Source organism: Cucumis sativus, chromosome 5, assembly GCF_000004075.3.
Source record: "Cucumis sativus cultivar 9930 chromosome 5, Cucumber_9930_V3, whole genome shotgun sequence".
NCBI lineage: Eukaryota > Viridiplantae > Streptophyta > Magnoliopsida > Cucurbitales > Cucurbitaceae > Cucumis > Cucumis sativus.
The window spans coordinates 750,359-891,897 of NC_026659.2; the positions used below are offsets into that span (position 1 = coordinate 750,359).

At 30.8% G+C, this 141,539-nt stretch overlaps 17 protein-coding genes across 23 annotated transcripts; 10 read left to right on the plus strand and 7 right to left on the minus strand.

Annotated features, from left to right (window-relative positions):
- Positions 1-1,504: 1,504 nt before the first annotated feature.
- Positions 1,505-2,759, plus strand: LOC101211522 (ethylene-responsive transcription factor ERN1). Of its 3 annotated transcripts, none has more exons than XM_031885319.1 (2): positions 1,505-1,754; positions 2,191-2,759. In XM_031885319.1, exons 1-2 carry the CDS (start codon positions 1,511-1,513, stop codon positions 2,586-2,588), a joined length of 642 nt encoding a protein of 213 aa, XP_031741179.1. In that variant the 5' UTR covers positions 1,505-1,510; the 3' UTR covers positions 2,589-2,759. The 3 variants fall into 3 exon arrangements, with proteins under 3 accessions (XP_031741179.1, XP_004145964.1, XP_031741180.1); XM_004145916.2 differs by having other exon boundaries at positions 2,194-2,759; XM_031885320.1 differs by having other exon boundaries at positions 2,200-2,759.
- A 12,445-nt stretch (positions 2,760-15,204) lies between these two features.
- Positions 15,205-19,797, plus strand: LOC101211271. Its single transcript, XM_011656363.2, has 2 exons — positions 15,205-16,873; positions 19,457-19,797. Exons 1-2 carry the CDS (start codon positions 15,681-15,683, stop codon positions 19,461-19,463), a joined length of 1,200 nt encoding a protein of 399 aa, XP_011654665.1. The 5' UTR covers positions 15,205-15,680; the 3' UTR covers positions 19,464-19,797.
- Positions 19,798-30,112: 10,315 nt separating this feature from the next.
- Positions 30,113-33,024, minus strand: LOC101211186 (alpha-L-fucosidase 1). Of its 2 annotated transcripts, XM_031886418.1 has the most exons (4): positions 32,380-33,024; positions 31,358-31,597; positions 30,843-30,913; positions 30,113-30,725 (listed from the first exon to the last, which is right to left on the minus strand). In XM_031886418.1, the coding sequence occupies exons 1-4, from the start codon at positions 32,931-32,933 to the stop codon at positions 30,217-30,219; spliced, it is 1,374 nt and encodes a 457-aa protein (XP_031742278.1). In that variant the 5' UTR covers positions 32,934-33,024; the 3' UTR covers positions 30,113-30,216. The 2 variants fall into 2 exon arrangements, with proteins under 2 accessions (XP_031742278.1, XP_004145883.1); XM_004145835.3 differs by having other exon boundaries at positions 30,113-30,913; positions 32,380-33,018.
- Positions 33,025-38,096: 5,072 nt separating this feature from the next.
- Positions 38,097-38,803, plus strand: LOC105435431. Its single transcript, XM_011656364.2, has one exon. It carries the CDS (start codon positions 38,291-38,293, stop codon positions 38,453-38,455), a length of 165 nt encoding a protein of 54 aa, XP_011654666.1. The 5' UTR covers positions 38,097-38,290; the 3' UTR covers positions 38,456-38,803.
- Positions 38,804-43,978: 5,175 nt separating this feature from the next.
- On the plus strand, positions 43,979-46,012 carry LOC101210939 (heavy metal-associated isoprenylated plant protein 30). Of its 2 annotated transcripts, none has more exons than XM_031886267.1 (3): positions 43,979-44,202; positions 45,263-45,338; positions 45,431-46,012. In XM_031886267.1, exons 2-3 carry the CDS (start codon positions 45,284-45,286, stop codon positions 45,751-45,753), a joined length of 378 nt encoding a protein of 125 aa, XP_031742127.1. In that variant the 5' UTR covers positions 43,979-44,202; positions 45,263-45,283; the 3' UTR covers positions 45,754-46,012. The 2 variants fall into 2 exon arrangements, with proteins under 2 accessions (XP_031742127.1, XP_004145882.1); XM_004145834.3 differs by having other exon boundaries at positions 43,980-44,452.
- Positions 46,013-46,833: 821 nt separating this feature from the next.
- Positions 46,834-50,254, minus strand: LOC101210694 (E3 ubiquitin-protein ligase MARCH2). Of its 2 annotated transcripts, none has more exons than XM_031886268.1 (7): positions 50,092-50,254; positions 49,137-49,550; positions 48,377-48,511; positions 48,239-48,281; positions 47,464-47,520; positions 47,255-47,369; positions 46,834-47,172 (listed from the first exon to the last, which is right to left on the minus strand). In XM_031886268.1, exons 2-7 carry the CDS (start codon positions 49,442-49,444, stop codon positions 47,042-47,044), a joined length of 789 nt encoding a protein of 262 aa, XP_031742128.1. In that variant the 5' UTR covers positions 49,445-49,550; positions 50,092-50,254; the 3' UTR covers positions 46,834-47,041. The 2 variants fall into 2 exon arrangements, with proteins under 2 accessions (XP_031742128.1, XP_004145881.1); XM_004145833.3 differs by having other exon boundaries at positions 49,932-50,253.
- A 406-nt stretch (positions 50,255-50,660) lies between these two features.
- Positions 50,661-53,955, minus strand: LOC101211020 (WAT1-related protein At3g30340). Its single transcript, XM_004145914.3, has 6 exons — positions 53,568-53,955; positions 53,380-53,442; positions 53,175-53,291; positions 52,058-52,454; positions 51,415-51,566; positions 50,661-51,070 (listed from the first exon to the last, which is right to left on the minus strand). Exons 1-6 carry the CDS (start codon positions 53,762-53,764, stop codon positions 50,908-50,910), a joined length of 1,089 nt encoding a protein of 362 aa, XP_004145962.2. The 5' UTR covers positions 53,765-53,955; the 3' UTR covers positions 50,661-50,907.
- Positions 53,956-63,507: 9,552 nt separating this feature from the next.
- Positions 63,508-66,319, plus strand: LOC101210451 (mitochondrial import inner membrane translocase subunit Tim13). Its single transcript, XM_004145832.3, has 2 exons — positions 63,508-63,805; positions 65,821-66,319. The coding sequence occupies exons 1-2, from the start codon at positions 63,692-63,694 to the stop codon at positions 65,968-65,970; spliced, it is 264 nt and encodes an 87-aa protein (XP_004145880.1). The 5' UTR covers positions 63,508-63,691; the 3' UTR covers positions 65,971-66,319.
- An 8,454-nt stretch (positions 66,320-74,773) lies between these two features.
- On the plus strand, positions 74,774-77,479 carry LOC101209949 (protein DMR6-LIKE OXYGENASE 2). The gene is made up of 4 exons (XM_004145830.2): positions 74,774-75,116; positions 75,950-76,197; positions 76,396-76,717; positions 76,953-77,479. Exons 1-4 carry the CDS (start codon positions 74,886-74,888, stop codon positions 77,193-77,195), a joined length of 1,044 nt encoding a protein of 347 aa, XP_004145878.1. The 5' UTR covers positions 74,774-74,885; the 3' UTR covers positions 77,196-77,479.
- A 1,275-nt stretch (positions 77,480-78,754) lies between these two features.
- On the minus strand, positions 78,755-82,746 carry LOC101210200 (50S ribosomal protein L11, chloroplastic). Its single transcript, XM_004145831.3, has 4 exons — positions 82,384-82,746; positions 82,108-82,280; positions 81,964-82,027; positions 78,755-79,104 (listed from the first exon to the last, which is right to left on the minus strand). The coding sequence occupies exons 1-4, from the start codon at positions 82,640-82,642 to the stop codon at positions 78,896-78,898; spliced, it is 705 nt and encodes a 234-aa protein (XP_004145879.2). The 5' UTR covers positions 82,643-82,746; the 3' UTR covers positions 78,755-78,895.
- A 4,280-nt stretch (positions 82,747-87,026) lies between these two features.
- Positions 87,027-93,168, plus strand: LOC101209707 (beta-1,6-galactosyltransferase GALT31A). Its single transcript, XM_011656371.2, has 11 exons — positions 87,027-87,480; positions 88,684-88,783; positions 88,860-88,918; positions 89,073-89,284; positions 89,376-89,439; positions 89,547-89,619; positions 91,694-91,814; positions 91,936-92,023; positions 92,109-92,234; positions 92,465-92,574; positions 92,802-93,168. The coding sequence occupies exons 1-11, from the start codon at positions 87,377-87,379 to the stop codon at positions 92,948-92,950; spliced, it is 1,206 nt and encodes a 401-aa protein (XP_011654673.1). The 5' UTR covers positions 87,027-87,376; the 3' UTR covers positions 92,951-93,168.
- Positions 93,169-97,629: 4,461 nt separating this feature from the next.
- LOC101209462 lies at positions 97,630-100,372 on the plus strand. The gene is made up of 6 exons (XM_004145828.3): positions 97,630-97,964; positions 98,312-98,474; positions 98,647-98,823; positions 98,914-98,997; positions 99,224-99,305; positions 99,459-100,372. Exons 1-6 carry the CDS (start codon positions 97,630-97,632, stop codon positions 99,899-99,901), a joined length of 1,284 nt encoding a protein of 427 aa, XP_004145876.1. The 3' UTR covers positions 99,902-100,372.
- A 4,057-nt stretch (positions 100,373-104,429) lies between these two features.
- Positions 104,430-105,028, minus strand: LOC105435432. The gene has a single exon (XM_011656372.2). It carries the CDS (start codon positions 104,925-104,927, stop codon positions 104,685-104,687), a length of 243 nt encoding a protein of 80 aa, XP_011654674.1. The 5' UTR covers positions 104,928-105,028; the 3' UTR covers positions 104,430-104,684.
- A 7,551-nt stretch (positions 105,029-112,579) lies between these two features.
- Positions 112,580-117,163, plus strand: LOC101208974 (granule-bound starch synthase 1, chloroplastic/amyloplastic). Its single transcript, XM_004145826.3, has 14 exons — positions 112,580-112,734; positions 113,170-113,530; positions 113,621-113,701; positions 113,802-113,900; positions 113,985-114,074; positions 114,515-114,578; positions 114,756-114,856; positions 114,960-115,069; positions 115,163-115,406; positions 115,487-115,663; positions 115,744-115,935; positions 116,097-116,183; positions 116,312-116,440; positions 116,551-117,163. Exons 2-14 carry the CDS (start codon positions 113,177-113,179, stop codon positions 116,665-116,667), a joined length of 1,845 nt encoding a protein of 614 aa, XP_004145874.1. The 5' UTR covers positions 112,580-112,734; positions 113,170-113,176; the 3' UTR covers positions 116,668-117,163.
- A 1,184-nt stretch (positions 117,164-118,347) lies between these two features.
- LOC101208729 (glucan endo-1,3-beta-glucosidase 11) lies at positions 118,348-122,403 on the plus strand. Of its 2 annotated transcripts, XR_969433.2 has the most exons (4): positions 118,348-118,662; positions 118,767-119,866; positions 120,955-121,165; positions 122,116-122,403. XR_969433.2 is itself a non-coding variant. In XM_011656373.2 (3 exons), exons 1-3 carry the CDS (start codon positions 118,602-118,604, stop codon positions 121,021-121,023), a joined length of 1,230 nt encoding a protein of 409 aa, XP_011654675.1. In that variant the 5' UTR covers positions 118,348-118,601; the 3' UTR covers positions 121,024-121,366. The 2 variants fall into 2 exon arrangements, 1 of the variants encoding a protein (XP_011654675.1); XM_011656373.2 differs by lacking the exon at positions 122,116-122,403 and having other exon boundaries at positions 120,955-121,366.
- Positions 122,404-123,028: 625 nt separating this feature from the next.
- On the minus strand, positions 123,029-131,213 carry LOC101208487 (ubiquitin carboxyl-terminal hydrolase 9). The gene is made up of 13 exons (XM_004145824.3): positions 130,748-131,213; positions 130,198-130,455; positions 129,471-129,615; positions 129,305-129,364; positions 129,109-129,204; positions 127,814-128,194; positions 127,556-127,693; positions 126,229-126,399; positions 125,658-125,915; positions 125,370-125,518; positions 124,255-124,803; positions 123,842-124,112; positions 123,029-123,700 (listed from the first exon to the last, which is right to left on the minus strand). The coding sequence occupies exons 1-13, from the start codon at positions 130,900-130,902 to the stop codon at positions 123,584-123,586; spliced, it is 2,748 nt and encodes a 915-aa protein (XP_004145872.1). The 5' UTR covers positions 130,903-131,213; the 3' UTR covers positions 123,029-123,583.
- Positions 131,214-132,817: 1,604 nt separating this feature from the next.
- On the minus strand, positions 132,818-139,534 carry LOC101210776 (alcohol dehydrogenase-like 4). The gene is made up of 10 exons (XM_011656374.2): positions 139,371-139,534; positions 139,127-139,263; positions 138,960-139,009; positions 138,478-138,812; positions 135,793-135,875; positions 134,769-134,844; positions 134,086-134,147; positions 133,772-133,867; positions 133,379-133,540; positions 132,818-133,110 (listed from the first exon to the last, which is right to left on the minus strand). The coding sequence occupies exons 1-10, from the start codon at positions 139,438-139,440 to the stop codon at positions 133,000-133,002; spliced, it is 1,182 nt and encodes a 393-aa protein (XP_011654676.1). The 5' UTR covers positions 139,441-139,534; the 3' UTR covers positions 132,818-132,999.
- Between the last annotated feature and the right edge of the window lie 2,005 nt (positions 139,535-141,539).

Consider the following 141,539-nt stretch of genomic DNA (forward strand, 5'->3'; position numbering starts at 1 on the left):
AAAGTTTGCTAGGAAATAACCTTCTAATGATTTTTTTAAAACACATTTCGAGTTCTATCCATCTTCATGACTTTGAAACAACGTTGACATGAAAAAAAACAAAGGCTAAAATTAATCGATAGCAAAGATTTATTTAAATAGAAAGGACGTGTGTCCAAATAAAAAAATGTTAATGCTTCGGTATTCAGGTCAACCAACCGAACCAATAAACATATAACAATAAAAAAAATAATAAAGCTGAATTAAAATGATATAGTGTAGACTCACCATTACACTGATGTAAAGATTTCATCAAGTCTAAGAAATGTTCGCAATTCAAGTCCATAAAAATTTAATATCAATATATTCGACGTTATTTTATCAAGCATACTCCCAAAAACTACTTTTGAGTCGTTACTCAAGTTTTAGTAACAATATTTTAAAAGTAAATTAATTTTCATGTCATTTATAACTATCAACTTATATGAATAAGTTGTTACAAAATTTAAAGAAAGTTAGTGAAATTATATGTGTCAATATATGTATACATACAGTGGTTTGTATTTGTTATATTGTAAATAATATATACCTTTATTGAATCTTTTTCTTTAAAAATTAAATACTATTTTAGAACTTTAAATTAAAATTAAATAACTTGTTAAAGGTTTAACTCAAATATATACATAATCGTAAATTCAATCAAAATAATTCAATTCATTTTGAAAACTAAAAGATAGGAACATATATATATTAAACGTAAAAGGAATACAAAATTGAGTAGGAATACGAATACGAATATAATTGTTATATTTATAAATAGGAAAATTAAAAGGAAAAGGCAATATATATCTATAAATAAGTTGTCGTCCATGGAATTGAATTAATTACTACATTTCAGTTTATAATTGAATTCCACTTTAGCAAATTGAAGTCTATATATCAAAATTTCATTGACAAGTACTTCATCTTCCAACAAATTTCAATTAGGCCCTCCAATTCTTCCTACACCATTTTGCTAAATAATCATTCATATATATATGTAAACTATGTTCAATAAATTCATGTGTACTTATAGTTTATCCTTTATTTATTTTAATGTTTATTCAGCAAAGTATATGATAAACAGTTCCAATATGTTTAAACTAATAGATTGAATTGAAAGTATAGATGTGTGGATTAAAATTAAAAGTAATTTATAGTACTTTAAAAATGGTACTTTCATCCCTAACCTATAAATTTTGATATGAACTTCATCTTAAAGTTCGATTTTGTAAGAAGAATTAAGTGGAAGTGATATTAAATCCATAATTATTTAACCCAAATAACATTTCACATAAATTGTCTCTCATAACTTGGGCTTATCGTAAACAATTGAAATTAAGGCATTAAACAACACATTGATTGATACAAACAAGGAACATTGCCTGCAACTTTAACGTTTTTCCAAATTAGGTCATCACCATTATTTTGCTTTAACTTGTCTTTATTTCATTACCTTTCAACTATTAAAGCTTCACAATTGAAGGTTGCCATGGCCATGGGGAGCTGCAGAAAGAAGGCTTCATCAAGAGGCCACCATCGTTATGTAGGAGTTCGCCAGAGACCCTCCGGTCGATGGGTCTCTGAGATTAAGGACTCCCTCCAAAAGGTCAGGCTATGGCTTGGGACTTTCGACACTGCCGAGGAGGCCGCTCGGGCTTACGACGATGCTGCTCGGGCACTCCGTGGCTCCAATGCTCGCACCAACTTTGAGTACTTGCCTCCGACCTCTGCTGGTAAGGATTAAACTATTGTTATGGAATGAATATATAAAATGCAAAATTATTTATTACATGGGAATGTTAACCAAAATTTTATATAAATTTTTCAATATAACAAAAATGAGAGATTCTAATCAAATTATATATATATTCACTCATCCCACTCCTATTTTTCTCACTTTTTGTTCATCTACTTTTTACCAATACTTTCAAGAAGGAAAACTAATGTTTAAATTCTAAAAAAAATTAGTTTTTGAAAACTTGTATTTCTTTTTAAAATTTAGCAACCCTTTTACTTGAAAAAGATGAGAATTATTGTAAGAAGATAAAAAAAATAAATCCAAATAGTGACAAAAGGGATTTCAATTATACAAACTCAGTCAACTATTTTTTTTTCTATCAATTACTTAGTCGTTTCATGGTTCTGGTTTATGGGGTTGGTTTAATTTAGTAGATGCAGGCGATGCTAACCAACCAACTGAATCGCCTTTCTCTTTCGAGGAGGGCTGCATCGAAGAAGACGGGTTCTTAGGAGCCCTAAAGGCGAAGCTGTTCGACGGCAAGGGGCAGAGGGTGCTGCAGGCGGTGGCGCAAACAACTTGTTGCTCAACCACGGATAATCTAAACACAAACAACAACAGCAATCATAACGAAACCATCATTATTCAAGGTGGCATCCACCCACCGTCATCGTCAAGCGGCCAAGTTGACGCGGTGACGGCAGAGCTGGATTCCGGGGGAGGAAGTGGGTGGTTCAATAATGCTTCGGCCGCCGTGGGACTACATGCATGGCCAGTGGTTTTAGGTGGCCTAGAAGAGGGGGGCATTGGAGATGTGTGTGTTATGTAGTCTTAAATGGTTTTTGTGTATGGAGAAACCAATAATTTTGTAAGAAACAAATAATAACAATGGATTGTGTGTACAAAAAAATGAAAAGCATATATATATATATTATTATGTAAAAGGATAGAAAAATATTTGGGTTTAATTTATTAGTTGGAGGATGGAGACATTCTAGGATTCATGATTGTCATCCCATATGTAATTAATTTTCCATATACTACTTATTTGAATTTAAAATAAATTGTATGTCATGGTTTTATAACTATCGCTCTTTGATAAAGGGTAAGTTTGATAGATATTTTAGATTTATTGAGGTTAGTAGATATTGTGTTTCACAAAAAAAAAAAAAAAAGATATTTTTAAAATATGTGATTCAAATTATACTAAAAAAACATATAAAAAAATTTTAAATTATAATATTCGTCGTGTTATAAACTTAATTTAATTTTTAATATAATATGTATTATTATGCAATGTATTATAAATTATATAAAAATCTAAAATAATAATTATATAATTTTTTTTAAGTTAAATTACAAATTTGTTTCATATGGTTTTAGAAGAATAAAATTTAATATTTATAGTTTATAACAAGATTTAGTCCTTTTTAGTTTGATAAAATCATACAAAATCTTATACTATTTATAAAGATTTCCAAATCACAAAGGAGATTTTATGAAGCATGTATGTAGTGATTTTTTTGATAAAATGATGTCACATTGTGCTCTTCATTTTGATAAAATAATGAAAAGTAAGTTAAATAGGATAATATGGTATTTGGGCTCAAATTTAAACGAGCCAACAAAAACAAGCCCATTAAATAATTTGGTCCAAGCCCAACTAAATCCAATTCCAAGCTCAAGACCAATCTAAGCCTAAATCCAATTGATAAGCCCACAATAGAGAAGCTCTTATTTTAAATTTTTTAGGAAAAAAGAAAAAAAACTTTTCAAACTCATCTTGAGAATCAAACCAAGAAAAAGAAAACGTTTTTCCAACTTTAAGAACTCAGACTTCGAACCTCTCAAGACAAACACATAGGAAAGAAAAACCAAAACCTTCAAAACAAATTTACTTTGAGAGGAAAAAAAACACTTCTCGTAAAAGAAGTTACAATGTTAGACAAATATCAAACTTGATTAACTTTTCAACCATTAATTGAAATATGCAGGAATGATTCTGATGGATAATTTATTAAGTTTTCTATAGTATGTTTCTTCCCTACCTCTTCAATATATATATATATATATATATATTCTATTCGAAGTTAAAAAGAAAGTGATTCTCTTTTTGTGAATTAACAGTAAAAATGTGTATTATTTGGATGAAGCTAAAGTAGGGAAGTGAATGGTATATAGATTAAAGAAAGAGTTATATATATATATATATAATATTATATGTAGGCTTTATCACACACACAACAAATTGAATTCAAATTTCATTTTTCTTCTTTCTATGATATTTATTAATCAATGGTTCATTGTGGGGACAATTTTGAAGTCCTCGTGAAGCTATAGAGCTTCTGTGCTTCTAGCCGCCACCAAATTTCTCAACTCTCATTTTAATTACATCAATCTCCTCCTTAAATTCTCATTACTTTCCTTCCTTAACCACTCTTTTACTACAACTATCATCCTAAACATGAATGATGAAACCTCCAGTCTCTATATACGTTGAACTATGCCCACTTCGGTTATTTAAATACTGCTTCATGACAGTGTAGTAGTTGCAAGAAGAAATGAATTTTGCCTCCATGATATTCCCTACTTTAGACCCTTTTGAACTTTAAAGTCATACACAAGTTTAGTTGTAAAGATATATATGTATGTATGTATGTATGTATGTACGAAGTAGTGTGTTAGGAAGGGATCAAAACGGTATAAACATGGATGTGTTAATTATTATCAAGAGGGTTGTGGTTTAAAATCAATTTTTTTGTCCCGTTGTAAATAAAATAAGTATTATTTTTGTTTAGAAAGAAGTAGAATATAAAAATTGACATTAATGTAGAAACAGTACAAAGAAACCATAATAGCAGCAGCTTCATAAAATCAAATACAATTTGATTTAACTTGTAGCCCACCTCTATTTGAATTTAATTAACCATATATATTAGGTATTCCAGCAGAGCTCTATTTGAATTTAATTAAGTTATTCCATATTAAAAAAAACCAATTAAATTATTCCAAAAATAAAAAAGAAGAAGAAGAAGAAAAAGATATAATATAGTTAAAGACATTAAAATCAAGAAATAGGGTTAGCTGGTAGAATTGAGATGCCAACCACTTTAGTGGTTTATAATTTTAAGCTTTAAAGACACTTGAAACTCACAAAACAAAACAAAAGAAAAAAAAATCCAATATCCAAATAAACATTATTCAAGATGGATATTTAATGTCATTATTAACTTAAACATTATTATACAATCTTTTAATTAGCTTGTTTAATTCATATGAATGTTTGTCTAGGTATAATGTAAATATTTTTCCTCATTTTGCTCTTTAAAACTTTCTTTTTAAATTTTTAAAAAGTTTTATTTACTTTTATTTTATTTATATATAAAGGTGGTGATGAAAATCTTACTATATAATAATTTTAAAAGGATGATATACATAAATTTATCAACCAACATATATATATATATATATATAGTCAATTAAACATTAAACAAAGCTACACAACATAGCAATTTAGGTTGGAATTAAAATAGATGAATAAGAAAATGTATTCAACATGAGAACCCATCAATCTTAACTAAAAAGAAAAAAGAAAAGAAAATTAGACCTAACCTATTGAGTAGATTATTGAATCCTTTGAATGATCAAATCATACAAACACCCCTAATCAAACCATCAAATGATAAGTTGGAAAACGATACATGCAAACTTATTCAAACTAATTTTCTCAAAACCTAGCATGAAAATTACAAAAAATAGTTTCTTTTTTGAGTTATATGTGTGTATATATATATATAAATGTTTAGGGTAGTGTGTCCTAGGAAGAAGGATATATAAGAGAGAGCCGCCAAGTGTTAGAGAGGGTATAGTGTGTGAAGTGTAGGGCGTGGTCCAAAATAGATTAATGAGGGGGAAGGGAAGCTGCGTGGTCCTCTTCCCTTCTTCTATGTGTATACCCCAAAATCTCAAATACCCATTTTTAAACTCTATACATTATTTTTGTTTAATAATGTTCTTCTTTAACCTTATCTCTCACTCCTTCTTCATTCTTCATCTTCAATTCTTATCTAATTTAGTTACCTTTTTTACTCCAATAATTAAAGTTATAAGTAACGAGATCGAACATTCAACTTTTGAGAAAGTAATAATACATCAAGTTGTTTGTTTTCTTTGTAGTCAGCGACAACAGAAAAGTTTGTATTCCCGTATTTATCCTGTTTGTCTTTTTTTTTTTTTTTGTTTTGTTATTATCATGACGTATTATGCTTGAATAATTATCTTTATTTATAGAAATTTGAACCATAGTTGAATATTTGACCTTTCTACGTTTATATGTAGTTTCATAGGTTAATTATTTTATTTACAGGAGAAGATTTAAGAGATTTTTCTCCAAACTACTCGCGGTAGTTTTATAAATTAAAGAATAGAAGAAAGAATTTAAGAAGGTATTGAAGAAGGTAGGATAGAATATCAAGAGCGAAGAGAAGGCAAGTAAACAGTTTTCATCTGCGTATAAACCCTAATCTTTTTAAATATTAATATAATGTGTCATCTTTTAACTTGAAAGACATTATAATATATTAAATGATTTTTTTAAAAGAATACGTAGCGTTGTGTCAGATACAGGTGCACTGGATAATCCAACTAGATTGGACAATAAACGTAGCACCGTTCTATCATCATCTCCCACACCCTCACCATTGAAGGTACTAAATGGTGATTTAATACATTTTCAATAAAGATAAAAAGTACTCTTTTTTTTTTCTTGAAAGAGGAAAAAGGGGTTGGGAAGAACTAAATTGAAACCCCCATTGACACACAAAGGGAATTAGACAAGCACACATTTCCTAATCTATTTTTCTTGTGTGTCCTGTTAGAGTTATATTTCTTGCATCTCATTAACATATTTGGTCCATCCCTTCAACTAAAATTAGTAGTGGGTGGGTTGTCCCATAAAAATGAAAAGAAGAATAATTAATTCAAAGTCTATAACCTATATATATATAGAGAGAGCCCATGTCCAAATTGTAGTTTTATGGGAAGGAATGTAGGGTAGTAGAGGCAAGAGATAAAGATTAAGGGTATAGGGAGCATAAGAAAGTGGCATGGGGATGGGGTTTAGGCAAAGGGTAAAAGGGTCAAGAGGGCAGAGGGCAAAGGGCAAAGGGCAAAGGGCATGGGGTAGGGGGTCCTTATCTAGGACACTGCATGCTCTCTCCTCTCTACTCCCTCTCTCCTCTCTCTCTTTTTCTTCTGCACATTGCTTCATTCATCATTCTTATGTTAACTCTTCTATGCCCTCTACACCTATATATCTGCCTAATATTCATCTCAATTCATCTATCTTTTTCTAACCCTAAATTACTGTGTCCTCTTTATGCTTTGGTTACCATGCTTATAAGATATATTATTAGAAATTAACTACCCCTCTAATTTCTTTTTGTTCTATGAGTCTAAATAATTATGCTCTTTTTTTTGTTATTAAAGGTTTGGATTATGTTTTTTGAGATATGGTTCCTATATATCTCTTTGAAAGGTTTCGCCTGGTTGGATCTTGTGGATTGTTTCTATGTCAGTGTGTAACTAAAATAATATTTAAGACAACTAATGATAGATAACCACGATAGATTGAGTTAGAAAAAAATTGTCTTAAGATCAAAACTCTCGGGATAAATAACATACTTTTTAACCAAAGATTTCAAACAAGACATGATATCAATCCTATTTGAATATTCTTAATTGATAAAAAAAAAAAAAAAAACTATATTAGGATTATCAAAGCACATAATCGAGTTCAAAAAGAGGTCCTACATTCAAATTTTTTTACAACGTCATCCTTCATTATTTTCTAATCTTCAATTATTTTGATTTCTATATACTTCATTGAGAATTCTATATACCAATTACCTAATATATCACAAAAAGATAAAATTAGAAAGTAAAAGAATTACATCAAAATGACTAAATAAAATACAAATAAGATGCCATTGACGGGTTCATATCACGATGTGTTGTTTCTACGTGGCTTTCAACTAACAATTTTCTTACAATGTGTTTGATTGTTTAGTCATAATTGAATTAAAGCATAAAGTTTTTTTTTCCATAAAAAATATATTAAAGTATAAAGCTAAGTTTAAAAATAAAAAAAAAAAGTGAAGAAGGAAAGAGCAATCATTTTTAATTTCCATGTGAATAAAGATGATGTAAAGACCATTTGTAAAGTTAATTAATCCAACTAAAACTTAAAAAAGAAAAGAAAAGAAGAGCAATTAAGATAATTTAATGTAAATTATTTACACATAAGTTATTGTATACTTTAATTTGATTATGTACTAAGGACAGATAAATTCAGCATTTGGATAAGATCAGTGGTGTCAGAAGAGTTTCAAAATATTTTTTGTCTTCTTATTGTGTCCTTTTTTGTTTCAAAAATTAAATTGTCACACTTTAAATCAAACTAAAAGATAAGTTTGCATGTGAGATATAAATTATTGTAGATAAATCAGTCATTTTTATTTTCTACTTTTTTATCACTAATAATTTAATGCAGTATGAACAATCCTCCTATTCTTTTGTTTTAACTTTTCCTTCTAATCCCTTTTCATTTTAAATGTAGAAAAGTTAATTTAAGTTCACCCACTACTGTACCTTCTAGTTTAATCAAATTTATTCATTAAAATATTTAATTAAGTTGAATATAGGATGGAAGTTTAAATTTATTAAATAATAAAAGGTTACCCACCTTTTCAACGATTATTTCTTGTAATAAAATACCACCGACACACCACTTAAATAATGATATCGATTTTCTTTTTTTAGGAAATATTAACCTTTTATCAAGTATATATCTCTATAATGATATAATGTTGTTCACTATTAGTTCTTATTTTGTCATGTTTTTAACTAGAACCTTAAAAACATCTCATTCCAATGAATAAATAATATATACCATCGTGTGTGTGTGTATATATATATATATATATATATATATATATCTTTAGAGGCCAATGCATAGAAGTTTGATCAATTCCCTCGAACATAGATTCAAAATCAAATTGAAAAAGGCTTTTACAAACACTCTAAGCCAATGTTTGAAACTAGCTGAATAGCATATCCCAACACTACCAAAATAATTAGTATTCACACACACGTCTATACCTTCAAGAAGACTAACTTTTTATATAAAAACACACAATTAACACTATTTATAATAATAATTGTTAGAGATTAATACAGTTTTTTTTTTTTTTGTCAATTGGTAATATCACATAATAAATGGTTTGGAGAGGTCACATGTCTAAACGGTCCGTACAATGTTACTATTTTCGGTTAAAATTAACTTTCATTGGTTAGACCTTTTACCTATTTGAAGTTCACAAATGAAGAAGAGTGTTTAGATATGATATATAACTAATATTTTGTGTGCAACAAATAAGATATACGAAGGTGCGGTGGTTTAAACTTTGATCTCAAAAGTTAAGGTAATTACTACTGAAGTATAAGTTATTTTAGTTACTTCTATTCAAAGATATAAATCAAACAAAATTCGTAAAAAATAGAACATTTGACAAAATATTTACACTTCATGTGTAATGAATTTAAAAAAAAACTCCAAAATTTTAAGTCAATCGATTTTTTTTTTCTCTACATTATGTGAAAGTGAAAGGCGGTAGGAGTTGATGTAAGCTAAAAATTCTCGACCCAATCTTGAATAAAAAGGAAAATATGTCTTAATTCTTGAATAAAGAGAAAAAAAATTACAAAGAGAAAATATATCTTAAAAAAGAAAAAAAGTTAAAAATGAAATCAGTTGATCGTTATGTTTAATCATTTACATGAAATGATGTCAACGTAAACCTAGCTCAATTGATCATTTATGACATATGAATACAATCACACTAACACAAGTGTAGGTATGTTTTTTGAAAAGAATATGATAGATTATGAGATGCACCCGAACATCTCTTCACTAAGAACTACAACTCGATTACTCGTAAAGTCTATCGTATTGAATTCTTTTGAAAATTGATTCACGCAGATATTCGAGGCTCGAATATATCTGCCTTCACAAGTTGGTTGAAGACATAAAAAAACACATGAAGCAGCCTTTTCCAATCAAATTTGTAAATGGGTGAGGGTTTTTTCTTCATGATTAAAAATACCATATTGCCTTATTTATACAGTGAATAAAGGAAGAAATTTCCAAGAAAATGAATACTTTTGACAAAAAATTCAACTCTAAAGAGAGAAGGAAAGAAGAAAGAAAAGAAAAGGAAAAACACACACACACAGCCTAATCTTGACAGTGAATAAACATAATAAATTTCATAGAAAAATTTATGGACAATTTTGATGAATTGTATGATATTTCAAACATCTTTTCCCTATAGTCAAAATCTAATATTTGTACATTTCTTTTCCTCTACCAAAGTCTTCTTGAATCAGATCATAAAACATGAAAAAAATAATATATCATATCTTTCCTTGTATAATTCTTTCATTAACTTTTTCAATTTTGTTCATATACTTTAAGTAACAAAAATTACATTGAATTCTACTTTATTATCACTATCGTATACTCAAATTCTCAATTTAACAATGATCTCGTAGAACTTTAAAGTTGTCGTTATTATTTTATAACTTTTAACTTGAAACATACATAGACATATATACATAACTATACTTTTAAAATATGATTTTATTTAATCTAGTTTAACCATTAATCTTAAATTTGAATTATAATATAACCCTAAGTTTCTTAACGAAAAAGTACATCTTTCAAAACATTAGAATTAATAATAGTTAGAGTTATGTTGTTTTATTTTTAACATTGGATTTGAATCAAACCTTAAATTTAGAACTCACAAATAAACTGACCAAAAAAAATTAAAGATATATTGTTTGTAAATGGTGGATATTGGACGACACTTGGTGAATATGAAATAACCAAACAATATTCTCTTTTGTCTCAATTATTTTCAACTAACACTTCATAAATGAAATGGGAAGTGATATGAACAAGCAAACATCTTTTATTATAATGTTGGGAGAAAATTAAACAATGTATGATAAATTTCTCATAAACAAAGTCCTAGGTGTCGTTTTCTCTACATATATACGTACGTGTAACAAATATAAGGATATATCTATTAAAATTCAATCTAAAAAAAATTATAGTTTATGGAATTGAAAAAGAAAAAAAAGCATAAAATTAAAAGAAGAAATCTATACATACATACATATACACACATTAGTAATGGGTCCATGTTTTATTAATATTTTTCTTATTTCCTTTATTACTACATACACACCTGTCTATCTTTGTATACTTTTAATATATCTAAAATTATTTTTATCTAAGTTTGTAAAATAAAATATATAATTTCGTGATGAATGCAATAGAGACCATTTTTTTCTTATGAAAAATAAAAGTAACTAGATGGACTAATTGGATGATTTGTTAAAAATACATGAACTAAAATTTAATATTTAAAATTCGGATGGACCAAATAAAAAGAGAGTCGAAATATAGGAAAATCGAAATCGACCTTTGAAAATTCTGTATGTGGTTGTAAACTTTTAGTAAAGCTGAAATGAGGGGAAAATACATGTAATACTAAATGTTGTATTATTATTATATTATCATACTATAGAAGAAGAGAAAAAAAAAGATGTAAAGAGAGGAAAAAGAACCATAGAAATCCAAATTAGAAAGCCGTAGGGATAGAGACATTGAAGGGGACAAGACCTCCAAATGTGGGGAATGTGCATTCTTTTTCCCACCTTTTCTTGTAAATTTCATTATCAAAAATTTAATTTGTCCTTAGGTTAAACCTACGCTCATTGAGTTCGTCATATTGATGCTAATGTTTTTCTTCAATATATATATACATATTTGACTATAAAACTAAGATCAATTTGATACATCAAGATTAAAAAATACACTTGAATATCTTAACGAGTCAATACAATAATCAAAGTAGCCTCTATCATATCGCAATTCAAACATACTAATGCTAATGCTGAGTTTCTTCTAATAACTATTTTCAGTTTTTTATCTTATAAAACTTTTAATTTAAAATATAAAAAGTTTATGTTGAAAATATTTATAAATATAATATTTACGATAGATTGTGATAGACGATAACTAGATTTCTACATACCTATCTATCAGTATATTTACAACCCTCCCTTCAAAATTGTTTTTGATTTTTTTTTTTTTTTTTGTAATATTTGAAAATTTATTATACATTTTAGAATTAAAGTAAGAAACAATGCTTTTATTTATGTTTAGAGAAAAAAAAATAAAAATATACATTTTTATTGTCAAAAACATTTAGCCCCATAAATAAAAGTACTATTTATCATTTTAATAAACACTTAGCCTATGAACCCACTTCTCACTTCTTGTTTTGTTGCTATATCTTCTTTTTAACTTTTTTTTTTTTTAAATTTAGGAATTCAATCTTTTCCTCAAAATTATCATAAAATAGAGATAAAATAAGTTTAGTTTTAAAAAACAAAAAATTAAATAATTAGAAGGGAGTGAAAAACTAAAAACAAATTTAAAAAAAATCAAAAACAGAAACGTCCTAAGAAAAAGTTGATTCATACGTGAGTCTCTCATATGCACCAAATTTCTAAATTAGTTCTCAAGTGCTATTTTTTATTGTCACAAACATCTGTGGTCCTATCAACTTTTTGTTATCTTTCATCTTTCCTATTTGTTTTAATGTATAAGCATTATATGATATATTTTTTGTGTGTCATATTTTGGACGGTGAAAAGAAATGATGTAGAATTAATCAATATTTTGGTTCTAAATATAGCAAAATGAATCAATATAAAGTAGGACAAAATTTTAGAATCTATCAACAATACTCAAAGAAGCAAAATGTAAATACGTCGATTTTCATTAAATACATATTAAAATGTGCTTTTTCAACTATATGTTTGAAGCAAAACAAACTTATTAGAGGTTTGAATCTGGAGAAATTAAAAAGTGAAAGGGTGATGATTGTGACTCTTTATCTAAATTTTAAATGCAATTGAAAGAAGTTAAAAGAATGATCTAACATGACAAGTTTAGAGTTTAAATTTGATTCTTTTATACTTCAAATTATTCATTGTCTAATTTACATTCATAAACCAAATTAACTTCAAGATTTGTCATGCATAATTTTTTTCCATATAAATATCAATCTTGATTAAATTCTTGAGATAAATATTGTAGATAGGAAATCAAACCACCGACTACACTTCATATGTCGCCCTTTCTTGAAATATACTCGAATTGACAATATATTTATGTTTCCTAACATACTTACATAAAAGGAAAAGTTGGTTTTGAAAACCAAGTACCTAAACTCAAGCCATTTATTTTGACATTTAACAACCCATTGTGATAACAACTTTGATTTTTATTTTTTGAGATAGCAAATTATTCTTGTATTATGTTCGAAATAACTTTATTGATGAGTAAACATAAAGAGTAATTCAAACGAGATATCTTAGAGAAAAGTCTTCCATTCAAGAAAGATAGAAATGTATATTGTAATTACAAAAAAACTTTCAATTTAACTCTCTTCCTAATTTTCAAAGAACTTGGTGATGATTAATGAGTGATTCTTTTAAGATGTACAAGAAAACAAAGCATTACCAAATATACCATTCTATTGAATCATGGTTTAATTAACGAAAAATTATGTAATCTAAAAGGAAAAAAAAAAGATAAAGGGAGCTATAAGATCATCTTGAATTACACTTGCTCCAACAAAAACAATTGCTATAGATAACATAATAGAGGGCCAGAGAGAAATAAAGTTAGTGACTTTGTATGACTTTGGGCTCTAAAGGACCTAAAAAAAAAATAGTTGAAAGTGTGCACTGACAAGATAATGCATTGGAAGAGACACCCTAAACATATATAGTTTGAAACATTTTGGATCATAAAATTAATAATCATCCCTAACTTATCTAAATTTGAATATTTCTCTACTGCATGCTGAAAGAGTACGAACTGTTTTAAAATGATTAAAAGTCGACATTTTTTATAAAAAAATTAACATGTGGCGCTTTTAGTACTACACTTAATTCATTGCAGTTCAAACATGTTACATGCAAGAAAGTTCTCAACACACTTTAGGCTTTAGCCAACATCATCAAGAACACATTTTAAAGCTTTATTTCTTTTACATATTAATACCCTTTTGGGAAAATTTACCTTAATTACATGATGAAATTGAAAAACTGAACACTAATATTAAAGAAAAAGAAAAAGAGAGAAAGAGAAAGGGAAACTGATTGAATGGTGTAATATTTTTCCACACAAAGAACCGTCAGAAGCTAAAACGTGGCTAAATCCAATGAAGAAAAAGTCAAAAAGTCAAACATTGAAAAAATGAAGTATTAACTAATGGTCGGCACCCAACATCATACTGCCGTCCACACACAATTCTAACCCCCTCACTTTAAAGTTTAATCCATCATGTGAAAAAAATAAAAACAGACCCAGTCCGTATAAAATTTAGGAGTTTCTATGAACATAAAAAATCAAACTCTAGGTTAATTTTTTTTAAAAAAAAATCACTTTTTAACCCTAAAATTTAAACATACATCGCAAAAACGTTACAATTTCAATCACATAATAAGTCCTCACTTCATATCTTAAAAAAAGAAAAACGACATTAGTGTTTTTAAAATTCATGAATTTTAAAAGTATTATTCTATGTGTAATCTAGTAGATGGAGAGTATTATTGTAGCTAGGGCTAATCTGTGGATTGGACAAACTTAATTTTTCTAACAAATTAAGAAGTGTTATAATAGAAAGAAAGAAAGAAAAAAAAAAAGGAAATAAAGGGAAAGTTAAAATTGGAAGCGTTGTATAAGTTGAAGAAGAAATGAAAATGGTAAAGTCCAAAAATAGTGTAAGAATGGATGGAAGAAAAGATCCAATTGGTATGGAAAAGAAATGGAAAGTATTAAATGAATGATATTTAGGGAGAGAGATAGAGGGAAAAAAAAAAGCATGCAGTGTGAGAAAAGGAAGAGAGGTGGGGCTATACTCTCTTTTTTAATAAATTATATATTTTTGTTATAGAACTCTCAAAGCCTAAAAATTATAATTAGAAAAAAAAGAAGAATATGATTATATATTTTCAAAATGAGAGAGTGTGTACCACTAAGGATGTTGACAAGGACACCCTCACATGAGACCCTTAAGCAGATAATACATGGGGTCCCTAAAACTCATACCCCACATTCTCTCCCTCTCTACCCTTATCAGGGACCAATACCCAAAATAATAGTAATGATAATAATACTTTTATACTTGAGATTTGAGTTTTTGTTTAATTTAATTTGAAGGATGAAAAGAGATCAACATTTCAATTAACTTGAAAATCATACTCAAAGCTTGGGATCAAAATGAAAACGAGATCAAAACTTAGGGAGTTGGAAAGTTTTTTTCTAAAAATGAAGAAAGAAAAGAAAGAAGAAAAAAACCCTTTCGTTGGCTAGATACCTATCCTATTCCCAAGTTCTTAATTTTGAAGTACTGTTTTTTCTTTTTTGCTTACTTATTTGGCTTCATTTCATTTTCTTCTTTTTTCTTTTCTTTTTCTTTTCAACGTCGGTGGTGTTTTGTGTTTAAGTGATATGATTTCTTCTTCTTCTTCTTCTTCTTCTTCTTCTTCTTCTTCTTCTTTGTGTGTGGTTTTTTGGACTCTTTTCTTACTCAGATTACATTTCATCCAACCTTTGCTTTCTATTCATTAATTCAACTTCTTTCTTCTTTCTTCTTTTCTTCTTCCTTCTTCTTCTATTATTATTCTCTCTATTTTTCTTCAAACCCTAAACATATCCATCACTACTCTTTTTCATCTCCAAAATTCAAAATTTCCATTTGGGTTTTCTAAAAGGATGAATTTTGGAGTTAATACACTCCAAAATCACCATCTTCAACCTAGAAATAGGTTAGATTTGATCATGATGGAGCCTCCGGAGGCGGAGGAGGAAGCCGGTGGTGGTTCTAACAGCGGCAACGGCGGAAGAGGAGGAGGAGGAGAAGTTGTTGAGAGAGAACACATGTTTGACAAAGTGGTGACTCCAAGTGACGTAGGTAAATTGAATCGTCTCGTAATTCCAAAGCAGCACGCTGAGAGATTTTTCCCTTTAGATTCATCAACAAACGACAAGGGTTTACTCTTAAACTTCGAAGATCGTAACGGAAAATCATGGCGATTTCGTTACTCCTACTGGAACAGCAGCCAAAGCTACGTTATGACCAAAGGTTGGAGTCGTTTCGTCAAGGAGAAACGCCTTGACGCTGGAGATATTGTCTCATTTCAACGTGGAATTGGTGAAATTGGAAGAGATCGTCTTTACATCGACTGGCGTCGTCGTCCTGAACTCCCCATCCACCACTATCCCATCACCACCGCCACCACTGCCATCCGACCAAGCATCGTCATACCAAGCGGCAGTGGTGCTACTGCCGCCTGGGGGCCATTAGTCTGGCAGCCCCTCGGCGTAACGACAGCTGGATACCATCATCAGCCAGCTGCCGTAACGCCGCGGGACCACGCACACTTGTCACGAAACAACAACAACAGTAACAACAATAACAACAATGGGAATGGTATGTGTTGTCCTTATGGATATGGGAGTAGTAGTGTTGAAACAACAAGTTCTGGGTTGGTGTATTTGAGGACAGAATTAGGAGGAAAATCATCAAGAAGAGTAATTGGTACTCCAAGATTAGGGGAGGATCAAGAATTGGAATTGGAAATGGATAGGAATTATAATAATTATCAGATGCAGCAAGAGTATTGTAGTAATGGTGGGGGTGGTGCTTCAATGGTGGTCCTTCAAGGAAATTATAGTATGGAAAATCATCATCATCATCATAAATTAAATAGTAATAACAATAATAATTATAGTGAAGAAGATACACCAGTGAAAAAATCAAGATTAAGGCTATTTGGTGTAAACATGGAGATGGAGAGTCCAATTTCATCACCTTCTTCTGATGAATGTGATTTATTATTATCTACAAACCCCAAAACCACTACTTCTACCACTCAATTCCAATTGCCTTCTCCTTCAATTTACAAGTAAGCAATTTCTTTTTTACTTCTTTTATTTTAGCCATCTTTTCTTTTTCTTTTCCTTTTTTGGTTAATTTATGTCTTAATTCTCCATATCAGCTCTCACTCTCTCTAAATAATATGATGCATATATATTATAAATATATATGTATATATTATGTATTTGATCCAATTCCTATTTGACCCTTTTTTGTTTTTTGATTTGTGTATAAATAAAAAAATTTCGATCAATTCATATAAGTGAAACGGCAATTTTTGTTTTATTTTTTACATGGATTATTATGGGATTATTATTCTGTCTGGAAAATTCTTCTTATAACTACAATATCTCTGTGTCTCTCTCTTTTGTATTATCATCATCATCTTCTTCTTCTTCTTCTTCACATTTCCCACTAGAAGCCTATTGGTGGCTTTGTTTCAAAAAAATAATAATCATAAATTTGTAATTTCAGAATTTGTGACAGTTGTTGGGATTAATGTTGAAATTGTTAGAGAGGTATAGCTACATAGTAGGCTCAAGCTATCTGACATATTTGGACTTTTAATGACACATAAACACTGTCCCCTCTTCATTAGTTTGTTGTTCTTGTCACTGCTTCCTTGGGCATGCCCTGCAGTTTCTTCAGTCCTTTTGTTTCTTCCTAATTTATTTCTCTCTCTCTCTCTCTCTCTCTCCCTCTCCCTCTCTCTCTTTACTTCCAAATCTTTCTTCTTCTTCTTCTTCATCTAGGACTCATCTTTTGATTCTTATATCTTGCCTATTTTGCATGCAATGTCATCATCATCATCATCATCATGTATATTCATCATTTTGGGTGTTTTTTTCTTCTTCAATTTCTTGGTGGTTTAGTTTTTGAGAGATTATGTTCATTATTTCATTATAAACCCAATGAAGTTATATATGTTTCTTTAATTGTGAATTTAAGGCACTATTCAATGCATGTTTCAATTATTATTATTTTTTCCCTTTTTATTTGTGCAATTGTCTAGTTGGGATTTGGATTTGGGATTATTATTATTATATGTGTGTGTATAATAATGAGCTGTTTGTAGTTGGGAGTAATTCCTTTAGATTTATGTTCATTATGGTTGGAATTTATTGCTTTAGCCTAAATTAACCCTTCTTCTAGTTGATTGTGTGGTTGGGAATTATATTTAATTTAGCTTTCTTCTTCTTCTTCAAAAGGGTATTGTTTTGTTTTGGTAGTTTTTAGATTATTGATATACGAACCCTTTTTTGAGGTACTAATTAATCCAGCTAGCTAATTAATTGACTTCTCTAGAGGTGTCCTTTTGAAACAAAGCCATTAATTTAAAACAAATAGTTGATTGTTCACGCTCTCTGTTTGATAACATATTTTTCTTTTGGTTCTGATCTGTTTTTTTATAATTATATTTAGAAACACCAGTAGTTTTCATCCATTGTTCTATCTTATGAAAATGTTTTTAAAAACCAAGAAAAAAAACATCAGTAGGGCTTTAATTAGTCCATCTGTGCTAAGAGCCTTGCATCGTTTTCTTTTCTTTATTATCAGTTAAGCTTTCATTTTTTTTTTCCTGATTTTCTTTGTTTGCTTTAAATTTGAATTGATTATTATCAATGTTTAGAAAATATAATGTATCTGGTGAAAGTTGGTTTTGAAGTTCTTCATCATCTATAGATGAAATCATTCATTTTCCTAGAGAAATACTTAGGGTTAAATTATACTTTTAGCTCCTTAGGTTTAAATACTTCATCATTTTGATTCCTGTACTTGTTTTACCATAGTTAAAATCCTTTAGCTAAAGCTTACTTTTATAAATTTGATGTTTTAGGGCTACCATGACTACTAATTGTATTTAATAAAGATTTTATATACAAGCACATTTCTATTTTAATGCAGGAATGAGTTTTCAGTTAGGTTAGATTTGAAAAAAAATGTTCTTATTGAACAAATATTGGAGTGTTATTGATAGATTTTGTTGAATTTTTTTCACCCATAACTTGTTTCCCATGTTGGTTTTTCTTTTTCTTTTTGGGTTAATTTTACTAATGATAGAGGGGCACATTTGTAAGTATAGAAATTGATGTTGGAAGTCTATTGACTCAAAATATAATTCATTTATATCATTTGGAACTTACTTTTCCAACTGATATTCAAAAGCTTGCATTATTTGACCACAAATCTTTTCCATGGTTGATGAATAATTTGATTTATGCAACCATTTACATTATGGTATATATATGTGATTTGTAATTAGTTTTAGTACTCATAAAAAGTAGTATAATAATTAATTGTCTAAAACCTGGGTTCAACAGATAAGATAAATAATTATTATTTCAAGTGTTTATGGTTTGAGTCCTGATTTTGTTAGCAATATACTAAAGGGATCCGTAGATGCAAATTCTCTGATATCTCAGTCATTGTTAAACAAAAATAAAAAACAAGAAAGACAGAAGAAAACAATGTAATTAATTGGTTTTTTCCTTTCTAAGTTTGAAATGTATCACAATATATACTTAACATGATGTTTTCAAATTCAAAAATATTGAAGAAGTTTGGATGTTTGACGGTTTTTTTTCATCTTTCTTTTTATAACAATATACAGAGTATGAGGGATCAGTGAGTGTGTCCGGATATCTCAGCTAGGATGATACATCCTTATCATATCTTCATCATACCTCGCCTCCAACAAAAGGGATTTTCATTGCGAGGAAAAGTTCAATATATACATCGGAAGCTCGTAAAAGAGATACAAAGAGACTAGAAGAAAGTCACAATCCAGCTAAGGGCTATAGTAGTGACATCATAAATTTTATTGTCATGTCAATATTACTATCCATCGAGAAAAGGTTGGGTGATTGTTGTTAACCAATTTTATTTTTGAATATATATTAACATGGTATTAAATTTAATTGACATGCCGATACTTTTACGTTTTTATGAGTCTAATATTGACTTGAGCTCGAGTGAAAGTCATCATCATGCAAAAGGTCATGAAACACATACAAAAAAAAAAAGAAAAACTATCATGAGTATAAAATAAATAGTAACAAACGTTTAGATTTGTTTTAATTTTTTTGAATATTATTTATGTTAATTAAAATTTTAAAATGATTTTCTATAGATTATGAGAAATATTCATTGATGTCGATATTTTATTATATTTCCATCATATGTCTATAATTGAGATATCGACATTTGTTTAGTAAAATATTACTTGAAAGAAGAATCCTTAGATGCATATGAATGGATTCAATGTAAACTACTCATCATCAACATTTTTTTAAACAAGATAATACTAAAGGAAGGGATCATTGGTATTTTAAACCTGGATTAAATCGAATCATTTAGGGTTAGAAGAAGTTCAAATTCTGTTTTGATCATCTTAAGTTCTTAAACAGAACTTAAGAAAAAGAATCCATTTTATTTCCAAAGCTTCATAATGTCTATTTATTTTATACAAGCATAACATCTATTCTAGTCGTATACACATTTATGTTATATATTTACGAGTTCGACTTTACAATTTAGATATGTGTACTATATGTATAATTCATCTAACCCTAGAGACTCTCCTACATAATTTGTATTACCTAATGTTGCACTTTAATAAATAAATTGGTCTATCTCTTTGTCGGTAAAGGTAACTAATACAGTGTAATCAACTAATGTAAACCATACAAATATATGTGTGTCAATCTTTACTATTTAAGTTTTTTTCGTTTTCTAATTTATCGATTTCATACAAAAACGAATAACCTATTTTGGAGAATGTTGATGCAATAATAGCTTGATTGGCGTTTAAATTCATGCAATTAATTCCTTATGATTTTACTCCACTCTAGCATAGCATTTATGAACAATAATTTAGAAACTTGTGTGGTAAAAAATTAAGTATACATAATTAAGGGAACTTCACTAGTTTTTAAGAGCCAAAAGAAAACCATATATTATAAATACATCACGTCAATTAAAAACATTCGATCTAATCTAAATGATCTATACATCTTTTCATAATCGAATTTGATTCTTCATTTAACTTTGCGGCCAACAAAATTCCCTCCTACCATTGCATTGAAATTTGTTATCTTTCACTTTCTCTCTATAGGAAATTGTACTTTAAATGTTTTTTTTATTTTTTTTGAAAAAAGAGAGAGAGAGTAAGATCGGTTCTTTTCTAGTGATCAAATGGTATATAGTTTCTTTTTCCTTTTAGGTTTTGGGGGGCATTTTCATTACATGTTGATTTCTCCATGATTTGGAACAAATGGTGAGAACATAAAGTGGTACATAAAAAGATATGAAAGTTAATGGTGGGATGATGCATTATGACAACAACATATGAAGATTAATTAACCTTTTATAGGTATTTCATTTTTAATTATTTGATCCCTAATTAAGTTTGTTAATAAGTTTTAACAATTAGTTCTCGAAGTGACCTAAGTTTAGGTGGAATTGGCCGCTATGTTTAAGCATATCAATAAGTAGGAAAAAGGATTTCCTTGATAAATGGCAAACGAATCGAAAAGAGCTCAACTTGAGAATAGAAATAATCAATTTAAGAATGAGTAATAATAAATTGACTATCTTTAATTTTGCACTAATTGACACGTTGAAGATTCAATCTTCATGTCAATGTCTATAACTCTTGTAATTAAAAAACAAGAGTAAGTAGATTACCATCCTTCTTTAATGTTTATTGCCAAACTATATTTTATAATATGTTTATATACGCATTTATATAGCAATGCCACTATTGAATGCTTTTAAACCATTAGAAAAATATAGGACACAAAATAAATTCAAACTACAAAATTTATTATACACTTTTTAAAGTTTAAAGACTCAACTTTTAATATACGTATATTTGAAGAGGAAACAACAAAGAGTGCTTTAATTAATATGCAAAAGATGATCACAATGGCTAGGCTAAAGGAAAGCTCCTAATTTAGAGTTATGGCAGTAACCTTTTAAAATGTTATAGACAAGTGATCAATCCGTTCAAGAACGAAGGATTACACTAATTGAGAATCGAAATATTCGTAAACGAGTTTCCTTCTTTTAAGTTAGAGATTTGATCATCGTTTCTATAATAATTGTAGAAAAGAACAAGAAAAGAGAACAAGAAGAAAATTGTCATTTCTAATATTTATTGCCAAATTATATATATATGAATAAAGTGATAAAGAAAATATTAAAATCATAGCTTTAGACAGTTTTAAAGGTCTATATGTAAGGAGAATGTTCAAGTATTCATATATACGACGCAAAATAGAAAGTTGAAAATTTTAATTGACACGCTTTTTAAAGTTTGTATATCAAATAGACACAAGCTAATTAAAATGTTGAGGACTAAACTTGTAAGATAACTTTGTTTATTGTTCAAAGGTAGGCTTGTAGAAAGTATGATAGCTAGGAGAAGCAAGACGATCAAGCGCATACCGTACGCACACAACACAAAATCAATAGCTCTAGATTACCAAAAAAAACATTGAGTTTGGTTTAAAGCAAGATTATTGAGGCCACAAAGAAGAAAATGGCATATTTCTGTGATTGATTATATATCCTTAGCAAAAAACTTTTGTACCAAAAAGGGTGAGAGAAGAAATTATAACTGTCCCAAACACCATATCTCTGTCAGCTTTGAGGGCAAAATCATTGCTTTTCCCCAACTCTTATTTTGAAAGAGACTGAAGAAACCCAAAAACAAAAACCCACACACTTTCCCAATACTCTTTCAAAATTATTTGGTTCATCTTTTTTGGCTTTAATTATTATTATTAGATCATCGTTTTAAAAAAAATAAAAATAAAAGAAAAACCACAAATTTCACACAAGTACAAAAAAAGATGGAGCAGTGGAAGACAGTGAAATTAAACCCTATTCTCTTTATTTATCAATGAAGAACTTGCATTAGTTTATTACCCAACCTTCCTAGCAGCTTTTTTGGACTTAGAAAAAAAACTTAGCATGTGACCAAATAATTGATATGCAATGAGAAACTAACACCACTATTTTTGATTGTTATATCTTGGTCATTTTTGTGCAACACATTAAATGTGTCTTTTCTTTTTAATCATTGGTATATATCTTTTATAAAATAAAGGGGGGGCTTTGTTAGGGATCTTAATCATAATAATTATTATTTAGGAAAAAAATATATGGTTGTAATTTGATTGGTTATTTGGTTTGGTAAAGGTCATAATAATGAGAGAGATTTGAAGTTTGTGATGTGAAAAGAACCCATGTTGTAGTGCAAGTTGGGTACAATGATGCCCTAGGTCTTTTTAAGAGCTTGTTTTTGGAAAAATAATAGTGGAGCATAATGGGTAAAGGACAAATAGTCCTTTTTATTTTATTTTTTTAGGGTTAGGGTTTTCTTTTTCTCTTCAACACACAATATAGTGAAGGTGTATTCCTTTTTTTGTTACCTCCTAAAACCATTTTCAGTATTTATAAATAATTACTCTCCCTAACTATTATCTTCTATCGACCACATCTTGTAAATAGACGGTGTAAATTATACCAATCTAAAGTTGCTAAAAGTATTTACAAAATGTAGCAAAATTTTATATCCTTATGAACAATAGATATTGATAAACACCGAAAATATTTTATTTAATTTCAAAATCATTATATGGTTGAGCAATAACTTTGTCCTTAAAATACCAAATAAAAATTAATAAAAAACCAATTCTATATATATTAATTGAAACTACCTATGTAGATTTTTTGTACTACTTTTTATTAAAAAACTATATGGATTAATTATGTATGATTAATTTAAGTTTTTAAACTAAAGGGATGTTAAGTTACACTGGCTAATTTATTGCTTTATATATAATTAACGATTTGAGAAGAAATAATTAATTTTCAAGTTTTTTATAGAATTAAAATGTAAGTTTGTTTTTATTAATTAATTTCTGTGGTAATGGAAGGGACTAATTAAGAAAAGTTGTTCTTGATAAGAGCCACTAATTAAGAAAAGTTAAAATGTTATTAATTAACATTAAAAAGCTGACTCTAAAAGTTAATTACTTGTAATATTAAATGTTGATTACCATAGACTTTACACCATGCTAAAACATAAATAACTTTTTTCTAGACGGTAGGTAGCATTGAAAAAATCTGATCAAATTTTTCTTAGATTTTTTAGACAATAAGTTCGTTTAAATTGATTTTTTTTAAGTGTTTGTAAACATTTTTCTTATCCATAAACATTAATTGGAATACTTCAAAAGTTGATCTCTCAACATATTCTTATTAGTTATTTACTTAAAAGATAAATAATTGTTTCTCTCCTTTATTTAAATTCTAAAAAAGCAAACTGTTTTTATATAAACAATTAAGGGGCATGTTATTTAATTTTTTTTATTATATCTAAGTATTTAAAAATAAATTAATCCAGATATAATTGATCGCATATATGATTAACATATTGGTTAAATATTAAATATATGATACTTTCTAATTAACTTTGTACTAAAAAAAATACATAAAACGTTTTAACTCCTTTTATCTAAATTCCTAAATACATTTTAAAAAGAAATTATAATTTAAAAACTGACAAGTATATTAGTAGAGACTTTATAAAATTAAAATTTTATTATATACATATTTTAAAATTGGAGAAATGCAATCATAAATTCATATGCCAAGCAAAAATTTGCATATGATTGAATGTAGCTCAAAGATTTTTTTTTGAAAGGAAAATGTATCTAAATATCTCAACTAGTTATGGCATCTACTCCGATCCATTTTTTAACAAAATACAAAAGGTAGAGGGACCGGGAACTACATCGAATTTTTTTTCTTCCAAAATAAATACCAGAGGTATAGAGGGGACCAAGAAGTGCACAAGAGCATCTATTCCATTTTCAAAGTTCGTAGCTTAAGTTTTTACCTATATGTTTATATATTTTTCTTCTCTTCAACAATAGTAATATAATTGAATTATACATTCACAACTTTTTGGTATGAGTTACATTCACCTATAATACAGTTGTTGTACGTTTTTTACAATAACACAAAAGGAAAAAGGGGATTTGAATATATTTAAACTAGATTGACATATCTCTAGCACCATCATCATGTCCAACGGAATATCATTTGTTTTTTCTTTAGAAAGATGAATTATCAAAAGATCAATGAAATATCTCAATTAAGCTAACAAATGAAAAAGAGGAACAAATGCACAATATAAAGATCTACTTAATACAAAATTGAAAGTTTTTTGTTTTATTAAACACCTATCTTATATTTAATATACTAATTAAAATTTAAAAATTTAGAACATTTGTCGAACCCCTATTAAACATAAAATTGAAAGTTCATAAAAAGTGTAAAGAAAAGGTACATAGATACTTCATCAAACTATGATATTTTTCGAAATCTTAAAAACTAAACTTATAATTTAACGTAAAACTAACATTTTTTTATAAAATAATTTAATATGGCATATGTGGTAAGAAAAATTGATTACATGGTTTGATATACTCTTTACATTTATTGTCAATAATGTGTGGATGGGGAAGTAGTGTATGGCGTGCTCCTTTAGCCACCAAACAATATTCATTCACATTGCCAAAATTGATTAATGTCAATTAGTTTAATTTAATGCATACACCACTCTGCTGAGGGGTACCCCCAAATAATTCACAAACCCTTTTATTTCTTCTTCTTTTTCCTCATCTGATCTTTCTCAAATAAAGATACATGAAATTCAACTCATACAATTAATCAGTACTAGGGTATTAAATATCTGTTGGTTGGTGATATTTTCATCCATGTTTTTATATTTTTTATAGATTTGATATCATCGATGTGGAGAATGAACCGACGTTTTCATTATATCCTAAAAAGAATCTATATTTCTAGACCATCTTTTTTATTTGTACGTGTCATCTATCCTTATGCAATAATCATAGTCTCGTTTAAATTTGATCCAACGACGCGGAGGAATTCGTAAAAAGTGTCCACAAAACGTCAAAAATAAAATTATGAAATATCATTTTAAATAATGGTAAATTTTTTAGAATATATAAATAATATTAATTATTATAAGTTTGCACATATATCCATGTAGAAATTTTTGTGAAGTTTGAAACATCTAACATTGTTTTTGTAAAATTGAGAGCGGCATCCACATTTATCAAACAAGACCTAAGTTATTTTCACACACAATAATGATTGAGTTCACATATGCTTTTAGAGTTTATAGTGGGATGAAGACGTTAAAGATGTGTCAAACTAATTGAGATATTAATGTGCAAAAACTAGACGATCTCTCGAATCAATGATTTCTTGTTAAAAAAACACACACAGTGATTGAGTTCACATATGTGAGAATTGTATGAACAAAGTTAAAGATGGAATGTATTTAAGCTAAAACGAACTTAACTCAACTACATGTATGATAGCATTGTAGCAGGTGTGTTAGCAACGAAAATAAGGTATATATGGGTGTGGAATATCCAATGTATTGTACTGAAAAAAGGGGGAGGTATTTAATGGCCACACAAATCAATAAATCAATAACAAACCACTGACATATCTTAACTTGGGGTTTTAAAATATCTTCTTTTTTCTTGTTTGGAGTTTTGTAAGCAGTAAAGAGAAAATGAAGGGAAAGGCAATTGGTTTGGATGGACCACTCCTTCACATTTACATCTCTTTTTAGCTCTCTTTTTTTTCCCTTCACACCAAACACAAGAAAGAGATGAGAGAAATGGTAAAGAATTTTGGCATACACACACATATATATTGTTTATTAGTTTGATTCTGTTATTGTATAGAGTACGACTTCCTCATGACAGAAATCTAAGAGAGAGGGAAGGGATCAAGAACAAACAAAAACACCCAACAAAACAAAACCCTTTTGGATCCCTAGTTTTGGACAACGAGTTGTCTCTATTTTTACGATGATATGATATTATTCATTTCTGTGTTTAATAAATTCGTATAATTTTACGATAGAAGCTTTTGCAAGGAGAAGTTTAAATTATATACTTTGGACAAAAGCAAAAACAAAATGTCATTTTAGTTTCTTATTTTAAAACTTTAGGGTAATAAATGAAAATTAAACTCAAATGACGAACTAAAACTGTAATATGTTTTGAAACGTAATGAGTAAATAAAAACATTAGAGGTGTCAACATTACTGTATATTCAATACAATTTAAAATTTGTACCCTATTTAACAAAATAATTTGGATTTAATAGATCTAAAATCTCCATGAAATAACAAAACTGCTTCATTGATAATTTTTGGTGTTGCGACAAAGATGAAGTCGACAAGCAAACAAAACATAAACAGTAATTAAAGAACTACATTAGGATTTATGTGGTTCACTCATAGTATGTTTGCTATGTCGACGAGTAGAGAGAGAAAAATTCCATTATTAGAAGGAAATATCTTATAATACAAATACAAAGACGTCGATGGGAGTAAAAAATGGTAATTTTACATATGACATATCCCTCTAAACCCTAGGTTAAGAATAGTAAATAACATACAAAGCTTACACAAATTGCAACTTCAAAACATTCTAACAAATGACAAGCGAGGACCTTTGACATTCTAACATATGAATTCGACATTAACAATGGGAGGTGAATACACATTTCCACTAAAAAATAAGTAACATAACAAAAAGTTTCAACATCTTTGATTAAAAAGCATAAAATGTGCTTTATGTACGAACCATTGACATCGAAATGTTAGCAATAGTTTCATCGACATTTTCATAAAATTGAAACTTCGACATCATCGTAGACGTTGTTGTCTTTAGTCAACATATACAAGACTGTTGGCATCTCCAACTAAAGAGAATCAAAGTATCAAAAGAAAGAAAAAATGGTGGTGTAGGGGTCTAGGGAAGTATATAGGAAAGCTAGGGTAGGGAAGAAGTGGAGAAGGGGGGGCTTGGTTTGGTTTTTATGTTTGAGACAGTGCATTTAACAATGACAGTGCAAAGCGTGGCAGCCGATCCCATAAATCAATAATTATGATTCAATATATATAATGCAAATCTATATATATATACATATAAAGCTTCATATGAAAGTGACCTATCATCTTCCTCCCATATCCATCACCAGAAAAAAGGAAAAACCCTAATTTTTCCAAAGAATGGAAACTTTTTTGATTAAAAATTTGAAATTTTTTCTTGGTTTTGTTTAAAGCTGGGAGCAGCAAAGTTCTGTTCTGACCCATTTGAAAAAAAAGGGGTTATTAATTAATGCTTGATGAAGAACTCAAATATTTCTTTTGGTATTGTTAATTTAATTTTTGTGTGTTATATATCCCAAAACTCCCCTTTCCTTTTTGGTCACTGTCCCTTCAAAGTTGGGGCACCCCCTCCTTCAAAAATGATGAAAATGGACCATTTTACTTCTAGGGTTTGGACCATTTATTATTATTATTATCTGGTCTATGTTTTATTCATACTCCTTTTGATTTTTAAAATTTTTTAAACTCTTTTTATAATGACACTATGCTATTTCCAATCTTAATTCATTACTCTTTTCCATCTCTCTTTTTGTGTTTGTTTGTTCTTTTTTTCTAATGAAGAACACTGGTTTGTTATGAACTCTTCAACTTCCCCTTCATTTTTGGTACTTCTCAATGACTTTCTAAATCTTGCTTTTACAAACTTGCTTCTTTAATATATATTATATATATTGTAGTTTGCTTGAGGCTTTCAAGACAACTTTTAATTGCATTCTTTTTGTCCTATTTTATTGGGGAGAGATCGTAAGAGCATTTCCACGAAGGCTTGTGACTCTGGTTTTATTTTTCTTTTTTCAGTAATATGCAGTTAATATCATAGTTTAGATATAATTTCAAAATAGTTAAATGACTAATAATTAGTTTTTCAAAGAAATGGTTGTTTCCATTGTAATACTCTAGAACAGATACTTATGAGTTTCTAAAATTAATTATTAATGATTGCTATGATTTTATATCTTAAAATCAACCGATGAATACAAGTCTAATGACTTCTAAAAGCTAGAATAGTTGAAAGGTCATGTCACGAAGTTGGCTTTCCTCGTGAATTTTAGCCTTCATACCTCCAAATTCTGTATAGAAAATGTTTATATATATTGAAAATGCAAAACTACACAACATAAAATAAAGAATGTCTTGTTTATCATTATCAAAAGTCAATCTATGAGCGTAGCTTAGTTAGCTAATGTGATATTAGAGTTCTTAAAGCCAAAAAAATATTCCTTAAAAGTAGTGTTTGGTCTCAAAATGATGAATCAAATAGATACTATGTATCTTCAAAAGGCATGCAAATCGAAGGTTCAGTAGGGTTAATATTTGTAACACCCTCATCATATATCTCAATCTCAAAATCATCAATTGAGTAGCAAGGGAATGATCTCAAAAGATCACAAAAGAAGCAAATACAAAATTGAAATCCAGTAGGGCTAGAGAGAAAGCCCCAGACGAAGATCAAGAAGACAAAATAGCTAAATTAACGAAAGTACAATGGTGTTGTACTTTAATCTGTGAAGAAATTAGATTGATATGATCAACAAACAAATGATATCGAGGGGTTAAAAAATGTATCCAATTATCAAACAAGACATTGCATTTTTGCCACTCAAACCTAGTTGAAGCAATAAGTTACAACATATCGAGCAAGGAGAGAAACATTTTTATTAGAAAGAATGTTATAATTGTAAGCAAACAATCAAACATGCCGAAAAAAAAAATAGATTTTACCAAGATATTCTCTTCTACTTAATCAATCGTTCGATGCGTTGAATAATAGATTCGTGACATTCCAAACGTGAATAATAAGATATTAGTTAATGATTAATACCTTACCTGCGTGGCATAGTTCATATTTAGTGAATTAAAATAAGTTAAAAAAGACAGACCATCATCCAAAGGAAGAGAAACTCAAAAACTTTCAACAAAATTTCTCAATAATTTGAAGGAAAAAAAATTAACTTAGAAACCATTTTCAACCTCAAAACTTCCAGCAATTTACTAAAAATTAAATACTATGTCATGCAAGTTTCTGATCATCAAACAATTAAAACATTTACTAAGAGGGAAGGAAATTAATTGAATAACTAATTTTAGGTTCCAAAATTAATTTTGTTTTCTCAAAGTTGTTATAAAATTAAATTGATTTTAAAAAACAGAATAAATGTTTAACATAATTGATTGTTTCAATAGGAATTATATATATATATATATAAATAACTAAGTTCTCTTCTTCCTCTGACATAAATTGTACAAAAATACAAAAGAAAAGGAAAACAATTTCTCCTTTGTTTTTATTTAAGTATGTAATAATTTATGTTTAAATTAATAAATAGGGACCCCCACCCCCTCCCCCATATCCTTTAATTTGTAGGTACTGATGAAAGCCGAATTGGGTTCCAAAAAGGGTCCAAATGAAGACCCAAAGAAGAAATCAAAGGAACACCCTTAAACTCAATAAACCTAACCTTCAAAGCATACCCACAAACCACACCACTTTTAATCCTGTACAATCTCTTATACCCAATACTCCTACTCTCCCTCTCATCCACAATCCTCTTCCCATCCAAATAAATCTCATGCCGTCCGATCCTCTGACCAAGCCCTATAGCCTCTTGAATCCTCACCACATTGAATCTCAACTGTTCATTCCCTTGACTTCTGACCTCAATCCAATGGTCATCAACATCTTCCTTAGGGGCCCAATAAGTCCATAAGTGATCATCGTCGATTACATTTTGAGGCCCAAACTCTTGTCCTCTTTGGCTACTTGCTTTTATAGAGCAATTTTGAGCTAAATTTGTGGTGAAGATTCTGTCAATGGTGTTTTTGAATTGTTTGAGGACTTGAGCATCTTTTTGTGGGATTAAGCCTGTGGAATTTGGAGGGACATTTATGAGAAGAACACAGTTTCTTCCAACAGAGTTGTAGTAGATTTTAAGGAGGTGTTCTAAGGTTTTTGGTGACTGTGTTTTGTGCCAAAACCAACCTTCTCTTATGGATACATCACATTCTGGTGGTACCCAATCTCTTCCTCTTGGATCTCCTTTGTTTAAATACCTGCATTTTTAAGCATTGAAACAAAAAAATGTCGTCAAACAGATATACTAAACCAAGTTTGTTAATAGTTTATGTTTAGAATTGCTTTAGTGGATTATCATTGAGTGGCCAACATGAGCACAAGCTAAGCGATCTATAGTATGTGATATAAAATGCATTTAATTCCCTACACTCATGTAAAAATCTTGCCAAAGATTCAACTAAATTTGCTAGAAGACTAATGTGTGTCACACGTTTTAATATGGATATAAAGATTACAAATATTATATAACCTATAAAAAAACAACTTCAAATGAAAAATAAAAGAGATAGTATGAAGATATAGTATAGCCAAAACTTAGTTAGTGCGTACAGATTTATATCAACAACATCCATCAATAAAACCAAATTAATTAAATACCTATTTTATAGTTTTATAATATACCATCAAAGAAAAACACATACGGGGTAATGCCTTCTGCTCCAATGGCGAGCGAAGTTCGGTTGATCGTCGACCAGCACGAGGTTCCTGCAAAACCTTTCTCGTTCCCAACCCATCGAACGTCTGGTCCAGCGTCGGAAAATATGTTGATGGAGCTTTGTAACTCCTTAACCATTGCAAACCAATCTGAGAAATAATATGACATGTTTGGAGCATTTTGGCCTTTGGCTCCATCAAACCAAATCTCCTTCACATTTCCATATCTAAAATGGGATCCACAAAATCAAATTGTTAAATGAAATAAGGATGAATAAACAATGCTTGAATTTACCACATTTACCATAATTCTCCAATATAATTATATAAAAATTCTAACCTAAAACATGCTCATATATTAATAATTAGAACTAATTTTATGGTTTATGAATATTCTTTGTTAAACGAAATTTAAACCACTGTTAAAACTAAAATTCAATGTCTAAATTGCTACAAAACACATTTGAAAACATGACTATTCAATTTCTATTCGATATATAACTTGTTTTTAAATTTATGTGTACCCAACAAATTCTAGATTTGAAAAAATTACATTTACTTTGTGGTTACATGAATTAAATAAAAATACGATGAACAAGCTGAATAGATTAAAATAAAAACAATTTGAGAATCAAAACTAAAATATAGTATAAGGAAAAAAATGAGAATCAAGATTTTAAAACTATTAATAGTTTGTTGTATTCGCAAGAAACAAAATAACTTCATAATCAAGCAAACAAATTTGGCTACGTGGCACAAAATGATTGGAAGGAAGAGATGGGGTGGCAAAAAAAATATAAATCTGAGGAATAGTTTCCCTTCACAAATACATTTTTTTAAAATATAGAAAGATCTTAGTTTTATGATAATCGACAAAATATTGATTATTAAAAAGTATATTTAAGATTAGGACTGAACTTTTATAGAGTTTAATGAAAATGTTGAAATGCATATGAAAATTTTCATTTTATTTGGAAGAAAATTAATTAAGTTGATGGATTAGTCTTACCTTTTGAGAAGCTCTTGTAACTGAGCCAAGTAGTACTCATTGTAAGGCAAATCATGGCTATATCTCCGATCATGTCGATCCCACGGCGACAAATACAGTCCCACGTCGATCCCGTGGGCGGTAGCGGCGGTAACAAACTCCTCAACGACGTCGCCTTGGCCATTCTTCCAAGGGCTGCGGGAAACAGAGTGTGTAGTGTATTTAGAAGGCCAGAGGCAGAAGCCATCATGGTGCTTAGCAGTGAGAATCATAAGAGAAATTCCAGCAGCGGCGGCGGTGGCAGCCCACTGGGTGGCGTTTAGAGCAGTGGGGTTGAAGATGGCGGGAGACTCGGCGCCGGTGCCCCATTCGGAGTCGGTGAAAGTGTTGGGACCGAAGTGAAGGAACATGATTACTTCTCTTTGTTGCCATTTCAACTGGGAGAATGAAGGGAGTGGGAGGATTGGCAATGGCGGTGGCGTTGAGACCTCGAGTTTTGGAGAAGAGAAATGGAGGAGATGAAGGAATGTGAGGAAGAAGATGGAAGAACAATGGTGACCCATTATTTTCGCCATCGATAAAATTGTGAAGCTTGTTTGTGTGTGTTCTATGAACACATGAGAGGACAGTGACAGAGGGTGGGGTTGTGGGGAAAAGATTCTTTTTGCAGATATGAACAAAATAAATAATCCAAACAGAGATATTACAATCCTTGAGATTAAAAGTTTGAAATGATTCCTGAATTCATTTCATTGATAACAAATGACTATGGTGGGACTATAAAGAGACTTTGGTTACTCATCTAAATTATGATTTATGTCTTTAGATTGACTGAATTCAAAGAATATCTGTTTATCTATTGACTAAATTCAAACAATATGTATCAATTCCAGTTGTATTTTTTTAAATGGTTTTTAAATTATGTGATCTAAATAGTAAATTTTAAAAATTAAAATAAAGAATTATATTAAATGAAATAAAAGCATTTCTCTTTCTTTAAAAAAATTAAAATACGTATTAGCTAATTATAATAAATTATATTAAATTTCAAATTTCAAGATAAAAATTGATATAGAAATTCATTAGTATTAATGATAAGTCAATCAAATTCTATTGGATAAACTTTTATCGAGATAAATCAATTTTTATCATTTATAAAGTTTTATTTGAGTGTAAGGATCGAAAAAGATACCAAATCTTGTTTCAAGTTAGTAAATAGTTAGACATTTTTTAAAAAAGTTTAAAAAACCCCCATATATTTACTTAATATTTTGTTGGTAATCGTGTATGTGATTGAACATGTGATTTTTCATTGCTGTCACCTCCATTTTTGGCAATTGTAGTCCATGTTTTCCTTCCTCTCATGTCATCATAAGCACCAAAACAATGCATCACTGCGTTCTAAGATTTGAGAGTGAAGAAAAAAAGAAGAATGCAAAACAACCATTGTCGACATCTGCAAGAGGGAGACATCAGTGATATTAATTACATTCCAATTCCCCAACCAATGCTGAGGTTGAAAATTGAAATATTCAGTATTGTTGTTATTATTATATTATTACTATTATCTTGAAGAAAGCAAAGGTGAGAGTGAAACAAATTTTTTAATTGATTTTGTTTGAATTTTGAGAGCTTGAGAATTGTGTGGTTACAACGATGGAAGATGTGACACTCAGTCACGGGGTTGGATCGTTATGGTTTCACTCTACCCTTGAGGATCCCACCATCTCAAACCCATTCTCTTCAACTCTATTTTCTCATTTCTATATTAAGCTTTGGTGTAGAGTTAGTAATACAGAAGAGACCAAAACAAATCAAATTCATAGACCAATAAATCACCCAACCAAACTAAGATTGTTCATGGTATCGGTATCGAGTCATGTTGCTAAAAAACATAATCATGCATGTGGTGTAATATGTTATGGCATGTGTGATAAAGTTAATCGGGATATGTTTAATATTTAATGTTTTAAAAGTGTTTATTAGTCTCTATGATAATATCTAATGAATATAAAGTTGATTGTTTTTAGTCGTGTCATATATAAATTTTTTAAAACGTTAATAAGTCAATAATTTATTAGACATATAAAATTAAGGTTAAAATTTTATTTAGTAGACATATACTCTAAGCTTAGAAGGATTGGGGTGAAAATTTGTAACTCAATTAATTAATTTATAAAATAATTTCATATAAATAACTATATGTTTATTTTGATTGTTTCTAGAATAAGATATGCTCATTATCTTCCCAAAAAAAGAATCCTATAAATTAAAATAAGAGAAATAATTCAATCAATTATTGAAGCCAAATTGAAAGATCATAATTTTAGTAACAAGAATAAAGAGGTCTAACCCTAACCAAGAGAGAAAATTTCTAAAATCTTTTAAACTATATGGGCTTAAGATTGGGCCAACTAACCTCCAATATTCAGGCCCATGGGCTTTGGCTTTGGATCATTCTACTAAGATTTTATATATTTACTTTTAAAAAAAAATATATATATATATTTATCATTTTTTTAAAATTAATATTTGTTAAGAAAGGTTTGTGAATTATAATATAGGAAAATAACCAAGATTATTTATATAAAAAAATAAAAGTTTCATCGAAATGTCTTATTGTTTTTCTTTTCTTTTCATTATATTTTAAAATATTTTCAGTTTTTTTTTCTTATCTTTTAATAGTTTTTTCATAGAAAATCTCTATATTAGCATTCTAAATGATTTAATCAAATACATTTTTTTATTTGATTCTTTATTAAAAAAAAAAAAAGATCTTTAATTTTTCCAATTTATTTCGAAAATTGTAAATAGGATTAAAATGAAGTAATTATAAATAGGATTTTTATGCTTCAATTGCTTTTAAATGAAGTAGGACAAAATTTATCAACACTAAACACTCACTAATTTAAAACGTTTTCAAAACATCAAATTAGAACTTTATTTTATCACGATTCCTTAAGTACTAAAATGGACAATTTTATTTAGAAGAGTTCCCACAAATAAGAATACTATAATTATACCTTCACATGCTAAATATGATACATGCATTACTTATTATATGGTTTATAAATTTCCTCTCCTCATCTTCTTTTATCGCTAGTAAATTTATTATATATACGACGTCTCTCTGATAAATTTTTCTAAATTCAATTCTTATTGTCTATTGAAAAGATAAAAAGAACATTGTACAAATTTTTTTGGCATATTTGATTGAACTAGTAAGATTAGGATATAAATTATGGGAGTTCGATTCTTGTTTAACTCAAGAAAGTTCTTTGAACCTCCCATTCCCCACTCCCATCGGTCACAAAGAAAAAAAAAAAGAGATAATTAAAGTTGAATGTAACATAGAGAAAAATAATTTAATTTTTCCTTTTTTAAAGAATAAAAATTTGAATCACAAACCAACTTTTATATACATTTTATGAGAGTTTAGAGAAGAAAATAAGATCTCAAAAATTTGAAAGAAACCAAAATATTAAAAATGAGTTTGATAAAGTTGGATGATTATGGACGGAACTCAAAAAATTAAAATAATGCTTTTTCACCAAACTCTCACTTCTTCCAACATTTACAACATGGTTTAATTCATTGGTCACTGTCAACTGTTACTACTCTTAGGCTTTAGAATCAATCTCGAACAAACAATTTAGGGCTACAATCAATTTGCATGACCACCTTCACACGACTAACTTCAACTATTAATTTTGGATTCTAACAACCACATTCTTCCTCCGAGTACAAATCCTAGTGATTAACTTTGACAGCTAGTTTCATATAACAACCATCTACGACTACAAACTCTTCTGAAGATCCCCCTTTGATAACCATTTTTACGTGAGCAACTCTAAGCTTTCGACGATCAACTTCAAGACCACATTCATGTATAACCAACTTATTAATTATTTTATATGATAGCTATGAGCAACAATAATACCTTACTGACTAATTTATATATATCCATTAACTTTATTTATAAAAAATTATTATATATATTCTAATTATTTTAAAAATGCGCTCACGCGTGTGACATATAATAAAATTTAATTAGAATGTCAGAATTTCAAATCATCTTATTATATCATTTCTTTTTTGTTAGAAAAAATGAACACTAACTTTATGTTAAAGTCTTGCCAACTATGAAGACGTGAATATGATTATATTGTATCAAACTTTTTTTCCAAACGTGTAAGAACATTGATTAAAAAGGAAGAAATTGTTTTGAAATTAATTATTTAAAATGAACATTGTATAAAGCATGTTATATTTATATAAGTTATGAGTTAAAAAAAGGTTCACACATCTCAAAGTTATTCAATTTGATAGTGATGATTTGTGAGGTTATAAGCCATTAACTTTCAAAATGATTATAAATGACTTACACACTAGAGTTAGGCAAAAGGAGAGAAGATGTTTTAATTTTAGTCAAATGTTTCACTCCATTTTTCACCAATTAATCATATGATAAAAAGAATGTGAAGCATGGTCAAATTACATAATATGAGAGACAAACTTCAATAAATTAATTAAATTCAAGAAAAATATAATGCATAAATTTGTTTCTATTTCAATTTCAATTAGTCCTTAAGATTTTAATATCAGTTTAAAAGAGGTTTTCTACAATTTTTAATTATTTTACTTAATTTAAAATATCATAAATATTTTTTAAATCATAAAAAAATTACTCTATGGGCCTTTTAAATCTAATTTTTATAAAAAATTGTAGACTAAAAAACAAATGTTTATATTCTTAAAATGACAAAATAAATCAAAATATACTTAACATAGACTATTGTACGTCTCTATTTAAAACAATTTATCTTCTTCCCAAATCAATGACCTAAACCAGTTGCATTTTAAACAAAACTAAACATGGGATTTGATCTAAATCTACCTTTTTTTTCTTTTTGAATTTGAACTTGGGAATGCAAATTGTAATACTTTTTTAGGAAAATAAATAATTACAATAAGCCAAAAAATTATAAAGTGAAAAAGAAGAAAAATAAAGAAGAATCTAGAACACACGCGCCTCCATCTGAATAAACTGTGGTCGCCCACGTGGCATATGACACCGCACACTGTATTGTTTTCCCTTTCTCTCATTAAACCATTACGTTGCCACGTCGGTATTGGGGATTGGCCTTCCCATTAATTCTTCTTATTCTTATTATTATATATTTATTATTTTCTTGTTTAAATTAATAACTTCAAAATCAGGTCAACTCAACTCTATTTGTATTTTATTATTATATGTTGGTTTGGTTATATTTTATTCACTAAAGTTAGATTTGAGTTTCTATTGAACAATTATTTCTTTTAATTTAGTTTTTATAACCATTTTAAAAATATTATTAATTGAGGCTGCAAGTTTGTATGGATTAATCTAGATGCTTACTGAATGCTTTTTTCTTTTCTATAGCTATTTCCTAATGTATTATGGTTTATTTATTAGGTAATAACATAAATTTTAAGATTTTGTTCAATATGTTAATCATGTCAACCTATTAAATACTAAATTAAAAATCTAAAAATCAATTATACAAAACATTGAATGATTAAGAACTTACCTATTAGATAACTTAAGAACTTACCTATGAGTCTATTTTTTATTGCCAATTTTGATTATTTATGTATTTATTTTAATTTATTATAAAGTTTGGATATCCAATGTGGTGATACATATAAATATTATTAAGTACAATTTTTGAAATGGGTGACTATTTACCGGATGATATCAAAAACCAGCCGCTGTTTTTGTCCTCTATAAATATTCTCATAAATTACCAAAAAATCTCAATCCTCAATCCTCAATCCTCACTGCTCCAAAGCTCCATCAAATCAATCATTCTACAAACAACGCATAAACAATTCAAGACCCACATTCATCGTTTCAATTGCTTTCCTCCCAATATTAAATTTGACGCCGGAGATGATGCTCGTATCCGTACTGGCAGAGATTCTTGAGGAGTACACGGTGGTGCTCTCCGACGTCCTCCGCCAGCTCTTTTACTCCGCCCCATTTCCCCACCGCGTTCGATTTCTCATCCTTCATAATCTCCCTTTCGCCGATCGCCCAACCGCCCTCGCCGCTTAATTAGCCCCCCATTTTTGTAATTTGTATGATAATTTTTTTCTGCTTCTTGTTCTTCTTTTGGTTTAATCTGTTCTTTTGTTTATGAAACGATCTGTTGAATTGTGTTGTTGTTTGAGATTTTGGATCTCTCTTTTCCTCTCTGCTTTGGATCGGAGACTCAGGACTGAGAGCGATCGATGCCCACGAATTCATCGGCGGATTTTATTTTTCAATTTTTTATTTTTTTGATAGCGATAAGAATTGATAAATATGAGTATTAATTTATGGTGGTTTGGTTTCTATACAATTCCAAAATCTTCTAGCAACTTTTTGAATGATTAGCAATAAATTCCATTGAGTTGAATTGTTGATATCATCTTTCAATGTCCAAATGTCTTTTGGCCCAATGGTTGTTGGGCTGTTAATGGTAGGGGTGCAACCAAAAACCCTAATATCCTAAAACAAAATCAAACCCAACCGATTCGAATTTAGTTATCTCAATTTGTATTTGGCGAAAATCAGCAAGAAATCAAAATTACTTAATCAATTATTTTAGTGTGTGTGTGTGTGTGTTTATTTTTTTTTTAATTTAGAAGAAACAGTTTTCAATTTATCATAAAAAAGGAAAAGAAAGAAAGCTATCAAATTTTAATTTTAGTTTAGAAAAAAGAACTAATCCAAAATAAAGTGGAAATAAAAAGAAAAAAAAATTCCAAAAATGAAGAACGAAATATATTTATTGTTTTGTTGTCCATTAAATTTTCTTTGTACCGATTTGTTCTAATAGAATCAGATGCCCTTTGCTAACAAATTTTAAAATTTTCAGTTTCGATTGATCTTAAATACTCTTTAGGACACTGCCAAGTTCATTCTTTTTTAGTATGGAAACTATAAAATGGAATCCAATTTTTAACTGCAGAGTAAACTGAAACAATTTTATTACCAAATTTCTACGGTATATTTATGTGTATTAAATTATTGTAACTCATTTCTTTCTTTTTTCAATCAATATTAACTAATAGGTTCATCAATAACTTTCGATTTGTAACTAATTTTGATCAATTTTTTTATGAAATAATTACTCAATGAATCATAAATTTAGTTATTATTTGTTTAACTAAACTCTACACTTTAAATTTGAATGTCTAATATTGAAGAATTAAGGTAATATAACATACAAAATTAAAAAGTGAAAGATGTCATGTGGGTATGATACTTTCTACAGTAGCTTCAAATGAGACAATTTTTTTTTGTAGTTGGGTTAGATTTAAATTGTTATGTAACTTTAAATGATAGACAACTTTGATGAGTACTTGTTAGATCTTTTTTTTTCTTCTAATTTTATGAAATTTTAAGAAACTTTGATTTTGTTTTAATTTAAAATTAACTACATAGTTTAAGTTTATTTAGCTTTATTGATAATTTCATACGTCAATATATTTATGATAGATTTTTACAATTAAAATTTTTAGATGGTTTTGCAATTTGTCATATAATTTTTTATTATTGTTTTCCTATCATCTTCTCCATCTCTTCTCCCTCCTCTTCCCAACCTTCTTCATCACAACCTCTCCTCCTCTTCTTCTTTTAAATAAATAATAAAAGATTGGGTTGAGAAGAAAGGAAGGAAAAGGCAAAAATAATAAAAATCATGAAGTTTTTTAATAAAAGATTCTGCCACAGTGACATATTTTTATTGATGTAAAATTCAAAGACCAAAATTAAAAGTTAAAATTTTCTAAAAGAAAAAATATGTGAGGGAGAATTTTGATGAATGATGAATATAATTTATGTCAGTTTAATTCAAATAATCACCATGTCAATTTTCTCCCACATATGTATAGATCAATCTTATCATCTATGTATTGATCGTGTATAATTATTATTCTGCAAGGATTAAAATGCCAATAACATACTTTAGATTTAAAATGTATAGATTATACACTCAACTTCTTGATATAATATTATTCTAATAATTAAGTACATATGCTCTCGAGTCATATGGGATATATAAAATTGAGATATGATACTCAATAAGTGAAGGAAGAGAAAGCAAGAATACAAAAAGTTGGACTAAAAATGATATGTTGTTGTACTATGAAATGACATTTATATTCTTTGTATAGGCAATGGTTTCGTTGGGTTGTTTTCTTTGTGCATCAACATACATCAATCTAATTAACTAAAGGTCCATTGTAAGCATTGGATCAAAACTTAATTTGTAATGACAATTTCTTATGATGTGTTTGTAATCTTCAGCTCAGTCCTCTTTTTCTATGATTTTTACCCTTCATGATGTCATTTTTGTTTCTTTGTCAGTTACTTAGGCATCTCAATATTATTAATATTGTTGATAATTTCGATTATATTTTAGTGTTTCAAACAAGCAGTTTTATACTTAAAATTAAAAGTATTTCACTATCTCGAACAGTCTCAAAATTGAGATGTGATATGTTAGGGAAAATACGTGTCATTTCATTCGGTTTGTATAATAATTGAACTAAATCTTTTAGTTTGTATATCAAATGTTATATTAATGATTTCATGTTCTTTATGGATTTTTTAGATTTATGAAGAGTCGGTGCTATTGGTAACGTATGTGATTTCTTTTCTCTGTTAAATTATAAGGTTATTTTCAAATATACAGTAAAATAAACACAATTTTTTTTTTTTATAAATAGCAAAGTATCATAACAATACATCATAATACATGGTGATATTTTAGTATATTTGTAAATAATTATAACAATTTTTCTAAAGTTTATTTTCAAATTTTAAATTCGACTCTCTCTCTTTGTGATACTTACGATTCAATTCTCACCGGTTCAACAATGATATGTAATATCCTAAACTTCTAACTATTATTATTCTACATTTTTTTTGCAACTTAACGTCAATTTTGTTTGTCTTAAACTATATTTCTAACAACGAATATTATCCCTACAAACTTAGCACGGATTCTTTCAATATGTTTAGTCATATAGACACATGAATGTGAAAAGCAAGAAGCATTTATTATTGATTCTATTCCCTCTCATTGTCGTAAACACAAACAGAGATGGAGTGAGGTTGTTAGTGTCTCAAATTTGATTGCAGAAAGACAATAATATTACTGAAAAACAGACACAATGAAAGTGGATAAGAGAAGAATATGAAAATTATTATGACTTTGTGTAATATGGAGAACATGTGCTGTGCCCCCCCTTTCCTAAATGCGCAGTGTGCCCCATGCATTTGGAAATTCCATAAACCCACCAAAAGCTTTTCTTCTTCTTTCTCCTTTTTTACATTTTAAAATTCCTTTCAAATTAAATATGCATATATATATATATATATATCACTTATGTATAAAAAATTGTGTGTGTTGATGCTATTTTCAAAAGTTGATTAAAGAACATTAGCTTATACAACCCCTTTAATCATGTCTAAACAAGACTAAACTAAATACACCAATAATATATAGTTTATGTTTACACACTCGACCGACAGTTGGATAAAGAATCACACATCATATATTTAAACTATACATCAAATTGAGATGGTCTTTTTCGTAATGTTTAAAAAAAATGTATGGTTGAGAAATATTCAAACATATAAAACTCTTCTTGATTGAGAGCATACGTTTAACTATGTTACACTATGTTCTAGTTTTAATATAGATGAAAATTGTATGTGTATAATATAATAGGTACACTCCATACTTATAACACAACAAATTATTTGTATGAATATGATTTTAAGTTTGATTTCAAAATAGATATTTTGGTTAGGCGCCGTAGCATTCGAAAAAGTTGCACCGGGAATTGTGGAAATAATTGAAGTGGAGTAGATAATAATGCTAATTTGTTTGGACTAATTTGTGATTTTGTGGTCTTGCATTTTAAATAATGAGTCTAAAATGTGTAATCATGCTCTTTCCTTTTGTAAGTGCTTTTTACAAAAGACCACGAAATGCTTGGACTCTTCCTTTAATTAAACACTATATTTTTCTAGACAGAAGAGTGTGCATTTTTCGGTCGTAGTAATATAATATTTTATCATCACAAAAATTATTTCTCAATAAAATAAAAGTACTTTCAAGTGAAATATATGATTTTTGCATAATATAGAAGCATGAGTATTTATAAGGAGTAAAATACTAAAATTTGAAATTTTATTATATTTTTTTACAATTTTTAATTAATTATCATAATATCTTTTTTAAAAAATTTCACAATTTTAAGTTTTCTAATTAAGTTGGCTTAAATTATTTGACATCACAAAACAGTGATTGAGATTTTGAACTTAAGACTTCCAAGAAGAGAAATATACCAAATGTGTGCTATTTAATACTTATGTTAGCTCCAAAATATTGGTCTATTTGTTGTTATCTTTTTTATTTAAAAGTTACATATCAAATAATATAGAGTTAGGTACATGTACTGATGACACTGTTAATTGAAAAGATTAAAGTGAATTTGACAACTATAGTTTGATAGACTAAAAAAGAGTAAGACCTACTTATTAACATTAGAGGTTTTTCGATCCACTATTTAGAATTTATACCAAACGGTGTCCTTCACTATTATTTATTAACTTTTTCTACTTTTGGGTTCTTTTTTTTCTTTCCTTCCAATTTGTCTATATTTTTTTTAAAAAAAAATTAATCTAGTCCTAGATGGTTTTACTAATTTTTCGAGTTATACACCTTTTCCATGTGAGGCAAATATTAAAGTTGGACAAAGGAAAATAACCTTCTAAAAGATTAATAAAAAAGATGTAGAGAATAGGATTTTTAATTAGAATATTAATTAGTGTGTGTGTGTGTATAAGAATAATAATAAAAGGGACCCTAGCTGTATTAGTAATATTTTTCCATTATCACTTCTAAAGATGAACACACACACAAGAGATCAGAACCAAATATTGAGAAAATGTTCTCTCCTTAATATTCTTTTTTTTGTTTTTTTAGTATTTATGAGATATAAGATTTGACAAATACCAATGTGGGCCATATTACTTTGAAACCAAAGTCCTTAGTGATTAAATTAAAAAAAGTAAAAAAACACACATACACAGAAACAGATATTAATTGATTCTACAGTGGGCTGTTCTAAATTTAAATTATTGTCATCAAAGTAGAACCAAAGAAAATGAGATATTTGGATTGTTATATCGATCTCTCAATAACAACAATGTCAAGATTAATTATCTCTATTTTACAAAAATGTTGATAAAAATATGGATTGCAGATGGCTGGTAACTAGTAATAGTTGAATCGAAGTTTTTATTTTATTTTTCTTAATTTAGTAATCCCTCATCAGAATCAAAGTTGATCAAATCTCTTTTTACTGCATAAATTAAAAGTTTCCCACTTTTTCCCTTTACTCAATAATCCACATAAAATTTAAACATTGAAAAGAAAACCCCATTGAAATGAATTGACCAAAAACAAAAACTTCATCAAAATTAAAGCATATACATAACTTTTTCCCACTTCATTTATTCCATTTTTATTCCCTTCTTCTCAAGGCTTTTATATACTAATCAAATAAACTATTACAAAACCCTCCATCATCTCCAAACCACACATATATATATTATAAATACAAAAGAAATTAAGAAGAAAAAAAACTTTAATTCAATGATTTATTTGATTAAACTCTTTTAAAGCTGAGGGAAAAGTGGGATTTTGGATTAAGCATTAAGGAAGAGATTGAAATCTGTGAAGAGAGAGGATGCTTCTGACACACAAGAATATCTTCAAAGGCTGGGGATCACTGTTCTAAGTTTTTCTCTTTCTCTCTCCTTTCTTAATATTTTTGTTATATATATCAAGCTTTTGTGTATTCGAAAATGGCTACCGTACTTCATAGAACTACCTTGGGTTCTATCATTTATTCTTATTTCCTACGTTGTTTTGGAAATTCCCATAATCATAATAATAATCTTGATCTTCATCATCATCATCATCATCACAAAAGCTTCAATCATATCTTCTTCAATAACATGCCAAAGCCAAAGCCTTTGTCCTTGCAGGTAATTGTTTTATTGTAGTTTCATGTACGTACTTATCTGTGTTTGGTAGTGAATGTTATCGGTCTAGAGTATGATGAGGGTGTTGTAAATGTGTTGTTCTAATTGAGATGTTCGGGGTACTTTTTGATCCCTTTATGATTTAATTTCTTGGTAACCAAAATGTATCTTCACCTTTTTAGGATAAAGATTGATAAAGTTTTTTTTTTTTTTTTTCCCTTCTTTTTGTTCCTCAAAACTGAAAAGAATAGGAAAAAGTTTATCTTTTTATATGATGGGGTTTTGAGAATTTTTATCTTTTACATGTTTCCTGGCTTTTTTCTGTCAAATTTTCATGTGGGTGTTCTTTTAACTTTTGAAAAATATCAATTTAAAGTTTTGAAGTTTGAATTCGACATGGGTTTTAAACCATGTTTGCAATTACAAGGGTATGAATGCACGACTTTTTGTTTATGGTACCATAGCAAACCAACTCATCAATTAAAAAGTTTAGGTTAATAGAGAACAGAAAATTTAATTATACTAATATAGTTCAACATGTTTAAAGAACAAAAGATGAAAAGAAAAAAAAAGTTTTTAGTGAAGCCCCTTGATAAATGGGTGTGAGAATCTTGAAGACATGAAAAAGTAACTACAATTTGCTAGAACATGACTTTTTTTCTTAATTCCCTTGGCCTTCTTCATTAACCCCTTATGTGAAAGTTTTTTATTTATCAGATCAGCAAAAGGAACAAAGGTATAATAATAATATCATGAGAGAATCTATATCCTATATATTCCTATCAATTACTGATTTTGTATTTGCTTTTACAGACTGTTGAGCTTAAAGTCAGGATGTGTTGCACCGGTTGTGAACGGGTCGTTAAAGATGCGATCTACAAGCTTAGAGGTACGAAAAGAAATTTAAAAAGCCCACCATTTTTTTAGGGTTTTGTAAGGTTTTAAAAAAAACATTACTAGGGTTTATTTTGTTTCGAGTAGGTGTTGACTCGGTTGAGGTGGAGTTAGAGCTTGAGAAGGTGACGGTTATTGGGTATGTTGACCGAAACAAAGTACTAAAGGTGGTTCGAAGGGCCGGGAAGAGGGCGGAGTTTTGGCCATACCCAGAGCCACCATTGTACTTTACATCAGCAACCGATTACTTCAAAGATACAACTCGTGAATTCAAAGAGAGTTACAACTATTATAGACATGGATATAATGTTGGCGAGAAGCATGGAACGATTCCGATGTCTCATCGTGGTGATGACAAAGTGAGCAACATGTTCAATGATGATAATGTCAATGCTTGTCATGTCATGTAAATATATAAACTTGATATCAAAATGTGAGCCCTCGCTCTAGCAGCATGGAGAGACGTGGAAAAAAAAAATGGGGCTTAAGTAAATGAATGTGCTTTGTACATCTTGGAATGTTGAAGGGTTTATTATCTCTTGTTGTTTCTAAGTTATATATATGCACAGTGTGTAAAATGAAAAGTTTAATTAATTGTTCCTTTCTTTTCCTTTTATTTTGTGAGCATGAGTTTAATTATATTATAAGCAAGAAGTTTGTGTTACCAAATTTCTAAATGTTGTGTATGATATTTTGGTTTCTAGTTTTAGCTTGGATAAACTTATTGCTATGATTGAAAGTCGATCTTCTTTTTTTTGACCTAAAGTTGATTTATAGGTGAACATTTAAGTGGGACGACAAATCATTATTTAATAGACAACGACGTTGGATACGATAAATTTAACGAAAATCGAGATTTTGTCTAAAATAAAATGTAAAAGATCGTTTGGTTTGATTCTAATGAGATGTGAATGGAAGACTAAGAGATTGATTGTGTAAACATTCAAGAAAGCAAATGACTTAGGCTAGCTTTTCCATCTCATTATATATACTAAACTTGGGAGAGGACCATGCTTGTATTTGTGGATAAACACAATTTTGATTATTGAATTTGAAGGTGAACCTACTAGCAAGAAAGTGGACTTTTCTAGGCCCAATATGATGTGTCCAACCTATCTGTCATTTGTGCTTAATGGGTTTTCCTTTATTTGAAAATTTGTAATCTTTAACGTATGATCTTTTGATATAATAGTCTTTAAAAAGTTTCAATAGGTTTCAATAATGGATACAAACCTAAGTTTGAGGTTAGAATATTTCAGTACAACGGGAAGGAATATCAGGTCAATTTCCACGTTTAAACTCATCCAACATTTATTCTACCTAACTTATGTGGTGTTTATACGAATTTGTATGATGGTATGAGCATGTTAATATATTTGTTAAAGTTCATTTATAACCAAAAAAAAAAAAAAAAAAAGACAAATTTGAAAGTCTAGAGACTAAAATAAACTTGTTCAATTCAAATGTAATAATTCAACTAATATAAAACGTCGTCAAAACATAAAATTTTATTGCTTACCACTTGCAATTGAAGTAAACATATTTACTGATTTATTGTCAAATTTACACAACAAGTTAAACTAATATGTTTGATCAAGAGGCCAATACACGTAGAGAAAAAAAACAAGAATAAGATATATTTTCACTTTATTTATATAACGTTTCCTTTTTCTTCTTTTTTAAGCAAACATTCGAAGACTATATAGCTGGAAAGTACCCAATAGTGACATTTGATTCCACCCTTTGTGATCCTCTTGATGAATTCCACTCCTGAAAGAACTCCAAAGCAAGTCGAAACACAGTTCCAAGTCCAAGCACCACAATAACTCCTGTTCTTCGAAGTTTCACTAACCATAAATATCTCGACAAGGAAACAGAAGTATAGATCGGTATCGATCGACAAAAACGTACCGATGATGATATTTACAGGCAATGCGGAAACACCGAGGGTGATTGATATGAGAATATCTAGTAGGAGACCTCCTATGAGAATGGCAAAAGCCAACCAAAGTGGACTGAAGCAGTACTGTTGCATAAATAATTATGAAAAATGTTTCATGTTTTTTAACAACAAATGAAACAAGCATATCACTGGAAAAATCAAAATCAAATCTTGCTACCCTTTGGGGATCTTGAGTTCTATAGGTTGGATCAATCCTCCAAATCCAGTAGTTGGTCTGTGCATGTCAAATAAGGGAATAATCATAGTTCAGGTTATTTCGATATGACATCCATGAATCATAAGTTCAATGTTAAATTGTAAGGTTCTAAACTGCATTTCTCATGAATCAATAGTTTGAAAGGTAAAGACTATATACAGAAAACAGAAGCATAATAATTTTCATGTCCATTTATTTAGTTTATGAGTTCGATTTTGTTCGATGTGGTTTAGTGGGCGAGTGAATCTTTGCCACTTTGCACTTTTCCTCTTTCTCAACATTTCTGATTCACCAAGAAGAGGAAGAATTGTGAAGGATGAAGCAGCAGTCATTGCCTATAAGTATTAGAACTTAAAAGGAAACGGTTGTACAACCTACGGAATAAGTAAGGTCGTAGTTGTCCTTGCCTATAATTCTTATTGAGTTTCATTGCAAATCTGGTAAGCAAAACATTATTTAGAAATATTCACTATGCTACTTTGTAAAGCCCTTCAAAATAAAAGAAACACTCAGAAGCAAAGATTACAGATCAAATGTCATGATAACTTTCTTCCTAATGTAGGAAAAGAAAGCAAGGAACTGTAGCAATTAGCAAAAGCAAAACTAAAGCATGATACTGGTCATCAACTAATAACGCTAATACTGTAGAAAGGACGAAAAAATTGATTCCATATTCATTGAGACGTTTCATTTTATAAGTTTATAATCATTGCATCAAGAGCTACAGAGTACCTACACCATGATGTGACTGTGGAGGTGATACATTTGCCGCTACAACCCTGAAAAGTTTAGCAAATTGCGTTTCAAAATGCCCTTGACACACCATATGATTGGTTTAATTTAATAAATGGCATTCTCTAAAAAAGCAACTTACTGGCATATCTCACATCTGTTTGATCCTTTGGTACGAAACCAAGTATCTATACAAGTCCGATGAGCTTTTGCGAGACCGCCTCGACAATGACATCCAAGTTCTATCAAGACTTCCTCCTTCTCTTGCTGACAAATTCTGAATAATAGTACTCAGGCTTAATGGCCTCGACTTCCTTTACATTTTCCAACACATTAACCAGATAATTGAAGCCAATAGTAATTGTGGAAAGACAACAATATTTGAAAAAGTGTCATCTACAATGTAAAAAAAAATAGGGATTTAATCTTTTCTCTTTAGTCTTTAGTGCAACAAATGTGTGGCAAAGACTTGAACCTCCGACCTCAAGGGAAATGCCTTAACCATTGAAGTATACTCATTTTTGCGGCTCTAATCTTACTGTGACAGACAAATTAAATATCTTCCATCTACTTAAGCTTTTAGAATTCAGTCAAACTCTCCTCACCAACAAAGTCATTTCCACCCCCAAATCTACATAAATAGATCGCATATTTGATTCATGGTTTAACCTTATCAATTTAGTGGTGGTTTAACAAACCACATAAAGTATCAATTTTCAAAAAGCAAACTTAGGAGTTTATCTAATGTTTTTTGGATGACAAACAATGAACAAACAACGCAAGTAACAAAAGTATGAGGAAGGAGGAACTAACTAAAAAAGGTTCTGCCAAAATGTAGCAGCACAAATGAACAAAACAATTGAAAATGCATTTTAAATGGAGCAGAAGCAACTCAAATGTACCTGCACTGCTCATCAGAACCAGAAGTAGTAGACAAGAGCTCCTTTTTTGGGGAAACTGCACAAGCCAATATCACTTCTTCTTGAGAGCGAAGAGTCCCAGGACCAGGAACCTCAGAGGTTGGTTTAGACTCCCCTGTAGAAACAACAATGGTTAATAGGGTATTATCATCACCATCTCTGGTAGAGAGCTCTAATGCTGATGATGATGGTTGAGCAACTCTCTGCTTCTCAAGGTCGCCTTCATTGCTCTGATTCCCGCCGGCCTTGGCCTTTACATCATTTGAATGGCAATCCATCGAAAGGTTCATTTGAATTTCAAACACCACAAACTTGAATCAATAGAACAACAAAAGTCTTTGACTAACATTTCTGAGCATCATCTAGTCGTCCCTTTGCTCAATTTTCTCTCACACCCTAAATTGAATAGAAAATATCTGCAACTCAGTGTTCATCCCACATCACCAATAAAGCGAAACAAACCCACCAACCAATTGAAAGCATAATTTCCACCTAACAAATTTATTTTCAGTCCCAAACAAACGACTAAGACACAAAATACACAAAATACCCAAAATACATTGAGAACATTGCATTACATGTAACAATTGAACTACAAAACCACAAACGAGCCTCAATCTACAATACCCAATTCAAGAAATCAAAACCCATCAACAAAATGAAACCAAAATTGCTTCCAACCAAACAAGAGTTGCATTACACATAGAAAACGAGGTTAGGAGAGCAACAGTAGCAAAAATCAGGAACAAAAGCGAATAAAATCAAAAGGGTTCGTACCTGGGAGACTTAGACTTGAAGGATTAAAGATTCAACAGTTGAAGCAGTAGAAACAGAGGTGAAATAAGAAAAAAAGGATAGGGAAATTCTCAACCCCCTTTATCCTTTTTCTTTTAGGTGAGAATTGAAAAGGCAAAGAAAAAATGAGTTTTGAAATTACGTGATTTATGAGAAGAGTATATGAATCCACGTTATTTTGTAGCCTTTCAACAAACACAAGGATATTGCTTTAGCAACTGAGGCGCCAAATCTCACTTCCACATCGAAGACACCCTCAACAAAGATCATTCCTTTTTAAAAATTTGATTTTTCTTTTCTTTAATAAAAAAAGACAAACGATAACTTTCTTCTTCAATTATTCCTATCAAATATTCTTTATATATATATAAATTATTATCCTCATTGGGTTTGAAATTCTTATTCTTTTTCTTCCACTTATTTTCAAATTATTGTTATTTATTAGAATAATTTAATGTCTAAAAAGACCCATTTTGTTACTTTTATTTTGTATGAATATGAGCAAAAAGGGAAAAGAATTCAAATGAAAAATTGACTAATGAAAATAAGAGCTTTGAATTTTTTTTTCCTTTTTTGGGTATCAGATTATACAATATCTTGTGATGGGACAAATGGTCAATTAGTTTCAACTCACAAAATTCAATCCGAAAAGAAAATCAAAACTTTATCTCCATAACATATTATAAAAGCATTATTCAAACACGAACAAAATTAATTGAAAAAAAGACTATTTAATTTCATCAAATATTTATAATGTTATACACTTAACTCCGCTAAATAGTTTGGTTTCAATTAACAATAGAAGCCTAACTGAGATTAAAGTAATCTCTTTTTTTTCTCCTATTGATTTTACCCCTCTTGAATAACAATATTGTTAAAAAAAGAAAAAAGAAAAAAGAAAAAAAGAAAAGGTCTTTAATTTGAGATTTCATCTACTTAATTAATTAAGTCTAATTTTCTATGGTTGATCTTGTAAATCCTTCATCATTTGGTCATGAGGAGTAATTGTTGAAGTAATTTCCTCTTCCACCACCACTTTTGAAGCACAGCTTTCCATCTCTTTGTTCTTTCCCCACAGTAAAATGTATAGTCCAATTATCACAATGATGGACCCCAACAAGCTGTTTTCATTACTAACCACGGTTAATTTAAAGATTGTAATATATTAGGATATGATTGAAAGTAATTTTGAAAGGATGAAAATTGCTTTTGTTGTATTTAGAAAGTAATAAAAACATGTTTTGTCTTTACGTTAGTTTTAAATCAATATAATGAATATTGTTTCCAAACTCTCAAGGGTTGATTTTGGTGATTCAAAGTAAGTTTTGTAATTGATTTTAAACATGACAGCACAATAGTTTCTAGCCCTAATTATAAAAACACTTCCAAATATGTTTGTGTATATATGTATATTTTGAAGAAATGGAGATTTCTAATAAATTAAAAGCTTTTTCCTTTTTCATACCTTCCGAGAAAGAGTGGCTCGTGCAAGATGGGGATATCGAACATGGCTGCCATAATCTGAACCAACGGGCTAAATGCTGCTGTGAACACTGGCCCTCTTTTCTTAACGCACCATGACATTCCCACAAAACATATCCCTGATCCAATCATTCCCTACATATCCACAACGGAGTTATATATTATATAACTCTCCTTCATTTGAATTTTATATCTACACTATTTCTATTCCTGTGATTAAGTTTCTTTTATTTTCTAATTTTCATACCAGACAGGTCTTCGTCAAAACTAAATTCTTATGAACAAGTGAGTAAGAATTTGACACCTTGTGTTTTTTTATGGAAAAAAGAAATGAAAAGTGATCCCTCATCATTTCTCCTTTAGGTGGGAAAGTCTAGTGGGTTAGCAGAAAGATATTTTTTGGTGCCCTAGATTTATAGTGGATAAAAGCATCCCTAAAATAACTTGGAACTAATCTCATAATTAACCTAATTAATCAGCTTGGCCTTCAAAAAAATATAACTTAAGAAAAAACAAATTAAAAGAATTTGTTTTTTTTTTTAATAATTATTTTCATATGATGATCAAAACCTCAACACCTTGCATGCATGCAAATTGAGAGCTTTAATATTTTTGTGGAGACTTACAGTGTACAAGACAGTGAGTATTTGAATCTTTCCAGTTAGAGCCCAAGCAGAGAGCTTTGCGCCGGTGGAGAGGCTCAATACGGCGGATTGGATTGCCCCGAAGCCGGACATGATGGCGGTGCTCGAGTATTGATATGGATATCTCTTTCCGATGTTTGATTGCAACAAAAACCACGACGACCACAGCAGAGTTCCAGCCACTAGAGCAATGCACCCTACCGTCCAACTCTCCGCTGTCTTCTTTAGCTTCGCATCACTCACGTGTGCGGTAACGTATGAAGCATTTGCCAATGTTGGGCCTTTGTATGTCGTCAATAGCACAGCTCCGGAGATGCACACCACGGTCCCGATCACCTTCGCTTTCCCACTGCTGCTTTTCAACTTCACTGACTCTAACCTGTTTGAAAGAAAATTTGTTATGTGAGAGTTTACCAAATTGAGTTTTTAGCATTTGAAAAAAACATTTTCATAAATCAAAATATAATTTTTAAAACTAAATATTTTATTACAAACAATTTCAAAACTCAAGGTAAGTTTTAGGCTAAGAAAAATAGTTTTCTTGGAAGATTTGAAATTAGGGTAGGAACTTAGAAGAAAACGAACACACTTTATAAAGAATCTAAGGATTATTAAATGTAGTTTAATGTGAATTTTCAAAGTAAGATTGAAAAGAAAATTAACTCTTACGAATGGAAGTAATGTTAGCAACTTAATTAATATAGTTCAATCCGACATACAAATTAAAGTTCGATATTTGAGGTGAGAAGCTTCACATTTAAGCTTAGGAGTTAAGTAAAGAGTATGGGAAGCATGAAATAAAGAAAACAAAAGAAATGTATTCTAGGTCCAACTTCAAAAAGCTGCAATTAAAAAAGTGAGAAAAGGGAGTTCGAACTACTGTCGAAAATCTCGAGTTTGTCAAACGAGTTCAAATTTAACGAACAAAAATTTAAACAGTTTAGGTCAAATGCTCGAAAGGTCCGTTTGAAATGACTTTACAACTATTATCTTTTTAGAAAAGTTGAAAACTCATTTCAAACAAACTATTGTGAGCACTCTGGAGATCCGAAAACTAAAGAAGTGACATTTGAGTAAGAAAGGGAAAGATTAAACTTACCCAAATGGAAGAGCAAGTAGAAAAGTAACAACAGGGACTATGTTAACAAATGCACAAGCGAAAGTGGCAGAAGTGTGTTGAATTCCCAAAAGGAAGCAATATTGAGTTAATGAAGCCCTGAATTGAAAACAAGAACAACAAATTAATCGATGAAGAAACTGAAAAGACAAAACAGATAATTAAGAATTGAAGCTTTGAAACTTACCCAACAATGGCGCTGAAGAACAGATAACAGAGGATTCGAAGAGAGAGATTGGCTCTACCATCTCTGTAAATTAACCCCAAAACAACAGAACAGAAACAGAGAGAAAGAGAAAATTCATAATATTCTAAAGATCAAAAGGGGAAGAAAAAAAAAAGATTAAATAAAAAGTGGGTATTTGAGGAAATTACTTTTCACAGAAGTAAGCAATTGGAGCTAAGGAAATGGCAGCAATGGAGAGACGATAAGTGATGAGAACTAAATGGTTCATTCCATGATCAAGAACTGTCTCGAGCAGAATATTCACAATGGCAAAAGCAAAATCTATGGCTACCATCGCCATCAATGGTTTGAAATCTTCTAAACCTTTCATTCTAAACAAACCCATCACACCAAAAAAGAAAAAAAAGAAAAAATTCAAAGTTTTTTCTCCTAACAAAATTTGCTCAAAGAAAAATCTTCAAGCTAAGAAAACAGCTCTCTGTCTTTTTTTCTTTTTTTTGTGTTTTCTTTGCTGTGATCTTGTTTTAGAGAGAGAGAAAAAGGAGAGAGTGAAGGTGAAATTAAATAGAGAGTGATGCAAAGAGAAGAAGAAGGGGAGGGGGGGGCTGATCATCCAGTGGAATAAGTGGGCACAAAGCAAGATTAAAATTCCTTTAAATCACATCAATGGCTTTAAGCTACTACAACTTTCATATTTGTTTATTATTACAAAAATAATAATCATCTATTCATTTTATTCTCTCCCTCTCTCACTTTCCCCTCTTGATGAGTAACAAAATTAACAATAATAAAAGAGGTTAAACTGTTATACACATTTGGTCTGTCCACCTTTGAGTTTCGAGATAGGGAAGAAATAACAGTATACGTGTATATCATGTAGATGAAAGTAAATTTGGTATCCTATAACTCCATTGTTTTATAGAAAAAATAACTATATATTTTAGAACACTTAAACCATTTCATTTCAATTTTAAGTTTAATAGGTATGATCTTCAGTTTTAGAAAGTTGAAAGAGTGTTAGTAATTACAACTCAAAATTAACGTACCTCATTTGCCTTGTAATTCGAAACTTTGTTTTTAGAAAACAAAGAACTATTTAAAATTAAAAATTTTGCGTTTAGTTATGAGTTTGAAAATGCAATCATGATCCATGTTTATAATCTCTTAAAATAATCAAATTTTAAACCTAAAGAAAATGATAATTTATTATGTTTCAAATGGGGCTATTTCAAATGTTGTTTTAAAAAGTAAGTGTATGAAACACATCTTCATTGCTTTCTCTTCATTTTTATGTTCAAAAGATCGAAAAATTGTTTTTAAAAGAAGATATTTCTATTTATACTTTTTTACTAAAAAAGAATCTAAAATAAAAATGGAAGTATTTCAAAAATCATTTTGATTGATTGATAGAAACATTTCAATATCTATCCGAATGCTAAACCAAATAAACATTTAATAAATGCGAAGATGAAAAGAATAAGAAACTTGTTAGACATCGATAAAGTTGAAACAATTTTTGGGTTTTTTTTCTTTTCTTTTTTTTGTTGGAGTTGAAGGATTATACTCATGTGATAAATTTAGGGGAATAATTAAATGGGTACACCTAATTAAACCATTAACCAACCAAATTTTCCCACAAATATACAATCACAAAGCATCATTTAAACACAATAAAGAACACATATCTTATCATTATTTTTTTTGAGTAAGCCTAGGGGGCAGCACCCTAATGTAATCCAATTCCATTGTATAATAATAGAACATGAGTTTCTCATTTATTTTTCTTTTATTTTTGAAAATATAATTCTATATCTAATAATAATAATAATTTGTATTTTGTATATTTTTCTTCAACCATACATGTTAAAATGAAAGGCATATATACAAAGCTATAGATTAGCTTTTTCTAAGGGGTGGTGGAGAAATGAAGTTTGATATATTATTTGATCTCACTTGTTTTTTTGGTCTGCCCAAGTTAATATACCTACTCAATACTATATTTAAACATATTTAAAATCATGCCTAAATATTATGCAAAGAAGAATCTTTTTAGGGAATTAATTTATCCAACAATATATATATATCTATACACATACACACACACACACTATATAAGATCATGGAATTGTTGTAAATTAGTAGTGTATTTTATGTTATATATGCCTTTACCTTATGTATTTTTCTCCCTTTGTTTTGCCATTTTGTGTCATATCATAACTTTTTAATTTTGTGGTCTGAATTTAAAGAGATGATCAGACAACCATCTAAGGGAAAAATATATATATAAAAACCCATATAGAATAAGACATTATATATTCAAGTTCATAGATGGAGATATGTATATATAATAATAATAAATGAACCAAGATATATTATTTATTATTTAGAGTGTATTTATTAATTAATATTGAGCTTAAAAAAGAATCCAACTCAACTTTTGATACCCTTTGCATGAAGTCAACAAAGAAGAAACTTTGAATATAATGAGAATGAAGGTTTGAGGTTTGAGGTTTGAATTATTAATTTATTTTGAGGGAGAAATTTTTAAAAAGAAAATTCAAGTCCCAATAAGAGATGATGGGGAAAAAAGAGAGAGAGAGCATTAAAAACAGTAGATAGAAAGGTGATTTGGAAATGGGAAAAGTTTTTTAAGGAGGTGTATTTGTCACAAATGTATGTATTTGTTGTCAATTTTCTATCTCAAACGTAGATGAGAGCAACTAAAAAATTGCATGTCCTTTACTAGAAAAAAAATTGGATGCATCTCGACTACCATCCGATCAAAATGTGTCTCGTGGCACTTACTCTTCTTTTATGTGTTGAAAAAATACAAGACATGCATCTAACTATTGCTCGTTTTTAATTAATTTATTTTTAGGTGCACACGATAGGCTTTACCTAGTTTCATGCCCTCTTTCCTTTATACACACAAGAAAAGAAAAAAGATAAATACAGTTCATGAAATGGTGTTTTGTTAACCCTAGAATAGGAGGGTGTATCGATAACCCTAGAATGAAAAATTGAATAACCGGACGCCTCATACCCTATCATATCTCCAACTTTTTTCTATATAATTCTAACTTCACATGTAGTTTTAAATCACTTGCAAAAGCTTTATAGTAAACATTACACCTTTGAAAAGATACGCGTAGACATGTATATTTAAAGGAGATGAGAAAGTTAGAGGGTAATTTTTAGAATTTAAAGATAATGTTTAAAGATAGCAGGGGTTATAACAGGAAGAACAATATGTCAAATCCAAAGGGGTAATTGGAAAGAAAGAAAGGAAAAAACATGACATTATGACAAGTATAAAGCTAAAGCCAAAGTCCCCTGCACTACTCTTTAACGTGTAAAGACCTTGTTTTAAGAACACTGTTTTTTTCTTCTTTTTTTTTTGTTCTAAAATATTTGAAGGCACATTCTCAATTCTTAATGTCTCTTCCTCTCCCTTAATAAAAAGAAACAATAATTTTCTCACTCTTTTGCTTTTACCAATACTGCATGTCGTTATTGCAGATGGAGGTTACTGGGAGATGGATGATTCTCTCTTTCCTCTCTTTTTCATCGCATTTGTTGAGCTATAGTCTCACGTCAATTATTAGAAAATGATGAAAAATAAAACGTATGAACCTAACTTTAACTCTAAAGTGGAAAATATTGTACTTTCTTTTGTTTTCTCCAACAATTTGTTGATTTGAAAATCATGGTAAATGGATCAGCACGGTTGTATTTAATTGAAACCATTTTGTTATATATGTTATTGAGTTGGTGCTTTCTATGTCTCTTAATTAAATTAGTTTTCTACATGCATACGTTTCTTCATTTTAGCCAACCTGTCTTTATTGATTAAACCGATTAAAGCAACTACCCCTTCATGGTTATTTTGGTCTCTATCATATGTGTTGGAAAAGTTGAGAGTCTCATATTACAAAAACCAAAAAGACTCATACTCCATATAAGATAGATAAGTCATTACTCCTCTCATTGTCAATTGATTTTGAGATGAAACCTCATACTATCAAATTTAACATGGTATCAAAATCCAATTAACCTAAATTAGTATTTAGTCTAAGATAGGTGAACTCATAGATGCACCATTAATTTTGAGGGGGCATGTGAATGAGAACAAGATATACACCCAAGAATGACATTGTCAGGATTGCAAGTCAACCCTCAAAATTCGAGTTAGACTAGGTTGGATGGTCAGGTTATTTATTTTTCTTTTTTAAGAATTTTATTTATTAATTTAAAATACTTAAATTTATCTAACATATTTTAATAACTAAAATTTGATGAAACTGAAATGTTAAATATCAAAACTCAACATATCTATTCCAAACTTAAAAAAAAAAATCATAATCATGTGTATGAATAAATTATAATATATATTTTAATAATATTAGAAATTGGAGTTGGAATCACTCAACTTAAAATTTAAAAAACGTAACCTAGATCAAAATATAAAAAAAAGTCAATCCAATCGGATTGTTCGTGCTATCGGGCTATTTGAACACCTCTAATTACGAGAAATGACAAAAAAATGATAAAATCATTCAATGTTGAAACCTAACTACGAATCTTGAGTTTAAGACGTTACGTCGGTTATTATTTTTATTGTTGTTATCGGAGTAAGAGTTGATAGTTATTATTGGGATAGTTGTTAAGTATTTAAATATGATATTGGATGAGCATAGAGCATGAAGATATTTGTGTGTGTGTATATATATATTGAAGGTATACTCTTTCTTGTTTCTGACCACATCCCTTATAAATTTATTTTTCATGGTTATCCTCTCCTCTCTACTTTCACTTTCTTTCAAAAACCCTAATAAATGTACTCATTCATTCAATTTCTTTGCTTCTTCTTTTCTTTTTTCTTTTTTATAAAATTGGTCTTTGCTTTTTATTTATTAAAAAGAAAAAAAAAAACTCCCTTTTTGGCTTTGGAAATCACTCCCTCTCTCTTTCTAACATCAGAGAGTCAATTAAATTCAATGAGATACGTTAATTAATATATATATATTACACCAAAATTAATGGTATTTTGGAATCTAATAGTTAATAGTAATAAATGTTACACCAAAATTCTCTCTATTTTTCTTCTTTTTCTTTTTTCTTCTTCTTCTGTTTGGGTATAAAGGAATCAAATTGGAATAAGATATTCCAACCCCAAGTTACCTAATTTGAAAAAAGAATCACATTCTATTACCCTAATATATATATTTATGCTTATTTTATTTATATAACAAAAGCTAATTCTTCAATACTTTGGCACTTCATTGAAAAGGTAATTGCATGTCATTAGCGAGAAAAAAAAAAGGAAAGGTTTTGATAATTTATTCGAGTTGGTCTTTTAAGTTTTTGTTTTTTTTTTTTTCTTTAAAAGAACGAATCGATCGAAACTATTAAATCAAACTCAATCATATGTCTTTTCCTATTTGATGTATTTCTCAAGACTCAAATGAGTAAATGAGCTTTCGTGTGGTTAGTTAATAGATTCGAGTATTTTCTTTTAGACGCTTGTTTAATCTATAATGCATTTTATTTAGGTTCAAATTTATCGTAACAATAAGAAAGTAATAACTTTTTCAATAAGTTTTGAAAAAATAATTTTTATTCCAAATTCGAACATTTGTATGGTAATAAGAAAAAGTAAAATTATAATTAATTGAAGACTAGAAACCTCTCGCCTTATACGGGTGACATTAAATTCTTAAATACATCTATTTGAATTCACTAATTGCTTGATTAATGTATAGAATATCAAACCTTCAACAAAAGTATAATAAACTAATGAGTTACAGAAGTGCAACACACACTTGTCTCTAGTCACACTTCTTGCTATCTAGAAGCTTTATTTTAAAATCTTTTTATCGTAATTGGAATAAATTGTGTAAAGATGAATATAGTTTAAGATGTACTAAAATAGTATTAAATTGATATGCATTTCTAACTCAACCAACTCAAAACATACAAATAGTATACGTAGTCAAGCATCATCCATGGTTCTTCTTATGGATGGTAAGTACAAAACTTCTTTCTCCTATTTATAAAGCAAAGTTTTAAAAGAAAATAAAACAAAATAAAGTCTACACGTAAATTATCTCACACATATATATAATAATGGACTATTAAAAGGTTTGATGTTCTAATGCTCTAATCACTCTTCTATGTTTGAATAACTAAAACATAAATTTCAATGTGAATATCTCACGATAGGAAGTACTTGGTAATTATTTTATTAAATTCACTTGAACAACACATTGAAGACTATATATATACATTGCAAATACCCTCAAGTAAATTCATAAATTTGCAAAAAGTAGAGAAACCCCCTTTGATTCTCTTTGTTTATGTTGTTTAAGAAAAAAAAACTAATTTTTTTCACCATATATGTGGATTCGATATATAGATTAAATCTTTATCCTGCATAACCATAACTATATTCATATATACTTTGTAATGTTATAGCCATAACTATATGGATATATATATATATATATTTAAATATATGTAAGAATCTAAGATGGTTTAACCTTGATTTTTTTAGAAAAAGAAAGAAAAAGGAAAAGGAAAAGAGAAAGAAAAAGAAAAAGGTGATTAATGATTAGCTAGGTAGAGTGATTTAATTTTTATTTAATGCATGGCTTGGTTAAATAAAGTTGGAAAAAGAGAGAAATGAGTACAAAACTATATCTGAGAAAATGAAGCTCACCAACTTTATGATATCAAAAGAAAGTAATACCAATTGAGAACTTTGAGACATTCAACTTTTTTGGTCGTACCAACTACCAACCTTTGCATACAATGTTTGGCAGCTCATCAAGTTGTACTAATTAACTCATTTCAATAATATATATATATATAGAGCTCGAAATATCAATCATCCCCCACCACAACATGTTGATGGCATATATATATATATGTATATTAGTAATAGAGTGCGGTTGATTGCTTCTCCATCTTTCATGCATCATTTTCAATCACAAAAGAAGATAATATTATACAAAAAGAAAATTCGTTTTAAGAAAAAACTATACTGTCAATAAATGCGAGAAGTAAAATATAAATGCACTATAGTGAAGACATCCTCACTTATAATTATATCATTTTTTTTCACCACATATGGATGTTTCGAAAGAACCCCAAATACTTATATAAAAAAAAAATACATAAAAACCTAAATGAAACATGGACTATATGGACTATGTCAAATTGTAATAGATGATCATATCAACATTTATTTAATTTTAACAACAAATGTTAGATGTATTGAATAATTTTATACATTCATGTGCTCATAATGTGAAGAAGAAAACATTGAGAAATGTTTTTTACAATTACTTTTTTCCTCTTAAACTTCAATAGTTAATTTTGTTTAAGTCAAGAGTTTAACTACTGATTTGAGAAAATAATGTTTAAAAGAATCATTTTTATTTAATTAACTCTTTTACTAAAAACTATTAGAAACAAACTTTAAAACATCTTCAAATTTTCTAAAATGACTTATTTTCATAATGAAACACTTGGAAAAATTTAACTAAACACATCCCAACTCTTAAGTAGTTGCATAATTAAAACTAACAATGAAACTTGACGAGTTTTTTCATAACAAATACTAAAATTTCATGACAAATTTGTAGTTATAGATTTAAAAGTAGAATAACTTAACTATATATATCAATCAACGGTCTCTATAAACCCTAAATCATTAAAGTTGAAGATTATAAGTAATTTTTAAAACCTATAAACCTATTAATTTTTAAACCGATTTAAACATAACTAATCAATCGGTAAAAGCATGCAAAGATAGATCGAAAGGCTAATCTAAAATACTACGATTATTAAGAAGATTATCAGAAGTTTGTTTGTAACATAACTAATAATAATATCAAAGATATTTTAAATATTTAAAACTTGTCAACATTATTTGGGGGTCCAGATCAAATGATCGATGAAAAATGATGTCACTAAGAATTAGAGAAACGTGGAGAATATGATACGAAGATAACCGCATCCCAAACTCATGATCACGCATGAGAGAGTGTTTTGTCACTATATACTTTCACACATATAAACCCCCTTCTTTTATTGCTTCTTTAATTTTTCTTCTTTTTCTTAGATGTAAATATATATTAAAAAAGATTATTATTTGATGTAAATATATAAGGTAAAAGAAAAAAGTGTGTGAGATGATAAAGAAAAAAGTGCTATTAGAAGGCCCATTAAGTGCTATCTTTTAAAGCACTTTGAGTGATCTATGAAAATTAGTTTCTATCTATTTTTTTGTTTTCTTTTTTTCCCATTTACCAATTTTATGTTAAAGTAACTATTCTTTTTTCCATTAATTTTTTTGTTTTTAAATATTGCAATCGTGGTTGCAATTATTAAGAAGGATACGAACTATTAATGGAAAGAATCTTTTTTTTCATTTAGGGGCCCTTCTTTTTTCTTTCTTTTTCTTCTTCTTTTCTTTTCCTTTTAAAAAATTATGATTTAAGAAATGGTATATATTTGGAAAAAAAACATTATTTTCTTCTTTATAATAACATTTCTTTTGAAGTTTTTGTTACAATGACTTTTTCAAATTTTTAGTTTTTTTTTTATTATTATTGGTTAAAGATTTTAAAAATATCTTTTGAAAAAAAAAAACTAATTAGAGAAAATAATATCATACAGAAAAATCATCACCTTTCCATTGACTTCATTTACCCTTGGAGTCATTTTCATATCAAATTGTTTTAAGGAAAAAAAAAATTTATACAATTTATTTTCGATGTACGATCACTCAATCATTATTACCAACAAATCAAATATTCAAATATCACTCTTGTTACGGCAAGTTTACAAAAATTGCAAAAGAAAAAAAAATGATAATAAAATCCATGTCACTTCAATTGCAAAAGTAACAAATTTAAAAGCATATAGCCGTTTGACATATTTAATTATTTGTCATATTTGCAATATGAAAAAAAAAAAAGTACTATAAACTGTTTCTTTCTAATTTTTTTGTTATATGATGTAATTTCTTTAAAATTAAAAATATTTGTATACATACGTATATGTATATAATATCATTCTTGATTGTTTTCTCACGATTTTTGACGTAGTTATCCTAATATGACATTTTAATACCATAACTTTATTATTCTTGTCCATGATTATTTTTAGTACCTCTATAGAGCACTATAGAAAGTTTTCAAATAGGTCTAGGAAAACAACTTGCAAAGTTCATCAAAAGAGAGCTAGCAAACTATGCAAATTTCTATCTTTTAGTGGATGGGAAGTACATATAAAGCAATAGTCAAATCTATAGACAATTGAAATATACAACATTAATGTTATCACAGATGTCTTTGTTTAATGATTACACTACACCAAAGTTCATAGAACTCATAAGTCAAAAGGATAATCTCAAAAATCTCATATTGAAGGTCCAATTATTAATCATCTAAATTAGTAACCCAACCACATGTGGCAAAAGAGATTGAGTTACAGAAAAAAAGGCTACATCTTAACTAGTAGAGTCACAATAGACACGGAAGTACTATACAACATTTTATGATTTAAGAATTAAGACAACCATAAACAATAAAGTAAAAAGCTAGGCAAAGTTAAAGACAAAAAGGGACAAATAATTCATTGATACAAATCAAATTAGTCGATGCTTATAAATCAAACCTTGATCATTATTTGATATCATTTTTTTAAAGAAATCACACCCATAGAGGTGGAGCTCAAACCACAACATCTTAATTGCTAACTCATATATGGAATGCCAATTAAGGTAGCTTTGCTTTTGACCCTTCAATTTTATTTTGTAACAAGTGGATAGATTTTAAAATTTATAAATAATTTAAAAGTTGAAGAATTGTATAGACACAAAACTAAAACTAAAACTAAAAAGGGATGTATATGCTATTTTTAGTTTTTTTTACAAAAATTGAACCTAATGAAGGATAAAATTTTAGTGAAACTTTTAGTTGGTCTTCATATTTTAATAAAGTCTTGGTAAATAATTAGTATGGATAAGTGTTAATTATAAGAATTAGAAGGACAAAATTTCAATTAAGAGTTATAAATTAGTGTGAGTAATTAAGTTAATTTTGCTATTAAGGGTTTAGTCAAAGAAAATTTATTGACCAAATGTGGATTGAAGAGTAAAGAAGGACACCAAAGGCGCGCTCGCCCTAATCGCATTGCCATAGACATCGCCGCCTGCCCTCGAACACAAGATCAGCTCTACGGCGCAGCGCAAACGAATACACGAAGCGGCTGTGGTTTATAGGGTTTTACAACCACCGAACAAATGGATTCGTTTTCATCGCCTTCAAGCGGCTCTTCTCCCCAATTTTCTGCCAATGAATTCAGGGATCAGCTCAAGACTCAGCTTGCTCAGGCCTACGCCGAGGAGTTTCTTGAGGTTTTACTTCTCCCTTACTTGTTTCTTTAATTACTGATATGATGTGCGGATGTATCGTGTAAGAATATCTGCACTTGTTAGAGTAATCGGTTTGATGAATGCGAATTGTTGAGTCTATAGATTTTGGAGTATTCTATCACAACGTCAAGTTGAATCATTTAGGCTTCTTTTGATGACCATTTGGAGCTTTAGAATTGTGCTTGTTTTCTCAACCTTGTAGATTTTCGTATTTCTAGGGAATCATTTGAACTCCAAATTCTAAAATCAAAAAAGAAAAAACGAGTTTTTCAAAACTGTTCTTTTTTTTTTTATTAGTTTTCATAACTCGACTTGAATTTTAAAAATCCAACTCATAGGTAGGAATAGTATATAAGTTTCATTTGCAAATTACACAACTTAAATTCTCACTTGTCACTTCCAGTTCAAACTTCTTTTTCATTTCCTCATACTCTTTTTAATAATTAAAGACGTAGAAATGTAAAATTCAGGTGTGGAAGTTCTTTACTGATCGAATGCAGTAGATAAAGAATACTTAATGTTATCTAACTTGTGTTGTTGGATTGATTGATGGATTTTCTTTTTTTCTTGTTGATTTTGAATGGGGAGGGGGAGGGCTAGAGGTAGTACTATTAGGAGGAACAAATTTTCCGGAGAAATCTCCTGAACCTCTAGGCTTCACAAATGGTTCTTTAACATTATGTTATTGTCCATGTGTGGTAGATGACTCGTTCTTTGATTTATTTTTGCTCTAGCCTTCTAGGTATGCATAAATCCTTCATAATGATTAGTAAAGACTATAATTTTACTTGGTCTCAGCATTGTTCTACCATAAGATCTTTGGAGTTGTCCACACTATAGACGCTGGGGAAGAAACGGCATAAAGGTTCATTGTTCAGCCAATGGTCCTTCCAAAACAGTGTTTTATTACCTTTGCCTACCTTTGTCTTGTACCGGTTATCAGAAAACTGAATCCACTCCAAAATATGGAGTCAAGGGCCCTTTACTTGGCCGGACCTTTCAACATGGTCTACCAGTCTTTCTCTTCCCAGTTTTTTTGGAAGCGATCACCTTCCTCCACAAAGCCCTCTATTCAGTTGAGAATCTCCAATCCCAGTTGGCCAAGAGAGCCTATTTCTAGTTGCTATTTCTCCAATGCTCAAACCTCCTATTGAAGTAGGGACTAGGGAGGGACATGAGTTCCCAATTTATGAGGCTGTTAATGGGGTGAGGTGCACTCAATGAAATAAATTTTGAATCAGGAAACTTCTTTTTGGGGGAAAAGTCTCTTCTTTTGGGGAAATTGTGTGGGTTTTAGGCAAAATTTGAATCCAATTTTGATTGCCTTATAATAAGTTGGTAGAGAATCCTCGAAGAAGGAAATCTAAAGGTTGAATAAGCTAGGAATGACTTGGAAAAAACGGTGGGAGAGAATGTCTTGTAAAAAATCTTTGAAGGATTGAACTTGGGGAGAGATGGGGCAGCTTTGATGTTTGATCTACAACTTTATCCACCATATCATAGAGTATTCAATTAGGAAAATCTTTCATCTGGTGTTCTCTTTCTGAACTTTTGTTGTTATAATCTTGTACGTTCCCATAAAAAAATATGATCATTTACAGTGTGGGCGTGTTGCCAACTTGAATTCCTTTTTTAAGCTTTTCTATTAGGGACATCTCATCTCTCTCTCTCTTTTTTATGGTCTCTCCATCAATATATTTCTCAATTTCAGTAAGGGTTAAAATCAAATTACATGTTTTTTTTCCTCTGTTGATTCTTAGACTTTAATTTTTGTGAATAAAATTTAGTAGCTTTGTTTATGGGATAGATCTCATGGGGTAGGACATTGAAGATATTGATGTCAGTTATAATTTCCATGCTGTGTGTTTCTTTCGATTGTCTTGAGGGTTTTAAGGGAGAACACTTTTGGAAATGTGTTGTGGTATTTGCTGGTTCCTTTACTTCGTTTGCTGTCTGCACCTTGTGTGTGCTTAAAATCTTGCATTTTTCTTGCACAGACCTTAAGAGTGAAGTGCTTTGACAAGTGTATCACAAAGCCAGGGTCAAGCTTAAGTGGAAGTGAGAGCAGTTGCATCTCTAGGTGCATGGAGCGTTATATTGAAGCAACCAGCATCGTCAGTAGAGCCCTCTTTAAGACACCACACTAAAGGAACAGGTTTTCCTGAGACATTATGAGGTCGAGGTATCTTCAGCAACCACCAACCTACATTATTTTTCTCGGTTAGATATTTGTTTTCCAGCTCTAAAATCTTTCTTGAGGAGACAAGTTTTTGATCTGTGCCCCATAGATAATATCGGTATCACGTTCTTTATTTGCTTAACATGTGAACTTCGGGTCATTTAAACTCTCATTTCTTCTGATTTAACATGCTTCAATCGGGTTTATTACCATTTGGGGGTTCATGGTTCATCTATTAATGCAAACTGCTCAACCTAGAATAAATAGTGTACTCTTCAAAATTTTGAAGTTGAGTTAATCTGTTGCCTTGATTTTTATACACTTTTCCAGCTTCTCATAGAATAAATAGTGTACTCTTCAAAATTTTGAATAAAGGAATCAACACTTTTACTTGAAAGTTGATTTAAGTCATTCGTTAATTTTACACAACATTATAAAAGTCATAATTGGTTGATTAATTATAGTATTTTTCTTGCGTTCGATAAACGTTATAAAGAATCTTCAACTTTTGTAATAATAAAGAATCTCATCAAGATCATAACAAAACGCTAAATCGTTTTTCCTATGTTTTTCTCTTATTCTTTCCTCTTCTTTTTCCCTATATTGTCACATACTTGAAGAAAAAAAAGTTTTAAATATATAATATATGCTATAAAGAAATTCACAATTCACGTATTGTCTTCCGAATCAATCATTTTTTCCCTTTCACATACGATGCCGACAAGAAAAACATTCACAATACTAAAAATTGGAGGTCTTTCTTTATTTCTTTCTTTCTTAAAGTAAAATCAATGGTTGGAGTTTATATCTATAACATTTCATTTTTTTAAAAAAAAAATCAAAATTACTATGCTAGATAAGATCTTTTATTTGTTAGAGTTTATCTAGAATTGTTTATTTAGGACAGTGTTTGATGCCATCCATTATAGTAGAGATAAGATTTTTATTTGCCAGTCTTATCTATATACTAAACTTTTTTACAAAATTATTTGAGAACACTATGTTAGATAAGTTGTTTATTCACTCAATTAGATAAGGAAAGAACCACTCATGTAACATTAATGAAAAAGAAAGACAAAGATATTAGAATTTCAATTTTGTATTAATAGATGTTTAATTTGTACGCTTAGATATTTAATTCAACAATCAAATACACAATCTATTCTGTTCATACTAAAATAAATAAATAAAGATCATCTTTATATATTCTTATTCTATTTCCAGAGTTTTCATATTGGTACTTTAATAATGTAGCGTGGAAATTGGTTCGTAATTGACCCATCATCAAAATGGTAACTTTTTAATAAATTTCTTCAACGATTTCTGCTGTCGACATAAAAAGGGTAACAAAACAGCAAAATTTGAAAAAAGAAAAAAATATAGAGTAGATTACTGTTGATCATATATATATATATAACATCCACTAGTGCTTTGAAAACAAAACAAACAAAAATTGTCATGAATCAATTAGATTCATATATTGTTCACATTTAGGAGATTGCCAACGTAGAGGTTGGTCAGTGCTTCAATTATACGTATATAATATATATCACTAATTTTTTTTAATCTTCATGTTCAATCCTTTTTAAACATAAATGTTTGTTATATGCTCGTTATATATAATATATAAAAAAAAAGCAGTCATTATATTAGTATCATGAATTGTTATAGGAATTGGTAATAGGGATTGCTTGATACAACCTTGAGTCGGTTGCATGGTATGTTTGGCATAAAAGATTTGTAGAATAAATTAATTAACAAGATTGATCAAAATAAGCTTATTTTTTTCTTCCATCAAAACAGTCGTTTTTAGAAATTTAAGAACTAAAATAAAATGAAGTACAAAGTTTATAAACCAAATAAGAAAAATTTATATACTACAACATACACATATGGTGTGGATACATTTAAAAATATGGTAGGATCTACCGATATTAGATTGGTGTGGGATCCATAAAATTAATGATAAAGGTAACCTTAGAAATGCAAACACATGGAATATGGTAGCATTAGAGTAGCAGAACATTTTTTGGAGTATCATCTTCCATACCTCCGTTCATGTGTGTCTTTATTATATGCAACCCTTTCTACATCACTCTCACCCCTTTCTTTTAAACATTAACTCTTTCTCTCTTTTTTTTCTTTCTATATATTACTAATTTTGATTTGTTTCATTTCCTCTCTACTTTAATCAATTTCCAAGTCTTCACATTTTCCTTTATATATTTCTTTATCTTTTACTTTCAACCCAATTTCAACCATTTCACACTCCACTATCGTACTAGAAACTTTTTCGATGTTAAAAGATTGTAATTGTAAACTTTAATTTCACAATTTCACTCTAGATTTTAAACACTTTAAAAATTGGCATCACATAGAGTGAAATCTCTCCATACTAATCCCGAGCAAAATTATTAAATACTTGTCACAACTTTTAAAACTAAGCACGTACAAAATTTATAACCTTTAACTTTTTCTTCTCTTACCAAAAAAAGAGAAGGAATTTTTTGTCTTTACATTTTAGATTATTATTATTCAAGTCTTGACATGTAATAAACTAATATTATTAAGATGACGTTCTTGACTTAATTTCATGGTTAATTGAAAACATCAAAAAATCATTTTTAACTATTTTGTCCTTTTTCTTTTCTTTTCAATAATGAGGTTCTTTTCCAATGTAATTTGTCTTTTGTTTCATTATATAAATTAATATTTCACAAATAATTACACATACAAAGTAAATTTCAACATCTTCAAATCAAACTTTTCAATTAGAAAGAGTTTGAGTTAAGAAAATAATTATTATAATCTTGCCCTCTTATTTGTTCATAAAATCAATCGGTAGATCTAATAGATCTACGTTCAACTATAATAATACCCATTTACACAATAATGAAAGTTAGAAGTTGGGTTGATTTAATAGTAATAATTGATGGTTTTAAAATATATTATTTTAATCATAGTTAATGAAATTTATTTTATATAGTAATTAAGATGTGTGAAAGATCAACTCCCAATCAGATCCAAGTCAGCAAGTCAATTTAGTAGAATTGTTTTATCATTTTAAACAATAATTCAAATGGGATCACCTCAAAAATCAAATTCAATCAACTCTAAAATTGATTATATTTATGCATATCTTCCAACTACAACTACAAGAATGTTCACTTTCAGCTATATACAGCTCATCAATTCTCATCAAATTAATCATAGCATTAAATTCAAGTTGTATAATCACACCAATTTCAAAAACAAACCCAACAAAATAAAAACCTAAAAATAAATTAAATACTACCTCAAGTTTTATTTCTAAATTATCATTCGACTAATTGGCATCACTTTCAAGATTACGAAAGATCAAAAATTATTTATGAAGACCAAATCAAAAGGTTGATGTATGTGGAGTACATAGCTACTACGTGAATATTTGGAAATATGGTTTTTGAAAATGACTTCGGATCGGTCGATCTCAACCAACCGAAAGACAACAAGGGGAAGAGTTATGATATATACCTACTTCCATTTAGACTCATTCTCTCTAATGACTAATTCCTCACTCGTTTTGGTATTTCTTTCTTTCCTTTTCTCTTATTTACATTTCCTTTTCTTCGTATATTGCCAAACATGCAAAATTTAAAATTAATTACCTCCCTTTTTCTGTACTACCTGTAACGCAGCCATCAAGTCTTTAATTTGTTTTTTCCATGAAAGATTCATCTATCTTCTTCAACATCTAACATGCAAATGCATGTATAAGTTATTCATTCCTAGCTATATTCTCTCTCTCTCCTACATGCATGGCCAACCCAATTAATAATCCAAGTCTACTCTTAACTTTTCTTTAATACACCAACTTGATTCTTTAAATTTATCTCAAAACGTTTAGATCATGTCAATAACTCACTCACACCGTAACTATAACGATACATTATTCAAAATTTGTTACTATTTTATTATGTGAGAGGAAAGATTGAGTATATTACATATTATTCAAAATTTGTTACTATTTTATTATGTGAGAGGAAAGATTGAGTATATTATTATATGTATATATGTTAATATTTTAACTGCTATGATGCATATAGGATTTTTTTTATTATTAATATTTTTACATCATAGTGTGTTTTAAAATATAGTAAATATTATAATTTTAATTGTTGTAACCCTTCACACACGTCAAATGTTAATCTTCTAAAATATGACCCCTTCACACACGGCACAGCTTTTGCTTTACATCAGTATCACAATATGCCAAACTCCCCCCACTTAAATGCATGATGTATATCCCCCCCCAATTCTTTCTATACTATAATGTGGATATTGTTACAAGTAGAGATTTGAACTAGATAACCTCACTGGATTTATATGTATTCATGAAAATTGTCAAGAGAAAAAAGACGAAATTCAAGTGAAGATCAACCACATCCAAACATCCAATGATTCCACTAGACCATGAAAAGAAAAAGAGATTAAACCAAAGACTTTAATTGACCTACTCAACCTTTATCCTTATTTCCATGAATGGGTCATACTTCTTAAAACAATTATTTTATCTTAGAAACGAGATGTGATATCCAATTTTTAACTATTTGAGTGTGTGATTTGTGACTCCGTCTTTTTTACGAGCTTTTGTTTTAAGTTTTTTTTTCTGCAGCTGCTGTCCGTTCCATTGTTCGTATCTGTTACATGCAGATTCAGTGTTTCTATTATTGATGCTTGACATATCATTATGTATACATGTGTGAGTGTGTGTATAAAAGAAAGCAAAATTGTAATATATGTTCATAAATATTGGAGAGAACGTGAAACACACAAACAAAATTTCCACAAAAATTAAATATTTTTGTTCCGAAGAAAAGCTAAGTCAAGAGTCCCACACCAAACTTAAATAATCCACGCGTTTTAAGCACTCTCTCTTAAATACACTTACCTTTCCAACTCTTTTATACATTTATTTCCAATTTTGGATCTTAGCAATTTTTCTTTTTTTTTGCTATTTCTCTTGTTTACATTTTCTCATACAATTTAATACCCCTAAATAAATCTCTTAAGGATAATATATACACAATAAAAAGACCGTTTCAACCATGAAAATATGACACTAAATAGAAAAAGGTCGACAAAAACGACGTGATGTTTCATATCGACATTTTATATTGACTTTTGATAGTTTCATGACTACAAGGCTATATAATGTTTTTATTCTTTCCTTTATAAAAAACAAAACTTCTGATAAATACATGACAACCATTCAACCTAAAATTAATCAAGTTTAATTGTGGAGTGTCTGAATTTAGAACAAGATTTCCAAATCTTGCTTCTAGATCTTTGATCTATGAAGGTAATTTTCTCTTGATTGATCCAAATTAATTAAGAATGTGTTAGTTTCTTATTTCAAAGGTTCTTGCTATGTAATAGCTTGAATTTTTTGGATTTTTGGATTAGGATAATTATCTTATCCCATGCCCTGTTACCAATGAATGAACATAACCTGTTGTGGACTTTGCTATATTTCCTATCCTACTTTACACTAATTACACAAATACAACTCACAATTTAATTTCATCTCTTTTTCTTTCAATTCCTCAATTACAACTTCCAGGCGTTAATCAAATTTAATTAATTAAATGAATTTGTAACTTATGTATAGTTACGGACATCTAATTATAATTAATGGACAATTTACCACCCTTCTTTTTATCATTTTAATTTAAATTCGTTTTATTTTTTGTTGATTGGTCTAAACAAAGTTCACTAAGGTCAGTAATATATGATATCACTAATTACAAGAAGATTTGTATTTGAATTCTAAGAAAGAGCAACTCGTTTCTCATCATATTTAAATTAATACTTTCACCATCCACATGCGGTGTTACTATTTTAAATACTAAACTCTAATGTTGTGTAGGTGAGACTTTCATATCTAAAAAAGGAATTCAAATTCAGATTTTATATTACTTTAATAAATATGTATCTCTGATTAACAGACAAGATTTTGTTTTTTAATACTCTGTTTTTTATTAGAAAATCAAAACGGTGCAAAAAAAAAAAAAAAAAAAAACCCATCAATTATATGATATTAACAAATATAATATTTCACGTTATAGATTCAATTATTTTTATTAAATTAAAATATGTATATTATAAATCATATGATAATAGATGAAAATGGTTTTAAATAATAAATTATTGAAATATTTATAAATAAATTAGCTAATTTTGTTCAATTATTTGAAACATCCATGCAAAAATAATTATTATACAAAATTTACACTACAACAAAACAATGTAAGTTTCAGTGACGCAATATATTTGCTGCAAATTCCACCTTTCTAAATTTATATGTAATTCGTTTTAATCACAACCTTCAACTTACAATTTGATCGATTACCTTTTAAAAATTTGTTAATGTTGTAATTTACGAAGGGGTATTTTCAAATTAAAAAATAAAGATTTTCTCTCATTTCACATCTCACATCTATTAATTCTCTCTCCCTTCTCCTTCCACCTCTCCTCTCACGCTCTTCACCTTCTTCCTTACTTTCAACAATGGTCATATAACGGCGTTAATGATATTTCTCTTTTCAAACCCTCTAATTCTGCGAGCTTGAACACTAATTCTGAAGACGACTATTCCAAAGATTACGACTAGGGTAAAAGAGAAACCAAGTCCCATGAGAATTTAGAGGGTATTTGTTATATCTTTGATATTTCTCTTTTCTGTATTTACTAATTTGAAAATCTTCTTTCCCTTCTTGTCTGGGTGATGTCATCGTTACTTCCCCGGTTTTCGTTTTATTGACTTTTCCCTTGGGGGTTGAGTTTTCATTAGCTTCTCTCAATTTCCTACACACCGATATGAAGAATTTAAGGAATGGAAAATCAAGTTTAGAGAAAGAATTATTGTTGCTATCTTGGGGCCTAAAGTAATTAACCAAACTGTAGGGGAAGATGAATGACATGGTTAAACAAAAAGTTCATTTCTTGTATGTATACAAATGAATATACAATATGGAAGATTAGTTAGCTTCAAACATGCAAATGACCATTTATTGAAAGCAAGGGATCGAGAAGAAGATGAAGATGGTGAGAGAAGATGGAGGGAGAAGACAGATGAAGAATGTGAGATGTGAGAAAATCTCTCTCTCTCTCTATATATATATATATATTTAATTTCAAAACAACAGATCATAATTACAATCGGCTAATTGCAACAATTGACAAACCTTAAATACATAATTGATCAAAGTAAAAACTAATGAGTATGCATGATTGTAACCAATCCCATGGTTAGGATGGTTTAATTTATGCAGTTGTTTCTAATTAATAATACATTGTCAGATTCATTTGAAATAATGGTTTAAAATGAAATTTAATTTCTAAATATGCTACAAATTATATGTTGAAAAATACAGAATACACAATTATATTTGGTGGAATGTTTGTTTTCAAATTTCCATTTCTAGTTACCTAGACCTACCAAACATGTTCTTTCGTCTTTTGTCAAACGTTACCTAATAAGTTATGATTAACCGAGCTACTCAATCCAATCATCATAAAACTTAAAAATTTATATTAGTTGAACTAAACTCATTTTGATAATTAAGTTAATTAAATTCTATATATGGCTCTCCAACCCACTCTTACCAACTAATCTTTGAAACTTAGGGAAAGTAGTAGTGTGTTAGGCAACAATTAATATAAAATAAATTTCAATTGATGAGTGAAGTCTAAAAGTTACAAAGTAATCATCAAGTGCACAAAAGATGAAAAAGTGATCACATAAGCTAAATAAAATGTTAAAGTATCATATTAGCGTATGTTTTAACTAAATTAAACGGTAATTAACATAAGTGAAATATTTGATCTCTCATTTATACTGTTGTTATACTAAAAAGAATAGCATACGTCTATGATGAACTTTTAAATTGTTGTAATTATTTTGTCATGTTAAAAAATTACTAAAAAACATTTAACTTTATATTTTTATTTTCAAATATAGCAAAATAAACTAAAATATTTACGCATATAGTCATTTTATATCAATTATAACACTGTTTTTTTTTCTTTGAACAATATGTGAAGCGGAGATGGAGCCTTAGATCTTCAAATTAATATTACAAGTTGAGCTAAATTTTGCATAATCTCTCGCTTATTGTTGACAATCTTTTAGAGTGTTGGAGCCCCCAATTTATCTTAATTAGAGTGGCCATTACTAGATTATTTGTACCCTCGTTATAATAACACTCATGCTTAATTAGCCACAGTAAGACCATTTAAAACCTCCATTGTCCATGGTGTTTAATATTTTGTAATCATTCTCTCTAAACAAAGATTATTAATTATAATTCATATACTATAATAATCAACGCAACGCTTTACACAACCATTTACAATTTAATTTAATATATCTATATCATCGTAAACAAACAAGTGTATTATTATTATTATTTATTTATTTAATAAGTAGTGACATATGTATAAAGATACTCAATGTGTGTCAACGATTGTCTATCCAAAATGGATCTAAAAGGACATATAAAGAAAGACTTTCTTAGTACCACACACTATCATATGCATATTTATTTTATTCAAAATTTCGACACATCATTGAATTATTTATTATTACCTCAAAAAAAAAAAAAAAACTTTTATTGTTTAATTCTAGAGACCCTACCACAATTGATACAATCAATCAACACACCACACACCTTGTACGTCATGCAAAATTCGTCATCTATCGTCGGCACCTTTCCTATAAGAAGCAATGATTTGCTGTCAAGGAAATTACAGCAACGCATTTTCCTTCTCCTCAATTAATTTTTTTTTATAAAAATAACCCTTTTCTTTTTTTCTTTTTCCTTTTTTCTACTCCGGCCGGCGATGTCCGCTTCCGGCCACACCAAGTTGCTTGTCACAGATCTCGCTGCCACTGTACAACAAGTTCCCTCAAGGTACGTCCGCCCAATCTCTGACCGTCCAAACTCCTCCGATGTCAGACCATCCAACACCTATTCTTTCTCTGTCATTGACCTTCACGCCCTCGACGGCCCCTCTCGCCCCGATGTCATTTACCAAATTCGCCGTGCTTGTGAACGCGACGGTTTCTTTCTGGTAATCATTTCTTTAAATTCGATTACATGTGTATTTTTATTTTTGTTTTTGTTTTTTTGTAGTCTTCAGTTTATTTAAATTTCTAAGTGAAGAATATTAACATTTAACTAACAAAATAGTTACTTAGAATTAGATGCATGCATGCATATGATTTTCAAATGAGATGATCTTTGATTTAATTTTTAAGTTGTTAATTGCTTAATAAAGTTTAAGAGGTTAATTCATAAAGTTGTAGTAAATGTGATGGAAGATATTATAAGTTGATAAACTTACAGAAGCCTAAGTTAAAACTGATATAATAATTTTTTAAGTTTAAGGTTTAAATTAATATATTTTACTATAAATTTTGAACTCCATTTCAATTATACTTATTTTTTATGTTCCAAAAATACATCTTTTAATAGTAGAAATTGACTGTGGAGATTTGAATAACACATGTGCAAATGTCAGTTGACACTTTTGTTTACAAAAGAAATGTATTTATTGGTAAAAGAAGACTAAAACATGGATGCAGATAAAAAGTCAACAGCATAGTTCACTTAAAATAAACTTTCTGTGTAAACATTTATTATAAGTTGAATTCTTTGCAACAAATTTCAAGATTCAAACGTTGATCAATTTTTTCTTTTTGAAGTTCGAACTTTGAAAAGTTCGAAAGATTTGGATAATTTAAACTACAAATTTCTTACTCGGAAATATATGTGTAGGTTAGTTGAGATTATAAATCAAACTTTACTTCTAAATTTATTATATATAATTTAACCAAATAATAAACGTGGGCACAAAAAAGTTTGTGTAGTATTATATTAAAGGAGTGGGGCTTGGTGTGACAGGTGAAAAACCATGGAGTGCCGGAGGAAATGATCAATGGAGTGATGCGTATAACGAGGGAGTTTTTCCGGTTGCCAGAAAGTGAGAGACTAAAGAGCTATTCCGATGACCCGACGAAGAAGACGAGGTTGTCCACGAGTTTCAATGTGAAGACAGAGAAGGTGGCAAATTGGAGAGATTTCTTGAGACTTCATTGTTACCCTCTTCATCTTTATGTCGATGAATGGCCCTCCAACCCTCCTTCCTTCAGGTGTGACACCTTTGTCGTTTAAAAATATTTCTTAATTTTAAAAAGAGAAAAAAATGCATTTTCGTTATCTTTGTTCTTTTGACCCTACGTAACATTGGGAGTGGAGTGATTGAATGAGAGTCGAGTAAAAGAAAATAAAGCTACTGAATTGTTTTTATATGATATCATATTGACCTTATTACTTGTGAATGTTTGTAGAAAAGAAGTGGCTGAGTATTGTACTACTATGAGGCAATTGACCTTAAAGCTGCTAGAGGCCATTTCTGAGAGCTTGGGGCTGCCAAAGGACTCAATAGCAAACTCAATTGGAAGTCATGGCCAACATATGGCCTTGAACTACTATCCTCCATGTCCACAGCCAGATCTCACTTATGGCTTGCCATGCCACACTGACCCCAACCTCATCACTCTTCTCCTCCAAGACCAAGTCCCCGGCCTCCAAGTCCACCGCGACGGTGCTTGGGTCGCCCTCAACCCTATCCCTAACACCTTCATCATCAACATCGGTGACCAGATGCAGGTATATTAGTTTCCTAAGCATAGATTTGAGTATTGTACTGACTTAAATGATTTCTTATATGTATTCAAAATATTTTCTCAAAAATCATGTATGTATATTTTTTTTCTCGATAATTTATCCCTCCACCCAACCTTTTCCCCTCTTCATATCCACAACCACCTGTTGGTGCCGTTCATTATCATGAATATGATACATAAGTTTAGAGGCTAAATCAGAACGTTTTTTTTGGTGGTAGGTGCTGAGTAATGATAGATACAAGAGTGTACTTCATCGGGCTGTTGTGAACAATTCAACAGAGCGAATTTCGATACCGACGTTTTACTGTCCGTCGCCAGAGGCAATGATCGGGCCAGCAAAGGAGCTGATCCACGACGAACATCGACCTGCTTTTAGAAACTTTACTTATTCTGAATACTACCAGACTTTTTGGAGTGGAGAACTTGATACTCGAAGATGTTTAGATTTGTTTAGGATTTAATGATTTATATCGTCCAATTAATTAGAGTACTTGGGTTATTTCAAATTTTCAAAATTGATTTCCTCCATTAAAGAGTACTCGAAGAATGTACCAAAGTCATCAAGTTTAGAGTTAAAAAGTCTTTTGTTTGGAGTGGAAAAGTAGTAAGATAGATCAATTATTCACTAAATGTGATGACTTCAATGGTAAACACCATTGAAGTATTAAAGTTTTGAATTATTTAACATCACTGTACCTTGTACGTTATGAAGTCTATAAGCCAAATATTGTTTAGTAATTTTGTACGTTGTTATGTTCACCACATTTCAATATGTAATTTTTATCATTTTCATATTATTAAAATTAGTTCTTAAAAGCATATGTTATAAAGCAAATTTTTCAAAAATTAATCATAGAGAAATTTTGAACCTTCTAAAATGATTTTAATCATGGCAAAATTACTCTTAAACATAAATTTAATATATAAAAATCTTAAATTATTTAATTAATCAGTATGTTTCTATTCATAAAAAGAGAAATACTTTCTTAAATTTATTATAATGTAATATGATTATGTTATTTTTTAAAAAAAAATAAAAAAATATGACAAACTATTTACACTCCATACAACAAAATTACAAAAAAGACAAAATTTATTACTTGATTTGATTTTTTTTTTTTGTCAAATATTATATTTTTTTATCATTTTTCTTTAATTTAAATATATCATCATTTATATCAGCTAATTTTATTTAGAGGAATTGTCATAGTAAAAAAAAGTAAAAATAGAGAGAAAGAAAAGAGAAAAAAGCTAAACTTTTTAAAAGGAAATAGAAAACTCATTGCCATAGGAGACCAAACAATAAACATTAGGTTGTAGCCTAAACAATCTTGAAGACCACAAATGTTCATATTTGTTGAAAGAATTGTTCAACTAAGATCTTAAAAAGCACAATGAACAACCGTGAAGAACTCAAACTTCCCAACGCTCGTAACATTGAATACGTACTGGAAAGCTCATACGTCTCTTTGGCTAGCATATCATGCTTATCGACTGCAGTTGAACTTAGGAACGATACTACTCTACCTAACTCAGATGTTAACCTACAAGCAAATCTCACACCTCAGTACCACAATAAGCTTTAAATCTGATTTTTAACCTTTTTCAGTCCACTTTAGGAAATTCCATTAACGATTCTTTAAGCTATCACGTTAACTTTTCATCTAGTGGATGACTCCTGGGAAGATTCGGTAAATTTTTTCAAGGAAACCCAAATGAAAAATAGACAATTTCTTCTTTTCTATCGAATCAGTTATCGGACCTTTTTCTTTTAGGAAATTTGGAATGTCAAATTACTTCAAACGGTGATGCATCCTTTCCTTGGAATAGCATCACTCATTTTCAGCCTGACGCTTTTCACTAACTCGTTTACAGACGTATTTGGGCAGGAAAATCATGTGAATGAAATGGAAATAAAATGAAAAAGATCGATGGAGACAACTTGGTTTGTTAGAAAGTAGTGACAGCTGAGAAGTAACATCTTGCACAACGCTCGAAATGGGATGCTCGAAGAAAAAAGTTAAGTGAGGTCAAGCATAAGAACCATATAGAAGTAGGAAGCTTGATTGTGGATTTGTAAATCTTTTTAAAAGTAAGATACCTCGAATAGATTAAAGCATACAAAAAAAGGTGAAAGAATAGAGGAATTGATCCCAAATGACTACACAAGCGCCTTCGTTTTAGGTTCAAGGACAGGAGGGTCAATCTCAATTCCCATATTGGCTGCTGTACCTGCTATGATTCTCATTGCAGATTCAATGGTTGTGCAATTCAAATCTGGTAACTTTTCTGCAGCAATCGTACGCAACTGTTCAATGGTTATCTTTCCCACTTTTTCTCCCTTTGGATCTTTTGATCCTTTTTCAACTCCTGCATGGACAAGTGTGCTGTAAATTGTCTATATATGCCATTAACTGAATAGCATTTTTCAAAATGTAAGTTCTGTAATCATTTTTGCATAAGATCAATTCACTCTCGTAATAAATTACCTGGATTGTATCATAAGAGAAAGTTCAAAGAACTAAAATAAAGTAACCATTTTTACTCATTAGCTATTAATTACAAAATACAAATCTCTAGAATGACTCAGCTCCCTTCTAACTTGAAGTATAGGATCATAGAGTACTAATAGGTATTGTGAATATTAATTAGATAGAGGTGGGGAGTTGGGATTTTGGGGAGGGAGGACCATTTTGGTGAGAATTGAGATTGTGCATTGCTGCGGGACTTGGTAGAGAGACAACCCTCACAAAAGGCTATTCGATTGGTACATTGTAATATCTTTTGTATGCTCTAGATACAAGGAGTTTTTAATACTACACATTGAAAGAGGGTTCTGTTCTTCTCTACCCTGTGCCTTCTCGTTTTCCTGTATACCCTTTTCTTTAATGAATGAAAGTTTGTCTCTAATGACTAATAAAAATATGTACTCTTTGCTTTTCTCAGTCTTGGGTTGTTCACCGAGATTTTCACAAGTATCAAATCGATTATATGGACCTCTAGCTCCATGCTGATAGTGATTCAATCTCACTGTCAAATGGCTCAATGATTGCATTTTTCTTTTTTCTTTTTTTTTTGCGCAACAGTTCCATCTAGAGAATTAAAGTATATAGGAAAGAAAACCAGTATGCCAACGAAGTTAAAAAAGGATATCAAATTGGGGGCAATAGTGAAAGAGGAAGAGTCATAGAATTCCTTAGAACTTATTAGTCATTAAGAAGTAAGGAGAATGATGATGTCCCAAAACCTCAGGTGGAAGCCTTTCTTACTGTTGTAAAAGACTCTTCAACCCCTTCTCAACCAACGTTCTTAAAAAATGGCCATAATAGCATCAAGCTACAAAACAGATCCCTATTTGCTTTAGAGTAAAAAATAATCCATCTAAAACTACATGAAGACCTGAAATTAGAAGGAAACCCGAAAACATGTCCAAAAGCTACCACCAGCCTCCATGAGAGATGGGTAGTACGCTGTAATTTTACTAAGAGGAGGTGGATAATATCCTCCAAATAGCACCCCAGAAGAAAACTCCGGTCCATTTAAGATGGGACATCCTTTCCATTTTTTAAAGTAACAAAAAGCTTAGAGGCATTAGCATGTGCTTAATAGACCAAACGAAAGACTTCCAAAAAATATGCAACGAACTTTTTTTGGTACACTATCTTCACTACACTGTAGCCTAAAGATAGCTACTCCCAAAAGCATATTAACATTCCAACTGGCAACCACCATCCTAGTTTTCCTAGAGATTTAGATTACTGGATTGGCTGTGAAGAACTGGGGACTTCTCTTGCATGATTGACCTTGAATAAGAAGCTAAAGGAGACTACACCCTACTTAAAGCATTCCTCCTGTTACTGTTGCAATTGCAAATGCCAATTCTTCCATAGGCCATGAATCTCAAAGTTATGTTCCAATGTATAAGCCTTATACATACCAATGAACTTCTGTGAGGAATGCAACTAGGAATGTTAAAGGAATATTAGTAATTAAATAGAGAGTTGGCTATATATGGAGTTTAGTTAATAACTACAGGGAGTGGGGAAGAAGGGAGTTAGGCATCTGGTGAATGAATTAGGTTGGAGAGAGATCTCAAGAAAGAGAGTGCAAGCACTTCAAATTACTTATCTCTATGGCAGTTTCTTTTTTTATATTGCAATATACTTGCTCGGTATATTTTCTGTGGACACCTAACAACTTCTTGCTTTAGGCCCTCCAAAAGAAAAACTTTGGATTTGGCCCACCTTCCTTGCAACCATAGGGAAATGTGAGGACTAAAAACAATAGGGATGTTTGGGAAACTGGAATGTAATCAAGAGTACTGGAAAACAGATAGGTGTTGGAATGCATGAGAAGTTAAGGGCAAACTGAAAATGAGATCATGAAGTGTGAAAATGATGGAAAAGAGGGTTGAGTTGAAAACAATCAGAACATAAAGAGTTAAGTACTACAAATTGAGCTCAAAACACTCGATTGAAACATGAACTCTGGATTACATCACATTACAAACTCAACTCATTATGGGTCTCCAAGCAAACCCTAAATATTTGGCCAAATTAGATCATACAGCCCAGCTACCCTGACCTAGGGTGAGGCAGCTGACTCGTCAAGATGTAGGGTTTTTTCAATTTTCCAGTCTTGTCATTTGTTATTCAACTAAGGGATGCAAAACACAACACTTCTAGAATTATAACTAATATCAAGGTAGTTCAAGGGTTATTTCCCTCCTCGGACCTGAAATTCATGCTTAGTAAGAACATTGATCTCTGCCACCACAATTTCATCTAATTCCTATATTTCACCAATCTAAGTTATTGTTTTTAAAACAATTTCACAGAGGAAAAATAAAAATATGATATCAGTGGCAAATTGTAAAGAAAAAAATATCATATTTTAACATAAACCCGATATTGATCATCCTATACCTAGGAGTTCCAACTACAAATCTAATTAGCAACTTATTAAGTAACTTCACAAATCTTCCTCTCCTATCCACCCCTCGTAAACAAATACGAAATAAACAGTTCTCGTGAAGAAAAGGCCAGCTTTACGTTAAATCAAAGAGAACAAAAAAGTTACACTGGGGAGGCCGAATGGGTTTGCAAAAAGCCATCCCAATTGGCACAAACAAGGGAAAGCGGAAAATTGTATAAAGCATATCAGCAGCTAAACGCACAAAATATAAAAATAGAATAGCCAAATGAGAATCAAGCACTTAAAAGAAAATACCAGCAGCCTTGAGAAGAAGAACTGAAGCAGGTGGAGTCTTCAACACGAAAGTAAAACTTTTATCCTGTACCAAATCGAACAATTAAGTCATTGCCAAAGGAAAGAATAGCAGAGGATTGACAGAGAAAGGAAAGACGAACCCACATCGTAAACAGTAATTTCAACTGGAATAACATAGCCAGCCTTATCGGCTGTCTTGGCATTGTAATCCTTACAGAAGGCCATAATATTAACACCCTTGGAACCAAGAGCAGGGCCTACAGGAGGAGCTGGGGTAGCCTTTCCAGCCTCCAAAGCAAGCTTTATCATCCCAATTACTGCAAACCCCCAAAAGCAAATTAGACAAAATCGCAGCCCACTTAAGGATAATGTTGAAAGAAATTAAGGGTTTATCCCCAAAAAAAAAAAGAAAAAAAATACCCTTCTTGGCTTTTCCACCAGGCTTGGCTTTAGGAGGGGCCATTGAAACAACACTGAGACGCCTTGGAGTGGGAGAGATGAGGGAGGAAGATTGGCCATTGGTGAGGAACCGAAGAGAGAAATTGAACTTTGAAGACAACCCAGAAGAAGATGAAGTAAGAAATGGAGAGGAAAGACGGTTGGAACTGGCAGAAATTTTGGAAGAAAATGAAGGAGAAAGAAGATGGTGTTGATGATAGGTGGAGATGGAAGACGCCATAGATAAGCAAACCAAACACGAGAGAGCTCTCACAATTCTTTTCGGATAAACCCCGCAAATTAAATGAAATAAAGTTCTGTTTTTTAAGCTGGGTTTTTGCCGGGTGACTTTTTCCAAATTTATCTTTTTACACATTTCATTGCTAATGGCTTCCAAAGCAATAACCACTGAAAACATTACATGCCAAAAAAACTCTTGCAATTTGTATTTTATTTTTGAAAAGTATCCTATTCTATTTAGAGTAAAAATATATATCATTAATGTTCAAATCTTTTAATAACAATCTTATGAATTATTTTGCCTTTGCTAAATTGTTTTGCCTCCACCTTCGTCCACCTCATATCGCTTCACATATATCTGCCCTTCTCCAGCCATAGACGACCGCTTCACCTCTGCCCATTCATTAGCATTGGCATTGACTCGTTGTTTCCCATCATCGTCTACACCTATCCCATCTTCTATACGTTTTCCTTTGTCTTTGGCCTTCTTAGCTTTAACCTTTCACCAAACAAAACCATATAAGTTTAGCCACACCACACCTCTCTTGTTTGCCCATCATTGCCAATGGTACATTCTTTGTTCTTTCCTTTATCACTAACAACAAATTCATCTTCCCAAACTTGGATTTTGTTGCGAAACAGAGGATGAAATTTGGGCGAAATGGTGAAGGTGAAGAAAGACGGATTTGTACGTACGATCTGTTTGTGTGAAATGGAGTGATTGGAGATAATGAGAGAGATTAGTAATTATTGCTCTTCCATGTCTTCCATAAGGAGTGTTAGGATACGTGGATTGTTGAGTTTCAAATTGGTTGCCGTGTTTGTAGATCCCTGCTTCTGCCCGTCGGAGATGGTGATGGGTTTAGATTCTTCCGGTCACTGTCGGCTACTCTTTATATAATGAAGTCTCTCTCTTTTCAATATTATGTTTAATATGAATTCCATCCATTCCAAATATATATATATATATTAAATAAAAATTTAGAGAGAAAAAAAAGAAAATATAACCGTCAACCCATCATGTACCAATATACGGTATAAAATCATGTACCAATATCCAACTATTTTTTTCAAAGATTGAACCAAACAACACATTAAAAGAGTACAAGATTTGCATATAAAGATAATATCGTTTTATTTCGGTACATATGTTTAAGAAATAAAATTATTTAAATTCAGATACTCAAATCTTAAGCAAAATCTACCAAAAAGTATTTGGGTAGTGTGGGCAACAATCTTTAAAAAAAAATCTTTAAATTTTATACCAAATCTAAATCAGTATGATCTAGCATCTTTTATAATTTTTATTGTGAGCACGTGGATATGAACTTTTTTTTTTATTTTCGAAATTATAAATATTTTATTGATATGTTATATATTTAAAAAAAATAAGAAAAAATCGTTAAAAAATTTATTGCACAAAGTTGATAAGTTGTGATACAAAATATAGGAATTTATTAGACAGGTAAGTTTGAAATATAAACTAAAGTTTACTGATCATGAACTTATTTATTATCGTTTCAAAATTTAATTTCAACCACTAAAACAACCAACTTTGAAACAAGAATGATAAAAAAATATAGGGTTTATTTTGATCTATCATTCTAGGTGTTTTTTAGTAGATTAATTTTAATATAAACCTTAAAATAAATAATTTGACCAACAATGTCTATAATAATAAAGTTGGAAAATATGGGTGAATCTACATCCACTTTTTTATTATTATTATCATAGTTATAGTTAATGTTGTTTCTTATGATGGAGACTTAGGCTATCATATAAAAAACTAAATTCGGAAAATAAATATTTAAAAGGAAATTGATATAAAGTTTGATTTCAAATCCTTTTCAATCCATTCATATTTTCTTACCCTAAAAGAAGGAAAACAAATTACGTAATAAGTCCAAATATTTGTAATTTTTTTTTCTATGAAACAAAACTCAATAAAAAAATTTGTTTGAATGTAATAAAGTATTGGATGTTTCTCAAAATCAATAAATCAAGTTAGAAAGAGAGTGTATTGCATGAACATTTCTTCAAACAAAATGTGTGAGGTAACTAATAAAATGAACCAACAACTTTATCAATTTTTCTATTTTTGATAGTGAATTTGTATTTATTTATATGCATTTATATTTATTAAAATCATAGTTGTATTTTTATTTCTTCTTGAATGTAATGGTTATTGTTTGTATAGTTGGTCATATGTAGGTATGTTGTATAAGTAGGAGATACATATTTAACACTATTATTACATATAGAGTACTCAAATTGAAGGGTTAGTTGAGAATCAAATCAATAAATGCATACAAGAAATAACATCATTTTTTTCCCTCTTTGTAAGAAAACAACTTAGGTGGCAAAAATTGGAAAACTTGATAACTTTTAAAGAGAATTTATCAACCCAACCAAACAATCTATTAGGATCATTAGCATGGAGGAGTAAATAAGAGGGTGTGAGAGTTTAATTGGTTTAGATTAGGTTAGCTACATTTATTAATGACACAAATCACCTTTTCGGAAAGAATTCACTCACAAGTTTGGCATGTTTCATTTTTAGATGGGTGAAGATCATTTTTATATTGTTTGAACTTTCAAATGCGGGACAACTATTCTTCTAGTATTTTGTCAAAATCCAACACTGTTCTCCACTAAAAACTAGTTGAATAATGTCTAAGTTCTGTTTTGACTATTGAACTAACGTAAAAAGTGACTTCTAATATAACCGTTAGAACTAGCACTTTGTGAAGCAAACTAGTCTCGAAAAATAGATCTAACTCCTTCACTCTTTTAACTCTTGAAAAATAGCACTTAATCCACCCAAACTAAGTAAAGTGTGCCCTTTAATGGCATTTAAGTAACCTTAATTACTTGTGAGCAAATTTAGATATCACAACCACAACACACATGAGATGACAACAAATATGCATTTTCAATATTGTTATACGATAAAAGAAAATCAAATACCTCGATGACAAATGATGATATTAATAGAAAACAAAACGATGTATTCGAGTATTACACTATTTTGCTAAAACATATAAACCCTAAAAACTCCTTTGATGCTTTTGTTATCATCTTTCTCATTCCTATAATCTATATAACTAAAATAACTACTTTTTAAAGTGATAAACAAAAGTCAAACAATTAACAAAATGAAGAACAAGAGAAAAGAACTGTTAGAAAAAATAGAAAAGTGTATGATCATAAACTGAAGTACGAAAGGGAGAAAAAATAGAAAAAACATACATGTAAACAATGAGAACATTTTTTTTTCACTTTGTTTTTATAAGGGAATGGTACTAATGTAACTTTAATTTATACATTAACATATATTTTTGTAATGAGATATTTATCATTTTTATTCGTATGTTAATAGTAAGAGTATTTTTTTTTAAGTCTAGAGTTGAATTATTACTTTTAAAACTTAATAAAACACTAATGATGATTTTGAAACAAAATTAATATTAAAAAAATTTATAAATTCTTTTTTGACATTGAAGAATATTTTTTTAAAGTTTTTAAAGTTCATGTGTACTATCTAACACTTAAAATATACTTTATAGTTAGCATGATGTTTCATACAAACGAACATAGAAAATTTATGATATGAAGAGAAAATGACATATGATATAGATATATATGAACGTGAGTCTAATTTAAATATTTTTATTTTTAAGTAGTTAAGATTTTTCTTAATTATATAGTTGAAGTATTTGAGTGGTAATTTAATATTTATCTTACAAACAAGGTATGGGTAAGGCAACCTTGAAAAATAAAAAGAAATCGAAAACAAAGTGTTAGGCATGTGTAGAAGAACATACTGCATCGAGACTCAAAATAAAATACTTTAATCAAAGTTATTAAGAAAAGTATAAAAATGTCTCTCTCCTTTTTTTTTATAATCTTTATTCTTTTCATCCACTTATTTGCATGTGCTCTAAACTTTATGTGTATTCTTAAGCTTTAATCAAAACAATAATAAAAAAAATTCCAACTTTAATTTTCTTTCATACTATGCATCTATTAATACTTTCCAATTTTAATTAATTTTGTGTTTGATAAATATGTATTTTTTATTTTACTTTTTAAAAATAATTAAAAAATGTATATCTTTATGATTTTGAAAGTTAAAGAATCAAATAGATAAAAAAATATATATATTAAGAATCACATCTTAGTACTAAAAATAGTTTTGAGTTATTTTAAATTATAATATAGGTTTGAAAATGAAATTAAAAAAGAAAAAAGAAAAAGAAAAGGAAAAAGAAAAAGAAAAGAAAAGAAAAGAAAAGAAAAGAAAAAGAGGTTTTTATTTGTTGACATCTGCTGTTTGCTTCAGATACCGCTTGACAAGCTTGACGGCTACGGGTAGGTGGGGGCAGAACAGACCCAAGTCCAATTTCTTTTTATGAATATACTATTTTTTCACATTCCCGTGACCCAGGCGATTCAAACATACACACCCATAATCGTATTTCTAATCACATTCTTCTACCATTTCGATTCTGCCCATAACCTCTGAACACACCACACAACACCCCGAACCAAAATCCATTTTTCAATTCCCTATGTTTTGAAGGCAATCACTATCCTCTTTCTCTTTTGGAGATACTAATTTTCTTGCCTTCTTCTTTGATGGGTTCAATTGGATTCTTCTGTTTCATGCTTTTTATCTCAAGATAATAAATAGCCTGGAGGCGTTTTCTTGAGCTTGGGAAGCTTCTGGGCTCTAATGGGTCTCGCCAGACCTCATAAGCCCACTAATGGCTTCTCTCCCAGATGGGTTTTTTTGTTTTGCATTGCTAGTTTCTTCCTGGGTGTTTTTGTTGTCGACAGGTACTTTTTTCTTCTTCTTCTTCTTCTTTGAGATCTTGTACTGAATGGGATGTTTTTGTTCGTGTTGGGGTGTTGGCATTTTGAATGAGGATAGTGGGTTGTGTTCTTGAGCTGTTCTTTTGAGAAATTTTGGCTGATCGGATGCAGAATATGTAGAAGTGGAAGGGAAATTGTCTTTAGGCTGCATGGGTTTCTTTGATTTGTGAAGCCTTTTTTTTTTTTGTTCTTTCTTTTAGCATTTGGAACTTCCTGAAACTGGATCTTTTGGTGTTGGGTGTAGCAAATTTCTGGCTAATCGCAGAAGATTCCTGTTTCTGATTTCTTCTTTGGGCTGTAGATGTAGATTACTTTACATTCATATCGTTCTCTGGCATTTTTTTTGCTAGGCAGCAGAAAATTGTGAGAACTATTTCTTGTTTTGTCGCTGGCAAGAAAGTTTTATCTTTTAAACTTCCGTTTTTTGGTTAGATAGTGGTGCTCTCATGAGATCTATTGCACCAAAGCACAACATTTTGGATGGTTAGATTGTCAGTATCAAGTTCGAATTTTATTTACTGAGTCTGAAAACAGAGTACCAAAATTCTAAAGCTGGGATGGACATTGATGTGCCTTTGTGAATCCAAATTCCATTTAACGACTTTGGAATTGAGTATTCATGGCTCTTACTTATTTTGGTAACGGTTTTATGGAAGAAATTCTAAGTCAGTACTTCCGGAACTTTACAAGGATTATTTTCCTGCAAGCAGTGAAGCACGTAGATTTTTGAATCTGATAATGAGAAGTAATGAGTGAACATAGATAACTTTCATTTTTGCTTTACAAACTTAAAACTTCCAAATATGGGTTCACAGGGCAGATCTGCAATGTCGGTTCTTTTCTTTTCTTACTTTTGGGATGGTCTAAGACTCTTAGGTAATGCCTGTTTTCTTGATGTAATGAGTAAAGAGTAAGTGAGTTCCTTGTGCTCTGATAGTTACCTAGATTTCTTGTCAAAGAATGGAATTGTTCGTAGCAGCTGTTCCTTCTGAGCCTTGAATTTTTATCTATACTGAAATTATATTTATAATATTGAACATATTGTTAATTATTGTTAAAAAGGTTCATATTTCCAATATCTTCTCCATGCTACGAAATTTTATCCACTTAGTTATGTAAGTTGGTAGATCGATTTATTATTGTTATTTTTAAATTTTTGTCTTACAGGTTTTGGGCCGTGCCTGATCCAGTTGAAACAGACGAGGAGGCATCTGTAGATAAAGTCCAATCAAAAACTTCTCACCCCATTGTTAATTGTGAGAAGAAGGCAAGTTAGAGTATATTGATGTTACAAATTTTCCATAACAGCAAGCAATATCTTGATGACTGTGTTCATATCACAGGAAGCTTCCTTTCAGGCTGATATTCTTTCTCAAGTATCACAAACCCATGATGTTATCATGTAAGTTTCAGTCTCTTGGCTGTATATGCACTATCCAAGAAATGTTGCTGTTTCCTTGTAATCATATCTCAAACGTAATGAGGCACAATAAATTGTTGATAAGGTCATATTATTATTCCTAAGTTTGAGGCATACTGCGACATGAGTTTTTCAGGACATTAGACAAAACAATCTCATCATTGGAGGTGCAGCTAGCTGCAGCTAGAGCTTCTAAAGCGGATAACGATGAAGGATCTCCTATGGTTACAGAGCCTGGAGCCAAGATTTTGAAGGAGCGACCAAAGGTTTTCTTTGTTATGGGAATCATTACAGCCTTCAGCAGTAGAAAGCGAAGAGACTCCATTAGAGAAACATGGATGCCTCAAGGTTCAATCATAGCATAGTCACTCTGTTGCAACTGTTTCTGATATTGAATCATCAAACTTGTTCCTTACAACAAGTGTTATATTTAATTTAGGTGAAGAACTAAGGAAGCTGGAGGTGGAGAAGGGAATTATAATACGCTTTGTCATTGGACATAGGTAGAGTTTTCATGAACGCATGCATTGAGTTTAATGATGAAGCTTCTTTATTGCAAAATCTCATGCTTCATAATTTCATAGTTAATTTAGCATGCTATGGTTCTCAGTGCAACTCCTGGTGGGGTGTTGGATCGTGCAGTTGATGCAGAGGAGGTGCAACATAAGGATTTTCTAAAACTGGTAAGTAACTATTAATATTGTGATTCAAATAGGGCGTAGGTGCATTTCACAAATGTGAGGAGAGGGAAGAGAGAGTTACTTACTGTTGGCAACTGGTAAGGCTCTTGTGGGTGTAGGGAGGTTGGCTTAATTAATCTGCATTTTGTTATGTACAGTCATTAACTGATATTAATAATAAAAATAAGCTATGGAATTACAATGTAATTGAGAGAAGGGGAGAGTCTAATTCTCTTGAATGCTTGCAAAGATTTGTACATTTTACCTCTTGTAATTCTAATTTTTGACTATTCTTGACTTCTATCAACTTTGATATAAGAGAAAATCATTTCTAGCAATGCCAAAAGGGAAGCATAAGAACATGGAAGAGCTAATTGGTTCTGTTGAGGAGTTACTGGAAGCTGTATTGCATGAAATGAGGAAGGGATTTATGAAAGGGAGTTCCATAAGATCCCAAGCGAAGAGAACATCGGGGTGCTCCTTGTAAATTCTTAAAAAAAATGAGAGCATTGTAGGAAGATGACCTCGAGGGTCTTCAGTTTACTACAGAAGTAGCTGAGTCATATTTTATCTCAAATCACGTTGACACACATCCACATGTGAAGGAAAATTTGAAGTCCATCAAATGATATTTATGATAGGTTTTTCAGTCAAATGTAATTTTATCCCTCGAAACCCTTAAAGACAAGCTAACATCCCAATGTTGGTTGCAGGAGAATATGTGTGGATGGTTAAACTAGTATGAGCAGAGGGTGTTTCGTGTTTGTAACTGGGTCATGCTCTTACTCGTATTAAGAATAGCTGAGACTTCCTGAAGTATGCAGTTTTAACCTGGGGCATAGTACGATAGTGTTTTGTGGGGAACACTAGGCATGGCAACTATGTTGGCAACACTGAACAAGGGACATTCTTAAGAGTTTGGTTTTGCATCCATGCAAATTACGCAACTAAAGTGAAATACAACCAACTTGAGCAATTTGGCATTGTATTTATACACATGCAGGACTTCACCTATGTGAATTTGGACCATACAAATGTTTTTAGGGTACCCTCAGATGCAGATACAGAAAGACGAGGTCTAGCAATTGTTTGAGATGTTAGTAACAGACATCATTGGACCAAGTCACACATTCCTTTCTCTAGTCTAGTATTTATAGCCAATGAAAGTATCGTAGTTTTTCATTGTGAGCATAGAACAAATTGTTGATTCCTCCTCCTGTTATCAATCTGAAGTTTGATCTTTTGTCAAGCAATCTGCAGCTTCAGGGGAAGGTTTTCTATATTCGTTTTTTCATATTTAATGGTATGGTAGTTCAAGGGTTTTTTTTTGTTTTTGAGCTATGGAGCTTTGTAGAAGATAATCTCCTCAATTCCCGATATTTGTTATAGACGAGATATATAATTATGCACAATCCTTGAGTTATATGGAGATTGGGCCAAGGGTGTATCTCACCAGACTTGTGAGGGCCACTACAAGATTTTTTGTAACACCATTCAATTATCCATAAACTATTCGGCAATAATAAATAAACTCTTCAGGAATCTAGTAATACCTAACTTCTGCAATTTCTTTCTGGAGACTTGTACAATGCTTGATAAAGCCACGAACCATTCATTCTGTTTTTAAGACATCTATTCCTATCAGCATTACCTCCATAGTTGAGGAAAGCTCCCTTTCCCAGCTTGTGGGTGGGGGGTGGGGGATTTGAGGGGAAGTGCACTCTTGGAGCTTGAATTTCTAATTATCTTAATATCGTTGTCAAATTTTCTCCAACTCCTCTCAACCAGAGCTTTCAAAAGATGGTAACCACCACATGTTAACTATAATGTGCCAGCTGGTCTTGTACTTGATCTAACACTAATACATAACTAATTGTTGTTTCAAGGCGTTGCTATATTCAAAACTAAAGTAGTTAATATGTACTTTCTTTTCTTCCATCAACATAAATTAGCATAGTAAACTCCCATGCATCTTAACGTATCAATTTACTTTGGTTTATGCACATTGTGCACTTACTATTCGAAATAACACACTTGTCGTTAAATGTACCTCTAAACTTTGATTGTTTTCTTACAGAACCACATAGAAGGATATCATGAATTATCCTCAAAAACCCAAATATACTTCTCAACAGCAGTTGCTAAGTGGGATGCAGATTTCTTTATCAAAGTAGATGACGATGTTCACATAAATCTTGGTTAGCATTCTTACATTCTTGGATTATTGACTCTATACTTTTGAGAGGGCATGTTTGTGTTTATGTTGGAGGTAGAATGTTGAGATTGTCCTCCATAACTAAACTGATTGGAAATTCACAGGTATGGTAGGCTCTACTTTGGCCCGTCATAGATCAAAACCACGCGTTTATATTGGTTGCATGAAGTCGGGCCCAGTTCTTGCTCAAAAGTAAGCAAATTAAGTACTTTATACTTGAGAATGTTAGTTTGCAGGAATGTTACATCAAATATGAAACACCATAAATTCTTTGCAGAGGGGTAAAGTACCATGAACCTGAATACTGGAAATTTGGTGAGGAAGGCAACAAGTATTTTAGACATGCAACTGGGCAAATTTATGCCATCTCCAAAGATTTGGCCACCTACATTTCAGTTAATAGGCAAGTCCTTTCAGAGACTCGGCCCTGTTTATTAACCTAAATTAGGCTTGTTTTCTCATAATTTGTTTACTTTAGTCTTCATATTTCCTATGTAAACATTTTGACAAAACAAAGAAACCAAGAGGTGAAAGTAGTGCTTACAAGTTTATTATTCACAAACCAAAAAGTTATCAAACGTAACCTTAACAATAATGTGGCTGACTTACAAGAAGATTTTTCTTTTACTATAGGCCTATACTACATAAATTTGCAAATGAAGATGTTTCCCTGGGTTCATGGTTCATTGGACTAGACGTGGAACACATTGATGATAGGAGCCTTTGCTGTGGCACTCCACTTGGTAAGATAACAACTATTCCCTTCCTCTTACTTGGTTTTGTTTCAAAGTTCTACCTCATCTTGTCAAAATATGTTTTGCCAATCCAAAAATCTAACCCCATGGAAGAGTTATCTTGATTCAATTTCTGATAATACTACATTTCATTTCATCAAAACTAACTAAATGCAAAAACATTTTGTCGAATTGTTTTGATGAAATTGATTTGGTTAAAACTGTGGATGTTGTAGATTGTGAGTGGAAGGCTCAAGCTGGGAATCCATGCGCAGCATCATTTGATTGGAGTTGTAGTGGGATTTGCAAATCAGTAGAGAGAATGGAGGAAGTTCATCAGAGGTGTGGGGAAGGTGATGAGGCTATTTGGCATACTAGTTTTTAGAAAAAAAGCCTTTGCATTTGATATATTTATTTTTGTCACTGTATATTTGTAGATTATCTGTTCGTATTATCAAGTCATCAACCCACACTAATGTTCACAAACCAACCCCATCTGCCCAATTTTTTGCTTATTATTCATTATTACAAGGCAGTGGCTGTTGATTAATTTAATTAATGGGTTTCATCTGTTTTGGAAATAGAGGACTTCCTGTTCTTCTTCTTCTTCTTCTTTAATTTTAGTTGAAGTTTGGTATTGAGATCAAAGCTTAATTGTGATAATGATTTGAGTTTGGGTAATGTTTAAAATGTTGAGGGTGGGAAAGCCACAAAAAGGGTAGAAGGTGGAAGATGAAAGGAAAGTGTAGATTAAATCTTTGACCAAAATTTGTGGGATTGGATTGATGTGTATGCCCCTTTGAAAGTGAGAGACATTTATGGCATGTGGTGTCTCTGTTCATTTATTTCTCTCTTATCCCACATTGTTTAAAATTGAAAGTTATGGAAGTTTTCTCTGTTTCAACTAATTAAGAGTGTTAGACTTTAACCCAACCACTTAAAATAGCTTGAAAATTTGAATTCATGAAATAAGTTGGGTTCGAGAGACAGATTACAAAAATCAATCCATTATAGTTATGCAAACTCTCTGCAATCACTTAATTAATGATCAATCTTTTTCTTAAATTAATCACTTGAAAAGATATTATCGACCACGCGAAATGTAGTACCATATAGGCCCCAAACAAAGAGGCATGCAATACAATGGGTAAGTGAAACAATGTGATTGTGGACCATTAGTTTTGGTAAAAAGACAGAGAAAAAACGTTTAGAAAGCTCACAAATAGTGGACGGTAGTACATTTCTCTTTGATGGGCTGTGGCATTTTCTTGTTTTGGTCTTTTTGAGTTCATTATTTTGACAAATGAATGTAAACAATTATTTTGTTTTGTTTTATTTGAAGTGGTTTCATAACCACACTTTCAAAAAGTTCTTCGAGTGGTTTCATTACTTATATGAAATTCAGATTTTGGTTGTTATCTTTATCAATATTGGAAATATGTTACAATGAGAATTATATTTTTCACTTTCTTTAATCTTCTTTACTTGCTTGGTTGTAATGGAAGTAAGCCTGAAATGGTTATTACAAAATTATTGAAATTGTTTGCTTTGATTTGAAATGAAAACGTCACTAAGTATTAAGATTAAGAGTGTTTTTTGTATTGGAAGAATGAGAGTTAATTAGAATTTTATTACGATAACAATAAAATTGTTGAATTAATGAATATAATCTTCAATTCTTCTCTACCTAATTTGGCCAAATTTTACTTACCTATTTGATTCTTCTTTTTAGTTTTATGACAAATTCTTTGTAGCGTTCTCTTACCAAATTAATATGTATTTTAACTATAAGAAGTATTTAATTACAACTCATTAAATTTTAGATTTTGTGTCTAATCTTGTGTTTAAACCTTCATAATTTCACACTTAAAAAAAAGGTTATTATGCACAAAATTTCATTGAATAGCAATTTGATAATTTTCATCTGTCCATGGATGATGGGACCTTTTTGCTAAAGTTGTGAGTTCCTTTTTCTATATATACATCTCTTATTGCTAGTTTTGAACAGGGATGTTAGTCCAACCGGAAATAATCCAACAACTCGAACTATCTAACTCATATTATATGAGTTGAGTTTGGTTGAATTGAAAATTTTGGTTTTTTTTAGGATGGGTTGGAGGTTGAAAAATTCCGTTCAACCCAATTCTAATCTGAATTAATAATATATTATACATTTTATTATTTATTTAATAAAAGTAAAGTTACAAGTATTTTGTTGAACAATCGTGTAGCATATGGACAATTAATTGACCATGTAAGAAGTAAACGATAGTTTGAAGATAGAAAGCTAAACCATCACATAAAAGGGTAAACTATCGTTTGGTTTTCGAAACGATAGTTGGATTGGAAATTAAAAAAAAAAATACAATCCGACAATCCAACTCGTAAAATATGGGTTACAGTCCGTTTAAATCCCTAATTTTCAATTGAAAAAGAAATATTCCTAATAATGTATTGAACATTAAAAACTTCGAAAACAAAAACAATTTTTTTAAAAACGGTTTTTTTTCTTCAAAATTTGACTTGATTTTTTAAACCAACGGTAAAATATAGTCTTATAGATAACACAAAGGAAGAAAGTTAGAGATAAAAGTAGTGTTTATAGACTTAATTTTTTAAAAGCAAACTACATCGTAACCAGAACCTAAATTTGTATTGAAATATTTGAATTTGAATAACATATAGTTTCGTGTAAATTATTCTTTCCCGGTAGCCACAATATATATACAGTGTGAAGGAAAAAGGTAGGAAAGTGACCAAAGTTCACAACTTTGAATTTAAGATGAGAAGATTGTCGTTGAAACCTCAAACAATTTGAGGAAGATTTAAAAAACAAAATCAAAGTTTATTTATTTATCTTTTTTAACTAATTAATCTATGTTTAAGTTTACAAATTGCAAGATTTTTAATTAATTGTATAATTAAAGACAACATCTGCATAGGCATGATTTATTTTAATATAGAATTTGCAAGAGACAATTGACCCACAGCTATACATATCTTCATTAATATATATAAACTAAGGTATGCTTTTCCAAATATACATAAATTATTGTAACAAGATAATACACAACTAATTTTCAATTAAGGTAAAGTATTAACAATTCATTCCAAGATAGAACATTTGAATTATTTATAAGAAAGCATCTAAGTTAGAATTCCATTTTCTAATTGATAAAGCTTTTCAAAGCTATTTTGGCAATATCTTTTTACCTCTCAAATTATTATTTCTTAAAACTCTTATAACATTTTGGATGTAAAGTACACATGTGTTTCTCATGCTAAAAAGGAATGAAAAGGGTTTAAGAGTTATTGGTTGTAGTAATCATGTTGGTGTTCAAAAGATTAATATTGATGAAGACTAAGTCTAATTAGTATTTAATTATTACAAAGTTAATTGTAATCCAATAATATATGAGCTTAATTAACATTAATTCCACCAACAAACTTCAATATTTTATGTGTTTCATAGAGTCAAAGTTATTGGTTTTCAAACCCTTTATTCAATCTGACCTTCAAGGGAGAGAGAGCAGCCTTATTGAATCAATAAAGCTAAGTTCATACCATGTCAAACTTAATATATTTACCATACAATAACAAAAGAATAAAATTTGAAAATTTGTTTTTGTTTCATTTATGTGTTTGGAAATATATATATTTTTGAGAATAAACTTGTTTGAAATGAAGGTAAATTTTGACTTCGAATGAGTTAGAAAGAATTATTAATGTTTGTAGACTAATAATGCATTTTTGTTGGTTGATGAACATGATCATCTTTTGCTGCTTTTAAACGTAATTATAATATGGCTTTTGGGAAGAAAAAGTTAAAACATTTGAAGGATTAAGAAACATATTGATAAACAAAATTATTAGTTAAAAAAAACAAGATTTAGAAATAGATATGTTTAAGTTTCTAAATTAAAATATAACTTTATGTCTATTTAGCTACTTGTTTTTCTTTCATCATCAAATATATGACCTTTTATCTATAGTTTAAACAAACTTGTATCGACATCAATGACATTTCTATTATAATTTTAATATAAACTTTTGATTAATTCGATAAAGAAAGTTTCGAAGTATATGAGACTAAGTAGATGGTTGAAGTGAAATTTGAGGAACAAAATTGATTAGTTAAGTTAAGGTTTTCAAACTTATCCATTAGTAAGAATTTAGTCTATAATGTATGGTCGAGTATCCCATTAGAACCGCTCAACTATATTAATCAATAGATTTACTTTTATCCATATTTTACTTGAGGAAAAAAATATGAAAATCCTAAAAAAGAGGGATTAGTATAAGGAAGAAAACTTGTATGTTTTTATTAATTCATAAGAAAAGAAAGGCAAACTTTGTTAATCAACAACAAAAAACACACACTAAAACAATACGACTCACGAAAATTTTAGTCAAAAATTGAGAGAGTTGAAAAACGAGGAAGAAGACGAAGAAAGTAATTAAGTTTCAAAACGTGAAAAATACAAACGCGGCGACGAAAACACGATCAATCACTATCTTGGGAATTGGAATAGCCATTTTAATGGCGATTTAGAGAGCGACCGACCATACCCATCTGGCTTTTCAGCCGAAGTTCGGCCGAAATCCTTCATCCCATTAACCCTTTTTTTTTTTCTTTTCATTTTCTATATTTAAGCAAGGAGATTGAGAGATATTTAGAGTTGATTTGTTATTGGTTTTTGCCCCCAAACTTTGCTCTATAACCATAAAAATTTATCTGGTCCTTACAAGGGCGCGCGTCTTCTTTTCACCGCTTATCTCTGGATTCTTATCCATTTTATGATCTTCTGTTGCGCCTTTGAAGAATCTAAGAGGGAAAAACGGGGATAAAATTATATCCGAATCCCGGTATTCTTTGATCCCTTTCCGTTTCTTACTCCGTTTCTTAGTTGGTTTGATTCTCTTGGTTCCTTTCGATTCTGTTCTTTTTTTTTTTTTCTTTTTTCTTGTTGGCTCTGGAACCCATTTACCCAAATTTGTTTTTCTTTCGTATTCCATTCGCTATTTGGCTTTGTGGGTCATTTGGTTTTCTTGATTTTGAGGGCTATGGCGGTGGATTCGTACGTTTTGGAAACGGCGGAGGCTTCCACTATCTACGATTTAGTGTTTAAGGTTCTGATGTTTGTTGCTCGTTTGTGGGTGGGGATTATTGTGGGGGTGTTGGTGGGATGGATTTGGAAACCTAAATGGGCAAATTCCGGAAGAGATTTGTTCAATTCTTCAAAGTTGAAGGATAATTTGCCGTCGTCGTCTTGCTTTGTGGGATCAATTTCTAGATTGAATTCCTTGAAAACTCAGCTACCCAGATGCTTGAATTTGACGTCAAATTGTGGAGATGAAAAAGAAGCTCTAGCTGACTCACCTACCCCTTCCATTTCCAGGTTTGTTGCTTTTAATTGCATCAAGAACAAGTGACAAAACTCGAATTTGAAGTTCCTTCTGTAATTTTGTGTTTGATTTAAACGTCTAGGTTTCCCATTGGCAATTGTTGTTTGTAGCATTGAACTTGAAATGTAAGATATTAAATTATGAGGTATTTCGTTTATTTAGACATATGTCTATCACCACAATTTTTAAAATTATTATGAAACTAGTTGAGCGTGTATTAGTTTTGATTGAAATGGTCGAAAGGTATAGGCTTGTTTCGATGCTGGAGTTTATTGCAAAGTTTAAGCTGATAGGTTATGATATGGTATATTTAATCGCTGATACATATCCGTAACCACAGTTCATCAAAACTAGAAGGCGAGAAACTAGCCCGGTTAACTGAGGAGGATTTAAAGAATTTATATAGGCTTGTTGAGGAGAAAGATGGAGGCCCTTCATGGATTCAAATGATGGATCGTTCTACTGCTACCATGAGCTATCAAGCATGGCGGAGAGACCCCCAGGTAGCGATCTAGCTATTCACTACATTACTTTATTCCCTTGTTTTGTTGCCCTTTTCGGTTTGTAACCAATTTTCCATAATGATTAGCCAAAACTTTCAGAATGTTAGATGAAGACAATTGTGTCAAGTTTTTTCTAATGTATGAAGGTGTTATTTCTTGTGTTTTTTGCCAGACGGGGCCTCCGCAATATCGAAGTCGAACAGTTTTTGAGGATGCAACCCCTCAGATGGTAAGGGACTTCTTTTGGGATGATGAATTCAGAAAGAAATGGGATGACATGCTTATTAGTGCTCAAACTTTGGAAGATTGTTCTGCCACAGGAACCATGGCTGTCCGCTGGGTGCGCAAGGTGAGTGAAGTTTGTTTCTTTCACGCACGTTTGGTCTCAAAATTTTAATCTTGTTTGCATCCTTTTCTCATTGATTTTTTGTTCCTGCAGTTCCCATTCTTCTGTAGTGATCGAGAATATGTGATTGGAAGAAGAATCTGGGAATCGGGACAGTCGTATTATTGTGTGACGAAGGTAAGACATACTATGCTGGTGTACCTACCTCTCAATTTCGTCTTTTCTTCTGTTTCTGTTTTCTCATTCATCCATGGAAATCTTGTTGAAGTTGAGTCTTTTTAAATACTGCACGCACGCTTTTGCAGGTTAAATTGTAATTAGTTTTCAATTATGCAGGAATACTTGCGCGTTTAAAACTCGATTTTCAGGAAATAATAGTTTTTCTTGGCTTCTCTTGATTCAGGGCATACCATGTTCCTCAATACCTAGACAGAATAAGCCAAAACGTGTTGACCTTTACTATTCAAGTTGGTGCATCCGTGCAGGTAGCTAAGTTCTTAAGTATCTTGTTTATTTTAACGTGTTAGACATTTCTTTGCCAAAAATTTCAATATATTGAGTAATACTCTAGTTTTAAGTAGCTTTCTGATATAAAATTGCAACTAAATACCTCTTGCATTTGCTCATAAATGGATCAGTTGAATCGAGAAAAGGGAACAGCCAGCTGACTGCGTGTGAGGTGTTATTATTTCACCACGAAGACATGGGTATTCCATGGGAAATTGCAAAGCTCGGAGTCAGACAAGGGATGTGGGGAGCTGTCAAGAAGATCGACCCTGCTTTACGTTCATATCAAAAGCACAGGGCAACCGAAGCCCCACTTTCAAACTGTGCTCTAATGGCTAATATCAACACAAAAGTCAGTATTGACTATTTGAGATGCTCAGAAGATGCGTCTGATGATTCCTCAGACAACAAAGCCTTAGAAGAGCCCTTGGAAAAACCAGCAGGGAAGAACTTGCCTAAGCTGCTTATCGTTGGTGGAGCAATTGCCCTTGCTTGCAGCCTCGATCACGGCCTCTTAACAAAAGCAGTTGTATTCGGTGTTGCCAGGAGATTTTCAAACATCGGAAAGAGATGATCATCACCACAACAAATCTCGTAATCAGCTTCAGCTTAGCATTGGTTTCTTGACACATATATAACCCCTTCGAAGAAAAAGCTTTGAAGGTGGTAAAATTCTTAATTTTTCCCTCTTGAGTTTGTAAAAAGAAAAAGAAGCTTTAGAATTGGGGAAGAAGAGAAAAGAGTTGAAAAGATTTAAAAAAAGAAAAAAATTAGGCCTCATGAACATTGTTGTATGGTTGTATTTTTCTTTTTCTCATCTCATCTTCCTGTTATTTTGAGATGTGATCAGTGTTTGTAGAATAAATAGGGGAAAGTAAGAAGCAATGTTGGGTCGGTATTTTATTAAATTTTTGTGGCCATCTTCTTTTACAAATCGTTACTTCCCCCCAGGACCCACCTGAATATAGTAACTTTGTTCTTGTTAAATATAAAGAATTAATATCTGATGTTCATAATATATACAACAGTCTTCTAATCTTGTGTATTCTTGACTTGAATATTACTCTATGAAGTTCTTTTTGTTTAAAGTTCATTTTTGGTCCATGAAGGCAACAACTTTTCTTATTATAGTTATTGTTTTTACTTTACTATCTATTGTTAAATGGGTTGGAGGGGTTCAATCAGATTATAAAAATAAATGAAATAATCCTCATTCCACATGACAAAAGTTGCCATTAGTTTTTAATATGGTTTGTTCAATCTTGGAGAATATGTTGTCTCTTTCACAACTACTGCCTTCTGTAATATAAATATTATTTGAGCAATCTAATCTAAATATTTTACTGTTTGAGCATACTGCTACTGCATCAACTCACACAAGAACTCGGAGGACATGGCTGTCCAAGTTCACCATCAAACCATTCACATTGTTAGTTTATTATGTGTTCTTTGTTTCAATATCTTCTCTTCTAAATTTTATTAATGAAGTTTTTGCATTATATATATATACATATGAGGTTATACCCTCGTAAACGGTAAGTGACGATCGATTTACAAAGAGCAATATGTGACAACTTAATAAAGTAAGTCATAAACTCATAGTTAAAAATTAAAATCTCTAACTTCATTGATAATATAAATGCTCATCTTGATAAAATACTAAAGAATTACAAACATAGCAAAAATGGATAAATTCAAAAACTGATGAAAAGAAATAGGCAGAATTAAAACTTGATAACATGAAAATTATAACTAACAAGATGAGTGGATGAGGAATTCATAACGGAGGAAAAGGGCTTTCAATGGAAGAGCTCTAGCGGTTGTCTTGTTGAGTGGGCACCTGGGTCTTGGACTGCCCGTCATCGGTTCTTGATTGTGAGCTATGGGTTCCGCCATTGTTCTTGTTAAGCATTGGTTTGTTGAACAAGATTTGAGCAGCAAAGGAATCGAATAAGCCGAACAAAGAATTCATGTTGATGGGATTTGGTTGAAATCGGTGTTCTTCGTCTTCTCGTGTTTCTTCGTATGACGATTTGATACGAATGGGAAATAGGGGGTTTGGTTAAATTTATAGAGGTTTGCTTCCATCTTATCTTTATCTCAAACACTCTTAATTTAAACAATTCCGAGAATATTAAGGAATTCTAATCTTATATCTAATGGGAGAGATTTTCTATATCTCTCGATTTAGCCTACGAGGGATTTTCTAATTTCCACATCTTTTTATTAAACAAAATTCTAAAAAACTTATTCCGAGTAGTAAAAGGAAATTAAAGGTAATTGGAATTAGGAAAATGTGTGGGGGTCTATATATATATATATAAATAAAAATATTTCTATCTAATTCTATCTCTCATCTTGAAAAGAAGAAGAAAATTGAAGAATATGAAATCAAATTGGAAGATGAATACATTATTTGGTTTATTTGATGTATGTGCTGTTCATTTTATTATAAAGTACTCTAAAAAGCCTCCTCCTCCTCCTTCCTCCCATCCTCCCTTCCCTTTTCCTTTTGCTTTACCACTTCCTCTCTCCGTCAAGCCGCCCCCGTCGCCTCCCAAGACCTTGCCGGAGTTGGGTGTCATCGTTTCCCTTCAACATTCTTAGATTATGTTTTGTGTAATTTCAAAATTAGATGATAATCACATTCTTTTATTTACTTTTTATATATGATATGATATGATCATAATTTGGATACAATGTGGTTGCCTATGGATTCAAATTTTACTTCTCCATTATTATTCAAAGTTAGATTCTTCATTTTCAAGTATTGCAAAAATGAACTAAATTGTAGAAAAATATTATTCTATGGTGGTGATAGATGGTGGTGTTCTCTCATACTAATATAAACATTACTAATAGTATTTGATAGTATAATGTTTTATCTTAAAATCAATTGACATTGAAAAAGACTAACTAGTTCATCTATCTAAGAGTTTGAGTTCTCTTTGTTTTTTTGATGTGAGATTCTCAATATATCCTCAACATCGCATCTCTTTCGGATTCATAAATCTAGATCGAATTACAATTTTTTTTATTTGATAGAATACCTATTGGACTTTATGGTTCTAATACCATATTTGATAGTGCGAAATTGTATATCAAAATCAATTAATAATAACAATAGAAGGAGTAGCTCTTCTATTTCATAATAAAGAATTTGAGTTCTTTTTAGTTTTTATTCACGACAAAGTTTGGATTAAAACCAAAGTAAACGAATAGTGTATATATATAATATGAATTCTTCATTAGATATAGTATTTTAATGATTGTGGTAAGATGTATATTTGAAAGAAAAAGGAAAGCTAACAAAAATTAAAATCAGCAAAAGGGCCTCTCGAAAACAAAGTGAAAATAAAATTAAAACCAATCCATTAGCTTTTCTCTATATTATTAGACGTTAGTTTGGTTGTTGATTGTCTCCAAAACTATAATATTACACTAATATATCAATAGTCACTATTTGTGATCGTATTAGTTTAATCTTATTTGTGATATGTTTGTCTTAAATTTATTTTGAAAAATTAACTTTTTAATCTTGGATGAATATGTGTTTTTAGTTTTTAAATTTTGAAAACAAATTTTTTAATCCCACATTTATAACAGTACTCGTTTAACACCAGAGTTTTCAAGATATTTCTTTTATTTTAAGTTTGATTTTTTAAAAAATAATTATATGATATTTATATTTTAAAAAAAGTTTCAAAAATGTCTATAATTATTTAAAATAAAAGTACACATTTTGAAAAATCAGTTTTCGAAACTAAATGAATTTATTCTTATAAAAGCTAAAAACCAAAGTCTATTTTTAAAGGTAATTATCCCCTCTATTGTTGTTTTGTGTTAAAAAAATTACTTTCTAAAATGTTTTTAATCCTTAAAAATAATTATAAAATGAAAAATTTAAATAATAGTTAAAAGAAGAGTGTGTTTGGGGAACAATTATGGAAGGAAAATGGTTATGAAAGGTTTATGTGTTTGGAGAAAGGATTATGTGTTTGGAGAAAGGATTGTGTAGGAAGTTATTATAATAAAATATGTTTGAGAGAAAGATTATGTAGATAGTGTTATAAAATTTATTTTGTTAGATATTTTTTTTTAACTTCGTATTTATTCAATATGAATTTTGTATATTTGATTTACCAAATTATCTTATTTTCGTAAATGTAAATAACTTATTGATTTTTTAAATAAATTTGTATTCTAAATATTTAAATAAATTTGTATTCTGAATCCAATTTCCAACAAATTTTTTTATTTATTGAATTTCTAAATAAATTTGTATTCTAAATATAATTAATTTCAAATTTCGTAAAACAATTTAAAAATATTTTAGTTTTTGATGTTAAATTATTATTTTAAAAAATTAATATTCTAAACTCTAGTATATTTAATTTATTAAAAATGATAATTAAATATGATAAAAATTATAATAAACCAACTAAATATATAAAAGTAAGGAAGACGAAAGAGAAAAAAAAAAGAGCACATTTAAGCATAATGGTAAATTAATTTCGTAAATAAAATAAATTTTTTTTAAAAAAAGAAACTATGGAATGTTGAAAAAGGTGGATTATGAAAAGTTAGGGAGGGATTGAAAAAAAAGAGAGGAAAGAGGAGTTATAATAAACGTAAAAGAAGGTAACCCTAACCCCAATAACCATTCTCCAAAAGCCCCCTAAATTTTGAGGTGGATGATTATTGAATTGTAACACTTTACATTGTTTCTTTTCGATTCCAATAGCAGCTTAATATTTTGAAGGCAACTACGATCGGTGTGTAAAATATAAAACTGTAATGAATTTAGGAAACATTTGATCTTTTGTTAGATGACCTTTTTTTTTCTTTTATCTTTTCCTTAATTTGTGAGCCACGCCATGCCACTCATTCTTTCTTTTTATGTTTCCCAAACTTCTCTTATTATATTCTTTCCGTAGTGTTACTTCCAACAAATTCCCATCAATGTAATAATTTACGATTATTCTTTTATCAATTACAAACCGTTTTCACAATTCACAATTCACAATTCCCAATTCTAACAACAAACTCTTAAGATTATCCATCCAGATCATTCACAATACTTCAAAAATATGAAACAATAATTAACCAGCAAGAGCAATGAATTAACGAATATAGTATCAGAGATTTCATATCAAATTCCAGCGTATAACAGAATCCAATCATCTAATTCCAACCAAAAGAAGAAGGCTGATTTGTATTATAATACAATTCTAGTTTCCCAATATTATCCTCAAATTTCGTCGTATAACCTAACTTCTAAACCCTTAAACTGAAAGAATGAATGAAAAAAAAATATATGAGTTGAATTGAATCTTTGATTATTTCATCCGAAAACCTCAATTGGGGACGAGAGTCTCAAAGCAATTGAGACCATCCAACTCCAGAGCAAACCTCGGCTTCATCAACGAATTCTTGGATTTCGGTTCTTCTTCCTTCTTACTAGGCAGCGGCTTCGGAACGGCGGGGGAGGCGTTGTTGTTGTTGGGAGTGAAGGAAGGAACAGAGGAGGAAGCCCTAACGAAATTGCCGAGGAGGAATTCGGCAGCGAAGGCGTCGAATAAACTGAACATGGAATTCATCTTGGTTATGTTGAAATTGTTGAATTGAGAGAGATTGTTGGTGAGGAAATTGATGCAAAATTGGGGGGAATGGGAGAGGGAATTTATAGGGAGGAAGGATTTATTTGTTTCCGTTTTAGATTCCTAGAAGTTTCTTTTGATTTGAGTTGGTTAAATGGCGTAGTGGAGTGAGAGAGGACTTGTTCTTTAAAGCCGTGTTGAACAAGGGAAGTAGCGTTGTGGTTAAAAGGATCTTAACCGTCCATTCCTATCCTAATCTACTTCCAACCTAAACACCATATGATTATTCTCAAATTAAACCAAATTAATATTTTATTTAAGAAAAAGGAAGATTTAACCAAATTAATATTTTGGAAGTGTTGATATTTACGGTGGTTGAAATTAGAATATTTTAAAGAGAGAATTTATAATTAAGAAGAGATAGGGGGAAAAAAAAGTGGTTGGAAAATGGGGTGACTAAGACTAAGGCATGATGATGCGTGGAACGGCGGGCGATGTTGCGGGAGAAGACGAGAAGCATCGCGTAAGTAAGGGGTCCACGCCAAAGTAAGCTCCGAGTCAATCAAGGGAGACGGAATGCTTAGCCTTAGTATCGTTCAACGCTTTGAATTCCTTGTTCAAACTTTTACTTTTAATAAAAAAAAAAAGCTTATGCTAAATTCCATCCTTGCTTAAATTGAATATATATTCTATTTGTGTATATATATATATATAATGTATGAATTTAATCTCACATTTATACCTTACGAATCTAAGACTAATAGTTGATGTTGTTTATGTTCAAACAATTAACCTAACTTATCACTTTTTTCAATTAACATACGAATAAATCAATTGTATTACATGAGTATTAGTCTAACCAATGTAACTTATGATTGAATTGATCTTAGGATAATTCAATTACGCACGTTTTTTTATCTAGTCATGTATGACAACTAATCTACTAATCTGTTATTTATGATAGTTTAATTAGTATTTCTTATTTTATTTTAGGTGTAAACAATAAACTAAATTCAGTGATGAGAACTTGATGAAACAAATACTTTAAATATGAAAAATCCACAACCCAAGATAGACTTTCGCACGTTTGCAATTTTTTTTTATTTTTCTTCTCTATTTTAAACAGTTCCTTGCATCGACCATCATCGAGTCCCTCAAGTTGCAAGCTGTTTATTTGAGAAACTGCTTACTCCTTGTATTTCATTCAGCCTTGACAATATTAAGACTAGTGCTTGTGGTACATTTGGTTAAATCGTTTGGTTTGAATTTAGGTGATAAAATTTGTTTGAATAATTGCATTTTCGTTTATTCATGTTAATAACTTCTAACATAACTCTATCAATTATAAACCACGTTGAAATTTTTTAAATGTTATCGTTCATTTAGAATGTAAGAAAGATCTATCAAATGCCTATATCGTTCAATTTAATGCAATCCAATTTCATTTCTAGTGAGCCAAAACTTAATTCAAGGAAATAGACTTAAACTACACCAAACTAAGTAAAGCTTTAATAATGATAATAATTCATAGTCGATTACAAACTCTAAAGTAGTTATTTAATAGTCCAATTTTCAAATTTATTATACTTTATAAGACTTTCAAGTCCTTTTATTTAATTCTTTTGAGCTTGTTTTCTCAATGAATCTCTACAATATTAAAACAACTAAAATTAGGTTATGTTTTTCAAGGCAATATAAAGTCAAGTGCTTCTTGTATCACAATTGCATATCTTATGTGTACAATTACAACGTCGTAATCACATACAATTCAAATAGTCTTGATCAAGCTATCTAGTCGAGTAAAGAAAATTCTAAACAATATTCAAAAGGTCTAAACATAATATCTTGTACTTATATTCCTAATCAAGCTCGTAACATGCAAGAGGCCTAGACCCAAAGAGTAGATATTGTTAACCAACGGTAGATTTCCAAACACAAAATTCTTAGCTTCAATCAAGAAGGCATCTGTCTACAAGAGTTTTTATAGCATTTTCATATTTTGATGAGCTTTTTGACACAAGTGGGATCTATGTAAAGTCGTATCCAACGGCTCTCCTCCTCAGCTCAAGAAATGCACAAACTTTTACTCCCTCTTTTGCGGTTTGCCCTTCCTTTTTTTCAGCTTCACTTAACTTTACCATTCTATCCTTTCCCCTCTTTTTATTTCACTTTTTATTTTAACAAATTAATTAATACATTTTTAATTAAAATACTATTTTTATTCCTCCATATCTTTTAAATTTTTTTATTTTATTTTAATAAATCTTCTTTTTTTGTATTTTTGAAGTTGTTTTTTTAACACCAAAATTACTAAATGGTAACAATAAAATCTTCTTTTATTATTTTGGTATGTTGTTTCCTTGCATAAGCTTTTCTTTGCAGTTTTTTCTCATGTCGTGGGATCTTTCCCTTGTGTTGGTTATGGTCTTAATGGTCGTTTTTGGATCTTTCCTTTAAAAAAGGTGAATATAAATGTGGGGGATGTTTTGGTGAGGAGGAGTTTCCTATGTTTGTGAGATGTTTTTCCTTGTGTTTGTTAATGCCTTGATAGCCATTTTCAGTTCTTCTTTTTAAAAAGGTGAATATAAATTTGGGGTAGTTTTGGCGAGTCCAAGCTTGCACAAAATTAGCCTAATTCTATTGTTGTTAGTGTTGATCTTGTGAACATCTGTAACATGAAGAACAATAAGCATACCTTGTTGTAATCCAATTAGTCGTCTAATTATCATAATGTAACTCGAAAACCTAGAGAACACTCTAAGTCAACAATCTTTATAAATACATAATCATAACTTCAAACGAGGTAGCTCAAGTTCGAATCTCAAACTCTCAGCAAGCAAACGATATATTTTTTCATTCTCTATGTAAACAAGTTAATTAATGACTTACCACTATATATATAAAAAAAGAAATGGAAAATGATAAGAATCACTTCTATAAAAACACATTCGATAAATATTCCATAAAAGATCACACAAAAAATTTTAAAATAAGAAACACGACCCAAATGGAACAAAATGAAAACGATAAAAAAGAATAAATAGAAGAAAAAAAAAGAACTTTATAAACCATATCGAAACTTAGCACAAACCGACCAAAATTGACTATCTAACCTTTATATATTAGTTTTAATATAACACAATAAGAATTGAATAGGAAAACGCCACGTAAACCCAATGGGTTCCACCAGATACGAAGTGAATGGACGGCGTGAAATAAGGTCGCTGCTAAACCAAGCCAAACCCCGGATCTTAAATCAACTTTCATTTTTATTAAATCACTTCACAACCGCTCAATAATATATCATTTTAAAACCCCCCTCCCTCTTTTTTTTCCTCCCTCAGGTCAATTTTCAGCGCCGCGCTCTAAATTCTCCTCCCCGATCTTCTTCCTGAGATCCGACGACCCTCGTCGGATTTCGACATCATCCTCACCATGAAAGGCTCCTGCACTTTGCTCGCCTCCGTCCTTGCTGCCTCCACCATGGCTTTCTCCTCTTCTTCCTCCTCCTCCTCCTCATTCACTGGAGATCGCGACCTCCCTCTTTATTCTCTTTCTCATCAGGCATTATCTCTATCTCCTTCGCTTTCCGTTGTTTCCTTCTTCGATTTCGACGAATCTCCATGAGCTAATCGAGTTTTTTTTCTTCTTTTTTTCTTTTTTGATTTGGTTTGGTGGATTGTGTTTCTTTTTAGGGCTTCGTTTCGGAATCTGGTGCGAACAGAGGTTGTGGCGCGGATTCTTCATCGGAGAAGGAGAAATTTGCGCCGAGGTTTGATGGATTGAGATTCATTGAGACTTTGGTAACTGCTCATAGATAATAATAATCAAATCCTTGAGATGCATGTTCTCGTTCTTTCTCTTAATCTATTGCTACCGGATCGTGTTCTGCTTCATATGATTATTAGGAAGAGAAATTTTGTTTTTACGTTTTGTGAAGTGATTTTACTGACTTTTGAAAATTATGAAGGAAAGGAAAAAAAAAAAGAAAAAAAAAAAAGAAAAATCAAGAGATTTTGTGCGAGTTCCTCTTGTTTGTAACGGAGTTTCATTGGTGTAAGAATTGGAAAATTCATGAATGAATTGAACGGTCTGTGTGTGTGTTTGAGAATATGAAGAATATTCCTTAGAACCTTAATTTTAAATCTTATTTTTTTGGGTATAAATTATTGAAATTAGTGGCTTCTCTTTGCTGTTTTCATTGGTGTTCTTCAACTAAAGCAGAAAAGCATGGGGGAATTAATCAATTAAATTAGTTTGGTGCCTTTTGAACAACTCCTTTTGATGATGAAATCTCAGGAGTTTGCCTTCTTTTTTCTTTGTGGGAATTAAATAAAATATTCAATGAATTATTACCAAAACCATCTCTACTTTGAAATTTTTTGTTTTAACCCTTGAAATTTGTTTCAAATGTTCTTGAGATTCTTTTCCACCCTTATAAGAAGAGATAGATTACTTTGATGGAACAAATAAATTGAATGACATATGTGACATCAATCTGACATGCTAACATTGACAAGTTATAGGAGTTGAGTATTGATTATGTAAATGCTTTTAAAAGTATGTTTTGTGATCAAATTAATTGGTAACATTGATTTTAAATAATATCATGCACTTTTGCAGTTAAATATTTAGCCACAAGGAATGATTTGATCTAAGAAATCATTCTAAGAAGTGTTGAAAATACTTTGAGCTTTTCATTGCTATTGATTTGATCAACTTTGTAATTTGCCATTCTTACCAACCTTTGACATCAATAAATGTTATCTATTAATTTCTTTGAGATTTGTTTTTTCTTAATTTGGATTGAAATCTTACTTTTGTTCTTTGATTTTTTTTTTTAATTTTTTTTTTTGTGTGTGTGTGTATGCTCTTTTAAGGTTAGTCAACTTTACTCTCTAAACTTTAAAAATAACTATTATTTTGGTATATGTTCTGTTGGTTCTTAGTATAATTTATTTTATCAAAGTAGTTACAAGTTATTAAAAACTTTAATTTGAAGGCGAATCAATTAGAGGGAGACCTTGAAAAAGTTGCTCTCTCTTGGATTCCTTCCATGATGAAGCCTTTGGATTTTAATGCTTTGGGTTCAAAATTTTGAATGAAGACAGTGGTAAAATAAAAGCAAGAACATGGTTCGTTCACATGATGACATGAGCCAATATTTAATTTTTTCTGGCATGAAAACAATGAATGTGAATCATCAAATTTGTTTGTTGAGAATATGTGGTGTTTAAAGTCAAATATTTGATATACCTACAAATCTAGTTTGTTTTTATTTGTTTATGCAAATCAATCAAATTAAGGTGTGCATGTGAGGCTAAAAAAGGATTAGTATAGATTAGGTTTAATTGTTTGGTGGGATGATTTTAAGGAAATGAAAGGTATAAAGTGTAAAATGTTTAGTGGCAATTGCTTGAAAGGAAAGGAATCATATCACGGGTAAACGAACTGTTTAAACCAAAGTCAAAAAAGTTATTCTTTTCCCGCATTCTCTCTTTCTATTTTATGTAATGTCTTTAAAATTGCATGCTACTTGCACATAGCACGATATACTAAAAAATCGAGTCTACTATAGAAGATCAATGGAATTGAAGGTTGTCGCACATAGCACGATATACTAAAAAATCGAGTCTACTATACAAGATCAATGGAATTGAAGGTTAAAATGAAGGTTTAGGTTTAGCCGAAAAGTTGACATCCAATTAATGGATGATGATCTCTACTAATACATATCAAAAGATTACTTTCCACCATAAGTAGGTATAATTTAGACTTTTACAAATTTGTAAATTTTTAATAATTTTATTAATAGATGAACATTTTATACTATTTTCTTTAAAATTTAGAGACAAACGATTTATTTAAAATATGGTTAAATGTATATGATCAAAGATTGAAACTAAAGATTGAAACTCGAAAAATGTTGAACTAAACTTTGAATTTTTATTCTTGGCATCAACGACATGAACTGAACTTTGAATTTTTATTCTTGGCATCAACAACGTAAATCATGAATGTAGGGTCAGATGATCACACCTTCACTTTTATCTCCTAGTATAGTTTAAAATTACTAAATTGAAACGTTTAAAACCATCCCAATCACATAATTTAATTTATCTCCATAACATTTAATAACAATTTTAATTGTAGCTTCACTTGTCCCAATGGGATTTAAAATAAATTGTATAAACATTTAAAATTTGTAGCACAAACTTCGAAACTTCTTTGTGTTTGGCACAACTTGTCTTCATTCTTTTCGTTTGTAATTTTATTTGTCAATTATTGTCTATTTCACGTGCATGTGTTTCACTATAACTACTTTCCCCCTTCCATTTTCTATATCTAAATTCACCTCTCCAAATAATTTGGTTTACTACACACATTCCAAATCAATTTTAAGAATTGTATAATCTGATGGCCAACTTTTATGGCTATCACCACCACCCACCAACTTCAATGACCGTCGTTTCCATCACTCCCATCTCTTGCCACCATTGTAGAGAACCAACTCCAAACATCAACCACAGCTTGGTCTATCAACTTTGACAACCACTGTTATAGATTATAAGCTCATACTATTTCACTTTTAGTATATAACAATTCGAAAAAAGTTCATAATCACACAAGATAATGACTTTTTTAATTTATGAAATAAAATATGGTAAGCTTGTATAATTAATAACAAAATCACAATCAATTCAAACCCTTCATCAAAATTAATTATTGTTCAATAGTTTTAACTGAATGGTTATTTATGTGGATTTGAAAAGTGGACAGTTATGCTAAGTTAATTAACAATTAAAAAACAACTCTTTTAGAAATTTTTTTTGAATGAATGTCCTTAATCACATTTTAATTTAAATACTTATCTCCATAAAGGTTGTTCACTTATTATAAATTGAATGTAAATCATTAATAAACAATATACCAAAAATAAGTTAAGAAAAACAGAGAAAATATGATATATTGTGAATAAGGAACATTCCAATTTTTTTTTAATGTTAATAATGATCACATTAAACATAAAAGAAATCAAGAAGCAATTATTTGATTGATTATAATAATTGAAAAGCAATGTTTCTAAATTATTCTTGAATCAATCATTCCACGTGGAAAGCAAGTGGCACTTTACTCTTAATTCTCCACCGTTCATTCACAAATCATAATAAAAGATGAATGACAATCTTACAAATTTTATACACAAATAAGAAGAAAGAAACAAAGAAATCCCATTGTACGTTCCTAATACATTGTTGCGTCCCATCAATGCAACCATCCACAACCCCAAACCACTATTACATTATGGTAATCCCATAATTTTTTAATACCTACCTTCAATCCCCCTTCTATTGTTATTGATTACTATTAGTATTGTTCATGAGTGTCTTATGAGTTTCATAACTTTCCATTTTAAAATTCTTACAGTTTTAATTACACATAATATTCAATATTTGATTAATTTAGTTTAGAGTTTAGGGTCAAAATGGTAAATTTAGGTCTTAAAACAAAATATCTTGGCCGTACTAAACAAATGGCATTCCTTCTTCAATCTTCTTTAACCTCAAATTTGGAGTATATTCGTAACGATGCCATGGCCCCACGATTCCCTTGACATCACACGTGCCAACTTAATTTTGAGGCGCTTGGGATTTGCTCGCACGGACACCCACTAACTCTTCGTCACGTGTCCTCGTTGCTCAAAGCCTCTGAACCACTACAAGTACCGTTGGATCCTCCGGAGATCTACAGCGGCCGGAGTTTCGTCTACAGTCGACGTTTTTCTCTCGGCTAAAGCTCATCGCCAGTGAGTCATTCATTTTCTTTCTTCTTCTTCTTTAGTTTCGGATAGTTTCACATTTCCTTTTCATTTCTTGAGCTTGCTCTTTCATATTATGGTTGTCGGTCTTTGATGAGTGGGCTATTTGTTAATGCTTGCTTGTTTTTAGTTGAGCTGTTCAGTTTTATGTGAGTTCTTGTTCTGAAATAGCTTTGATTCTGTCTTTGTATTTTTGTTGTTTCTTGATCACTTTGAAATTTTGTTTGTATGGAAGCGGATTGAGCTGGATTGAGCATGATGGTTTTCATTTCAATGGATTTCGATTTTTTTTTGTTTTTTTTTTTTTTTTGCATGTCAGATTATTTGGAGTGTTTTGCATGTGTTGATTAGTGATGTTACGTTATGGTTTATTTGCTGGAGGTGAATGGATGTTATTGTTCTGATTTCTGGATGCTGTTTTAGATCAAGGATGGCTTCGATGGGAGCTGTGAGTGTATCAAACTTTGTTTCGAGGAGTTCTCTCATCAGTCATGGGGCTACAGCCTCAGAGACTAAGATGAGCCTTTCTGTTGGCGGGAAGAATCAAGTAGAAACACACAAGGGATTGAAATCCTTGAACAATCTGGATGTGCTGCGGAAAAGAACTCCTGCAAGTGCAATTTGCAGGACTGTGAGTAGGAAAACTGATGGACTTGGTGGAACTGCTGGGAAAATTGTGTGTGAACAAGGGATGAATATAGTGTTTGTGGCTGCTGAAGTTACTCCATGGAGCAAAACTGGTGGGCTTGGTGATGTTCTTGGAGGATTGCCTCCAGCAATGGCTGTAAGTGAAGTTTTTTCGATTCGTTTTCATATGTAATATTGGCATAATTTTCTGTTATGGTCTGAATTTTTTACTGCTTTTATGTTTTAGGCTAGAGGGCATCGTGTCATGACGATAGCTCCTCGCTATGATCAGTACAAAGATGCTTGGGACACGGATGTAACAGTCGAGGTAAATAGGTCCTTCATCTTTATGAAAATGGTCATTATTTGTTGTGGGGAGGAGACGAAGTAACCCAACAGTTTTGTGATATTTACATGAACATGACCAGATTCAAGTTGGGGACGCAATTTTAACTGTGCGGTTTTTCCATTGCTACAAACGAGGGGTTGATCGAGTATTTGTTGATCACCCAATATTTCTGGAAAAGGTAATGTGAATTTCATAACTAAAGTTTGTGTGCATGGTTCTGCCGGACCTTTCTTCTAATGCTTTACGATGTGGATCTCAACAGGTTTGGGGCAAAACTAAATCCAAACTTTATGGGCCGAATGCAGGCGTGGATTATGATGACAATCAGTTGCGATTTAGTCTATTGTGCCAGGTGATTAATTCCTTTGACTTGCAGATCATATTTTCATCCTCTAGCGGGTGGCATTGTATAGAGTGAAGATATATACATTTTCCTTGTTCTGTTTTGAAATGTTTGTTCTTGTGCAAGATACGTTTCTGGGTTTGCTTTAATCTAGTTGGTTATTTTTCACTGAATACACTTCCAACGAAAAAAATATTAACTAATTAATCACACAAAAAAAGTAATCGAGTGTCATTTTGTAACATATATAATTTTTTTTTTTGTAAATTTCATTTATCCATCGTCTAGAAATGCTGAACGACATTTGTAAGTAGTTTATGTACAGAATATCCAATTTGCTAGGTGACTGAGACATTGGTAATTATCTTACCAATGACATGATTTCTTTCTAGTGGTACAACTTCCAACATTTATTTTATATTTAACCATTGAATCTCTGTGCTCATCAGGCTGCTCTGTTGGCGCCTTTGGTTCTAAATTTGAACAGCAGCAAATATTTTTCAGGACCATATGGTATGCTTTTTATTCTTCTTCTTCTTCTTCTTCTTCTTCTTCTTTTTTCAGTAATGATGTAGTAATCCTAATAAGTTGTGGATTTGGCCATAATATTCTAATCCTACTGCATCAAATTAGTTAAAGCTACTAGTTAACAATCAATTGACTAAGAAAATATTCTTCGCCAATTGGCAGGGGAGGAAGTTGTCTTCGTTGCCAATGATTGGCACACAGCTCTTCTTCCATGTTACTTGAAAACCATGTATCAAGCAAGGGGAATTTATAAAAGTGCCAAGGTAGGTTTGTGCCACATTAGTTCTCTCTATTTCAGTAGATATATTAATATCACCTTTTACAAATTCAAGATCTGATATTGGTATCTCTCTTAAATGCTAACAGGTTGCTTTCTGCATCCACAACATTGCTTACCAAGGAAGATTTGCTTTCTCAGACTTTTCCCTTCTGAATCTGCCTGATCAATTCAAGAGTTCCTTTGACTTTACTGATGGGTGAGTGCCGTCAATTACTTTCCAGTCAATCTGCATGCCAGAAAATCTTATTCTCCCAACTCAACATGTGTCCTAAGAAATCTTGGTTTCTAGGTATGTAAAGCCTGTGAAGGGAAGAAAGATCAACTGGATGAAGGCTGGGATATTGGAATCTGACAGGGTGTTGACTGTTAGTCCATACTATGCCCAGGAGCTTGTTTCTGGAATTGAGCGAGGTGTTGAATTGGATTCCATTCTTCGTTTGACCACTGTTACTGGTATATTGAATGGCATGGATGTTCAGGAGTGGAATCCTTCCACTGACAAATACATTCCCATCAAATTCAATGCTGAAACTGTAAGTTAACTAACTGACATGGTTCATATTTTCCTTCTAAATTGATTAAAGAAATTTCTTAGCCAGATCTTCACTTTCAGGTTGCGGAAGCTAAAGCTCTTTTGAAAGAAGCTCTTCAAGCAGAAGTTGGATTGCCTGTTGACAGGAACATCCCTTTGATAGGGTTTATTGGTAGACTTGAGGAGCAAAAGGGATCAGATATCCTATCAGCAGCTATTCCAAACTTCATTCATGAAGATGTTCAATTGGTGGTCCTTGTACGTACATATTATTTATTTCTTTTGCCCATTGGCCGCCTTATTTAGATGGAGGTTGATTTCCATTTTCTTTCTGCTAGGGAACTGGCAAGAAATACTTGGAGAAACAGCTTGAAGAGCTAGAGATAAAATATCCTGACAAAGCTAGGGGGGTAGCAAAATTCAACGTTCCTTTAGCACATCTCATAAATGCTGCAGCTGATTTCTTGATGATTCCAAGTAGATTCGAACCCTGTGGTCTTATCCAGTTGCAAGCTATGCCTTATGGAACAGTAAGTCACTAAAAATCGCATATATATATATATTTATAGTCATCTCTATTTCTTACCGGATACAATTCAAAATAGTTAAAACATACCCTTGAGGGTTGCCGCAAACTTCTGTTAGCACGCCCAACACAATAGCTTGATTATGTTGTATGTTTCAATTTCAGATTCCCTTGGTAAGCACAACTGGTGGACTTGCCGACACTGTTATTGACGGTTATACAGGTCTCCAAATGGGTGCTTTCAGCGTCGAAGTAAGTACCATTAGTTTCAAATCCGCATCATATGATCGCTTCCAACCGCATCATATCATATGATCGCTCTATTTCTTATGGAACTCATGTAGCAACTTCGTGATTGGAGTCTACTTGTTGTTTGGCAGTGTGAAACAGTTTCTCCAGCTGATGCAGCCGCGATTGCTAAAACTGTACTAAGAGCTGTTGCTCTCTTCGGCACCGCTGCCCACAAAGAAATGATACAGAATTGTATGGCTCAGGATTTCTCTTGGAAGGTAAATCCAAACAAAAACCCCATAATCACAAATAGCCTCACACTCCTATTTCGCCTTTTGCACTTCAACCAAAAGGGAACAACATCGTCATTTTGTGGTAATTTATGCAGGGTCCAGCAAAACAATGGGAGAAATTCTTGTTGGGATTGGGAGTCGAAAATAGCCAAGCCGGAATCGAAGGGGAGGAAATCGCCCCTCTTGCAAAGGAAAACGTTGCAACTCCTTGAGAATGCTGGAAAAAGTGATGTATGGCTATATAAATTCCCAGTTTCTCTTAGTATATGCTAAATGCCATTGGGTTTGGATATGAAGAAGAGAAGGAGGGAAGTACTGAAGGATTTGTTTGATCTTTTTAGCACATATCCTTCCAACAGCAAAGGTAAAATGGCTCTAGAAATTGAGGCCACTCTCTAATTGATGGTTGGGTCCTCCGGACATGGCCATTGACAGGTAGAAGAACCACCCTGTGACCCGTGTAGTATTCCATCAAGGAAGAAGAATTGGAAAATAAACTAAATCTGCAATCTTTCATTTTTATTTTTCATCTTTTTTGTTGTAAGCATATAATATAGTTAGTATAATCCATCTCATAGCTTTGGAACTTTTGATCTTTTGTTGTGCACTTGTATGGGTTTTGTTAATCTACGTCGCCACAATGTGACTCGTAATAAATAGTGCTACAACTGAAATATATTGTCAACTATATTGTAGTTGTCTTATCAATACGTTGTTTTGGTTACTAAATTTGATATCTAGAATCCCTCACAACCATTTATATAATGAAATGGTCATTTGCTCCATAGTAAAGAACTAAAGATGATTTGGTGTATGGTAGAGAATCTCCGTTCATACAAAGACTAAAAATGCAAGTTGGAAACAAGAAGGGCATCTCCAATCCTCTTCACTTTATCTACCAAAAGGAATAATACTTTATTAGGGCAAATCCTAAAAAGAAATAAAAAAGAAATATAAAAGTAGAGAATATGTGCAAAAAAATCACGTGGGATGAGAATCATTGGAAAATAGGTTTATGAAACGGTGAAAAAGTTTCAAGTTTTAGAACGGTTAATGTAAAAATTTCACACAAGGAGAAGACACTTCTTTAAAATGCAAGATAATAACCCTTTTTTTAAAAGTTAAATTTGAACAAATTTTCATCTCTTTTGTATCTACTTTTTATCTTATTAATAATTCTAATTTTATATTGGTGATAGAATTTGATCAATTTTGTTATATTTATAATTGCTCTATTTGTAACTATCATCTAATTTTTTGAAATCCAATAAAAATAGATGTAAATAAGTGACAAACCATTTTTGAAATCCAATTTTTTGAAATCCAATAAAAATAGATGTAAATAAGTGACAAACCATTTTTGAAATCCAATAAAAATAGATGTAAATAAGTGACAAGTGGTTTGTAAAAGTTTTGAGTTTAATTAAGCGCATTGTCAAATTTAGCAAAATAAACAAAATATATTGATATTTGTTGGTGACATGGAAAAAATATAAAATTTTAATATATTTGTAAATACTTTCCTTTATCATAATTTTGCTTAATTTATTTTCATTATTAGTTTGAGCATGACTCAAAAGTTTTGGTGAAAAAAATTCTTTTGATTCGACTTTGAGTATTTGTTAATATGATTCAAATTCAAAATTATGTAGTGACTAAAGTTTGTACGTTTTTATTTTAGATTATGGTGTATTTTAAAAATGTTTGGTTTAATCATATTTAAAGAAAAAAGAAGTAATAGAATGGAAAATTAGAAATGATTGTGATGTCATAAAACAATTATACTAAATTGTAAAGTTTTCAACACAAAATGTTTTAACGAATAAATACTTAAAAACACTTTATTTATTATTTATTTTATTTTATCTTTTTTGTTTGTTTTTTTTTTAACTTTGCGTCGTCCATTTCAACGTTCTACAAATGACCACAAACGCACGGCTCTTCACCTTACTTCCGCCGCGCACTCACTCTCTCCACACTCGTATTACACAGCGCCCGGTGGCTCACCGTCGCCATCTCCCCTAACTACTTCTCTGACCACGGTGTTTCTGTGGTAGCTCTAGATCGCTCCTCATTTTCACTCTTCAGTGCAGTGATTGGCATTTTCCGACTTCGAATTTCACTCACACTACTGAAGTTTAGCTCCATGGAGCTGAGAAGGTTCGGATTCAAGCAATGCGGTTCGTTCGTTCTACTTTTGATTTCAGGTGATATGGAATTTCATGAACTTGCAGTTTTTTGTTGGTTTAAGATGTGGATTATTGTGAATTTGTTGAGTTGAGACTATGTTGAATTTTGTGATTTTGTGAAGGTTTGTTGTTGCTGCCTGTTATGGTGAGTTCAGTTGGAGTGAACTACGGTCAGATAGCGAATAATCTTCCTGCTCCGGAGAATGTGATCCCGTTGGTGAAATCAATTGGAGCTACGAAGGTGAAGCTGTACGATGCGAGTCCGAAGGTTCTTCGGGCATTTGCTAATACAAGTGTGGAGTTCATAGTTGGACTTGGAAACGAGTACTTGTCTAAAATGAAGAATCCAGCCTGTGCGGAAGAGTGGGTGAAGAATAATGTTCAAGCGTACTTCCCTGGCACTAAAATCACTTCAATCTTCGTCGGCAATGAGGTATTAACCTTCAATGACACTTCTCTAACTGCTAATTTACTACCGGCGATGCAAAGCGTGCACACGGCGCTCGTAAATCTAGGGCTAGATAAGCAGGTGGCGGTGACTACGGCGCATTCTTTGGCGATACTTGAAACTTCCTATCCGCCTTCCGCTGGAGTATTCCGTAGAGATTTAGTTGATTGTTTGGTTCCAATCTTGGACTTCCATGTCAAGATCGGCTCCCCGTTCTTGATCAATGCGTACCCGTACTTTGCGTACAAGGCGAATCCGAAGCAGGTTTCACTGGATTTCGTCCTCTTCCAACCGAACCAAGGGGTTTTAGATCCCGGCTCAAATCTTCACTACGACAACATGTTGTTCGCACAGATCGACGCTGTTTACTACGCACTCGCCGCTGTTGGTTACAAGAAACTTCCTGTTCATATCTCGGAGACCGGATGGCCGTCGAAGGGAGACGAAGACGAGGCCGGTGCGACCCCAGAGAATGCAAAGAAGTACAATGGGAACCTACTCAAGTTCATCTGCCAGAAGAAGGGGACGCCATTGAGGCCGAACTCGGATCTCAACATTTATGTATTTGCTCTTTTTAACGAGAATATGAAGCCTGGACCAACTTCGGAGAGGAATTATGGTCTTTTTAAGCCTGATGGTACGCCGGTGTATCAGCTCGGATTTTCCATTAACGACGGCGTTGGAAACGGAACTCATGGCACTTCCAGCGCGCAACCCTCGCCGCCGGGACCTCCCACTACCTCCACCGGTTATTTAGCCATTTCCTCCGCCACGGTAAATCTTTTTCCTGTTACCTTTATTGTTTCAATGATTATTTTATCTTTTTTGCTTGATTTGCGTTGGGTTCATAAAGTGACAACGGTAGGATTAGACACAAATATTGGGTTAAAGAAAAATTGGCTACTTTTCGCCATGGTTTACGTTACAAATTTGATCTCTTGTGAAAGTTAGAATTTAGTTGTTTTGTTTTTTAAAAATTACAATTTACTCGGTTCCTATAAAAACCTCTTAAATAGGAATATTTTATCAAATCTTTGGGACTGTTTATGAATATTTATCATACGATTAATTTCTAATTATAAATCAAAGGTGCTGAATTCTAACTTCTCCAAAAACTATAGGGCAGTTCAAAATTCTTGCAAAGCTTTATTGTGTAATATAAAGAAAGATTGTTTATCTTTCAAACTCTCCAAGTAACTCGGGGAAGAAACTTTCTGATTACTGGAAATTGAGAAAATTGTTGTTTTGTTTTTAAATAAAAAACAAAAAACAAAGCTTTCAAAAATGAAAGAATAGAAAATTAGAATGTGCATATGAATTGGAAAGTGTTTTGAGTGGGGGCCATTACTATGAGTTCATTGGTGGGAGCGCATGATACATTTAAGGCCATTCGTCGTCATTCATTGGAGTCTCAACTGAGGCCATTCTAGCATTTTAACTTTCACCCCTTTGCATATCCCTATTCCCACTGTCGTGGTCCATAATTTTTTTTTTTTCTTTATGATTATTTCTCACCCTTTGCAGCTCTCTAGAAATGGTATAATTCAGTAGTTTTCCTGAACTTAACTGTTAAAATAGACATTCCAATTTCTTTTGGGAACTCAAGCCTATCAAATCAAGTAGGTTGTAAAATGAGCTTAAGTTCAAACTTAGCTTTTAGGATCCTTTTATGCAATACAATTCCATTTTGGAATTCAAATTTCCTCTTTTTTCTTGATGTATATTGAAAATTTACTTGCATCTAACCAAATCTTCAATTATTTCAAAAAAAATTAAGTGATTGGATACATTAGAGCATTCATGTATGTGTTTGCGTTACTATTTGTGGAGACTGAGAAACAGTGATGTTGTTTTGATGGCAGGAGAGAAGCCATTGGGTCGGATTCTTTTCAATGTTCCTGTTTCTGATGGTGTTCAAGTTGCTACTTTGAATTTAGGAGATTATTTATTTTCAGTGTATGGTATGTGTTCCGAAAGATGCTTTGGATTTATTTCATTTATCAGAATCAGCCGTTAAAAGCAATATTGGAAGATGTTAAAGAGAATAAGAGGCAGCGTCGGATTTGGGAAAAGGTAAAAATTCTGTTCCTTTCCTTGTACGCGACTACCTTCTCTTTTCTTTTCTCTGCCTTCCTTTTTGCCATTCTTTTGTGTGTGACCTTAACAAAAGTTATTCGGCTTCTCCTTTACTGCTACTAGCAAAAGGTAGAAATTATGAATTGAAACCATTCTTTTGTAGTATCTAAAACAGTTAACTGAGATCCCTTTTGTTAACCATTTCGTTTTTTAAATTTACAATTGTTCTCTAGTTTTTACCTTTTTAAACTCTTATTCTAGTTGATTTCGAGGTTTTTTAAAACCACCTTTTCAGAACTTAGCTTGATTTTGAGACTATGGATGTAAAGTAGATAACAAAAACAGAAATCATATTGGATAGAAGTGGTAATTATAAGCTTAATTCTCAAAACAACAAAAACCAAACGATGAATAGTTACTGAGATAGACCTACCCAACAATGCCTTAGAGGCCGTTTAATAATATCCTTTTTGGGAGAAGATAGAAAAAGAACCCTATTCGCTATACTTTTTTTCTTTTAGTTGAAGAGTGCGTTATATTTTGGACATTTCTACACTTTAATATCTTTGCTTTCCCACCCGTTATATTTTTATGTTTTATGTGGTTTATATATTCTTTTATTGGCTATGTAAAGATGATCCATGTTCTAAAAACAAATGAAGATTTGATGATGATGCAAAACTTTTAGTAGGGAGGATTAAGTGGCAATAGTTAAATATTTGTATGTTACAATATAAAAAGACAACAGTATCATTTGAGAGTTTCTTGAATTTACCATTAGTCAGTGGGGGCAAACAAACTGACAGAGCCATGTGACAAAAGAGAAAGTTCAATTTGGAATTTTTATCATTTCCTTTTTTTTGTATGCATTCTATTTGGTATTCTGAGCTGGATCTGATCTGTTAATAATATCTTCTTTTCTTTTTCTCCTATCCTGCTTTTTACAGGGATATATCAGTTTTTAGTAATAAATTCTTTTGATGTGAATTTGGGTTTGTGGATGGACATAAAATCTGGTAGATGGATGATCCAAAACTTGTTCTTTGTAATGCCATTTGGTAATCAAATTTTATTAATTTGCTTATTTTTATGTTCCTCTTTCCTCTATACTCCACCTTCCTTTGGTTTCTCGTTTTGTTTCTTTTACATGAGAATTTTAATGGAATGTAAAATTGTAACATTATTTGTATACGGAACTATTTGCATTGAAAGGTTAGGGTTTGGAAATGACCCAATTAAGGGTGCATTTTTTACTAATGGATTGTCACAGTTTCCAAGTTCCCAACGATGCATTGTTGTTGGAATTTGGACTTTTCTCTCTTTACAACCAAAAAGGATTAAATTGATATTGAGAATTTTTTAGTACACTCTGACACTTCATCAAATAACACTCAAACATTCAAATATAGCAAATAGCACAATCAATACTTTATTAGCGATATGATTTATTACTAATAATGGACTTTAAAGAAGCTCGTTGTTTGGATCCTCTAGCTCAACTAAAGAGTTAATATATTTTCAAATTCTTTTGCATTGAACTTAATTACCGTTGTTTCTTTCATATGTAGAACTAGTGAGCTTCATTCTATTTAGTACATCCACAAAACCGACCATAAACTGCTGAGCTCATGAAACTCATTAGTATACCAAAATGATTGTCTATCTTATTGTGCAACGAACAGTTTTATAGAAACGACTATCATTAGATGTTTGAATTCCGGGGTAGATTTATAACAAGAGTAGTTTTCTAGAGTTGAGAAACCAGAAATCCAAAGCAGAAATATTCAAAAGTTCAGGGAGAACTTAAATTGTCACTCAAAATGGTAACAATGGCAATGGGTTGGTAGAAATACAAAGGGGTTGGGTTAGTACAATATATATATATATATATATATTTAGATCATTACACTGAAGATTCCTTGATGATTAGTTCCTCTTCATATGGGAACCACAGTGTAGCAATAAGAAGTTGGGTATTTCAGGCATTCCAGAATTTGACAAGAAGTTAGTAACAATAGGAGCATGTAAAAGTAACAGCTAACAAATGAATGGAAACCACCAGTTTGCCTCTAGAGGCAGAGCTTTGCTTACAAATCTACATTACTACCCCATCCTAATCACACAACAAAATTTCTCTCAAAAAAGTTAATGAATATGAAAGTAATTTTAATAGAACTAATCCAGTTTTGATTATCAAATCATTATATGTTGGCTGAAACCATTCTCACTATTTTATGTACCTTCAAATCGTAGAATTCCGCGTTTCTTCTGCAAAATCAGATCTCTATTCTATTTCTTTCCCCTCCATGAGAAACTAAGCTTCCTTGTAGCTGCTGAAATGAAGCTGAAACAGCAAAATCCGGAGTAGTTTGCCAGTTCTAGAAGAAGACGACTTAGGGAGCTTTGTTCCACAAGTCAAGTTTCGACTCTTTGATAGAACAACAAATAAGCAGCGGAGGTTTTGATCTCTTCTTCACCAACCGGAGAAACTTGGCTGTCATCGAAGTGGTACCATCTCTTCTCATCGATTAACTGCAGATGTGAATAACAATCCGTGACCATCACAAGAAAATATCAAATAATTTTCTTACTAATAAAATGAAAACAAAAACTCAGGCCATCAATAACTATTTAATCAATTCATGCTCGGGATAACAAATTAAAACTCCATACCTTCGCGTAAGCAGTGTAGTGCCCACCACCAAGACCACCATAATGGTTGCTAATGGCATATAGGTTGTACAAGTAAGATTTCCCATCATTGCTTTTGACATATTTGCTCAAATCAAGATTGTGAATGGGGAAATCAACAAAGGTATCAAGTTTGTTTTTAAGGTATCTGCTGTATGAAAAACGTTTCAGGTGAAAAACAATTATCTCTGGCAACTTCCACAAGTCTAACTTCTTGGTAGCCTGTCTATGCTCTTTGCACCTAGGGCAGTACCTGCGCGAAAATAGGAGATTTAAGATGGTCGGATGGTGCAAGATAAAAACAAGAATATAGTTAGAGCCACTATACATCTCGGATATACAAAAAAGAAGAGGAAAAGAAAAGAAAAGAAAAAGATTCAGGGACGTAAAATTACCACATATCATCAGGACCTAAAGGTTCTTCAGTGAGGAATGCTTCCAAGCAAGAAAATAAAGAGATTGCTTCCTGCCGTGTTTTCTTCATGAACCTTGTCTGGTGGACTGGAGGAAGATCCTTGATGTAGCTCACATCATATACTTCATGTTCTTTCTCGGTCCAATCTAAGAAAACCTTTACAAGTGGACCATATTTTATAGCAGAATCCTTCTCAATTGGCTTGCAGCTCAAACTCCTATCATCGGTTAAAAAAAGTTGAAAGCATGGCTCGTTTTCAGATGCTTCCTCTACTTCGATGTCAACTGCTTGGCTCCTTGATTCAGATTGAGGACTGCAGTTGGCAGGTTCATCATTCATTTCAGAAACAAAGCCATTCTCTTTGCTACCGTTAGATTTAGTTGAAGAGTATGTTCTTCTCAAGGGTAGTAGGATCTTAGACACAGCTGCATTTATGTCGGCTCCACTATGAAAATCTTCTCCCAAATATGTGACTAGAGGAGTTCCAAAAAGCTTTCTCTCCATTCCTTTCACGCGTTCCATGGGGCATCTACAGGCCAAAAGCCACATTAGCAAAGCAACATTCAGGCAAACAGAAAACAAATAGTAGTATAGAACGACGATATATTCAACTGATAAGTGTCAAAGGTATTCTCTATCTACCACACAAGAACTTGAAATGGACACGAACAATAACGAAACACAATCACTTTCTCATTTGAAATGCCAAAAAATTAAACAGACCCCAAAGTGATAACTTCAAAGTTCGCTGTCACACTACAAGAAATGAACTCTTTGATCAACCTTGTCCGGGTGTTAGTTATCCATATGAGGTGTTTTGTGGTGGTGGGTCACTCTTCCCTCTGCCCAAGAAACAACCGACCAAAAACTAGAGGAAAAAATAACTACCCAAGAAAGACACTGAACTACAAGAAGAAGTAAGCAAACATTAACTTGATTATAGAGTCCAGAACATCCAATCGTCAGGTACCCCAGCCAAAGTGGCTTAAAGCTTAAGTGCTTCATTCAATAACCCCTCTTTATTGGCTACGACATACTTCAGATAAGAAACAGACAGACACTGACATATTAGAACCTTTAAAAAGGAAAGCATACTTTTCCAGAGATCTGTGGATGATCTCTAGCTTTGGTCTTCCAGATTCCCTTTGCGGAAGACGATAGGCAACAAGATACTCTTCATCTTTAACTGAAGTTAAAGATTCAAGAGGGTTATCCAAATATCGGTAAATACGGTGATCATAGACCTGGCAACAGAAAGTTCAAAACTTCAGATAAAACTAAGAAAAAGAAAAGAAAAGAAAAGAATAGAAATCATACATCAAAATAAAATATTATAACAGAATAAATAAGGAAGCACAAACCAAATGAATGTCATAAACTGACCTCTGCAATTAGAAGATTTTCATCACTCCTCAAGCAGCATGCAGTAGCCAAGGCATGGGTGAGATCTTTGGTGCAACCATGTCTTTGAACTGTCACAGTGTATGGCATTGGAAGACCACTACCGTCACCATAGAACACAGTCACTGTCACACTGCGAGTGACAGTTGAAGGTAGCGGCAATGATAAATACATAAATGGATCAAAAGTAATTGAGATTTTTTCACAAACTGGACAAACCAATGTTGATTTATATTGACCCTGTGAGTTTAAGCAACTGTACATTGTTAGAAAATAAATTAAATCATTTAAATCATAAGTAAATACCCAAACCAATAACCGACTCAAGACATCACATCAATCTCTATTAAATTAAGATGACATAGCATGCAATTGACTTTAATTGAAATAATAAAAAGGTGAGGTAATTTATGAGAATAAACATAAAAATTACTTAACATAACTAATATTTTTATAACAAACGACATCAATTAAAGTAACTAAAATAGGATTGATGCCCGCAGTAGGACAATTATGCAATATGAGATTCTCACATATATCAAAAGCCACTTACTTGACAAACATCCACAATTAAAGAATCATTTCGTGCTTTATGGTATCTCCAACACTCGTCTGCAACTTCTACATCTGGACGACCATCAGAATCCTTTGTTTCAAAATAAGGCTTCCGTTTAACTCGATTCAAATCTTCATGCAGTCCGTCCAGTAAGAAGGCAAGAAGTTCCTATAGACAGACATCTTACACAGGTTAAATTATATCGATCATTCCATTAAATGGATAAATTGACCAAGCCTTCATTAAAAAAATGAAGGAATGCAAAAATACAAGAAGCCACAAGAAACAAAGCCTAACTAAATGAAACACCTCCAGACAAATAAAATAAAACTAAGTGGATAATGACAAAAAAGTTTGATAACTGAAGCCCACAAGGAAACGTGGAATTTGCTCACAACGAATTTGCTCAAGCCCTCAAAAGGTTCTATTGTTCAACTCACCCCAAGGACCCCACAAAATAGTCCCCACTCCCACCTACCACAAGAACTTTCCTTTCTCACTGAAAGGAGGATGAAGAAGGAACTCCTCAATCATCTCTCTGCAATTACGAAGTGTCTAGCTGGAGCATAACCAAACTCATCAAAGAAACAAATCCACACAACAAGAAAAATCTCAGCTCTAAAGAAGATGGTCAAGGCCCTCTACAGCTCTCCTACAGATAATGTAGCACCACAACCTCATAGGCATCCTCCTTGACACCCTATCTAAGGTATTGACCTTGCTATGGAAAAGCTACCAAATAAAAAACTTAACCTCTTGGGAATATTCATCTTCCACATTGAGGCAAACACCGAATCTCCCAAGAGAGAAGGGCTCACCTAACAGTAAAATGGAATTACAAGAAAAGTCCTCTGAAGGATTGGTCACCACAAACAAATGTCCCTTCACCCATCAGAACATGGAATTCTCCCAATAAAGAGAGTAGATAAATAAGAATATAGCATCATAAATGCCCCGAGTAAGATTACCTCATCAAATACTAGGCATAATAGTTGAAATCTCATCAAAAGATAGCCTATAGTCCATGTACTAGAAATGACATTAATTTTTCCAAGATCTAAACAAATTTGACTACATTTATCTGAGCATCTGAAAGAAGAATTGCCATTAGATGAATGAAATAAAACATGGGATATACAATTATTCACAATATCCTTACTGATAAGAAACGTTTTGATAAATTCAGAAGTTCACAACTAAATGAAACAATAAAGATAAAAATACAGCAGCGCCCTAATAATGGGAGCATAGAAAGATCACTTAGGAAACGAGAGAAAGACCATGTAAGACACAAGGAGTATTACAGATATGTTACGGTACTAACTTGAGAATCATGCTGGTTATAACCACTGAACTGAGGAGCAAACCGAGCTAACTTTCCCTTGAATACGCGTGGTGCAATTGTGGTTTGTCCAGACCATAATTTCCTCAACAATTCACCAAACACAATGGCTAATTCTCCCTGCAGAAGCATTGTATGTACCCACAAAATCAACTTTAACTTCCACAAAAGCAAAATAAACCAAGGAATGACTAAAATATATTTAAGAAAATGAAGACTAAGACAAGAAAAGCCACCTACGTGCATTCCCAAAGGATTCTCTGCATTGATCTCTTCAGAATAATCTTGTAAAAAATATTCTACAAGGGGTGGCGTGTGAACTAAACATTGAAGGGCACTATTCATGAAACAAGTATTTCCTAAATTCTGCAACCCTGCCAAGCCACCTTTCTCTTTTCTCTTAGCAGTATTACTAAGATCATTTCTATCATCCATGTCAGAAACTGATGTGCTAAAAGAACTTCCCTGATAACCATAACCAGATGAATGCCCATTTGACATCACTGGCCCACCTGCAATCGACAGAGGTGACCTTGATGGTTCAAGGGCTACCAAAGCTAACTCATTTCGAGTGGCATCCATGCCAGTCTGAGGAGTAGGTCCATCAACTTCAAGGAGGATCTGCAGAGAGGGTGAACAAATACATGAAAAATAGATAAATTTAAAATGATAATTGCAAATAAATTGAAATTAACAAGAATATGATCCGCAAATGGCTGATTATCCAAATTTTAAACATCAAAGAAGAAGTATCTCATATAGATAACAAAGATGACAGATGGTGTACAAAAGATATGACGAAATCCACCCAAAGCAATACTTAACAAGAAACACGGTTTAGTTATACAATCACCATTCATCAAATATATATATAGTATGTATGTACGTATGCACACACACACACACATTCACCTAGGACCAACTGAGAGAGAATTCAAAGCCCAGTCACTCATTTTCTTCAAAGATCAAAGTCACTCTTCCACACGGACTCGAACTTCTTCCAGAACTCTCAACCCAATTATCTATCTCATCTTCAAGCAATGTTCCTTTTCAATCTTCTTACATCAAAACCCCTATATAGGCTTTATAAATGGAACCCACAAGCTCTGATATGTTACAACACTGATATAGACAGCAACTAATTCTCCTAAAAATTTCCTAAAATAAGACAGGTGATATCCAATTGTACACACACCCAAGAACATGCTACTCTCATTGAATGCCTTAAAGAATGGACCCAAACTTTCTAATAAAGCCACCAGAAGTTTAAGCTAAGGACCAGTACCAGTTCCAATCAAATTTCATGATTTTCACTACCGTTAAAGCTTTCTAATAAGAAATATCATTCCAGAATAATGACATCCAGCATGAATCGTAAAAGTTGTCAGCATATCAAGTAATTAAAGTTCCATTGAAATAGCCACACATTAGGATTGAATGAAACATAGGAAATTATCCAAACACGCTCCCCAAAGCTAATCCTTCTTGGATCAATAAGCCTATACTATAAATAGATTGATGAAATAGGTACTCACATGTTGATTCATCTGCAAGTTTAGTTCTTCGAGGGTTTGGCTTGTCCCATCCAATATTGATTGTTTCTGCTGGTTAAAGTAGTCGAATATACATGCCTGCAAGTTACCAAAAAGCAGTGATCCAAATTAGTTGTAAAAGATAATATTAACACCATCCCATCTCTACAAGCAAAAGGAAGGGAAGAAGCTCACAAACCTTTTCTTGCTTTATTCCTTTAAGTGCAAACACCTTCTCATGAAGATCAATTATGGTGGCCTTTAAAGCAGAAAGGGGGAGAAGAGTAAGATGTGTATGAATATAGACCAACAAGCGCCATCCAAAGTTTTTCATGAATCAAGGAGAGGAAAAATATGAAGAATACCTTCTTGCTCAATCGAATGGTACATTCACTTCCATCTCTAGCATCGATCAATTTTAGACAAAGTAGATAAACCTCCACAGAAAAATTCCTTTGATTGACACCTTGAGATATCATCTTTCTTGGTAACGGTGGGCCCCCTTTGTACCTAATGTAACAAAGTAAGGATGTAACAACGAGCATTCCAATTAGTTTCCCGTGTGGAAATCAACTTTAATTCCCTTTGTAATTTCCATATGAAACAGAACCATTGAAAGAAGTAATTCTACTGGTAGGGTAATCTTTTTTTTTATATATATAGAAATACAACTTTCAATGAAAAAATATACAGGCACACGAAAAACCAAGGCCAAAAAGAAACAAAATCAAACAAGAGATAAATGAGGGCTCACGGAAAGTGAAACAGTATATTTCCAAAATATCATAACTTCTCAATATCTAGTTCCTTTTGCATTTAAATTCCCAAAGAAATTTATATAAATTGTGATACTTTTTCATAAAATCCTCACAGGAGCAAAAACAAAAAATTGGTTGCTAATTTTCGGTTCATCCATACTCATATTTTAAATATATGTATTATACAAATAACCATAGAAAATTATAGATAGGACTTAAAGCATGTTGACATAAAGAGCAATTCCCGGTAGAGGCAAGAAGAAACAACAAAACGAGAAATAGAAGAATTGTCCGGGGGTAGTAGTTTGATTTAGAAAACAAGAGGAAATCGTACCAATCATAAAGCTTTTCCCACACTTCAGTAGGAACCAACACATAATCCCGTCGTTCCTCCAAAAAACTTTTCAGCTCTAAATCATCGTTCTCGGAAGAATCACTTCCACTAATGATAATATCTGAATTATCAATAGGACCTGGCCTTTCAACAACGTTTGAAGGAACCATATTACAGTGTTGGGAATCAGAGGAATGATCTTCGCTAGAAAATTCTTCAGTAGGCAGTCCAACATACAATTGCCATCTTCTAAACCACCTGCATGAACAACAACATGAAACATTTCTTGCATTCCAATGTATACCTCAAAGAAAGTAATAATAATAAATCAAGAAATCAAGATCCCCTATGATAAAGAAATCAAACGTTGATAGAGGAATGCCCATAAATTGATGGGTGAAGATACACATAAAAAAAGACATAATTTTGGGAGTAAAAATTAGAAAATAAAAAATTAAACGGAACCAATTCGCAAAACCCACCAATAAAATTTGATAATCCATCAACCCAATAATAAAGGAAAAAAGGAAAAACAGAAAAAACAAATTACCGATTAGAAATAACATAATAGAGATTGCCTTCTTTCAAATTAGACTCAGATTGATTCACCAACTCGGAGACGATCCGATTCTCAACATCTGGGGGGGGAGGGAGACAGCTTGATCCGCCGTTTTCCATGATAAAACCGGAAGCAGGAACGGTCATGATAAAGAAAGAAGAAAGGAATCGGAGGAAGAGAATAGTGGAGATATGGTCAAAGTGATGGTGAATTGTGTAGAAATGGAAAAGAGAAAGAAGGAAAAGGGGAATGGTAGGGATTAGAAGAAGCCCGATCTAAGTGCAGAGGTAAAGGGACATGAGAAAAATGGGGGAAAATGGAAGAAATAGGTAGAAAGGAGAAGAAGAAGAAGAAGAAGAAGAAGAAGAAGAAGAAGAAGAAGAAGGGAACCCTAAGGGTAGATTGCAGGGTAAGGTGGATGAAGATGGAAGAGTCGAGGGACCAAACGGGGAATTAACCAAAAATTTATCAATTCACTATTGAAATCTTAACCGTCGTTTTCAACTATAAACTTTTGTTCATACAATCTTAATTTTTCTCTCTCTTTCTCTCTTTTCAATTTTAATCCTTGAAAATAGTCATCTTCTTAATGAATGTATTTAATCTTTTTTGTGTTTTTATTACAATTGGAAATGAAAAGAAGATTAGAATTTTTCTTTTTTTCATTTACCAAAAGTTCTCTAATATACATATATATATATATATATGCTCTTAATTATGATTTGTGTTAATCCAAAATCAATAAAGTTATAATTTTCTTTAAGAAAAATTTAGAAAGTTCAATCGAATTTATTTAAAACTTATTATTATTTAAAATTCCCAAATGTTGGTATTGCCTTCAAGATGGATGATTCAATTACACAAAAGATGTCTATAAAAATATGAATGAAATATCGACGCTAATAAAGATTTCTATATAACAAAATTGAGAAAACAATATGTAACTTGTTAAATTGATACTTTACGATTTTTAAACGATTTAAGTTTAGTTATTCGTATGTTGGGGTGTTTTCTACCGTATAATTAGGGAAATATTAATTTATTTAAAAAAATGTAGAAATGTTTACATGTCAACAAAATTTTAATACCGTAAAGATGGAAAAGGTTAGTTGTACTTCCATGATCTCATCTTCCAACATTGTCAATAGTTTAATTTGTTTCCCATTTGGGTAAACCTAGTCGTAGGTTGATGAGAATCAATTCTATTGGGATATAAATCAACGGTTTTTATTTTGTACTTTCAAGTTTAAATTACAAATTTAGTAATTGTGGTTTGAAAAACGTTAGATATTTTTTTAGAAAAGAAGAAAGTTAGAATTTAGTATGTAAGTTTTTACGAGAGTTTTATCAAATCATAAGAATTGATTTATAACTTCTCCGAATCACAAGTTAACATTTACTTTTAATTATTTATTGGAGTCAAACTTGGGCAAGGAATTTGTTCACATTCCTCATTCTAGTCTCTAAAAGGAAAATTCGAGAATCTTTTTCTTCAACCATAACCCCTATTTCAAACGAAGGATTCTCCATCGAGAGGCTTGGCTTGGCTAAATTTGACTTCCATAAGAATTTTTGTCATTATTTCTACGATCATTTAGTCAAGTCTTAGTTAGGGATTAAAGTTTTATCTTTCTTTAAACCTCAAGGACCATATTTTTAGTTTAGATTATAGGAATTAAGTTTGGACAATAAATGCGTTAACATCTCTCATAACGGTTAAAGAAAATTTTATTTTTGTCAGCTTTTATCCTTATTGTCAAATGAGAATTTTCTATCGAAAAATTTGATCTTGCAATGATGCTCCACGAGAATTTTTGTCATCCCTACTTTTCTTTTTTTAATGATCGATTGTCATCCTTACTAGAATTTTAATGTGATTTATTTTAATTACGTACGACTGTTATATTATATTTATTAAGACATCAAAGTTTGGTTCCAATAATTAAAAACTATGTGTTATTCAATAGGAAAAAGAGAAAATAACTCTACAATTAGAATTGTAAAATTAATTAGGTGGATTCAATCCTACACTATCCAATGGTTGTACAAAAAAACAATAAATTATAAAAAAAACCAACATTTATTGAGTTTTTATTTATATAATGATGAAATTAGTACAACAAATTTACTTACATAATTACATAAATACAGGACGACACAATCACCATTATTCAATATGTAACTTTTTTTTTACGTAATAATTAGAGTTTATTTTCATAAGAACATACAATTATATATATTCTTTAAATTTGCAAAACACATCGTAGAGATTTTCCATCGATAAGTAGTTGAAAAGCTTCGTTAATCTTGTCGAAAGGAAGTTCATGTGTTATGAACTCATCCAACTTCACCACCTGATCATTCAAACTCAAATTAACCCTTGTCAATATGAACAAATATATATCTTTAATATACAATACTAAAGAAATAACTTTTTGATTCAATTCTAATGGCATAGAATTATTGATTCTATGGATAATTTTTTGCTTGGATCAACGTCAAAACCCTAGTCATATATGTACGGAAAGTATCATATACTAATTTTTTATATATAACTGTCGTTAAAAGTTTAGACATTCTCTTATATGATTGAAACACGAGTATAGGGTTTTGAGTCGTTACCCCTTGGGTGCATTGTTTGGCAAAATGAGGAAGTTGAGTCCTTCCTTTGAAGCCTCCGAAAATGGAAGCTACAACCTTACGCCCACTAAACAACTCCATTGGATGAAGAGGCAACAATTTTGGGCTTGAATGAATACCCAACATTACCGTAGTTCCACATCCCTGTATATATGCATTAATTAAACTCATTTTCAACATGACAATAGTACTTTCAATTAACCTTTACTTAATACAACTTTTAATTTTAACTAAATCCCATATTACAGTAACTTCATTGAATAATTTTTTTCACGTTGAGTGCTAATTCATTTAAAATCATACGTTGTACTATATGCCAACGCATTGTAGTTTATTAATGAATGAATACGAAGTATTGATTGTGCAGTAACTTACAATGTAAGTAGACAAGAAGGCCGTTCTTAAAACGTCCAAATTTCCAACACATTCAAAGCTATAGTCCACACCCCCATTTGATATCTCCATGATTTTCTGCATTGGAAAACCACTCTCAAATTAAATTAAAAGTACGTTGCTTTCTTTACTTCTAATCAACTTTATATTATACAAATTTTATTTGAAAAATTAAATGGTTGAAGCTAATGTTTCACTTACTATATTACTATATGACGATGAAAACAAAAACAAATATAGATAAGGTTTAAAAGTACAAAGACTTTAAGTGTTGTAGAGGTAACACAAATACCAACCTCGTGGACAGGTTTGTCGGAGTCTCTCGGGTTTATAAAGTCCGTGATCCCGAATTGCTTCCCTATATATATCCAACAAATATATTCATTCGTGATAATGAGTCAAACTCAATTTAAAGTCTTGCTCGATAACCTTTTGATTTTTTTTACCTCTAAATCTAATGTTTATTAACAATTATTTTATACCAATGTTTTAAAAAATCAATTCAAGATTTTTGAAAGAAAAAAAGAACACTGATTTAATCTTAAAAACTTGTTTTATTAGAATTTAGTTAGGAATACGACTCTTATACTTAAGAAAATTAGTATAAAACATGGTGAAAAAAAAAATAAGCCAAATAGTTATCCCAACATAATAGAAATGATTACAAGTAACAATTTGAAATCTCGAAAAACCAAATGAAAATTAACATTGAAACTTAAAGAAAAAGTATAATATTTTAAAAGTCTAGCGATGAAATAAAAGTTAAACTCAAGAGCTTGATCTTTTAAAACTTTTATTTAGCCACTTCTTTATTGGTGAGAATTATTAGTTGTAATAAATTTCCTTTTTTTTTGTGGGTTTGGGGTTCTTGTGATACTCGATCACATCAACCTAATTGAAATGATCAAGTGCACTTCTTAATTCTGATCTCTCTTGTGACTTGTTAGAAAAAAATGTAGCTAAAATAACAATCACTTACCAACGATAGACTTTTGTGGGTTCACATCTACACCAATAATTTTAGAAACACCACGGGCTCTTGCGCCTTCAGCAACCTACAAGCATAATAACCACAACTTATTTTCTTTAAAAAAAAATGCTTTATTTTTGTTGTCTTCCCATTTATTACGCACACATATATCCATTCATATTAACAATAACTACAAGATATAGAAGCTAACAATCCCCACCCAAACATTTTGTCAAATTGGAAATAAAAACTCATTCCAACAACTTTTATCCTTCTCGATTATACTAGAAGATCGTCATTGATTTATTTAGTTTAAGAAGTTGTTGAACCCTATTAGTCATTTAACTTTGACGTTTTTTAACTGTATCACTCACCACAAGTTTTAAATACCATTGAATGAGTGAAGTTTATTTCTAGTAGGCCCAATATATCTTAAATGATTTTCAATAAATTCTTGAACTCTCAATTTTCAATCAACACTGACTGAAAATTTATTTCTAATTATACCTTACCAGTTATATTATCTTTTAGTTTCCATTACAAATAAAAATTAACCATCTATTCGATAAAGACGATAAATACTTTATTTTATTTTCACAAAAAGATTAAGCATGTCAATTGTCCATATAAGAGACAAAAATGTAAGATCCATACTAATCTATAGAATATTTTTTAATTTAAGAACCAAACTTGTAATTCAACTTAAATATTGTATACTTTTTTTGTATTTGCACTCATTTCCTACACATAACAAAAAAAATTCTCTTAGGACATCACGTGTATCGTTAAATGATAATAGATATACTAAACTCCCTCTTTCCGTAGGTCTTTATATTTAAATATATAGATAAACTCAATTAGCATACCACATTTATTCTTTGAAATTTGTGTATTTTTGTGATTTGACTTCAAATTTTTTTAAAAAAATAGTATTGGAAATTTTCGCAATTTAATCATAAATTAGTGTTAAAATTTATGTTATAGATTGAATTAATCTTTTTTAAACAAGAAATTGCAATTAAAAAAGACTTACAGCGAGTCCAACGGCTCCCAATCCGAAAATCGCGACCGTTGATCCAGTTTCCACGTTTGCAGTATTCCACGCGGCACCCACTCCTGTTTTCCATTCATTATATCGCTTTTATTTTTGCATTCTCAATGGCCACGTAAATTAATAATAATAATAATAAAACTTTATTCTAAATTCCATTTTTCAATATATTAATAACAGGGACTCTAAATATTTAGATATAAAACTTGGAAATGAAAATATAGTATTAGAAGTTGATGATTAAGAATTTAAACTTTTTATGAATAAAATAGTTTCATAAACTTTTGTAAAAATTACAAAAATTATTTAAAATAAATGTTTCTTCAAGAAGTTTCTGCTCATTTATTACCCTTCAATGCGATTCAAATTATTCACAAACTCCATTTTCTTTTATAGGTTAGAAATTTAATGCACTAGGGATATCAACCAAAAGACTATAATTTAAAAGGGGTTTAATAGATCAATTAACTTTGTTGAAAAAATTCACAAAAAAAGTGAAAGTTTCAAGAAAGATAAATATTTTGTTAATTTTTTTATTTTTTATAATTTTGTTAATAACTATTTATTTCTACAATTTTATATTACTTAGAAAAAAAACTAAACTAAAATTTGAAAGTTAAAAATAATTGTTTTTAGAATTTGAACAAAAAAAGATAGAGGTTGTTTCTTAATTTAAAATTTAAAAGTTAAACAACCTAAAAAAAATTATTGATAAAATTTATTAATTTTTTATGTCATTCGTCTTAATTTAACTTTTATATTAAAAAAGAAACTAAAAGGAAGTTTTATATATATATATATATATATATATATATATATATATATATATATGTAAATAATAAAAAAAAGAAATAAGAAGAGAAAAAGAAAAAAAAAAAACTTTTTATTATTATTGTGTGATGAATGATGTTTAGGAGTAGACGCAAGAAAATGGTCTCATAACTAATAACAAAACTATGCAAAATGAATGACCCAAATCCCCTCCCCCAATACCTTTTGCATTTTACTACTTTCCATCCTATAATCCGCTCATACCATAAACATAACTTAACTCTCATATAAGATTTATATGGTAATTCTCTAATGTGTATAATAAACCTACATAATTCATAAAAGATAAATTTTCTATAAAAATATATGTTTTCTACGCCATTTTGAAAGGAAAGAAAATAATATTTGAGAAATGCTTTAGTTTTCTTATTGGACGTACATTTTTTTCTTCCAAGTCTACACTTAAATAAAATCAACAAAACGAGTTGAAAATTATATATATAAAAGAAAATCGATTAAGTCAAAGTTATGTTGCTTCTATCCTATGAAAAAGTGATCTCAAATTGATGAAAAACAAATGAGTCTTCTCAAAAAAAAGACATCACTATATATATATATATATATTTCATAAGTCAAAATTTGTTCATAAAATGTCATCTTTCAACAATTAATTAAAATATCTATCAATATATGTGGATTTATTCCTTAATAAATTCGTAAAATAAATGGTTGGACAATGAAATGAAAGATTAATTAATAATTTTCATATTGTTTTATAAAATAACGATGACAATAGCTATAACCTAAGGTTAAACATAAAACCAGACTTCCCTTACAAAGAAAACAAATTTAATTATTAATTATTATCTATTTTTTTTAAGAATTGTATTTATAAAAATACTCTTTGATGTCATTGTATTTATACAATTGAAATCTCGATATAAGGTTTAATTTTTAATTAACAACTAAGCTCAATCATAGCAATAAAAAAATCAATTAAAAATTGCAGACAAATACATGAAAATTATTGGAGACACAAAATAAAAATAATAATAATAATCTGACACACCTTTTTCTATTTCATTTTCTTATTAATTACCAACTAGATCTGTCAAACGTTTGAAAGAAACATGAAGAGTAATTTCAATTTTTAACCCAACTTGTTTAGACACCATTCAACAATGTTTTAGATTATTATTATTATTGGTTTTGAAAAATAAGGTTATTGAAACTATTCATAATAATTTAGCTCACCTTTGGTTTGTCAAAAAAAAAAAAAAAATTGACTAAGAATTCAAATAATTTTTCAATTGTAAATAGGTTAAAAGAAAGCAATTTTACATGAATTTAAAAAGTTAAGCTTGAGAAACACTAATTTTACGCAAATCAATTTGTTTTAAGAAATTTAATTTAGAAAACTAAAAGTAAAAATATAAAGTTGTTTCTTGTAAACTTTTAATAATTCAAAATCATAGGTTTGATTTTGTTGAGAATGATTTGGAATTTGATAAAAGTTAGTATTTATTTTTAAAAATTACTTTCAAACATTTATTTTTTGATTTGTGGTATTTCCTTTAAAATGATATAGACCAAGAAAAGTTGGGGATAGATATTGATAATGAATGCTCCAAATCTCCTTGAAACATATATAGACCTCCCCACTTGGGTTATTCTAAATTGGAAGGGAAAAAAAAGTCATTTTCTCGTTAGTCAACAAGAAAAAGATTCAAGGCAATTAATTGCAATCGGTAAAATCAATAACAGAAACTACAAGAAGCAAAAGAACGACCAAATCAAAGAAACTTACATTCAAACCAAAATTAAATAAATAAATAACACAATTCATAAGATAATAATAATAATAAAGATTTATGTTGTTTGTTTTTAGTTACGTACCAGTTGAAAGGCCACAGCTTAGCAAAGTCATCTTCTTGATGGGAGCTTCCGAGTCAATCTTGACAACACAAGCCGAGTCCAACACGGTGAACTCGCTGAATGTCGACGTATTTAGAAAGTGGTAAATAGGTTGACGTCGTTCGTCTGCCGTCGTGAACCGGGTTTTACCGTCGAGAGTCATCGTGCTTTTTGTTGGGTCCACTCCCAACTTCTCGCACGAGTTCGTGTTCGGGTTCTTGCAGCATCGACACACACCACACTCCCCGTTGAACAACGGAATCACATGATCCCCCGCTGCCACCTCCGTCACTCCCTCCCCTACACTCTCCACGATCCTGCCATTATTGTTTTCCCTTAATTAGTCTTAGATTTTATATTCAGAAAAGGTTAAAACAACAACGTATACGTCCTGTAATTAATTAGTCAGGATGGGATTAATAATAAAATTGAAAATTGAAAACTTAGGATTTGGAGTTAATCACCCGACGGCTTCGTGGCCAAAGATACGAGGGTAAGCTCTTTGAGATTCATTCTACAATATCAAATAATTCAAGGGTCAATCAGGAAAAGGACTTGAAAATAAGTATATTGAAGCTTATTAATTTTTATTTTTTATTTTTTGAATTCTAAAATGAAACTAGAAAATTACATCTCCTTTCCAAGCGCTGAGATCGGTGTGGCATATGGAAGTGAAGAGGATTTTGACTCGAACCTCCATTTTCTGAGGCGGGTCGACACGGACTTGTTCGATGACCAACGGCTCCCCGGGACCCCAAGCGACCGCCGCTGTGAAAAACAAACAAACAAGCAAACGGACGTTTAATTTATTTAATTTGTATCCGCGGTAAGAGACCGGCGGAGAGGAGAGAGAGGCGGCGTCGGTAGTATCTTACCTTTGCAGATGATGACTTTACCGGCGGTGTTGCCTGCGGAGCAGCCGTTGACCAGAGAAACAGCCTCCATTTGTTTTTCTTTTTCGAATTTTTGGGTTCGAGAGTCTTATGAGTGTTTTTTTTTTTTTTTTTTGAGTGTTTGGAGTTTGCCTTTTCTTTTGGTACTTTCTCTATTGGTATTTATAGAGTTTTTATTTTGTTATGTTGTCTTATTTTATCTTTTATTAAGAACAAAAAAAGGCTATTCATAGACTTATATGGGAGATTTGGGATAAGAAAAGAAAAAAGATTTTCTCTCTTTTAGTTTAGACGTTTTAACCATTTTCTATGAACTATTATTTGTGTGGTTAATAAATTTTTAAAACAATCAATACATGTCAAGTTTTATTTTTCTATCTTATCTATAATTATTGTATTAAAAAAGAAATTTACTTTTTTTATAAGTTGATATATATATATATATATATATATATATATATATATATATATATATATATATATATATATATCTCGATAAAATCATAAACTTTTGTTTCGAATTTAGTATATGTGTTTTTTTTATAAAGAAAATTAAAATTTAATGATTAAAAAATTCAAGAACTAAAAAGTGTCATCAATGTTAAAAACTTGCAAGTTATATTTTTTTTTACTTAAATTAAAGAAGTGGTGGTTATATTTGTGTTCCTTGGATCTTGGCAAAATATTAATAAAAGAGTAATAACTGGAAGAAGTGTAATATATTTTGTATGAAAAATATTGTGGAGTCATTTTCTAGATCTAGATTGGTGTGGAAATGGGGTGTGATGGTACAAAAACTTGATAGATCTTTTGTATGAAATTGATGAACGTATGGAAAAATTTCTCTGTCATTTATTAATTAACAAAACTAACAACGGCCATTATCTTCTTACCCCACGTTAATTAATTTCTTCATTACTGTCAGCTAGTGTTTGGAGTTTAATTAAAAACAAAACCTCCATGGATTCGAAGGGGAAAGGGAACAGAGATTATTAAACAAGAATCAGTATGAATCTAATCCAATCCCAATCCCAATCAGAGGGCCGATAGTAATCTGGTTCGTGGAATAGATAGATCTAGCTAGTAGTGGAAGAAAAATGGAAATGGGTTTGTGCTAATTAGAAACCTTGAAGTGAGGAGACTACCAGAGATTTGAGGGTGAGAGCTTGTTAATATACATGTTTGTTTTGAAACATTCTTCTTCACTCACAACTGAAAATGGGGCAATGATGATGGTGTCTTAGACTCTGACAGATGAGGGTTGAAGACGACGGTGGTGATGAGAGAAAACAAATGAGTCCATGTCATTTAATAATATAAATATTAAATCAATAAATTTTCTAAATCAGCAAAAAAAAAAAAAAAAAACACTCATCATTTAACATCCACATCACTCAACCATTAGTCAACCAATTTAATTAATTTAGATGATCAACTATTTCTTTCTCAAATCTGTTGAACAAAACCGTTCTTTTTTAAACTTTATAAAACCAAATAGAGATTAAATTCAAAATCTCATGAACCAAAAGTACATTTTTTTCTATTTTTCTATAGATTGTAGGGTTTTGCATGTGTTAGCTAGACATGTATATATTTAAAAATGTTTAGAAAAATTAGCCATTGAAAAGAATAAGATTTGTACTTTGGCCCAGTTGTATCAAGTTGACTTTAAAGTTTCGATTAATTCATTTTTGTTAAATTGAGTGTGTCATACATGCATACATATGTAAACGTATACGTATACATGTATGTATCTAGCAAATTTTACGGTGCTATACTTAATCTCTATCTAAAATAACAAGCATCAACAAAATCAATTAGCTAGGTTTTAATATTATATCATATATGAACTTTATGTCCTCCGCCTAGAATCTAGAATCCGCCACTTGCAATATTTTAGATTAGATTTGTCATTTTAAAATTCTAAATCAAAGTATAACAAAATTAAAAGTTTACAAATAATGGTAGATAGCTCGTTGAGTAACGAATAGGGCTAAGTCTTTCTAATAGGATAATTTATCTATTTCGCTTCGTGATTTGGTCGAGATGGACTTGTGTTCTTGATGTATATGTAGTTGTTTGTTGCTAGCTTGTTGTTATGAGAGAGGAAAGTTATAAGAACACAGCCAAAAATATAATTTGAAAAATAGA

Excerpts from the sequence above, each read along its gene's own strand:
- LOC101211522 (XM_031885319.1), top strand. The coding sequence starts at position 1,511 with ATGGCCATGGGGAGCTGCAGAAAGAAGGCTTCATCAAGAGGCCACCAT. Across the intron at positions 1,755-2,190 it reads CTTGCCTCCGACCTCTGCTG|TAGATGCAGGCGATGCTAAC; the intron begins GTAAGGATTAAA and ends GGTTTAATTTAG.
- LOC101211271 (XM_011656363.2), top strand. The coding sequence starts at position 15,681 with ATGAATTTTGGAGTTAATACACTCCAAAATCACCATCTTCAACCTAGA.
- LOC101211186 (XM_004145835.3), bottom strand. The coding sequence starts at position 32,933 with ATGGCGAAAATAATGGGTCACCATTGTTCTTCCATCTTCTTCCTCACA. Across the intron at positions 31,598-32,379 it reads TTACAAGAGCTTCTCAAAAG|ATATGGAAATGTGAAGGAGA; the intron begins GTAAGACTAATC and ends ATCCCATTTTAG. Across the intron at positions 30,914-31,357 it reads GGAGCAGAAGGCATTACCCC|GTATTTAAACAAAGGAGATC; the intron begins GTATGTGTTTTT and ends TTAAAAATGCAG.
- LOC105435431 (XM_011656364.2), top strand. The coding sequence starts at position 38,291 with ATGATGCTCGTATCCGTACTGGCAGAGATTCTTGAGGAGTACACGGTG.
- LOC101210939 (XM_004145834.3), top strand. The coding sequence starts at position 44,270 with ATGGCTACCGTACTTCATAGAACTACCTTGGGTTCTATCATTTATTCT. Across the intron at positions 44,453-45,262 it reads CAAAGCCTTTGTCCTTGCAG|ACTGTTGAGCTTAAAGTCAG; the intron begins GTAATTGTTTTA and ends TTGCTTTTACAG. Across the intron at positions 45,339-45,430 it reads TGCGATCTACAAGCTTAGAG|GTGTTGACTCGGTTGAGGTG; the intron begins GTACGAAAAGAA and ends TGTTTCGAGTAG.
- LOC101210694 (XM_031886268.1), bottom strand. The coding sequence starts at position 49,444 with ATGAACCTTTCGATGGATTGCCATTCAAATGATGTAAAGGCCAAGGCC. Across the intron at positions 48,282-48,376 it reads AACAGATGTGAGATATGCCA|GGTTGTAGCGGCAAATGTAT; the intron begins GTAAGTTGCTTT and ends TAAACTTTTCAG. Across the intron at positions 47,521-48,238 it reads CTCCACAGTCACATCATGGT|ACCAACTACTGGATTTGGAG; the intron begins GTAGGTACTCTG and ends TGACATGCACAG.
- LOC101211020 (XM_004145914.3), bottom strand. The coding sequence starts at position 53,764 with ATGGGTTTGTTTAGAATGAAAGGTTTAGAAGATTTCAAACCATTGATG. Across the intron at positions 52,455-53,174 it reads CTACTTGCTCTTCCATTTGG|GTTAGAGTCAGTGAAGTTGA; the intron begins GTAAGTTTAATC and ends TCTTTCAAACAG. Across the intron at positions 51,567-52,057 it reads TACTCACTGTCTTGTACACT|GGAATGATTGGATCAGGGAT; the intron begins GTAAGTCTCCAC and ends GTGGATATGTAG.
- LOC101210451 (XM_004145832.3), top strand. The coding sequence starts at position 63,692 with ATGGATTCGTTTTCATCGCCTTCAAGCGGCTCTTCTCCCCAATTTTCT. Across the intron at positions 63,806-65,820 it reads ACGCCGAGGAGTTTCTTGAG|ACCTTAAGAGTGAAGTGCTT; the intron begins GTTTTACTTCTC and ends TTTCTTGCACAG.
- LOC101209949 (XM_004145830.2), top strand. The coding sequence starts at position 74,886 with ATGTCCGCTTCCGGCCACACCAAGTTGCTTGTCACAGATCTCGCTGCC. Across the intron at positions 76,198-76,395 it reads TCCAACCCTCCTTCCTTCAG|AAAAGAAGTGGCTGAGTATT; the intron begins GTGTGACACCTT and ends GAATGTTTGTAG. Across the intron at positions 76,718-76,952 it reads ACATCGGTGACCAGATGCAG|GTGCTGAGTAATGATAGATA; the intron begins GTATATTAGTTT and ends TTTTGGTGGTAG.
- LOC101210200 (XM_004145831.3), bottom strand. The coding sequence starts at position 82,642 with ATGGCGTCTTCCATCTCCACCTATCATCAACACCATCTTCTTTCTCCT. Across the intron at positions 82,281-82,383 it reads TGGTGGAAAAGCCAAGAAGG|TAATTGGGATGATAAAGCTT; the intron begins GTATTTTTTTTC and ends GGGGGTTTGCAG. Across the intron at positions 82,028-82,107 it reads TTGAAATTACTGTTTACGAT|GATAAAAGTTTTACTTTCGT; the intron begins GTGGGTTCGTCT and ends GATTTGGTACAG.
- LOC101209707 (XM_011656371.2), top strand. The coding sequence starts at position 87,377 with ATGGGTCTCGCCAGACCTCATAAGCCCACTAATGGCTTCTCTCCCAGA. Across the intron at positions 88,919-89,072 it reads CAAACCCATGATGTTATCAT|GACATTAGACAAAACAATCT; the intron begins GTAAGTTTCAGT and ends TGAGTTTTTCAG. Across the intron at positions 92,024-92,108 it reads GGCCCAGTTCTTGCTCAAAA|AGGGGTAAAGTACCATGAAC; the intron begins GTAAGCAAATTA and ends AATTCTTTGCAG.
- LOC101209462 (XM_004145828.3), top strand. The coding sequence starts at position 97,630 with ATGGCGGTGGATTCGTACGTTTTGGAAACGGCGGAGGCTTCCACTATC. Across the intron at positions 98,998-99,223 it reads CGTATTATTGTGTGACGAAG|GGCATACCATGTTCCTCAAT; the intron begins GTAAGACATACT and ends CTCTTGATTCAG. Across the intron at positions 99,306-99,458 it reads AAGTTGGTGCATCCGTGCAG|TTGAATCGAGAAAAGGGAAC; the intron begins GTAGCTAAGTTC and ends TAAATGGATCAG.
- LOC105435432 (XM_011656372.2), bottom strand. The coding sequence starts at position 104,927 with ATGAATTCCATGTTCAGTTTATTCGACGCCTTCGCTGCCGAATTCCTC.
- LOC101208974 (XM_004145826.3), top strand. The coding sequence starts at position 113,177 with ATGGCTTCGATGGGAGCTGTGAGTGTATCAAACTTTGTTTCGAGGAGT. Across the intron at positions 113,702-113,801 it reads ACACGGATGTAACAGTCGAG|ATTCAAGTTGGGGACGCAAT; the intron begins GTAAATAGGTCC and ends GAACATGACCAG. Across the intron at positions 114,579-114,755 it reads ATATTTTTCAGGACCATATG|GGGAGGAAGTTGTCTTCGTT; the intron begins GTATGCTTTTTA and ends GCCAATTGGCAG.
- LOC101208729 (XM_011656373.2), top strand. The coding sequence starts at position 118,602 with ATGGAGCTGAGAAGGTTCGGATTCAAGCAATGCGGTTCGTTCGTTCTA. Across the intron at positions 118,663-118,766 it reads CGTTCTACTTTTGATTTCAG|GTTTGTTGTTGCTGCCTGTT; the intron begins GTGATATGGAAT and ends GATTTTGTGAAG. Across the intron at positions 119,867-120,954 it reads TAGCCATTTCCTCCGCCACG|GAGAGAAGCCATTGGGTCGG; the intron begins GTAAATCTTTTT and ends TTTTGATGGCAG.
- LOC101208487 (XM_004145824.3), bottom strand. The coding sequence starts at position 130,902 with ATGACCGTTCCTGCTTCCGGTTTTATCATGGAAAACGGCGGATCAAGC. Across the intron at positions 130,456-130,747 it reads TATTATGTTATTTCTAATCG|GTGGTTTAGAAGATGGCAAT; the intron begins GTAATTTGTTTT and ends TTGTTCATGCAG. Across the intron at positions 129,365-129,470 it reads CCATTCGATTGAGCAAGAAG|GCCACCATAATTGATCTTCA; the intron begins GTATTCTTCATA and ends TCTGCTTTAAAG.
- LOC101210776 (XM_011656374.2), bottom strand. The coding sequence starts at position 139,440 with ATGGAGGCTGTTTCTCTGGTCAACGGCTGCTCCGCAGGCAACACCGCC. Across the intron at positions 134,845-135,792 it reads TGGGAGCCGTTGGACTCGCT|GTTGCTGAAGGCGCAAGAGC; the intron begins GTAAGTCTTTTT and ends TTATGCTTGTAG. Across the intron at positions 133,868-134,085 it reads CCGACAAACCTGTCCACGAG|AAAATCATGGAGATATCAAA; the intron begins GTTGGTATTTGT and ends TTTCCAATGCAG.